We start from the raw sequence: 144,179 nt of genomic DNA, 5'->3' as shown, positions 1-144,179 counted from the left end.
TTCAATGAGAATGACAGAGATAAAACTCACATTTCTACTTGAATTTGGTGGGGTCACCCAAAAAGTTACATATTGCAGCTTTAAGGTATTCTTTCTAGTTTGGAGTTTAGACTTCCTCGCTATTAATATGACTACTTTTGTTTGATTTTTGTATTAATGATTTATATATTTTTTTATAAGGGGTGATTTTGATGAATTCTGACATGTATGTTTCTGGGAGAGACTGGAATTGCCTTTTTGACATTTGAACAAACCGTATTGAATAATCTATGCTGAGATCCTTTTTCACAAGAGCTCGAAATCGCAGTCACCCGCAGTGACATATGATAATGACTTTCCTCTTCACCATGCCCTTAAACTGACTGTATACATCTCTGTCACGACATGATAAAGCCTCAACGGCTTTTTATGGTGATCGATTTTTTTATCCAATGATTTTTTTACTGAAAAATGACTGCGTCCGTCCGCCTCTTCAAGGTAAAGTGGTTCATATTAGGCAAGTCAGTTAAGAACACATTCTTATTTACAATGACGGCCTACACCGGCCAAACCCGGACGACGCTGGGCCAATTGTACGCCGACCTATGGGACTCCCAATCACGTCCGGTTGTGATACAGCCTGGAATACGAACCAGGGGGTCTGTAGTGACACCTCAAGCACTGAGATGTAGTGCCTTAGATCGCTGCGCCACTCAGTGTGACGGCTTCATCCAGTGGCTGTCGGTGACGTTTAAGTTGAAGGAGGACAATTCTTTTTTTAATGAGCATGGCCTTATTTCTACACCAACAAAAATATAAACGCAACATGTAAAGTGTTGGTCCCATGTTTCAAGAGCTGAAATAAAAGATCCCAGAAATGTTCCATATGCACAAAAAGCTTATTTCTCTGTCCTCTGTAGCTCAGCTGGTAGAGCACGGCGCTTGTAACGCCAAGGTAGTGGGTTCGATCCCCGGGACCACCCATACACAAAAAAAAAAAAATGTATGCACGCATGACTGTAAGTCGCTTTGGATAAAAGCGTCTGCTAAATGGCATATTATTATTATTATTATATTATTATTTTACATCCCTGTTAGTGAGCATTTCTTCTTTTCCAAGATAATCCATCCACCTGACAGGTGTGGCATATCAAGAAGCTGATTAAACAGTATGATCATTACACAGGTGCACCTTGTGCTGGGGACAATACAAGGCCACTCTAAAATGTACAGTTTTGTCACACAACACAATGCCACAGATGTCCCATGTTTTGAGGTGGACATTCCTGCTGACTGCAGGAATGTCCACCTCTTGCCAGAGAATTGAATGTTTGTTTCTCTACCATAAGCCGCCTCCAACATTGTTTTAGAGAATTTGGCAGTAGGTTCAACCAGACTCGCAACCGCAGACCACGTGTATGGTGTTGTGTGGGCGAGCGGTTTGCTGATGTCAACGTTGTGAACAGAGTGCCCTATGGTGGTGGTGGGGTTATGGTACGGGCAGGCATAAGTTACGGACTACGAACACAATTGCATTTTATCGATGTCAATTTGAATGCACAGAGATACCGTGATGAGATCCTGAGGTCATTCATCCGCCACCATCACCTCATGTTTTAGCATGATAATGCACGGCCCCATGTCGCAAGGATCTGTACACAATTCCTGGAAGTTGAAAATCTCCCAGTTCTTCCTTGACCTGCATACTCACCAGACATGTCACCCATTGAGCATGTTTGGGATGCTCTGGATCAACGTGTACGACAGCGTGTTCCAGTTCCCGCCAATATCCAGCTACTTCGCACAGCCATTGAAGAGGAGTGGGACAACATTCCACAGGCCATAATCAACAGCCTGATCAACTCTATGTGAAGGAGATGTGTTGCGCTGCATGAAGCAAATGGTGGTCACACCAGATACTGACTGGTTTTCTGATCCATGCCCTTACCTTTTTTTAAAGTTATCTGTGACCAACAGATGCATATCTGTATTCCCAGTCATGTGAAATCCATAGATTAGGGCCTAATTAATTTATGACTGATTTCCTTATATGAACTGTAACTCAGTAAACTGAGACTGCTCTTCTCTGTGTCACGGAGGCTCTCCGCACTGCTAAAGCTAACGCTCTCTCCTCTGCTCTTGTCCTTCTAGACCTGTCTGCTGCCTTTGATACTGTGAACCATCAGATCCTCCTCTACACCCTCTCCGAGCTGGGCATCTCCGGCGCGGCTCACTCTTGGATTGCGTCCTACCTGACCAGTCGCTCCTACGAAGTGGCGTGGAATCTGTCTCCGCACCACGTGCTCTCACCACTGGTGTCCCCCAGGGCTCAGTTCTAGGCCCTCTACTATTCTCGCTATACACCAAGTCACTTGGCACTGTCATATCCTCACATGGCCTCTCCTATCATTGCTACGCAGACGACACACAACTAATCTTCTCCTTTCCCCCTTCTGATAACCAGGTGGCGAATCGCATCTCTGCATGTCTGGCAGACATATCAGTGTGGATGACGGATCACCACCTCAAGCTGAACCTCGGTAAGACGGAGCTGCTCTTCCTCCCGGGAAAGGACTGCCCGTTCCATGATCTCACCATCACGGTTGACAACTCCGTTGTGTCCTCCTCCCAGAGTGCGAAGAGCCTTGGCGTGACCCTGGACAACACCCTGTCGTTCTCCGCTAACATCAAGGCGGTGACCCGATCCTGTAGGTTCATGCTCTACAACATTCGGAGAGTACGACCCTGCCTTACACAGGAAGCGGCACAGGTCCTAATCCAGGCACTTGTCATCTCCCGTCTGGATTACTGCAACTCGCTGTTGGCTGCCATTAAACCCCTACAACTCATCCAGAATGCCGCAGCCCGTCTGGTGTTCAACCTTCCCAAGTTCTCTCACGTCACCCCGCTCCTCCGCACACTCCACTGGCTTCCAGTTGAAGCTCGCATCTGCTACAAGACCATGGTGCATGTCTACGGAGCTGTGAGGGGAACGGCACCTCCGTACCTTCAGGCTCTGATCAGTCCCTACACCCAAACGAGGGCATTACGTTCATCCACCTTTGGCCTGCTGGCCCCCCTACCTCTGCGGAAGCACAGTTCCCGCTCAGCCCAGTCAAAACTGTTCGCTGCTCTGGCACCCCAATGGTGGAACAAGCTCCCTCACGACGCCAGGACAGCGGAGTCACTCACCACCTTCCGGAGACACTTGAAACACCACCTCTTTAAGGAATACCTGGGATAGGATAAAGTAATCCTTCTACCCCCCCTTACCCCACCCCCAAAAAAACAACATATTGTAAAGTGGTTATCCCACTGGCTATAAGGTGAATGCACCAATTTGTAAGTCGCTCTGGATAAGAGCGTCTGCTAAATGACGTAAATGTAAATGTAAATGTAAACTCTTTGAAATTGTTGCATGTTATTCAGTATATTGCAGTATATTGGATGACTGTCATTCATATTCCATTCACACAGCTCAATCGATAGGTTTAGGCTACTACATGATACTAACATTTTCCCTATACTCATCATGAGGTTGCTACAACCTAGCCTATGAATGAACGTTTACAAGTTACAGTGCATTCGGAAAGTATTCAGACCCCTTGTCTTTTTCCACATTTTGTTACGTTACAGCCTTATTCTAAAATGTATTTTAAACAATTATCCTCATCAATCTACACACAATATCCCATAATGACAAATAAAAAACAGGTTTTGAGATATTTGATAAATGTCATTTAAAAATAATAATAAACTGAAATATTACATTTACATAAGTATTCAGACCCTTTACTCAGTACGTGGTTGAAGCACCTTTGGCAGCGATTACAGCTTTGAGTCTTCTTGGGTATGACGCTACAAGCTTGGCACACCTGTATTTGGGGAGTTTCTCTGCAGATCCTCTCAAGCTCTGTCAGGTTGGATGGGGAGCGTCGCTGCACAGCTATTTTCAGGTCTCTCCAGAGATGTTAGATCGGGTTCAAGTCCGGGCTCTGGCTGGGCAACTCAAGGACATTCAGAGACTTTTCCCGAAGCCACTCGTGCGTTGTCTTGGCTGTGTGCTTAGGGTCGTTGTCCTGTTGGAAGGTGAACCTTCGCCCCAGTCTAAGGTCATGAGCGCTCTGGAGCAGGTTTTCATCAAGGATCTCTCTGTACTTTGCTCCATTCATCTTTCCCTCGATCCTGACTAGTCTCCCAGTCCCTGCCGCTGAAAAACATCCCCACAGCATGATGCTGTCACCACCATGCTTCACCATAGGGATGATGTCAGGTTTGCTCCAGAAGTGACACTTGGCATTCAGGCCAAAGAGTTCAATCTTGCTTTCATCAGACCAGAGAATCTTGTTTCTCATGGTCTGAGAGTCCTTTAGGCGCCTTTTGGGAAACTCCAAGTGGGCTGTCATGTGCCTTTTACTGAGGAGTGGCTTCCGTCTGGCCACTCTACCATAAAGGCCTGATTGGTGGAGTGCTGCAGAGATGGTTGTCCTTCTGGAAGGTTCTCCCATCTCCACAGAGGAACTCTGGAATTCTGTCAGAGTGACCATCAGGTTCTCGGTCACCTCCCTGACCAAGGCCCTTCTCCCCCGATTGCTCAGTTTGGCCGGGCGGCCAGCTCTAGGAAGAGTCTTGGTCATTCCAAACTTCTTCCATTTAAGAATGATGGAGGCCACTGTGTTCTTGTGGACCTTCAATGTTGCAGACATTTTTTGGTACCCTTCCACAGATCTGTGCCTCGACACAATCCTGTCTCGGAGCTCTACGGACAATTTCTTCAACCTCATGGCTTGGAGTTTGCTCTGACATGCACTGTCAACTGTGGGACCTTATATAGACAGGTGTGTGCCTTTCCAAATCATGTCCAATCAATTGAATTTACCACAGGTGGACTCCAATCCAGTTGTAGCAACATCCCAAGGATGATCAATGGAAACAGGATACACCTGACCTCAATTTCGAGTCTCATAGCAAAGAGTCTGAATACTTTCTGTTTTTTTTATACATTTGTAAACATTTCTGAAAACCTGTTTTCGCTTTGTCATTAAGGGGTATTGTGTGTAGATTGATGATACATTTAAAAAAAAATCAATTTTAGAATAAGGCTGTAACGTAACAAAATGTGGAAAAAGGGACGGGGTCTGAATACTTTCCAAATGCACTGTAGGTGCACAGGTTGAAAGAAAAATGTGTGTAATCATTGTGACAGACAGTGACACATTCAATACCGCCTTGCACACTCTTGCCTGCATCTAGCTGATCTAGGGTGTAATCATTAGTCCAACAGTTGCAAACGAGAGTGTGTTTTTCTCAGTTTCGTTCCATTTGCTTCTGTTTAAGAAAAGTTTTTCAACAGAATCAGTGGAATGAATACACCCCTGATCACACGCAAACACAGTTCACTTAAATAGCAGCCACATACAAATAGCATGGACATTTTTCGTAGTATAATTCCTTCTCGCATCTATGTGCTCTCTTTCCTCTCACCTTTTCACATCACATCAGCTATCTGTGACCAGGCAAAAAAAACTTTCCAAGCCAAACCTTCATATCATAACCGCTAACCGCTACACACAGCCTACATCGTTGTCACCATATTAGCTAACAACATTTGTAACGTCATAGTTAACATAGCTACTAGAACAAACGCACTCGTAAACTCGCCACAATCATGCAGTACAGTCAGCAAGCAGTTAAACCGGCGGGCCCTGATGGCAATAAATTAATAAAACCAAACGCTTTCCTTGACTTGGAAGAGTTCCAGTGCTGGATAGCCATAGTCAGCTAGCTAACATAGCATCTGACTCCTTTTGAGCCGGGTGTTGAGGAGGTTAAACTAACTAGCTGCATTCGCTAGCTAAGTGAAAGTGAAAAAAGTATACAAATAAATATAGCTCTCTCTCACTCTCTTTCTTGCTTCTCCTTCATTTTTAAAGAAAATAATTAGTTAAAAACTGCTCAACTATTGTCTTTCTCTATCTTTGAGTCAACTACTCATCACTATTTTATGCACTGCAGTGGTAGCTAGCTGTAGCTTATGCTTTCAGTACTAGATTCATTCTCTGATCCTTTGATTGGGTGGACAACATGTCAGTTCATGCTGCAAGAGCTCTGATAAGTTGGAGGATGTCCTCCGGAAGTTGTCATAATTACTGTGTAAGCCTATGGAAGGGGGTGAGAACCATGAACCTCCTAGGTTTTGTATTGAAGTCAATGTACTCAGATGAGGACAGAAACTTGCTGTCCTCCAGCCAAACCATGGTGCTAACCTACAGAGTGCTGTTGAGGCTATTGTAGACTGTCATTGCAAAACTGTGTTTTAATCAATTATTTGGTGACGTGAATATATTTAGTATAGTTTTATCTAAAAAGGATAACTTTTTTAATGTTTCACTATTTTAATTTTTATGAAATTCACTGAGGAGGATGGTCCTCCCCTTCCTCCTCTGAGGAGCCTCCACTGGCTTCATCTACTGTGGATGGACGAGCTACACTATCCCAGAGAACGAGCTACACTATCCCACCAAACTATTTCCATCCATGACAATTTTGTCTATAGAAGGTGTATCAGTATTTTTGAATCCACAATTGCCTAATAATAGATAATGGCTGACAGTGGAGGCTGCTGAGGGGAGGACAGCTCATAATAATGGCTGGAACGGAGCGAATGGAATGGCATCAAACACATGGTTTGATGTATTTGATAACATTCCACTCATTCTGCTATAGTCATTACCACGAGCCCGTCCTCCCCAATTAAGGTGCCACCAACCTCCTGTGATGGCTGTGTAGAAAATGGCACCATATTCCATATATATTGCATTATACAGGGCCCATACTCTGGTAAAAAGTAGTGCACTATGGGGATAATACCTTTCAGACGCAGCCAATATCATGTCACATGGCCCTTCAAAACAATCAATTTATTGATCTTAAAGACCATGTCTACTACATGTCCGGGACCATTTAGAAATTGGATCATGTGCTGTATTATGTATGCTATATGTAACATCATTTCCTATAGCATGTTTGCACTATAATGGACATGAAAAGGTACCTCAGCAGATAGGTTGTAACAATCTGAGTTAGTGCATTATATATCCATCATTGTCTGTGGGGTCAAACCTAGCCTGCTATCGACTGATCTCCTAACAGGGAAACGTGAGTTAGAGCCATTCTTGGCGATAAGCTGAAGTAGCTTTCTATTTAAAAGCAAGCTGATATAGTCATGTGTAAACCTTCCTTTCAACCCTACAAGATAACCACTTGAATATAGTAAGAAGTATCTTCCTGTGTTATGCAGTTAGCTATATGTAAACCTTCCTTGCAACCCTACAAGATAACCACTTGAATATAGTAAAGAAGTATCTTCCTGCGTTATGCAGGTAGCTATATTCAGCTGACACTCATGTAGCTTCCTACAGGAAGGAGCTTTTGTCTATGACGTTTGCTACTGTGTTTTCTGTGTTCTTTCATAGCTTTTCACCTCGGCTATCCCCACTCACTAGCCTGAGTCGGGCTTTCAATGATGAACTGTACCGCTCTGCACATTTGTGACGTCCATAAACGTCCAGTTTATGTACTGTATAGGCCCCTACTCTGATGGACTGGGCTGCTCTGCTCAAACATGACGTGCATGAAAGAGCGCTGCACCATGAGACCTTGGGCTACTGCACCAACGCCTACACGGTGTGTGTGTGTGTGATGGGGAACGTCTACACGGTGGGTGTGTGTGTGTGTGATGGGTGCGTCTATAGTGTGACATTCAGCTGCTTTTGCCTGGCGTATGTCTGATGTGTGTGTGTTCTGGCGATGTGGCCGTTGGAACATGAAGAGACAGTCAAATTGATTAATGAATCCATTTCAACAGCTATGGAGAAAGGGGAGAAAAGAGTATCAGATCTTATTTAAATCCCTTTGTTTTGCATGTTGCACGGATACAAGAATCGCTAGTGTCATCATGTGACAACGGGGACATGAATGTAATATGTTTTGCAAGTAATGTTTGCGGAGAATATGTATGAATGCTGTGAGAGTGTATGAGAATGTGCACACGTATGTACAGGCATGCATGTACACAAACACACACACTCACAGTCACACACAACCAATACATGATTCCCCCACCAGAAATATGTATTTCTTAGTTTTCTTTCCTCCACAGGTAGAGGGATAACACAGCCTGATAATAAAAATGATTCTGAGAATCTAACAGCATTGAGTGTCTGTAGTAAATATCACCATTAGAGTTGTCTCAGGGACTGAGCCAAACGCTCAGTCGTATTGATGCCTCCACACACACGGGCACGCACACAATCACACACAGTATTGTCTGTATTGCGCAGAATAACTGTTTCTCCATTGATTTCTACTTTTCATTAGGTGGTGTACCAGACATGGACTATTTGACAATACTCTTTATGGCATTGGGTTCCTTTATCAAGTGGGAATGGCAACAGGAGGAATAAAAACACACAGCCATCCACAAGTACGGCGATACGATCACAACAAGAGCCTGTCTGGCTTCGAGGGGCATCAAGACACTTTTCTGTCTCTTCTATTGATTTCAGTTGATTCACCTGTTCGAAGTTTACTTTGCTTATTTGGTTTAGATAAATGTCCAACAATTCAGATATTTCTGTTAAGAAATAATAGTTTGTAATAGAGAACTAATCTATACATGATCTGCTTGGTCAGACCATGGGAATGCATGGATGCCCTTAATGACCTTTCTTCTAGCCCTTCGCTTTCAAAATATATTCCCACCTGGATCGGATGGGAGCATTATTAAAAATGAATTCATAGGAATTGAGTAGTGGTATGAAGGGAATGTGTGATACTTTTCACTCAGTGTGAGTGTAGGTGTGCCACTGACATGTGGCTCTTTCTCTTTCTTGATCTTTCTCCCCCCCCCCCCCTCTCTCTTTCTTTCCTGATCTTTCTCTCCCTCCCTCCCTCCCTCCTCTCTCTTTCTTTCCTGATCTTTCCCTCAACTGCCTCTTCATTTTTTATTTCCAGGCCCATCTCCTTTTCACCCTTCTCTCTCTCTCTCTCTCTCTCTCTCTCTCTCTCTCTCTCTCTCTCTCTCTCTCTCTCTCTCTCTCTCTTTCTCTCTCTGCTCTCTCTCTCTCTCTCTCTCTCTCTCTCTCTCTCTCTCTCTCTCTCTCTCTCTCTATCTCTCAGTGTATCTCTCTCTCTCTCTCTTCCTGTATCTCTCTCTCTCTATCTCTCTGTGTATCTCTCTCTCTCTTTCTCTCTTCCTGTATCTTTCTCTCTCTCTCTCTCTCTCTCTCCCCTCTCTCTCTCTCTCTCTCTCTCTCTCTCTCTCTCTCTCTCTCTCTTTCTCTCTCTCTCTCTCTCTCTCTCTCTCTCTCTCTCTCTCTCTCTCTCTCTCTCTCTCTCTCTCTCTCTCTATCTCTCTCTCTCTCTATCTATCAATCTATCTCTTCGTGTATCTCTCTCTCTCTCTCTCTCTCTCTCTCTCTCTCTCTCTGTGTATCTCTCTCTCTCTCGCTCTCTCTCTCTCTCTTCCTGTATCTCTCTCTTCCTCTGTCTGTCTGTCTGTCTGTCTGTCTGTCTGTCTGTCTGTCTGTCTGTCTGTCTGTCTGTCTGTCTGTCTGTCTGTCTGTCTGTGTTTAGTCTTCCAGCAGCAGGCTCTCACACACATGATGTACATGGGCCATTATTCCATGTAATGGTCTTTACCACATACTCACGCATCAAGAGACCCCTACCGGACACTGCACTGACAGCATGTTTGTTTATCTGAATGTGTGTGTGTGTGTGTATGTGAGCGTAGTTATGCATATGTGAATTACAGTGGGGGAAAAAAGTATTTAGTCAGCCACCAATTGTGCAAGTTCTCCCACTTAAAAAGATGAGAGAGGCCTGTAATTTTCATCATAGGTACACGTCAACTATGACAAAAAAATATCCAGAAAATCACATTGTAGGATATTTAATTAATTAATTTGCAAATTATGGTGGAAAATAAGTATTTGGTCACCTACAAACAAGCAAGATTTCTGGCTCTCACAGACCTGTAACTTCTTCTTTAAGAGGCTCCTCTGTCCTCCACTCGTTACCTGTATTAATGGCACCTGTTTGAAATTGTTATCAGTATAAAAGACACCTGTCCACAACCTCAAACAGTCACACTCCAAACTCCACTATGGCCAAGACCAAAGAGCTGTCAAAGGACACCAGAAACAAAATTGTAGACCTGCACCAGGCTGGGAAGACTGAATCTGCAATAGGTAAGCAGCTTGGTTTGAAGAAATCAACTGTGGGAGCAATTATTAGGAAATGGAAGACATACAAGACCACTGATAATCTCCCTAGATCTGGGGCTCCACGCAAGATCTCACCCCGGGGGGTCAAAATGATCACAAGAACGGTGAGCAAAAATCCCAGAACCACACGGGGGGACCTAGTGAATGACCTGCAGAGAGCTGGGACCAAAGTAACAAAGCCTACCATCAGTAACACACTACGCCGCCAGGGACTCAAATCCTGCAGTGCCAGATGTGTCCCCCTGCTTAATCAAGTACATGTCCAGGCCCGTCTGAAGTTTGCTAGAGTGCATTTGGATGATCCAGAAGAGGATTGGGAGAATGTCATATGGTCAGATGAAACCAAAATAGAACTTTTTGGTAAAAACTCAACTCGTCGTGTTTGGAGGACAAATTATGCTGAGTTGCATCCAAAGAACACCATACCTACTGTGAAGCATGGGGGTGGAAACATCATGCTTTGGGGCTGTTTTTCTGCAAAGGGACCAGGACGACTGATCCGTGTAAAGGAAAGAATGAATGGGGCCATGTATCGTGAGATTTTGAGTGAAAACCTCCTTCCATCAGTAAGGGCATTGAAGATGAAATGTGGCTGGGTCTTTCAGCATGACAATGATCCCAAACACACCGCCCGGGCAACGAAGGAGTGGCTTCGTAAGAAGCATTTCAAGGTCCTGGAGTGGCCTAGCCAGTCTCCAGATCTCAACCCCATAGAAAATCTTTGGAGGGAGTTAAAAGTCTGTGTTGCCCAGCGACAGCCCCAAAACATCACTGCTCTAGAGGAGATCTGCATGGAGGAATGGGCCAAAATACCAGCAACAGTGTGTGAAAACCTTGTGAAGACTTACAGAAAACGTTTGACCTGTGTCATTGCCAACAAAGGGTATATAACAAGGTATTGAGAAACTTTTGTTATTGACCAAATACTTATTTTCCACCATAATTTGCAAATAAATTCATTAAAAATCCTACAATGTGATTTTCTGGATTTCTTTTTCTCATTTTGTCTGTCATAGTTGACGTGTACCTATGATGAAAATTACAGGCCTCTCTCATCTTTTTAAGTGGGAGAACTTGCACAATTGGTGGCTGACTAAATACTTTTTTCCCCGATGTATATGCATTCTCTATGTAGGTGTAGATTAGTATAATGTATGTGAATTTGTGTGTGTATGTGAGTGTGGTAACGCTTATGGTGTGCGTGTGTGTATTAAAGTGTAAATATGAGTGTGTGAATATATATATATATACATACAGTGGGGAGAACAAGTATTTTATACACTGCCGATTTTGCAGGTTTTCCTACTTACAAAGCATGTAGAGGTCTGTCATTTTTATCTTAGGTACACTTCAAATGTGAGAGACGGAATCTAAAACAAAAATCCAGAAAATCACATTTTATGATTTTTAAGTAATTAATTTGCATTTTATTGCATGACATAAGTATTTGATCACCTACCAACCAGTAAGAATTCCGGCTCTCACAGACCTGTTAGTTTTTCTTTAAGAAGCTCTCCTGTTCTCCACTCATTACCTGTATTAACTGCACCTGTTTGAACTCGTTACCTGTATAAAAGACACCTGTCCACACACTCAATCAAACAGACTCCAACCTCTCCACAATGGCCAAGACCAGAGAGCTGTGTAAGGACATCAGGGATAACATTGTAGACCTGCACAAGGCTGGGATGGGCTACAGGACAATAGGCAAGCAGCTTGGTGAGAAGGCAACAACTGTTGGCGCAATTATTAGAAAATTGAAGAAGTTCAAGATGACGGTCAATCACTCTTGGTCTGGGGCTCCATGCAAGATCTCACCTCGTGGGGCATCAATGATCATGAGGAAGGTGAGGGATCAGCCCAGAACTACACGGCAGGACCTGGTCAATGACCTGAAGAGAGCTGGGACTACAGTAAAAAAAATAAAAATAATTAGTAACACACTACACCGTCATGGATTAAAATCCTGCAGCGCACGCAAGGTCCCCCTGCTCAAGCCAGCACATGTCCCGGCCCGTGTGAAGTTTGCCAATGACCATCTGGATGATCCAGAGGAGGAATGGGAGAATGTCATGTGGTCTGATGAGACAAAAATAGAGCTTTTTGGTCTAAACTACACTCGCCGTGTTTGGAGGAAGAAGAAGGATGAGTACAACCCCAAGAACACCATCCCAACCGTGAAGCATGGAGGTGGAAACATCATTCTTTGGGGATGCTTTTCTGCAAAGGGGACAGGACGACTGCACCGTATTGAGGGGAAGATGGATGGGGCCATGTATTGCGAGATCTTGGCCAACAACCTCCTTCCCTCAGTAAGAGCATTGAAGATGGGTCGTGGCTGGGTCTTCCAGCATGACAACGACCCGAAACACCCAGCCAGAGCAACTAAGGAGTGTTGCTCTGGCCGTATTGAGGGGAGGTTTATGTACCAAATATTAAGTTCTGCTTTTCTGATGTATCAAATACTTATGTCATGCAATAAAATGCAAATTAATTACTTAAAAATCATACAATGTGATTTTCTGGATTTTTGTTTTAGATTCCGTCTCTCACAGTTGAAGTGTACCTATGATAAAAATTACAGACCTCTACATGCTTTGTAAGTAGGAAAACCTGCAAAATCGGCAGTGTATCAAATACTTGTTCTCCCCACTGTATATATGTATGTTCCTTTCCTTCTCTCCTCTCCTATCCGCTCTGTCCGTCTTCCTCTCCATCATCCCTCTCTCCCTCTCTCTGTCTAAAACGAAATGGCCACCTCCTAAATGGGCCACTTAACGCATCTAGATGACTCGCTTATTATCAAGGTCTACTCCTCGGCGTATACATCACCACACTGCCTCTCCTCCTCCAGCCTCATCGCCCTATCCTCCACTCTCTTCCCAAGGTGTGTCATCCATCACTACTCCCTCTCTCTTGTTTTGTTTCTTCCCTCCTCGTCCCTTTTCTCCCTGCATGATTTGCCCCACAGGGACGATTCCGTGGCGTGTGAAATACAGAAGTGGGCAACATATATCTCCCGCAATCAATTCTCGCCACAGGGTTATCTTTCCAGCCCGACCATTCTCTCTCCCACTTTATCTTCTGTCTGAGTGCGTTAAGAATTGATGAGGAATGGGTGAGTTCTGACCTCTGAATGGGACAGTATTGGTGAACACGAATGCCTCCCGAGTCCCTAGTTAATCAACCATCAGATTGCATTTGATGTTAAGATTTCAGGTTTATTCCTTTATGAATAACTGGATTAGTAAATTGGTAGGAATGTCGTGATGACTATCATATGTGTCTTTGTAGTGGAAAGTATGTCATCCATTCTCCTCTAGTGGTGTGTTAATTTCAGAATTTCAGCACCAGTGGAGTGGACAGCTCCCTCTCTCTCGCTCTCCCTCTCAATCCCTCTCTCTCTCTCTCGCTCTCTTTCTCCCTCGCTCTTCCTGGTCTGATAAAGACTTGGCTTCTCCTGCCAAAAGGAAACAAATGGTCACTGAGAGAGAGGCACAGAAACACATTAAGAAAGCAGGAGAGGGTGAGAGGGAGGTAGAGTGGAGAGATAGAGCGAGACAGGAGAGATGCTATGGTCTGACACAGGTTGCTGTTGTTTTTTTCATCTGACAACATTTCTTTGGCCCTTATCTGTGTGCTGATGTGAGGTCGTTAATTTTCCAGCTCCCCCTCCACTCTCCCCCTGCTGAAACCTGCCGTTTCAGTCGATTGCGTGTGGCCATGAGGAAAGGCAGGGGAAGGCAGGAGGGTGGGAAGAAAAGGTAGGGAGGCAGAGAGAGAGATAGAGAGAGACATGAACACACATACACACACACACACACACACGTATACACTCCACACACACATACAGTACATTCTCGTAAAATATCCTCACTCTCTCTCTTACCTCTCTCTCGCTCTCTCAATATCTCTCTCTCTCTCTCTCTCTCTCTCTCTCGTTCTCTCTCTCACGCACACTCATGCACCCTACCCCCCACACATACACACAAAGAAATCAAAGTATTTTTCTCACAAACACACTATCTACCTCCTATCTAGTGGAGGAGTGTGTAAAATGGAGAGCTTAAATAAAGAGCAGAATGGAGTGTCTTCATTATGTTCCAGTCCGACTGTGAAAACCGGAGGGAGGAGAGGAGGAGAGGAGGAGAGGAGGAGAGAAAGGGAATCGGAAGGATCTTAAATCACCATAATCCTCTCCAAATGCATTTTAGCTACTCCTTTTAAAGCCTGGCCTCCTCCATTTGTCGCACTATGTGGGGAAGAAAGGTGCCCTTCAGTGTGAAATACATCCACGGCTTCTCCTAGACAGGCATTCTTACTGAACACCTAAAAGGTATTTGATTAGGAATAGGACACCAGATTAGGCCACATTGGGAGTATCACGCCTGGATCAGAGATTACATCATTTTCTATGATCTCTCTACTGTACCATGCTACATTTATGAGTGGCGCCGTACCTCTCCAGCTCGTCCCTTCCTATAGATATGACATTATTCCTGCCTTTAAATGTTCCATTCAATTAGCGGTGGCCAGAGTACTGCTTAGAGCAGCAGATATGCTGCCTCGTAATTCAGCTGTCATCTGTTATATATGTCGGCAATTCCCAGCCCCCAAGGACCAACGTGGACGTGGTCAGGCATTGAATTAGCTTTCGACGGCCGACGGTGTAGTCACACATTAAAACGTGGTGGCGGTCACGGGCAGCAGACAACACACTCTGGCTGTCAGAGTGTCAGCGTTGCCCCTGTGTTAGGAGGTCAGCACTAACTCACTACTACTACAAACCCCCGAGCCAACAAACTCCCAGCTGCAGCAGCGACATCAGAAGAGCTTTAGCAGCATTCGCACAATGGTGGCCATTTTGTTTTTTTCCCTCCCTTTTTTTCAGATTTCACAACATGGATTTAGAAGCTATATCTGGAAATGGACAGGCTTTGTCCAGTGCTGTCAGGATGTATATTGTCAGTGGAGTCATTGTGCTGCAGTGAAGGTCATCTCACACAAAGGCACTGAAAGGGTCTCATAAAACCCCCATTCTCTCTCTGAGCGCCGGTGAACAGGTGGCTGTATAATACACCCAGAGGTTGACTCGGCCCTATTCAGACTCTACTTCCATGTATAAAATAACTCTGCCTTCGATTCACCCCACACAGCTTCCAGCATTCACAGTCATCTTACATAAGTAAGGGTGTAACGTAACTCTAAGGGGTTGCTATTGTCACAATGCCATCCTATATCTGGGAGATTGACTAGGGCTAGGAGCTTTTCATTACAACATAACACAATAGGAAAAACGTGGAGTTTTTCCTGCTTTCCTATATATGACTAGGACATTAAAGAGGAACTGACAGTGTTTTAGCACCATTAAATCTCATTAAAATACAGTATGTTCATATAAACCCTTTGGGAAGAATATGGCAAAGAAAACGAACATTTTGTGACAAACGATCACATAGATATGGTAGTTTCACGTTTTCCTCCATTCACAGAATACTTGGGAATGACGTCGAGTCGGGTATTTGTGAAAATTCTATAGTAATATGAATGGGAAAACAGCGGTGCATTTGGACATCGAAGTAAATAAAAAATAAAAATTCAGTCTTGTCCAGGCCCAGACCGTACTAAAGCATCTTTGCCCAGACTCTACACAGACCGGTGCACCATAACCAATCAGAGCTACAGTTGGCCTATATGCAAATATGCCATTGCAATACGGGGATATGCCATTTACTATGAGCTGTGTGTTTACAGGCAGCTGCAAAAGGGCCATTTTAGGCAGAGGCAGATGTGCTAAAATCTAGTGAGGGATAAACCACAGACAAAAGGGGAAACCAGTATCTTTGGATAAACTCTGTTGAACTTTTTCAGCGAGTAGTTGCACTGATACGATGGGGAATAGTAGCCTGCTCGCTCACCTTGCTGCAGCCTGCCTTCCAATAGGTTACCTGCTTATTTCCCATAACCCACGTTTTTGACAACTGAATGGGATTTACCAGCTTTCTTGCCTTCCTGCCTGCCTGCCAATTTGATCAATGCCAAATACATTTGACTGACTACAAAGAGATATGCTAACAGTGGATAACAGCCATTCAAGTTTAGAAGTGAGTCACATTTCTTGTTAGCTAGCTGACCAAATGACACATGCAACTAACAGTAGCTGTAGCAACCAAAGCTGCTAAAAACTTTTTGGGGAAGAAGTCTGCCACTTATCCAGTCCAAGTGATGACATTACATCCTCCCAGCAGCTAGCTAGCTACAACAAGGTTCTGTGTTTTTAGCTTGCTAAATAAATACATAAATAGATAAGATAGCCTATTAGCCACATTATGACTTATGGTCATTGGCCATGCTAGTTTGATTCTGATGCCCGCCTGTATTTGTCAAAAATATTGAGTTAGTGAAACTAAAACAGTGCATCACCCGAATGGCTTCAGGCAACAAACAATGTACGAGCTGTGATTTACAACACATTTTTATTAGACTACCAAGCATTGTATTGGTGAATTATATTAATCATGCATTGACTGCATCCCTCTATTCTGCCAACAACACTGACTATACATAATGGAATTTTGAGTAAAATAGAACCTTTGTTTTAAACCTCTTGAATTTGATATTTTGGACTAATATTATATGATTGTCTGTATGTTTCATATCTACAAAGTAGTTAAAACGGTCTCAGTTCCACTTAAAGTACTGGTATTGAATGTATATAGCCACTAAAGGTTCTATCCATACTATACAGGCAGACGACACATTGTAGCTACTGTCGATACATCGTCTAGACAATTATCAGTAATTAACAGCATCAGTCACAGCCCAGCTAGCGGGGCATCTGGGATCAGTTAATAGAGATGTGGTCCTTTTAACTTCTCACTTTGAAGTTTGAAGAGAGAGGAAGGATAAGTTTGGTGTTAATCAAAGTGCCGGTTGTCATATCACGCAGTTGTAGACGGCATCAGGAACTACCTTTTAGCTCATCATACCATGAGGTGTGTTTATAAGGCGGGACATACAGTAATGTGTTGACATTTGAGCCAAGCAGGGGAATGTGTGGATCACTTTTAATTAAATTGAACCCCATCACATTGGCTAACACATTATCACTCACACCATACTGTATATTTCTCATCTTGCAGTGTACCAGACCTGGGTCAAATACATTAATAATGTCAAAAACGTTCAAATACCTGTGATGCCTGATTTGCTTTGCCTGCTACAATGGTACCAATGGAATAGTCCCAGAAGTGCAAGCCCCAAGGTAAGTATTCAACCCAGGTCTGTACTGAACTTATTCTCCTACTCTCTCTAACATAGTGGATGTTGCGAATACACTCCTCTCCTCAGCACATATTGGGGTGTCAGTCAGCATTTGTGCGTCTAGGTAAGGAGGAATCACTCCGCGGAGGAGGAGTAGCGCCGGCTGAACCGCTGGCTCCCTGACAAGTTTAACTCTACCCAGAATTAAATTAGAAAGTCCAGCTTTAGTTGCTGGTCTCCCTGTCAGGGTCCACATAATTATAACAGATGACTTTGTATTAGCTACCATACATTTTCATCTCCCATGGCCTAGATATGTTAAGTATCAGAAACACTCATAACAATGGAGCAGTAGATCATGTGGGTTTAGAGACTTGTCCCCGTCATATCAGAGTTTAGTGAGAACCCTACCGGTGTTGAATTATTATTATTTGTTGACTCTGATATGGGGGATTTTGATGGTTTGAGTTTGATGTGGATGGGAGGTGGTGTGCACTTGGAATGAACCTTTGGTAACCTACTGTTGGTTTGGATGAGATGTTGATATGCTGTTTAAATGTGCACAGGCTTCTGGCTTTCTGGGGTTGCAATGTTATTGTCTTTAAAAGAACTGAAACCTACAGCCTTTGACCAAATAGCAACCAATGCTAAGTACATCCTTTGCTCTCTGTTCACGTATGAGGCTTTACAACATTGATCTTTGTATGTCCACAACAAAGTTAAGTATTCAAAGAAAATGTTTCTACAACTTAAGGTACAGCCGTAAGTCCTTCATCCTTCACTTGTTTTGGGTTGCCTGAAGAAAATGTAAATAATATATCCCCAAACTAAAAGTATTCAAATGGAACAATGGATTTTTCAAATGTTGTGTCTGCACCTGTAGGCTGTAATTAAAGTGTTAACTCCACCTCCACACTGCTGTGCAAGTGTGTGTCTCAAATAGCACCCTATCCAGAGCACTATCAACCCTGATCAAAAGTAGTGCATTATATAGGGAAAAGGGTGACATTTTGAACTCGACCCAAATCAACTCTAATTGTTATGTAAAATCCCACTACAGAAAACTCCAATCCTCAGTAGATTGAATTACAGCCTTTAGTGGTGGACTGAGGAGACCTGGGTTGACTGTGATCAAAGTATGTGTGCTCCAGTAGAGAGCTGATCCAGTCCTAACCAGATAGAGCTTCTTAGTCCTCCTGTCCCTGAGTCCCCTCTCCTCCCCTCTCCTCTCTGCCTTTGAATCCTGTCACAGATAATACAGCGGATTAAGGCTCTACAAGTCACTTTCATAACCGCTGTACTGTGTCGAGAACCTCCCACTCTCACTCCCATTTACATACTGTAGCCACCTACCAGCAAGAAGTGAGGAATACTGTATGTATGCTATGGTGGGGTGTCTATAATGAAACTGTTTGTGTGTAGGGGGCAAGGGTCTTAGTGTGTGTGTGTCAATGCACGTATGAGTCCATGCAGGTGTGAATGTGTGCACATGCAAACAGATTTGTGTGTGTGTGATTGTGTGTATACACATTTGAATGTGTGTGTGAACCGCCGACTCCTCCTCAAACAGGCGTTATCACAAGCCTCTAAAGATTGTACTACCTGGCCTGGCTGCATGTTATGAAGAGTGATAAGCACATTAAACAAATCATCATGGGCCTGCATTAGTGCCCTAGACGACTGCCAAGACGTTTATCTTCCCCCGTTAAGACGCACACAACACGCCTCTCTTTGCGGTTAGGTGGCATGGAGAAAGGAGAGAGACATAAATCGCACGCCCTGGAGGCAGGGAGGGAAAGAGAAGGAAGGGGAGAGGGGGGAAAGAGAGAGGCAGGCGGTGGAGTATTTCTTCCATGTAATTGGTTTAATAAATTGGAGTAATTTGTCTGTGAGTTGACCAGATGTAATGGAGTGGAGCTGGGGTTTAATGTGTGCCGCGCTGCCTGCTGGCACTGAGGAGAAGTAGGGGGGTGAGGGGGGCCAGTCTGGGGGAGGGGGGGAGGGGGAGGGGAATGGGTGATTGGAAAAGGTGAGATGGAGAGCAAGCCAGCTAAACACTCTCTTCCATTCTCCTCTGACTGCTGATGCAGTGCTAAGGGGTGGGAAGAAAGAGGGGCAGTGCTATCCTAGTGAGGGGGTTAGGGGTGAGGTGTGGGAGGAAAGAGGAGAGTGGAAGAGAAGAGGTGAGGAGGTTGCAAAGTCCAGGCATTTGATTTTCGATTTTAATAGGATCCCCATTAGCCGACGCCAATGGCGACAGCTAGTCTTACTGGGGTCCAACACATAATGAACAAGACATTACAGACAAAATATAGACAACATACATTTAAAAACATTAACATGTAGTGTGTGTGTGCGTTTGCATCTGTCAGTTACACATACATGTCAGTACATACACACAACAAGTAGGTCACATGGGGGAGAGGCGTTGTGCTGTTGAGATGTTGCTTTAATAGTTTTTTGAAACCAGGTTTGCTGTTGACTTGCACTATATGAGATGGAAAGGAGTTCCATGCAATCGTTGCTCTGTATAATACTGTACGTTTCCATGAATTTGTTCTGGATCTGAGGACTGTGAAAAAACCCTGGTGGCATGTCTGACGGGGTAAGTGTGTGTCAGTGCTGTATGTAAGTTGACTATGCAAACTATTTGGAATTTCCCACACATGAATGTTTCTTATAAAAACAAGAAGAGATGCAATCAGTCTTTCCTCAACTCTTAGCAAAGAGAGATTGGCATGCATAGTATTAATATTAGCCAGCACAGCTGCTCTCTTGACTCTTCAAGCGTTTGCAGTGACAATGTTGTCTCTAGTGCATCAGGTATCTGACCCCTCCCAACTCATGGTTCTTTTTCCTAGGTTGCCTTGCTTGCCTTCTGGTGGGAAGATGTATGATCCAATCCCCTCTGTCCTCCATCACTTCAACACCCCATACTATCATACTGGGTACTAGACACAAACATTGGAGCAAATGACCTTGTAATATGTAATATGGTCGTAGTATAGTATCCATATTAAAACTCCCCCGCATCATCACACACTAGTACAGGACATTATCTATTAGATACCACCTCCCCGGTGTGTCGTCCCCCCCCCCCCAACTAATTATAAAACTAAGTAGCGGTACCAGCCAGTGTCTCTGTATGCTAATAGCCACTGCTTCCTGGCCTGGAGTGAACAAGCCTGAACTCCGTCAAAATTAATATTTTAATAAGGTTTACTATGGAAGAAAACCTTCCAGCAGCCAGCAAGCTACAACTATAATTCCCCAGTGCAGTGCAGGAAGGCACTTTGTTATAACTGGGATGGGATGTCTCAACTTTACTAGTGTCAGCTCCCCTGTTTTTGTATTATTTTGTTTTGTATTTTTTTAGGGGGTAGATCAGCTTTAATATTGCAGATAGATTGTAACTTCCATCAATGTAATTGTCTGCATCATTTCCAATCCCCCATATATATTTTTGTAAATGTACATATTTATATCAGCTCCCCTGGTTGGTTAGAGGGAGGAGGAAGTACACAACGTCTTGTCAATGGGAACACAATGTGCTGGGAGACCAGAAGCGCCATTACAACCCAGTAAACAGACAGTAAACAGTGGATGTCATCGGAGAGGGAGGAGAAGTTATGGTCATTATCTTCGTGGACTGTGTTTATCAGCGATCAGTCTGACTGAGAGGGAGATAAAAGTACACAAGCACAAATGATCTCATGCACGCACGCACTGGCACGCAGTGTACACCACGGTTAAATGAATATCCTAAATCCTGAGTCAGTATTCAATTCATTAGGGAGCGCTAAGCATCTGTTCTTATCCAACTAGATCAAGGCATGGATTTAACACATACAGTTAACACCACGGATATTTAGGGAATGGGAGTCCTTTTAATAGGCTTCTTAGTATCTAGGGAACAATTGCTCGTCTTCTACTGTGAGTGTGATAGGAATATCCCATTAGCCAATTATATATTTTCCCACATTCATTTTTCAAGAATTCACACTTGTATGAGTCCAATTCAAAATGGCAGCAGCTTCTTCAGAGCAGTCAAAAGCCCAGCAGAACATCATCTGATGTCAATTACAGAACCTCCTAAAAAAGTCTTGCCGACAGAAAGGTGAGTTTCCCCAGATAAAAATTTAGGCCAAAAAATAATGAAAGAATACCGACACCTAAGAAAAGTGGGGAGGCTCCAATAAGCTGCCGCAGAGAGAGAGAGAAAGAGAGAGAGGGGAGAGAGATTCTTTCATCCAGGTTTCAGGCAGGCCTGTTAAGATTCAGCAGTGCTGTTTAAGATAAAAGTACCATCTCAAGGGCCATCTGGAACACACTCTGATTGCAGCGCCACGCGGCTAAGATTAGCCAAAGTAAAGGCCCTCTGTTTTCATTCAATTGTCAAAAACAATCGACTCACAAGCACTATGGTGGACGTGGGTAGTAGGGGGAGGAGAGGGGAGAAGTTATGGTGCAAATAGAAATAGAAAAACAGAGAAGAAGGAGATAATGATTATTTTACCCTTATTTTACCAGGTAAGTTGACTGAGAACACATTCTCATTTACACAACGACCTGGGGAATAGCTATAGGGGTTGAGGAGGGGGGATAAATGAGCCAGTTGGAAGCTGGGGATGATTAGGTGGAATGAGGGCCAGATTGGGAAGAGAAATAGAGATGCAGAGCGATAGGGACAAAGAGCGGTGTGAGAGTGTGTTCGTGTGAGAGAGAGAGTATGCGTGATATTGAGAGAGTGTGTGTGTATCTATCGTTCGGTGTGTGTGAGACAGACACACAGACACACACATTAGGACAGAGACATGTTTTTTTCAGTGCTGAGAGCAGCAGGATTTTGGCAGAAGCAGCAGTTTAGAGGGGTGGAGGCAGTGGAGGCTGCTGAGGGGAGGACAGCTCATAGTAATGGCTGGAATGGGGTCAATGGAACGGTATCAACCACATGGAAACCATATGTTTGATACCATTCCATTGACTCCATTCCAGCCATTATTATGAGCCATCCTCCCCTCAGCAGCCTCCACTGGTGTGTGTGTGTGTGTGGAAGCTGTGGCACACAACTGACTGTGCCCAGCCATGCAGCCTTGGCAGGGTCACGTCAGGCCCAGTTGGCTTCTATCTGTGATGGAGTCTGACCTTGAAAGGTGGCTTCTTTTAAGTGACAGCCCAATCATGATCACCAGCCAAGCTGTCCACACGCCATGGCCGGCCTTAGCCTACAAACACACACACACACACACACACACACACAAACACACACACACACACACACACACACACACACACACACACACACACACACACACACACACACACACACACACACACACACGTAGTGAGAAAAACACATGCTGTCCCACTTTTCACATTCAGGGTTAATTAAGTATTTTGGTGTGTCCAGCAACTGAGGAAGGGACTCTTGATATGTGCCTGTATGTAAGATAAACGTATGTGTGAGAAAGGGTGTGAGAGTTAATCAATGTGTCATGTACAGTATATGTAATGTATGTAAACATGGTATTATGCACTGTCTGTGTGGGTGTGAGGTAGACAACTTGGATATGTCTGTGCAAGCTGATGTTTGTGTGTGTATTTCATTGTGTGTGTGTGTGTGTGTGTGTGTGTGTGTGTGTGTGTGTGTGTGTGTGTGTGTGTGGACATATGGGAGGCTGGTGCTGGTGGAGACCTCTGGTCCCTGAAATGTTGCATTTCACCAGTCTGAGTGGTTCCACAGAAAAGCGATCCTGCCTTTGAAACCCACTGAAACACATTAGCCAGGTGCCCTGTGAGCGGCAGCCATGACGGCTCAAAGACAATGTCACAGGACACGTCTGGGGGATCCAGTTTCACCATTATTCATGTGGGAATTGACTTTTGGGGTGTGGGTTGTTTTGTGGCTTATAGGAGTAAGGGGTCACTTACCCAATAGATAGTATGGCAATATCGAAATAAGTTCAAATAATACATGTTCTAGTACCTTTTCTGGATTTCACAGTAACTTTTAAAATGTGAGACACTCTAGATTAGTTAATTGTGTAGTAGAATATGATATTGTAGTCTGTACTGAGTTCTAACAATTTGGTCCTTTTTTTCTCCAAGGTGTCCAGTTATTAATGTTCTCAGTGAAAACATAAATGTTCACAGATCGATTATAAAGTCTGTTGTTCAAAGACGTTTGGTACTTTTGAGGTAAGTGGAGGATCCAAGGCAATCTCTTCTTCAACGTCTTAAAAGGCATCCAGTGAGGACTGCTTTTGTGGTTAAACAAAAAACGGCCACTTTTCTTTCAAATTGCTTGGCTTGTTGAGATAAGTGGACGACCGATTTTGTCAGCATGCTGGTCTTCATTCAGACATGACAAAAACACCTGTGAATACCCAGACATCTCTTTCACTGCAGGCAGATTACCAAGGAGTGTAGTCCCCTGTAGCTCAGTTGGTAGAGCATGGTGCTTGCAACGCCAGGGTTGTGGGGTCGTTTCCCACGGGGGGCCAGTATGAAAATGTATGCACTCACTAACTGTAAGTCGCTCTGGATAAGAGCGTCTGCTAAATGACAAAAAAATTAAATAATGGAGTAAGGTCTTTGTAAGGACATGTTACATCCATAGCCTGGTGATTGTTACTCTCCAAACCTCCTAAAATACACCACCACCTATACCATTCAGACTGGAGTCCAGTATAGCTGCAGTGCAGCCAGGAAGTTATTCTATATTTCCCTCCAAGCACTTCCTGTGTATCTGGATTCTGTAGAGGAGCCACCATAGAAATGTAATTTCCCTTCAAGAGAAAGAATGAGTAAGAGGTTTCCTGTTGTGACATAATGGGAGAAATGGTGGGGGTCCTCATGATGCAAAGTTGTACCCACATCTACTGTTGCAATTTCACTCATAATAACACACTCCATAATCTACAGATGGCACCACACTCCGTAATTAAAAGGGCAACACTCCATAATCTCTGTTGCCGGCAGCGATGGCAAATGTCTCCATTTGCCTTGGAGGTTGTTGTGACATCAATGAGAGTCTCTTCACCTGTGAGGTCATGTTTTCTGCCATCCCTGACTGACCACCAAAACCCTGCCCCAAACCCCCGCTGTGACACCAGAGAGAGAGAGAAAGAGATAACGTACACATCCCAGGCACCTCTCTGAGGCATCTCTTACCTCATCATGTCTCTCCGCTCCCTGAGCTTGTATTTTTGGAGGGAGTTGGTAAGTAAACCGCAGTGACGTTGAAGAATTGTGACAATGCTCTCTGCTTGCTGGCTGTCCCCAAATGGCTTGGTAAATGACATCCATCCAGCCGATTCTCCTAAGTGCTGTACATGTGAGTTTGTAGATCCACGGTCTTGTCCCAACAGACAGTAAATACAGGTGTAATTTGATCACTATTTTGTTGCTGAGAATTTCCCTGCAAAGCAGGAAATTCAAACTTGCAGTGTATTTGAGTTTTAAAAAAGCTTCTAAAGTTTGTAATTTCCACTTTGAAATCTCAGACTTGATTTGCCATAACAAAAAATGTATCCACACCCTCAAAATTGTCCATTAATTATAATCCACATAATAATTCACCTTTCCTGTTGCTGCAGGATTATTTTCCTGCTGTATCAAACTGGCTCAAATTAAGATCCTACATCTGTACTACTAGTACTAACCCAAAGCAGCGTGGGTATGAGGGGTATGTACTGTACACAAATGCATTCGATGGGGATGCCTCATGCAGGCTTCCACACTCTACAATGAATGCATTAATGACAAATACACTCCTCTCAATGAATCTACTCCAGTACTACCAACCCAGCCTTAGCGACTCCATTTCCAGGACGAAAATAGAAATGGAGAGAGAGATAAGAGGAATATAGAAAGGGAGGGAGGGGGCGAGAGAGGAGAGAAACATTTCATGTTAGTCAGGTCATTTTGTGCTGATTTCTCCAATTATGATGAGTGATGCGCAACACAGAGATGTGTGTGTATGTGAGAGACTGTGTGTCGTGAGGATGGCAGAGCTCATTTTGCCAGTTGACGAGAGTTAATGAGTTCTTTTCGATTTCGGTTATCTCTGCCAAGAGTCAAGATGAAGAGCAAGATATCTACTTGACAACCTCAGTATTGAGATGCCTCTAATTGTGAAATGAAACAAATAAACGGAATATTATCAGCCAAAGATGTCATAGAGCTCAAGTCTGAAAGCCTCACTAGAACTACAATTCCTAGCCCACAACACCTATTTTCTTTAAAACTGAAAAAGGTTGTGTTTCCTATTGTGGGTCTTTATCAATCAACACATTGACCGACAACTCAGAGACACACATTAATCATTTTTAAAAGGGACAGTCCTGGATGTCCTCTACAGCCCCCCTCTTTCTTACCCTCACTCATGCGTAAGGGGGGGTGACCATGAGTGTCAGCTTCCCCCCTTTCCTTTCCTTCCCGTCCTCCACCCCTCCAACCCTTCATCCAGGCCCAGGCAGTGCGACGGCCTCCCCTACCCCACGGTGAGCAGCGTTACTGGGGTGAGGCGCTGCCCGTCATCCGCCTCTGATGGATGGAGGACATTAAAGCTGCTGGGGACAGGTGCCGCTGACGATTAAAGGGCCGAGCCACTCACTCGGAATGAATGGAAGTGGAAAAAGGAGAAGAAGAGGGAGAGAAAAGAGGGGGAAAGGGAAACTGTTGCTGGAGAACGAGTAAACATGATGTCATGGGGAGCGGCACAACTGAACGAGTGGAGAGGATGATGATAGGGGAAAGGGAGGGAGGGAGAGAAGGAGGGAGGGAGGGAGAGAAGGAGGGATGGATGGCTGTACAAGACAGACGGCGAGGAAACTGTTTGGATGTTGTAATCCTGTTGATAATACTGTCAGTGTTTACCTTTGTGTTTGAATGCTGCAGGACTAACTTCTCCTGAGATTGTTAAGCTGAAGCACTCAGACACATTCTCTCTATCCCCACATTCTCTCTGTCCCCACATACTCTCTGTCCCCACATTCTCTCTGTCCCCACATACTCTCTGTCCCCACATTCTCTCTCTCCCCACATTCTCTCTGTCCCCACATTATCTCTGTCCCCACATTCTCTCTGTCCCCACATTCTCTCTTTCCCCACATTCTCTCTGTCCCCACATTCTCTGTCCCCACATTCTCTCTGTCCCCACATTCTCTCTGTCCCCACATTCTCTATGTCCCCACATTCTCTCTGTCCCCACATTCTCTCTGTCCCCACATTATCTCTGTCCCCACATTCTCTCTGTCCCCACATTCTCTCTGTCCCCACATTATCTCTGTCCCCACATTCTCTCTGTCCCTCGCCCTTTTCCTTTTCCATCCATCTCTCCTTGTCACACTGACACTCTTACTGTCACTGTCCTTGTCTTTCTCTGCTCCATCTTTCTCTACCCCTCTCTTTTCCACCCCCTCCCTCTTTCTCTTTTACAAACTGACACACGCTCTCCATGTATCTCCCTCTCGCCCCCTCTCTTTTCCTTCTATCTGTCTCTTTCTCACATTGACACTCCCTCTCCCTCTCCCTGTCTTCCTCTTTCTCCTCTCCCGCTTTCTAACTGCTGCCACTTGCCAGCCGGAGACATGTAGCTATCACCAGCCCGTGGTGCTGTGCCGTACTGATGACATTTGTTTCCTAACCCTGTCAACTGGCTAGGGGCACGTCTCCCTAGGGGCATGTCCCCCCCTTTCTGTCACACGGACCTGTCACCCTGTCACCATCACTTCACCTTTATAATTCTCCATTCCTCGTTCCTCGCTGCTCTCGAGACTCTGTCACTTAAAGTGCCGATGGGCCTCCTAGAAGGCTAGCAGGGCTTTGCAGTCCTGTCATTACACATACACTACATCACTCCATACCTTTAATTTACACTGAGTGTACAAAACATTAGGAACACCTTCCTAATATTGAATTGCACTTTGCTTTTGTCCTCAGAACAGCCTCAATTCGTCGGAGCATGGACGCTACAAGATGTCAAAAGCGGCACTAGAGGTATTCCTCTAGGGAATGACCCACTCTTTAACTTCCTTGTTCGACAGACTGATTGTGCTAAATTAAATCTCTATAGGACCATGGCTGGGAATAATAGGGAAGCAGACGAGGGAGCTGAGGTATCCCATCACGACTGTGTGAAATGCACTGCCATCAGCAGAAAGACATGCCCTGTGTCTGTCTGTATTACACATATTGCACATATTGATCTGGAAATTGCTTTGTAATGATGAAAAGAGCTGAGGAACAGCGTGACAGACAGCAAGGCTATTAAATATCACATTAATAAAACATTAGCGTAGCCACATTTGTAAACTGGTACTAGACACATTAGCCAGTTCACCGCTAGCTACACTCTCACTGATTTCAATTGCTGTTTATTTTTTTTGCACAACCCAATCTCATAGTGTTTACTGTTAGAGTGTTTCATGTTTGCACATTTCCTTACCCATAATCCTTCAGTACACTTCCCATCCTCCCCTGGCCTCTATATTCAGGCTCATGGTGTCACTCAGGGATTAGCTTTAGTGAACTTAGTGAAATGATACAGCGCTAAAAATATGACTGAACTATTAGTCTACCAGACTGTCACACCAGCCACAATGTCTCCTGGGAGTGTGTGTGCGTGTGTGGGTTGTCTCTAAGGGATGCTACTTTAAACTACTGTAGAATATAAACTAAAGAGACACTCTAGACTTTGAGAGGAACTTTAAAGGAGACTACAATCCAATATAATTAGCTAACAACATCTATTACTGTAGGCTCATATATTCCTGATGACCTTTTGACTTTATCCAATGAGGAAGTGATGCATTAGATTATGTATTATCACTGTAATATTACTGTATCTGCCTCAAGCAAGACTGGACAAGTAAACAGGCATTTTTACAGTGGTTTAGTATAGATTTAGTAGAGCAATGTTACTGTACCTATGAGAGCGAATACAGTTATGTCTGCCTAAAGCAAGACTTGACTAGTAACCAGCCATTTATCACAGTGAATTTCGTGTGGGGACTGCTATTGTTCCAGTGGAAGACAGCTACCTTCCTTTGAAATAAAGTACCTGTCCAGCCGTACAAACATTAGCACTTGTTCTCTCCCTCCTAATTACAGTATATCTGGAATGTTCCCTTCTTTTTCCCCCTGGTTTCTCTTCCTTTCTTTCTGAGTGGAGCTGCCATGTGGCCGAGGCTGGTTCTCATCTTAAAAGTGTCCTTTTATCTGGCAATCCACACAGATAGCGCACAGAACCTCTCTCTCGCTTATCTCAGACATACCGTTCATTAACGACGGGCAGCAGCAATTACCCATGAATATCCCCGGCAACAAAGCCACAAAGGCTAACCCTCCAACTCCCTCCTCCCTTGCCCCGGCCTTTAAAGTTAAACAGGCTCTCACGAATGATGGGAAGGGGGGGAGAGGAAGGAAGGGAGGAAGGGGTTTGAGGAGGCAAACACAAAGACAAAACTCTGGATAAGACTGGTGTTGTTCTGTTTAATTGGTTTGTCTCTCCTGAGAGGAGCCCCAGATCTGGCAGGTTTTAGACGGTTAGCTTCACTGTTAACAGCTTGTCAGGGTGTGTGGATGACGGCAGCGCTAACGTTAGCTAGCTATAGAGCTACACAGCTAACGTGACATTGTCCTCCGTAGGAGGAAGTTGGCCATGGGAGGAAGTTGGCCACACTGTGTCTGCAATTCTCCACCCTACTTGTTCTCTCTACCTCTATGTCCTCTCTGTCTTCTTTCAAACTCTTCAGACTAGAATTTACTTCCGTCTCTGAATCATAGTGGTGGCCATTTTCTGGTCGTAGCAATGGTGTAGAGCGAGACCATCAAGTCTAAACAATCATTTAAAATGGCCGTGTCTGGGAGAAGGCTGAAGTGCTAGCTCTGTGGTTCGTCTGACATTTCCAATTCTGATGACATTTTGAACGGAGAGGGGTTTACAGGTGGAGGAAGCAGACTGGGGATGGTGTGGTGAAATGTTGAATCTGCTTGTTTGTGTGGATAACATCAAAATGAGAGAGGAACAGAGGGAGAGAGAGAAAGAGAGAGAGAGAGAGAGAGAGAGAGAGAGAGAGAGAGAGAGAGAGAGAGAGAGAGAGAGAGAGAGAGAGCTGTCAGGAAAAGCTTTTAGCGACAGAGAGGCTGGGAGTGTCCTCTGAGGTTGTTTATGTCTGTCTTTGTGTGTGTGTCAATGTGCCTGTTTGGTTGGTGTTGCTTGGCAATTTGTATGTTATGACTTTATTATGTGTCTGTGTTTTCAGACTGTATTTATTACTTTGTGTGTGTGTTGATAATGACAGTGTGGGGCCACAACAACATCAGTGGCAGTAGCAGCAGTAGCAGCAGTAGAAACAGTAGCAGCAGTAGAAGCAGTAGAAACAGTAGAAACAGTAGCAGCAGTAGAAGCAGTAGAAGCAGTAGAAACAGTAGCAGCAGTAGAAGCAGTAGAAGCAGTAGAAACAGTAGCAGCAGTAGCAGCAGTAGAAACAATAGCAGCAGTAGCAGCAGCAGTAGCAGCATCAGCAGAAGCAGCAGCAGAAGCAGCAGTAGCAGCAGTAGCAGCAGTAGAAGCAGTAGCAGCAGTAGCAGCAGTAGAAGCAGTAGAAGAAGTAGCAGCAGTAGCAGCAGTAGCAGCAGTAGCAGAAGTAGCAGAAGTAGCAGCAGTAGCAGCAGTAGCAGAAGTAGCAGCAGTAGCAGAAGTAGCAGCAGTAGCAGCAGTAGCAGCAGTAGCAGCAGTAGCAGCAGTAGAAGAAGTAGTAGAAGTAGTAACAGAAGTAGCAGAAGCAGAAGCAGTAGCAGCAGCAGAAGCAGTAGCAGCAGTAGCAGCAGCAGTAGAAGCAGTAGAAGCAGCAGAAGCAGCAGTAGCAGAAGTAGAAGTAGCAGCAGCAGAAGTAGCAGTAGCAGTAGCAGTAGTAGCAGTAGAAGAAGCAGCAGTAGCAGAAGTAGCAGCAGTAGCAACAGCAGCAGTAGCAGGAGTAGCAGCAGTAGAAGCAGTAGCAGTAGAATAAGCAGTAGCAGCAACAGCAGCAGCAGTAGAAGCAGCACCAGCAGAAGCAGCAGCAGCAGCAGCAGCAGTAGCAGTAGAAGCAGCAGCAGTAGCAGCAGCCATAGCAGAAGTAGCAGTATCAGTAGAAGAAGTAGCAGCAGCAGCAGTAGCAGCAGTAGCAGCAGTAGCAGTAGCAGTAGAAGTAGCAGTAGCAGTAGCAGCAGTAGCATCAGCAGTAGCAGAAGTAACAGCAGCAGCAGCAGCAGCAGTAGCAGAAGTAGCAGCAGTAGCAGCAGTAGCAGCAGTAGGAGTAGAAGTAGCAGCAGTAGCAGCAGTAGCAGCAGTAGGAGTAGAAGTAGCAGCAGTAGCAGACGTAGCAGTAGCAGTAGCAGTAGAAGCAGTAGCAGAAGTAGCAGTAGCAGAAGTGGCAGTAGCAGATCAGTGAAGCAGACGTTGTGTCTGTATGGCAGAGCCTCCCTCCATGACTCCAGTCTGTGGGCGAGTTGTTTTCTGCCTGGGAGGCTAATGCTAGCTGACAGCCAGTCCTAGAGCTCTTTCAATCTCTCTCTTCACCGCTCAGAGCAAAAAGCAAAAAAAAGCACATCCACCACCACTGTATGAGGAACTTTCTAGAACACCCCTCAACCCTCCATCACTTGCGAGCAGAGGTGTAAAAACACACATCTACACAGTGGGGAGAGAGGGAGACACGCAGCACTGTTTGATCTGACACATATGTAGCAGACACTCACTGGAGCCTGCATGGTGACCCTGGGGTCATGGTGGTATGGTGTTTGTGTGTGTCACAGGAGGTGCTGAGGGCAGAACGGCTCATAATAATGGCTGGAATGGAGTCAATGGAATGGTATCAAACACATGGAAACCATGTGTTTAATGTGTTCGATAGCGTTCCATTTATTTCATTCCAGTCATTACTATGAGCCCGTCCTCCCCAATTAAGGTGCCACCAGCCGCCTGTGGTGTGTGTGTGTGTTTGTGTTCGCGTGTGTGTCTATGTTTATGTCAGTGTGTGCCTGCGTGCATGTGTGTATGCAGGGAGTGTGCACCACTGCCCCCTGTCAGTGTATGAGGCAGGCAGCCCAGGCCTATGGTGTTGGGTTATCCCCCAAAATGCTTTTATGGACACTCTTCGAATGGCTGAGCAGTCAGAAACCAGGAAACCAGCCTGCCATCTGGAGCCTTTCGGGGATTCATTTTCCCCCTTAGCATTTGCACTGGGCTTCAGTGTGGGGAAACTGCTACTGTAGTGGTGGGGAAACATTAGCATGTAGGCTATCCCGTAATGTAACATCTTGCTGTGTGTGGCTAGCATGTCATTTTAACCTTGAGGCGGGTGTTAATCCACACTGGTACTCTAAACACCAGCTGAATAGGTAATGGTGCTTCAGAACACATAAGCAAGTCTTCAAGATCTTTAACCTTGTCTAAAAGCAGACAGACTGGGAGCATCTGGCTTCTCAATAACCATAAAGATGAGAGCTGAATTAAAATACGTGTTGTTCAAATGGCTAGAGCATGGTGCTTGCAACACCCGAGCTACGGGTGAGGAATAAATTCCTACACATGCCACACTGTATATAACATGCATCTACTAAACGACCATGCTAAACATTTTATGATCAGAATGTCGCAACCATATTTCGTCCTCTATTCTAAACTCCCACAGCCGTTTTAGTGCTTCACTGTCTCTTCACTGTGGTCTGCTCTCCTAGCATTCCAATTGGGTTGCCACAGCATGGGCTGACCCCTACCAAGTAAAAAGAGGCAGGGCCATGGAGGATGGTGTGATCTGGAGCCAGATGAGGCTGGAGGATCAGAGAGGAGGCCTGGTGAAAACAGGGTAAAGCAAGGTCATTCTACTGCTGCAGGCACAATGGGATTTGGGCTTTATGAATGATGCTGGCCTGTAATGTTGTTGATAGTGGGCAATATGGTATCTGTTACTGGATATGAGTGGGTGTTCTGATCAGTCGCTTTGTACGGGGTTGTAGTTTTTGTCACTGTTCGCTATCACTATATTATAATCACTGCCATCATCATCATCATATAATATAATAATATGCCATTTAGCAGACACTTTTATCCAAAGCGACTTACAGTCATCTTCATCATCATCATCATCATCATCATCATCATCATCATCACCATCATCAGTATATTGAAAAAAGGTTTTCTTCAAAATAAGAGGGGACAAAACAATTGTCACTTTATTGTAGAGAGAATATTAACATTTCAATATTTGAATAAGAACCTCTCAAAATGCTCCCACATCTAACAGTTTCTATTATCTGATTATTCAATTATTACATCTCCTGCTACCTTATCCTGGTATAGCTGCTTAATTACTTTAATGATGACCTTCTCTAGCTCTAAGAGGTCACCCTACTCACATAGTCTCGGCAGCAAATTAATTCTCCCTCAAGAAGATCATAAAAGCTTATAAAAGCTGAATGTCAAACTATTATCTCTTCTGGACAAAAATACACAGCTCACCCTCTGTACACAGTTCAACCATTTAACAGAGAGAGAACTCAAAGGTTTCAACTTGTGATGATACCATGAACAATCTTTAATAGCCAAAAGAGATGGTCAAAGGTCTGAAATAAAACAGCCGAGTAAGAGATGGAAGCTCATTCTCTTACAGTTTTTTCCAACTGCTTACACACGTTTTCAAAACTATGTAGCCTTTTTTCAAAACTCTACACACAATTCCCAAAACTGCACACATGGATGCCTCACATCTCCTTCAATTTGTAACACTTCATTCAAAATGCCATAAACACAGAATGAAGCATTTGCATCAAATGGCAAACACTACTTTCATAATAGTAAATCTTTGGATATACCATGTAAACACTGTTGTTCTAAATCTAAAGCTCTTTGGTCTTTCATAGGCTTCTATATACATTTCAATACAATGTTCTACAGTGAAAGTAATCTGCTGAGAGGGGTAACAAGTACACTGTAAACACCAATGCAATGTAGAAACAGAAAATATTTATTAGGCCAAACATTACTGTTGTATACAGTAGCATACAACAAAACCATAAACATATGTAAACCAAAAGTATATTCTTTAGAATACAGTAAAGAACACAATTGTGTGTGGGGGGTCCCGGGGGTGCAGTCCAGGAAATGGTAGGGGGGGGGGGGGGGGGGGGGCAGTCACCAGTGCTAAGCTACGCTTCATCTCTTCTCTGGCCTGGGTCTGGCCACAATACTTCGTCCACATCACAAGATACGTTTTCTCTTGCCAAACATCGAGGGAAGTATCTCCTAGCATGGCGTATCCAACCTTGGACAGAGGCAACCTCTATGTCCCCACATGCGTCCTCCATTGCCTGGAGAAGCGGGCATAGGGTTGGCAATCATACACTTTCCAGCGCCAGGCTGAGAAGAATTCCTCTATGGGATTTAGAAAAGGTGAATATGGGGGTAGGTACAAAACTACAAATTGTGGATGGGTGGCAAACCAGTTTTGGACCAGAACAGCCCGGTGAAAATGAACATTGTCCCATATAACCACAAATCTAGCAGGCTCCTGATCTGGATCAGGGACAAGCATTGTGTAAATTGCATCCAGAAAAGTGAGCATATGGCCGGTGTTGTACGGACCCAGTGTGGCATTGTGATGGAGGACCCTGTTTTGAGTGATGGCAGCACACATAGTTATATTACCCCCACGCTGTCCAGGGACATTGGTAATTGCCCTCTGTCCTATTACATTTATTCCGCGGCACCTGGTTTTGGTGAGGTTGAAGCCAACCTCATCCACATAAATAAATGTACATGGGCATCCATCTCCAATACTCTCTGTAACAGACAAAAGGATATACAGATGAGTAAATATGGTATGTCTGAAGTATTGGAAGTAGTGTTGCATACATACCTCTACAAAGTCATGTCGCAGATTCTTGACTCTGTCAGAGTTTCTCTCAAATGGCACCTTGTAAAGTTGTTTCATCGTCACTTGGTGCCGTTGGAGGATGCGTTGTATGGTCGACAGGCTTACAGCATTGATGTTGTTAAATATGGTGTCATTATTCAAGATATGCTCTCTTATCTCTCAAATCCTAATTGCATTGTTGGCCAAAACCATATTTATAATTGCAGTCTCTTGTACATCTGTAAACAAGCGTCCTCGTCCTCCATGATGTCTTTGCCTTTCCACTCTGTACAGAATTCAAACACAGTATGTGTTCTGTAAACAATGTACACAAAAATGTAGTACAGCATGATAACCAACCTCATTCATTCAATACAGTGCAGTAAATGGATGGCTTAGAGTTACAAATGTTCATGCAATACTATGCAGTCATACGTATTTTACAGTACATTACTGTAATGCTAAAATAGTAATTAGATAGTTGCATACCTGTTCTCATTTCTGAAGGTTCGAATTATGGACGCCACTGTAAATCGACTCAAGTTGGGCTGGACTCTCAGTCCAGCCTCTCTCATGGTCAAACCGTGGTTGATCACATGATCAACAAGTGTTGCCCTAATCTCATCAGAGATGGCTCTCCTTCCTTCTCTTCTTTGCCCTCGTCCTCTTCTTCCTCTTCCTCTTCCTCTTCCTCTTCCTCTTCCTCTTCCTCTACCTCCTACTCCTCCTCTTCCAACTATTCGTCTTTGAATTTGTCCTCGTTGTTGTCCCCTGCCTCTCCCTCCTACAACTCTTGCTCTCTGTCCATTGTTGGCATCCATTGTTCAAAACAGTCCTATACTACAGTAAAGCAGTGATTGGTTAGTGATCAGTTAAGCAATTAGTGTTTGAACATGTGAGGAGAGTGTGTTTGACCTGGTGAATAAGTGTAGCATTTTGATTGGTTGTGTTTGGAAAAGGAAAGCAAGTCACTTCCTGTTAGATTTTTGTGTTTTAGGTAGAGAATTGTGTGTAGTGTTTTGAAAAAAGTGTTTTATGCAATTGACAACTGAGTCAAAGGCTGAGAAATAGCTTATGGTTTTGGAGATTTTGTGTGTAGTTTTGCACTTTGAGTGAGAGGTTTCAAAACTCGTGTGACATGAAAAGATTTTGTGTGTAAGCAGTTGGAAAAAATTGTAAGTATTTTGGGAGAATCACAGTTTTTGTTGGAGAACTCGGAGTCAGAGAGAGGGGATGCGAGGGTGCTAGAGTCGATCACATCCATTTGTAACTACTGCAGAGTTGTGGGATGTGGCCTTGGCTTGCCGACCGAGCCCACCGACATTGATGGATGCAGGTGAGCATCGCTGACTCTGACCTTAAATACTAATCTGTGTTGAAGATGTATCTGTTGCCTGCCCATCTATGGGAACCCATAACCAGTCCTGCAGATTGAGAGGCAGCGGCCTCATTTATCGAAGGTGTGTATGCACTAAAAAGACTCTAAACCTTGAATGCGCCACTTTTCCGCAAAGGTTGGTATTGATCAAATTTGAACTTGACAGGAAAGTATGCACATCTCCATGCAAATCTCAGACCATGTTTACGTACAACTTCTAGTGGTTGAAGAATTGTATTACAAGCAAATATCGTTCTTTTGGAGGAAATAGAGGTGTTTGACACACAGGAATTATAATAATGGTAGGCTAATAAAAACATTAAAACGTACGCTAATGATAAAACATATGCATTTGCATTTGGTAAGAATCGCATAGCAGCATGTAGTCTAATATGTTTCTTTGAGTTGTATTACATGGGCCTAAATCATAATAATATTTTCTGACATGACAAATATTAGGTTACCATTTATCCATCGCTCATTCAATAGCCAAGCATGCTAGGAAGTAATAAACAGGTTGGCTAAACAGTATCGGTAGGCCGCAGTATTGCTGTGAGATAACACAGCTTCCTTCACAGCTTCTACCCCCAAGCCATGAGACTGCTGAACAATTAATCAAATGGCCACCCAGACTATTTACATTGACATCCCCTTCCTTTGTTTTTACACTGGTGCTACACTCTGTTTATTATCTATGCATAGTCACTTTACTCCTACATGTACAAATGACCTCGACTAACCTGTACCCCCGCACATTGACTCGGTACCGGTACCCCCTGTATATAGCCTCGTTATTGTTATTTTATTGTGTTACTTTTATTTTATTTTTTACTTTTGTTTATTTAGTAAATATTTTCTTAACTCTATTTCTTGAACTGCATTGTTGGTTAAGGGCTTGTAAGTAAGCATTTCACGGTAAGGTCTACACCTGTTGTATTCAGCGCATGTGACAAATACAATTTGATTTGATTTGATTTGATAGGAGCATGACATCATAGCCTCTGAGCCCATACCAAGACAAGAGATAGAAACACAATCATCTATTGACCAAAAATATTGAACAACAATTAGTATTTTGCATAGTGTGGGCTGTAGCATTTACTTTTAAATTGTTTGAATAGACAATCAATCATGCAGAATGTGCGGCCAGTGTTTGGCAATCGCTAAAGGTGGCATTCATTTTTTTTGGAAAAAGTAACTGCAAAAGATTTAAACATTCTGCCCACATTTCTACAGAAATGTGATCAAATTTGCTATTCCGCTTTCTTTTAGAAACGGACATGGCCCAGTTCCAACATTTCCAAATCATGCAGCAAATTAGGGGTTTTATGTTGCCATAAAATGTGAATGGAGGGCGTTTTCCAGGCAGGGTTGTAGCGCTCATTCACGAGCGCTCAAATATAAATGGCTCTGATTGAATCAATGAAAACGTGTATATTTTGTGTACAACAGCATGATAAATCCCAATAATTTGTAGCGCACACAAACCACAGAATCTTCACGTATGCCAGAATGTATTAAGAAATGTACGCACTGTTGATAAATGAGGCCCCAGGAGAGGAAGATAAGTGAGCGAGAGGCTAGGAACAGAGTGAGGGAATGTGAAGATGAGTATAACAAGGAGATGGAGACAGGGAGGGTCAAAGGGAAGAAGGAAAGAAGGGATGGAGCTGGCCTGCTTTAAACGAGTGCATTCAAAGTGCATTCATTTATTTCTCCTACACCGGATGAACTTTTCCCCTCGAACCTGTTTAAATATTAAGGTAGTATAATTAACAGGTGATATAGTGAAGCACAACAGTGGGGGCTCAAGCCTTATTGACTGCAAGGTGACAAAGTAGCAATGCTGCAGCTAGCTGGCAAGGAGGAGGGACTGTGTGTGTGTGTGTGTGTGTCTGCGTGGTGTGTATGTGTGTACGTGCGTGTGCGTGCATGAATGCATGTGTGTGCATGCTCGTTTATTTGCCTGAATGAGTGTGTGTGTGTGTGGGAGGGAGGGATGAGGCCCATGGGGGCTAGAGTTTCTGGATATTGAGTTCCATTCATCTGTTTGTGTGAGGCTCACAGCTCCCCAGCCTCCCAGGCCTCAGTGAAGGATAAGAGGCAGAGACACATCTTGGTGGGTATGTATCCTTGAGTGTTTATGTATTGCCTAATTAGTTTTTGTGCCGGACAGGATTGATTCCTTGCTGTGCGATGATGACTGGTGTGCGACTGTTTTGAGCACTGTGATGTGTGTGTGTGTGTGTGTGAGATGTGTGTGTGTATGTGTATGTGATGACCTAGATATGCCGTTTAATCACCAGGGTTTAACACTGTAGTCATGACGAAAGGAGATTATCAAATGAGTTACAGTATAGGCTTCTCTGTTTATCAATATTTGATTGGCAAACATATTTGCTCTGTTATTGTATCTTTTCATTCGTAACAGGTTTGTTATTACAGAAAAAGGCACTCAGAACGTACAGTATGAGACCACTTTACCATGTCAACTAACGTCTTGTGGTGACAGTCTTCTCCTCAACAGAATCCACACATCCATATGTACGGTGTCCATATTAGGACAGCCTCAAAGTCACTGAAACCAACTCCTTATGAAGTCCTCTGAGGAAGTCCTAATATGGACACTGTGCATGGTGTAATGACAGGGGTCGGGCAAATCAGCTCCTTGAAACAAGGAATCTCATTATCCCAACATTATGCCTAGACTGAAAGATTCACGAAACACCACTTCATACTAGAACACATTTGAAGACTGCATTGAGTTGAAACCCACTTGATAAGCTTTCGAGGGAGATGACTTGCTCTTTCTGTTGCTCAAATTCGGCCTTGATTTTCTTCAGCTCATCTACCTACCGCTTCAGGTTGTGATGTTGTGTTACCACGCTGGTACAGGGTAGGATATTGTATTGGAGTTTAAGTTTCATTAATCATGTGGAGCTTTGAGTAAATTCACAGCTCAATAGATGTAATATGGGATAACCTGTTTGCCTGGGAGTCTTCTTGGATGTTCCGTGTGAGTGTAGTAAGCTAAGGGAAAATCATTATGGAAATATTTTCCAGGGAAGGCTGGGGTTTAATAACACCTGAAAATAAATGATGGGCTGAAATCAGAATTGACTGATGTTTTTTCTCTCTTTCCCCAAGACACCAGGTAGAGTGTAGGTTTTAACCACTGTTATGCCTTCAGTACATCCGAGGTGATATTACTACTGGAGGCTCATTGTGATTATGTTGTATTGGAATATATTAACGATCGTCTTCCTCCGCTTCTCTTTGAATAAATCACAGCTTATGAGTTTGATACTGGGTGAATTGACGTGCATGTATCTACATTACTCTGTGACATTCATGCATATTCAGACTAAAGCGGTGAGATTAAACACACATGCCACTCTTATCATAGACCTTCATGATGACAAAGGTGATAAGAACAAGGCCATTACAAGATGCAAAAGACAGAGTGATGATGAAACAATGACAAAATACTGATGACCTTTCGGGACAAATATACAGTTGAAGTCGGAAGTTTACCTACACTTAGGTTGGAGTCATTAAAACTTGTTTTTCAACCACTCCACTTTAGTTCTGGCAAGTTGGTTAGGACATCTACTTTGTGCATGACACAAGTAATTTTTCCAACAATTGTTTACAGACAGACTATTTCACTTATAATTCACTGTATCACAATTCCAGTGGGTCAGAAGTTTACATACGCTAAGTTGACTGTGCCTTTAAACAGCTTGGAAATAAAAAAATAATTTGAGTCAATTGGAGGTGTACCTGTGTATGTACAGTGGGGGAAAAAAGTATTTAGTCAGCCACCAATTGTGCAAGTTCTCCCACTTAAAAAGATGAGAGAGGCCTGTAATTTTCATTATAGGTACACATCAACTATGACAGACAAAACAATAATTTTTTTCCAGAAAATCACATTGTAGGATTTTTAATGAATTTATTTGCAAATTATGGTGGAAAATAAGTATTTGGTCAATAACAAAAGTTTCTCAATACTTTGTTATATACCCATTGTTGGCAATGACACAGGTCAAACGTTTTCTGTAAGTCTTCACAAGGTTTTCACACACTGTTGCTGGTATTTTGGCCCATTCCTCCATGCAGATCTCCTCTAGAGCAGTGATGTTTTGGGGCTGTCGCTGGGCAACACGGACTTTCAACTCCCTCCAAAGATTTTCTATGGGGTTGAGATCTGGAGACTGGCTAGGCCACCCCAGGACCTTGAAATGCTTCTTACGAAGCCACTCCTTTGTTGCCCGGGCGGTGTGTTTGGGATCATTGTCATGCTGAAAGACCCAGCCATGTTTCATCTTCAATGCCCTTGCTGATGGAAGGAGGTTTTCACTCAAAATCTCACGATACATGGCCCCATTCATTCTTTCCTTTACACGGATCAGTCGTCCTGGTCCCTTTGCAGAAAAACAGCCCCAAAGCATGATGTTTCCACCCCCATGCTTCACAGTAGGTATGGTGTTCTTTGGATGCAACTCAGCATTCTTTGTCCTCCAAACACGACGAGTTGAGTTTTTACCAAAAAGTTCTATTTTGGTTTCATCTGACCATATGACATTCTCCCAATCCTCTTCTGGATCATCCAAATGCACTCTAGCAAACTTCAGACGGGCCTGGACATGTACTGGCTTAAGCAGGGGGACACGTCTGGCACTGCAGGATTTGAGTCCCTGGCGGCGTAGTGTGTTACTGATGGTAGGCTTTGTTACTTTGGTCCCAGCTCTCTGCAGGTCATTCACTAGGTCCCCCCGTGTGGTTCTGGGATTTTTGCTCACCGTTCTTGTGATCATTTTGACCCCACGGGGTGAGATCTTGCGTGGAGCCCCAGATCGAGGGAGATTATCAGTGGTCTTGTATGTCTTCCATTTCCTAATAATTGCTCCCACAGTTGATTTCTTCAAACCAAGCTGCTTACCTATTGCAGATTCAGTCTTCCCAGCCTGGTGCGGGTCTACAATTTTGTTTCTGGTGTCCTTTGACAGCTCTTTGGTCTTGGCCATAGTGGAGTTTGGAGTGTGACTGTTTGAGGTTGTGGACAGGTGTCTTTTATACTGATAACAAGTTCAAACAGGTGCCATTAATACAGGTAACGAGTGGAGGACAGAGGAGCCTTTTAAAGAAGAAGTTACAGGTCTGTGAGAGCCAGAAATCTTGCTTGTTTGTAGGTGACCAAATACTTATTTTCCACCATAATTTGCAAATAAATTCATAAAAAATCCTACAATGTGATTTTCTGGAATTTTTTTCCTCAATTTGTCTGTCATAGTTGACGTGTACCTATGATGAAAATTACAGGCCTCTCTCATCTTTTTAAGTGGGAGAACTTGCACAATTGGTGGCTGACTAAATACTTTTTTCCCCCACTGTATTTCAAGGCCTACCTTCAAACTCAGTGCCTCTTTGCTTGACATCATGGGAAAATCAAAATAAATCAGCCAAGACCTCAGAAAAGAAATTGTTGACCTCCACAAGTCTGGTTCATCCGTGGGAGCAATTTCCAAACGCCTGAAGGTACCAAGTTCATCTGTACAAACAATAGTACGCAACTATAAACACCATGGGACCACTCAGCCGTCATACCGCTCAGGAAGGAGACGCGTTCTGTCTCCTAGAGAAGAACGTACTAAGTGCAAATCAATCCCAGAACAACAGCAAAGGACCTTGTGAAGATGCTGGAGGAAACAGGTACAAATGTATCTATATCCACAGTAAAACGAGTCCTATATCGACATAACCTGAAAGGCCGCTCAGCAAGGAAGAAGCCACTGCTCCAAAACCGCCATAAAAAAGGCAGACTACGGTTTGCAACTGCACATGGGGACAAAGATCGTACTTTTTGGAGAAATGTCCTCTGGTCTGATGAAACAAAAATATAACTGTTTGGCCATAATGATCATTGTTATGTTTGGAGGAAAAAGAGGGTACATGCAGGCCGAAGAACACCATCCCAACCGTGAAGCACGGGGGTGGCAGCATCATGCTGTGGGGGTGCTTTGCTGCAGGAGGGACTGGTGCACTTCACAAAATAGATGGCATTATGAGGAAGGACATTTATGTGGATATATTGAAGCAACATCTCAATACATCAGTCAGAAAGTTAAAGCTTGGTCGCAAATGGGTCTTCCAAATGGACAATGACCCCAAGCATACTTCCAAAGTTGTGGCAAAATGGCTTTAAAGACAACAAAGTCAAGGTATTGGAGTGGCCATCACAAAGCCTCTGTAGCCTCTGTCCTCTGTAGCTCAGCTGGTAGAGCACGGCGCTTGTAACGCCAAGGTAGTGGGTTCGATCCCCGGGACCACCCATACACAAAGAAAAATGTATGCACGCATGACTGTAAGTCGCTTTGGATAAAAGCGTCTGCTAAATGGCATATTATATTATTATTATTAAAGCCCTGACCTCAATCCTATAGAACATTTGTGGGCAGAACTGAACAAGCGTGTGCGAGCAAGGAGGCCTACAAACCTGACTCAGTTACACCAGCTCTGTCAGGAGGAATGGGCTACAATTCACCCAACTTATTGTGGGAAGCTTGTGGAAGGCTACCCGAAATGTTTGACCCAAGTTAAACAATTTAAAGGCAATGCTACCAAATACTAATTGAGTGTATGTAAACTTCTGACCCACTGAGAATGTGATTAAATAAATAAAAGCTGAAATAAATCATTTTTCTACTATTATTCTGACATTTCACATTCTTAAAATAAAGTGGTGTTCCTAACTGACCTAAGACAGGGAGAATTTACTAGGATTAAATGTCAGGAATTGTGAAAAACTGAGTTTAAATGTATTTAGCTTATGTGTATGTAAACTTCCGACTTCAACTGTAGATACCGTTTTGGTGCTCAACAGAGTAGACAAACATGGCCCACGCACGTTTCAGGAGGAAAGGGTGAGTTAAAAATGGCGGGATGGGAAAAAGATGGCAACATCAATAAGAACTATGAAAATCCAAGGCACTCGGCATGCAGGCAACACATAAACTAACCACTCGTCTGAAGGACAACCTTTTTTGTGTGCGGCCATGGATGAAATGCAAAAACAGATGATAAGGCCGGCGTGTGCAGCAGTGTGGCTGTGTGCCTCCATTCTTTATTCTGCTCATCGTAAAACTTTGTTCTGCTCATCGTAAACCTACCAAAGGGACAGCCCAGAGGAGCTATATAGCTGTATAGCACACTCATAGAAGTAAAGGGGCCTCGAAAAGCCACTGTAGGGGAACCTTTTCAGGTATAAAAAGTAAACCCTGTGTAAAGGTTCAAACAGGAACATTTTTGTGATGGGAGGGGTTAAATCTTGAACCTTTTTAAAATAATATATTGTCGCAGCCTATCAGAAGATTGGAGGGGCATGGTTTATTGGAGGCGTGGCTTTCAAATAGTTATTTTTGGCCACCCATTCCTGTTCATCAAGTTAACCTTTTCACACATTAGTTTCAAATATATCTAACCTTCGCCCCTGTGTGAGTTATTTCATGCGTGTGACGTCAGAACGCTCTCGCTGTTCCAAAATGTGATTGATACTTAACAAGACAGTTAACCAGCGCTACCCTCAAACCAAGGCACGCTGCCTGCTAATTATCTATAGGCTATGTTTCAACTTGTCAATTTCAAATTATTTTCTAACAAGTTTTATTTTCAAACAACAGTTTAAATTGAGGTGTCCATTTCACTGTTGTGGACAATTTATGTTTGAGGCTTTACTCAACAAGGGCCCAAGCACTTCCTAGTGTTTTGACAGATCAAGTATGAAGACATTGCACATAATAATATAATATGCCATTTAGCAGATGCTTTTATCCAAAGCGACTTACAGTCATGCGTGCATACATTTTTTTGTGTATGGGTGGTCCCGGGGATCAAACCCACTACCTTGGCGTTACAAGCGCCGTGCTCTACCAGCTGAGCTACAGAGGACCACATCTGTAGTCAGAACAGGCCTTGCACAAACGTTTCCCCCCAGTACATTTTCTGGCTGGTGCCCGCATTGCCTTCATGGTTGTTTTCCTTACAAATTGGACTTTGGACATGTGTGCGTTCCTATCAAAGTAAGTGGCTTATTTTCTGTATATCGTGTTGTCGTTTCTGCTGTAACACACCATATGTACGTATGGATCATAATGTATTTACTGTTTTATTCACATGTTTTCAAGTACTGGTGACAAATCACGCATTCCAATTCTTGCATGGATTGTAATGGACACATATGATGTGTGTAAAATACTTTTTTGAATGTTGTACTGATTATGATGAGCTAATGCTAAACTATTTGCTGGCTATGGGTGGTGCCATGTTTGTTGATATCATTCAATGCATTCTGGTTGTCACGTAAGCATCTGTCAGATCAAAGATGTTATAACAAGGGATAGTTCACTCGACTGACTTATGGTGCTTTCAAGACAACTGTGAACTTGGAAAAATACTAGGTTAAATCATGACGTCAATGATCTTCAGGTTGGAAAGTCGGAGCTCTAGAAAGAGGCCTGAGTTTCCGAGTTGGAATTCCGAGTTGGATGACCGTTCAAAACGATTTTTACCAGTGGAGCTAGTTTTTCCCGAGTTCTCAGTTGTCTTGAACGCATTGAAGTCGGAATTCTGAGATTTCCAAGTTCCCAGTTGTTTTGAACGCGGCGTCAGACCCCCCTTTACGGTTGTTTTATTTTTATTTAGCGTATAAACTTCTCTTGTGTTTTACCCCCATTTATTGATAAATCCCCCATCATAGTACTAAACTCAGCAAAAAAAGAAACGTCCTCTCACTGTCAACTGCGTTTATTTTCAGCAAACGTAACATGTTTAAATACTTGTATGAACATAACAAGATTCAACAACTGAGACATAAGCTGAACAAGTCCCACAGACATGTGACTAACAGAAATGGAGTAATGTGTCCCTGAACAAAGGGGGTTCAAAATCAAAAGTAACAGTCAGTATCTGGTGTGGCCACCAGCTGCATTAAGTACTGCAGTGCATCTCCTCCTCATGGACTGCACCAGATTTGCCAGTTCTTGCTGTGAGATGTTACCCCACTCTTCCACCAAGGCACCTGCAAGTTCCCGGACATTTATGGGGGGAATGGCCCTAGCCCTCACCCTCCGATCCAACAGGTCCCAGACGTGCTCAATGGGATTGAGATCCGGGCTCTTTGCTGGCCATGGCAGAACACTGACATTACTGTCTTGCAGGAAATCACGCACAGAACGAGCAGTATGGCTGGTGGCATTGTCATGCTGGAGGGTCATTTCAGGATGAGCCTGCAGGAAGGGTACCACATGAGGGAGGAGGATGTCTTCCCTGTAATGCACAGCGTTGAGATTGCCTGCAATGACAACAAGCTCAGTCTGATGATGCTGTGACACACCGCCCCAGACCATGACGGACCCTCCACCTCCAAATCAATCCCGCTCCAGAGTACAGGCCTCGGTGTAACGCTCATTCCTTCGATGATAAACGCAAATCCGACCATCACCCCTGGTGAGACAAAACTGCGACTCGTCAGCAAAGAACACTTTTTGCCAGTCCTGTCTGGTCCAGCGACGGTGGGTTTGTGCCCATAGGCGACGTTGTTGCCGGGTGTGTCTGTTGAGGACCTGCTTACAACAGGCCTACAAGCCCTCAGTCCTCTCTCAGCCTATTGCGGACAGTCTGAGCACTGAAGGAGGGATTGTGTGTTTCTGGTGTAACTCGGGCAGTTGTTGTTGCCATCCTGTACCTGTCCCGCAGGTGTGATGTTCAGATGTACCGATCCTGTGCAGGTGTTGTTACACGTGGTCTGCCACTGCGAGGACCATCAGCTGTCCGTCCTGTCTCCCTGTAGCGCTGTCTTAGGCATCTCACAGTACGGACATTGCAATTTATTGCCCTGGCCACATCTGCAGTCCTCATGCCTCCTTGCAGCATGCCTAAGGCACGTTCACGCAGATGAGCAGGGACCCTGGGCATCTTTCTTTTGGTGTTTTTCAGAGTCAGTAGAAAGGCCTCTTTGGTGTCCTTAGTTTTCATAACTGTGACCTTAATTGCCTACCGTCTGTAAGCTGTTAGTGTCTTAACGACCGTTCCACAGGTACATGTTCATTAATTGTTTATGGTTCATTGAAAAAGCATGGGAAACAGTGTTTAAACCCTTTACAATGAAGATCTGTGAAGTTATTTGGATTTTTACGAATTATCTTTGAAAAAGGGACGTTTCTTTTTTTGAGTTTATTTCCTGCATCATATCCCCCCACAATACCTTCCCCCATTTCTACCCCCCATGGACGTGAAAACCCCCCACAAATGAAATGAACCCCCCCACAAACCCCCCTAAAATGGTTTCTTCCCTGTTTAGCTTTCGCGCTACGGTTAGGCTAGGCAGTAAGCTTTTATTTGGTGTGATGATCTGTGGGGTGAAAACATGTTATTTGCTTTGTGATTTGTCAAAAACTGTAAACGACTTGTCAAGTGATGTGCTCCGGTTCTTGTATATACTGTAACAAGTACATCAATGATTTGTAATATGCTGAAAAGTGGATAAACTAAGTTAATATTTTTCAGGCAAATAGCCTTTGACGTTGTTTATTTGCGTCTTATAGTGAATGGCATTCTGGGATTAGGGAGTTTTCACCAAGCCAAACATATACAAACATGGCTACCATTAGAAAGAATTTAGCTGTTGTTAGCTTAGCTGAAAACATTTATTTTCTAAACAACATTACATTAGTCTCTTGTGCTCACCAGAGATGTGGTGAGCCCTCCTGTACTCCCTGTTCACTCATGACTGCATGGCCAGGCACGACTCCAACACCATCATTAAGTTTGCCTATGACACAACAGTGGTAGGCCTGATCACCGACAACAACGAGACAGCCTATAGGGAGGAGATCAGAGACCTGGCCATGTGGTGCCAGGATAACAACCTCTCCCTCAACGTGATCAAGACAAAGGAGATGATTATGGACTACAGGAAAAACAAGAGGACCGAGCACGCCCCCATTCTCATCGACAGGGCTGTAGTGGAGCAGGTTGAGAGCTTCAAGTTCCTTGGTGTCCACATCACCAACAAACTAACATGGTCCAAGCACACCAAGACAGTCGTGAAGAGGGCACGACAAAACCTATTCCCCCCTAAGGAGACTGAAAAGATTTGGCATGGGTCCTCAGATCCTCAAAAGGTTCTACAGCTGCACCATCGAGAGCATCCTGACTGCTTGCATCACTGCCTGGTATGGCAACTGCTCGGCCTCTGACCGCAAGGCACTACAGAGGGTAGTGCGTACGGCCCATTACATCACTGCGGACAAGCTTCCTGCCATCCAGGACCTCTATACCTGGCGGTGTCAGAGGAAGGCCCTAGAAATTGTCAAAGACTCCAGCCACCCTAGTCATAGACTGTTCTCTCTGCTACCGCACGGCAAGCGGTACCGGAGCGCCAAGTCTAGGTCCAAGAGGCTTATAAACAGCTTCTACCCCCAAGCCATAAGACTCCTGATCTAATCAAATGGCTACCCAGACTATTTGCATTGCCCCTCTTTTACGCTGCTGCTACTCTCTGTTTATTATCTATGCATAGTCACTTGAATAACTCTACCTACATGTACATACTACCCCAATTACCTCGACTAACCTGTGCCCCCGCACATTGACTCGGTACCGGTACCCCCTGTATATAGCCTCGCTATTGGTATTTTTACTGCTGCTCTTTAATTATTTGTTACTTTTATTTCGTATTATTTTATATTGTATTTTTTTGTGATTTTTAATTAGTATTCTTTCTTAAAACTACGTTGTTGGCTCATGTGACAAATACAATTTTATTTTATTTTATTTGGTACATTGTAAACTAGTCCAGCTGTTAGGTCGCTAACTTTTTTTTTTTTTTTTTGTCAGCACAACCTGTTATTTAAACTGATTTATGGAATGAGTTTGGCTGTGGATGTGTTCTGTGTGATGCTTGGATGATGAAGTTTAAGAACTTTATTTTCCATCAGTTCAAAAAAACATTTAGATGCTGTTTAGACAACAATGCTGTTTAGACGTGTTTGTTGCATCATACTTTCTGTTGCTACTGTTCCAACCACATATTTGAGATCGTACGCTGCAGGGACCACTCAACATTGATCATAAATACGTGATCATACGCGTCAAAGGGTTAAAGGTCCAATGCAGCTGTTTTTAAGCCAATATCAAATCATTTCTGGGTAACAATTAAGTACCTTACCGTGATTGTTTAAAAAAAAGAAACAAAAATAGCTTCTTAGCAATTTCTCAAGCAAGAATTTTGCTAGGACTATCTGGGAGTGGTCTGAGTGGGGAGGGGAAAACAGAAAATGTGTGGTTATTGGCAGAGAGACTTGGAACTATTAACTAATTTACCACCTGGTGATGTCACCAGGCAGGCCAAAACTCCCTCCCATCAAAACAGGCTGAAATGTTTCAAACCAAAACAGGCTGAAACTTTTCAAACAGCTCTTACACTAACAGGGCATTATCATAATTTTCACAATTTCACAATATTATTCCAACCTCATAGTTTGGAAATATATATAAAATACAGGAAAATCACGTTTCTGACTGCACTGGGCCTTTAAGTTTGTACACTGCAAATGTCAATGTTCTTTGAATATGTATGCATATTACATATTCTAATATAATAATAACATTGCTGATTACACATAGTAATGAAGTGGTAACTATTCCAACATTAGAATTTGAATAGGCTCTTGAGGAACTCATAGACTTCTGTAAGCCTCATTGAAGCTACAAAACTGTCAGTATTGAACAATAACATGTGAAGACAATACAACAGAACAGATGAAAAGGAATGACATTTACTCTCACGGGTGGCCAAAAAGTACTATCTGTAAGCCATGCCCCTACTAAGCCATGCCTCCAGTCTTCTGATCTGACCCGCTGGGTTATAGCTTAATAACCCAGCATCAATAACCCAACATCAACAACCCAACCTGGCTCTTTATAAAAATTAAAAATAAACCAAGTGACCCATTGCCTGCAACCCAGCTGTTGGGTCACCCAAACAACCCAACATTTTTAAGAGTGTAGGCTAGGTTGAAGATACTGTAGCTAGCGACACGTAATCATCATAAACAAACGTCATTACCAGCACACACAAAAAAATCTGAATTAAAACAGGAGGCTACAGTCATATAATATACTGTAACTGGCTTGACAGCAAATGTTGTATTATTCAACATTACTGTTAAAATAATAGTCATATAGGAATGGGTAATTGTTTACAAGTTGATAACTATCCCATAAAGCATCGCCGAAAACCACAATCTTCTTCAGAGTCTGGCAGTGCAACAAATACAACCGCAAAATAAATTCAGTGGTCCGCATGCGCCAGAAAAAGGTTCCTCCAGGATCCCTTTGCTACATTAAACAGTGAGCATTGACTGCAATGGTTCCTCTCTCAAGTGCTCTGCTCCTTGGTTCAAACCTAAATATTTCCCGTTCTTCTAACCCAAGGGTTTGTGGATAAGTGTTCAAGACTATTGATCACAAGAACTCCTTGCTCTTCAGTTCAGTGCCATAGTTTTGTGTAAGAGAGAATAGTGCATTATCCTTCTATTTTAATGTATATTTGTCCATCATACCCTAGCCCTAGTTATACTGTGTAGGCCTATTTGAGACACAAGGATACCGTGCTGTGTTTAGCTCTGTGATTGCCCCGCAGGCGTATACAGTCGTGCTCATAGCCGTGGGAAGATGTTTGGGGGTGGGGGTGCTGCAAATTAGTAGTAAAGGCCCAGTGCACTACTTTAGTGAAAAAAATTAAATACATTTGGATGAATATATATTTTTTAAAGGGGTGATGCAGCACCCTCAGATCCCCTATTTCCCGCAGCTATGGTTGTGCTGTGTGCCGCCAACAAATGTGTACCCATGTACCATTAGCTTCTCCCTTCCCAGAGGCCCCTGCAGATGTCCTAATGCATAGCAGTTTGTAGAGACTTTCAAATTTCCAGAGCTATTTTCATGCCCCAGACAATTCACGACACAACAATGGTGCAGTAATCTCTGATTAAACATTATAAATGTTTCATAGACTTAGTGAGATTACATTACACATACAGCATTTTTTAGAATATAGTTACTTTGTCATAAATGAAAACGGAGGGATAATGACCTGTCATGTATTCAGTCTCCCCCTTAAACAAAATGCCACCAAACTAAAAGAGCAAGGAGTTCTTGTTATCGTTTGTCTTGGACTCATATCTGGTGACCCAACGCACTTCCGCGTTGTCTCCGCACTGCTGTACTGTTTGTTGCTACTTGGCTACCTGCCGATTTTTTCTCGCTTTTTACTCTTAATAACTATTTAATCAAACTCTGTATTTAACAAGTTTACCAAGGTTTTAGTTTAGTCCTCACACAACGTTTTTAATTAAACTTTTTCACCCCGGACGCTTTATCTGGACATACACTACATGCTAAAAAGTATGTGGACACCTGCTCGTCGAACATCTCATTCCAAAATGGGCATTAATGGGCATTAATATGGAGTTGGTCCCCCCTTTGCTGCTATAACAGCCTCCACTCATCTGTTAAGGCTTTCCACTAGATATTGGAAGATTGCAGTGGGGACTTGCTTCCATTCAGCCAAGAGCATTAGTGAGGTCGGGCACTGATGTTGGGGCGATTAGGCCTGGATCTCAGTCGGCGTTCCAAATCATCCCAAAGGTGTTCGATTGGGTTGAAGTCAGGGCTCTGTGCAAGCCAGTCCCATCCCGGAGGACCTGAGCCCTAGGACCATGCCTCAGGACTACCTGGCCTGATGACTCCTTGCTGTCCCCAGTCCACCTGGTCGTGCTACTGCTCCAGTTTCCACTCTTCTGCCTGCGGCTATGGAACGCTGACCTGTTCACCAGACGTGCTACCTTGTCCCAGACCTGCTGTTTTCAACTCTCTCTCTCTACCGCACCTGCTATTTCAACCTCTAAATGCCTGGCTATGAAAATCCAAGTGACATTTACTCCTGATGTACTGACCTGTTGCAACCTCTACAACCACTGTGATTATTATTTGACCCTGCTGGTCGTCTATGAACGTTTGAACATCTTGGAGAAAAATCTGGCCTTAATGGCCATGTACTGTTATAATCTCCACCCGGCACAGCCAGGCCACCCCTCAGAGCCTGGTTCCTCTCTAGGTTTCTTCCTAGGTTTCTGCCTTTATAGGGAGTTTTTCCTAGCCACCGTGCTTCTACATCTGCATTGCTTGCTGTTTGGGGTTTTAGGCTGGGTTTCTGTATAGCACTTTGTGACATCTGCTGATGAAAAAGGGCTTTATAAATACAATTTGATTGATTGATTGATTGATTGATTCCACACAGATATCGACAAACCATTTCTGTATGGACCTTGCTTTGTGCATGGGGGCATTGTCATGCTGAAACACGAAAGGGCCTTTCCCAAACTGTTACCACAAAGTTGGAACCACAGAATCATCTAGAATGTCATTGTATGCTGTAGAGTTAAGATTTCCCTTCACTGGAACTAAGGGGCCTAGCCCGAACCATGAAAAACAGCCCCAGACCATTATTTATCCTCCGCCAAACTTTACAGGTGGCACTATGCATTGGGGCAGGTAGCGTTCTCCTGGCATCTGCCAAAGGCAGTTTGGAAATCGGTAGTGAGTGTTGCAACCGAGGACAGGCTATTTTTACGGGCTACGTGCTTCAGCACTCGGCGGTCCCGTTCTGTGAGCTTGTGTGACCTACCACTCGCGGCTGAGCCGTTGTTGCTCCTAGACGTTTCCACGTCACAATAACAGCACTTACAGTTGACCGGGGCAGCTCTAACAGGGCAGACATTTGACGAACTGACTTGTTGGAAAGGTGGCATCCTATGACGGTGCCACCTTGAAAGTCACTGAGCTCTTCAGTAAGGGCCATTCTACTGCCAATGTTTGTCTATGGAGTTTGCATGGCTGTGTGCTCGATTTTATACACCTGTCAGCAACTGGTGTAGCTGAAACAGCAAGAGCTCCTCCGGCCGAAAAAATAAGTTAAATAACATTATGCTTCTCATTGCAGTCGCTGTACTCTTAATATACAGTATAGGAGAACTATCACATTATGGTGAGGATATACAAGTTGCAAGCTTGGCTTCAGACGCAATCGTTAGGCAAGGGCAATTTAAGTGTAGGAAAGGATGATACAGCGTCTGTGCCACCAGTAAATACAGATAGTAGTGTTAATCCCCCTGCATAGTCCCCGCAGCCGGACAATTTTCTCATAGCTTCTGGAAATAAATACTTTCGGCATGCTCAACCGGTGTCACTCATTCAGCCGATAGAAACTTTCAAACGGTTTTTCCCGCTAAGCAACGAGTCGGAGTCAGAGCTTGAGCCTTCTCAGGTCTTCCTTCTCCCGTTATGGGGTCTGAGCCGCTGAAGCCACCCACCATTAGCTCTGAGAAATTGAAAACACTAGTCATTGGTGACTCCATTACCCGCAATATTAGACTTAAAAAGAATCATCCAGCGATCATACATTGTTTACCGACGTAAAGGCTAATCTGAAGATGGTGCTGGCTGAGGCTAAAACAGTCAGAGGTCACCAAGCGCAACATAACTTCATTGTGTAACTTAGCTAGAAAGATGTGTTGGCATCGAGTAATTGTCTCTGCCTCCCTCACAGTTAGGGGGAGTGATGAGCTCTACAGCAGACTCGCACAACTCAATCGCTGGTTGAAAACTGTTCTCTGCCCCTCCCAAAAGATAGCATTTGTAGATAACTGGACCTCTTTCTGGGACTCCCCCACAAACAGGACCAAGCCTGGCCTGCTGAGGAGTGACGGACTCTATCCTAAATGGAGGGGTGCTCTCATCTTATCTATAAATATAGACAGGGCTCTATTTCCTCTAGCACCGCAATGAGATAGGGTGGAGGCCAGGCAGCAGGCTGTTAGCCAGCCTGCCAGCTTAGTGGTCTGCCACTAGCACAGTCAGTGTAGTCAGCTCAAATCAAATCAAATCAAATTGTATTTGTCACATGCGCTGAATACAACAGGTGTAGACCTTACAGTGAAATGCTAACTCACAAGCCCTTAACCAACAATACAGTTTTAAGAAAAATAAGTGTTAAGAAAGTATTTTACTAAAATAAACTGAAGTAAAAAATAGATAAGTAAAAAATTAAAGAGCAGCAGTAAAATAACAGTAGCGAGGCTATATACAGGGGCTACCGATACAAAGTCAATGTGTGGGGGCACAGGTTAGTTAGTTAATTAGTTAATTGAGGTAATATGTACGTGTAGGTAGAGGTAAAGTGACTATGCACAGATAATAAACAGAGAGTAGCAGCAGCGTAAAAGAGACAACGACGACAACAATGCAAATAGTCAGTGTAGCCATTTGATTAGCTGTTTAGGAGTCTTATGGCTTGGGGGTAGAAGCCTTTTGGACCTAGACTTGGCGCTCCGGTACCTCTTGCCATAAGGTAGCAGAGAGAACAGTCTATGACTAGGGTGGCTGGAGTCTTTGGCAATTTTTAGGGCCTTCCTCTGACACCGCCTGGTATAGAGGTCCTGGATGGCAGGAAGCTTGGCCCCAGTGATGTACTGGGCCGTACGCACTACCCTCTGTAGTGCCTTGCGGTCAGAGGCCGAGCAGTTGCCATACCAGGAGGTGATGCAACAAGTCAGGATGCTCTCGATGGTGCAGCTGTAGAACCTTTTGAGGATCTGAGGACCCATGCCAAATGTTTTCAGTCTCCTGAGGGGGAATAGGCTTTGTCGTGCCCTCTTCACGACTGTCTTGGTGTGTTTGGACCATGATAGTTTGTTGGTGATATGGACACCAGGGAACTTGAAGCTCTCAACCTGCTCCACTACAACCCTGTCGATAAGAATGGGGGCGTGCACGGTCCTCCTTTTCCTGTAGTCCACAATCATCTCCTTTGTCTTGATCACGTTGAGGGAGAGGTTGTGATCCTGGCACCACATGGCAAGGTCTCTGACCTCCTCCCTATAGGCTGTCTCATCGTTGTCAGTGATCAGGCCTACCACTGTTGTGTCGTCGGCAAACTTAATGATGGTGTTGGAGTCGTGCTTGGCCATGCAGTCATTGATAAACAGGGAGTACAGGAGGGGACTGAGCACACACCCCTGAGGGCCCCCCGTGTTGAGGATCACCGTGGCAGATGTGTTGTTACCTACCCTTACCACCTCGGGGCGGCCCGTCAGGAAGTCCAGGATCCAGTTGCAGAGGGAGGTGTTTGGTCCTTAGCTTAGTGATGAGCTTTGAGGGCACTATGGTGTTGAACGCTGAGCTGAAGTCAATGAATAGCATTCTCACATAGGTGTTCCTTTTGTCCAGGTGGGAAAGGGCAGTGTGGAGTGCAATAGAGATTGCATAATCTGTGGATCTGTTGGGGCGGTATGCAAATTGGAGTTGGTCTAGGGTTTCTGGGATAATGGTGTTGATGTGAGCCATGACCAGCCTTTCAAAGCACTTCATGGCTACAGACGTGAGAGCTATGGGTCGGTAGTCATTTAGGCAGGTTACCTTAGTGTTCTTGGGCACAGGGACTATGCTGGTCTGCTTGAAATATGTTGGTATTACAGACTCAGTCAGGGACAGGTTGAAAATGTCAGTGAAGATACTTGCCAATTGGTCAGGGCATGCTTGGAGTACACGTCCTGGTAATCCGTCTGGCCCTGCGGCCTTGTGAATGTTGACCTGTTTAATGGTCTTACTCATATCGGCTATGGAGAGTGTGATCCTACAGTCGTCCGGAACAGCTGATGCTCTCATGCATGCTTCAGTGTTGCTTGCTTCAAAGCGAATATATAAGTAATTTAGCTCATCTGGTAGGCTTGTGTCACTGGGCAGCTCGCGGCTGTGCTTCCCTTTGTAGTCCGTAATAGTTTGCAAGCCCTGCCACATCCGTTCTTTGGAGGGCATAGCGGGATTTCTTATAAGCGTCCGGGTTGGGATTTCTTATAAGCGTCCGGGTTAGAGTCCCGCTCCTTGAAAGCGGCAACTCTACCCTTTAGCTCAGTGCGGATGTTGCCTGTAATCCATGGTTTTCGATGCACTTATTGATGAAGCCAGTGACTGATGTGGTGTATTCCGCAATGCCATCGGAAGAATCCCGGAACATATTCCTGTCTGTGCTAGCAAAACAGTCCTTTAGCTTAGCATCTGCGTCATCTGACCACTTCTGTATTGAGCGAGTCACTGGTACTTCCTGTTTTAGTTTTTGCTTGTAAGCAGGAATCAGGAGGATATAATTATGGTCAGATTTGCCAAATGGAGGGCGAGGGAGAGTTTTGTACGCGTCTCTGTGTGTAGTGTAAAGGTGGTTCTAGAGTTGTTTTTCCCTCTGGTTGCACATTTAACATGCTGGTGGAAATTAGGTAAAACAGATTTAAGTTTCCCTGCCTTAAAGTCCCCGGCCACTAGGAGTGCCGCCTCTGGATGAGCATTTTCTTGTTTGCTTATGGCCTTATACAGCTCGTTGAGTGCAGTCTTAGTGCCAGCATCGGTTTGTGGTGGTAAATAGACAGCTACGAAAAATATAGATGAAAACTTGGTAAATAGGGTGGTCTACAGCTTATCATGAGATCCTCTACCTCAGGCGAGCAAAACCTTGAGACTTCCTTAATATTAGATTTCGTGCACCATTGAGACCGTGTCTGTGCCTCAATCTAGGTCGGGTAAAACTAAACATGGCGGTGTTCGCTTTAGCAATCTTACTGGATTAAAGACCTCCGTATTTTTCTGTCATTATTGCAAGAGATTGTGATAATATCTCACATCTCAAAATAGGACTACTTAATGTTAGATCCCTCACTTCCAAGGCAGTCATAGTCAATTAACTAATCACTGATCATAACCTTGATGTGATTGGCCTGACTGAAACATGGCTCAAGCCTGATGAATTTACTGTGTTAAATGAGGCCACTCCTCCTGGTTACACTTGTGACCATATCCCCCGCACATCCCGCAAAGGCGGAGGTGTTGCTAACATTTACGACAGCAAACTTCAATTTACCTACAAAAAAAAGACTGCGTTTTTGTCTTTTGAGCTTTTAGTCATAAAATCTATGCAGCCTACTCAAACTCTTTTTATAGCTACTGTTTACAGGCCTCCTGGTCCGTATATAGCGTTCCTTACTGAGTTCCCTGAATTCCCATTGGACCTTGTAGTCATGGCAGATAATATTCACATGGAAAAGTCCACAGACCCATTCCAAAATGCTTTCGGAGCCATAATCGACTCAGTGGGTTTTGTCCAACATGTCTCTTGTCCTACGCATTGCCACAGTCATACCCTGGATCTAGTTTCATCCTGTGGAATAAATATTGTGGATCTAAATATTGTGGATCTAAATGTTTCCTAATAATCCTGGACTATCGGACCACCATTTTATTATGTTTGCAATCACAACAAATAATCTGCTCAGACCCCAACGAAGGATTATCAAAAGCTGAGCTATAAATTCTCGGACAACCCAAAGATTCCTAGATGCCCTTCCAGACTCCCTCCACCTACCCAATGACGTCGGAGTACAAAAATCTGTTAACCACCTAACCGAGGATCTAAATTTAACCTTGCGTAATACTCTAGATGCAGTCGCACCTCTAAAAACAAAAAACATTTGTCACAAGAAATTAGCTCCCTGGTATACAGAAAATACCAGTGCCCTGAAGCAAGCTTCCAGAAAATTGGAACAGAATTGGTGCTCCACCAAACTGGAAGTTTTCCGACTGGCTTAGAAAGACATTACCGTGCAAAATTGAAGAGCCCCCACTGCTGCTCGATCAGTATACTTTTCCAACCTAATTGAGGAGAATAAAAACGATCCCAAATTTATTTTCTATACATGTCGCAAAGCTAACTAAAAAGCAACATTCCCCAAGAGAGGGTGGCCTTCACTTAAGTAGTGATGAATTCATGAACTTCTTCTACGAAAAGATCATAATCATTAGAAAGCAAATTACAGACTCCTCTTTGAATCTGCATATTTCTCCAAAACTCAGTTGTCCTGAGTCTGCATAGAACTGCCAGGACCTAAGATCAACGGAGACACACATTCACGAAAATAGCTAAACTAAAGCTTCCAGCTGCCTACTGGACCCTATTCCAACTAAACTACTGAAAGAGCTACTTCCTGTGCTAGGCCCTCCTATGTTGAACATAATAAATGTCTCCCTATCCTCCGGATCTGTACCAAGCTCACTAAAAGTGGCAGTAATAAAGCCACTCCTGAAAAAGCCAAACCTTGACCCTGCAAAATACAAATAAATATTGGCCTCTATCGAATCTCCCATTCATCTAAATTTTTTTTGAAAAGGTTGTTGTGAAGCAACTCACTGCCTTCCTGAAGAAAGATTATGTATACGAAACTCTCCAGTCTGGTTTTAGACCCCATCATAGTACTGAGACTGCACTCGTGAAGGTGGTAAATGACCTTTTAATGGCGTCAGACCAAGGCGCTGCATCGGTCCTCGTGCTCCTAGACCTTAGTGCTGCCTTTGACACCATCGATCACCACATTCTTTTAGAGAGATTGGAAACCCACATTTGTCTTGCCTGATTTAGATCTTATCTGTCGGAAAGATATCAGTTCGTCTCTGTGGATGGTTTGTCCTCTGACAAATCAATTGTACGTTTCGGTGTTCCTCAAGGTTCCGTTTTAGGACCGCTATTGTTTTCATTATGTATTCTATCTCTTGGTGAGGTCATTCGGAAACACAATGTCAACTTACACTGCTATGCGGACGACACACAGCTGTACATTTCGATAAAACATGGTGAAGCCCCAAAATTGCCTTCCCTGGAAGCTTGTGTTTCAGACATAAGGAAGTGGAAGGCGGCAAATGTTTTACTTTTAAAATCGGACAAAACAGAGATGCTAGTTCTAGGTCCCAAGAACCAAGAGATCTGCTGTTTGATCTGACAATTAATCTTGATGGTTGTACAGTCGTCTCAAATAAAACTGTGAAGAACCTTGGTGTTACTCTGGACCCTGATCTTTCTTTTGAAAAACATATCAAGAATATGTAAAGGGCAGGTTTTTCCCATCTTCGTAACATTGCAAAAATCTGAAACATGATAAACTTCAGTTAGTGCTAAATACGGCTGCTAGAATCTTGACTAGAACCAAACAATTACATCATATTACTCCAGTGCTAGCCCCTCTACATTGGCTTCCTGTTAAGGAATAATTCAAGGTTTTACTGCTAACCTACAAAGCATTACATGGATTTGCTCCTACCTATCTCTCCAATTTGGTCCTGCCATACATACCTACACGTACGCTACGGTCACAAGACGCAGGCCTCCTTATTGTCCAGCTGGAGGCAGGACTTTGTCCTATAGAGCTCAATTTTTATGGGATGGTCTGCCTATCCATGTGAGGGACGCAGACTTGGTCTCGACCTTTAAGTCTTTACTGAAGACTCATCTCTTCAGTAGGTCCTATGACTGAATGTAGTCTCGCCCAGGGGTGCGAAGGTGAATGGCAAGGCACTGGAATGACGAACCGCCCTTGCTGTCTCTGCCTGGCCGGCTCCCCTTTCTCCACTACGATTCTCTGCCTCTGACCCTATTACGGGGGTTGAGTCACTGGTTTACTAGTGTTCTTCAATGCCGTCCCTAGGAGGGGTGCGTCACGTCGTGCCAGGCTTTTTTCGCTATACTCAACTTGAGTGGGTTGAGTCACTGACGTGATCTTCCTATCCGGTTTTGTGCCCTTTCAGGCTTGTGTGGTGGAGGAGATCTTTGTGGGCTATACTCAGCCTTGTCTCAGGGTAGTAAGTTGGTGGTCTGTTGATATCCCTCTAGTGGTGTGGGGGCTGTGCTTTGGCAAATGGGTGGGGTTATATCCTGCCTGGTTGGCCCAGGGGTTATATCCTGCCTGGTTGCAGCAGTATCTATGCTGCAATAGTCTGTGTGCCGGGGGGCTAGGGTCAGTCTGTCCTATTTGGTTAAATTCTCCTTATCTGGTGTCCTATGTGAACTTAAGTATGCTCCCTCTAATTATCCCATCTCTCTCTCTCTCTCTCTCTCTCTCTCTCTCTCTCTCTCTCTCTCTCTCTCTCGCTCTCTCTCTCTCTCTATCTCGGGGGCCCTGAGCCTTAGGACCATGCCTCAGGACTACCTGGCCTGATGACTCCTGGCTGTCCCAAGTCCACCTGATCGTGCTGCTGATCGAGTTTCTGCTGTTTTGCCTGTGGCTATGGAACCCTGACCTGTTCACCAGACGTGCTACCTTGTCGTGCTGCTGCTCCAGTTTCAACTGTTCTGCCTGCTGCTATGTAACCCTGACCTGTTCTCCGGACGTGCTACCTGCTGTTTTCGACCCTCTCTCTCTCCCTCCCTCTCCCTCTCTCTCTCTCTCTCTCTCTCTCTCTCTCTCTCTCTCTACCGCACCTGCTCTCTTGACCTCTGAATGCACAGCTATGAAAAGCCAACTGACATTTACTCCTGAGGTGGTGACTTATTGCACCCTCTACAACCACTGTGATTATTATTTGACCCTGCTGCTCATCTATAAATGTTTGTACATCTTGAAGAACGATCTGGCCTTAATGGCCATGTACACCCCTCAGAGCCTGGTTCCTCTCTAGGTTTCTTCCTAGGTTCCTGCCTTTCTATGAAGTCTTTCCTAGCCTCTGTGCTTCTACACTGTGCTTCTACATCTGCATCGCTTGCTGTTTGAGGTTTTAGGCTGTGTTTCTGTATAAGCACTTTGCGACATCTGCTGATGTAAAAAGGGCTTTATAAATACATTTTATTTTATTTTGATTTATCCACAAACTCTTAGGTAACAGAAATTGGAACCATCATTTTAGGTTTGAACAAAAGAGCACTCTGGGGATTTGATTGAAGAGTCGTCTACGACCCAGAAAACTTCATCCAATGGGCCCTGGAGGCAAGGGATGGGTGCTGAGCAGAGAGGCAGAGAGAGGAACCCTTTAAGTACTTTTTTAGTCTTTAGACGATGATAAGACTGGGATTCTGATTCAGGCATTTAAGATTACTAAAAGGCAGGGTCACTCTCTGACAAGCTATTATCTACTGCAGAGAGAGAGAGAGAGCGCGAGAGAGAATGAGAGAGACAGAGTGGCAGACTTATAAAAGAAAGAGAAAAGTAAACGCTTGTCATTGTCTCAAGGGTTTTCATTTTCAAGGACTTATGATATTTAAGAAACTTCCCATTGCCAACTAAACAAAGTGCTTTCTCAAATTATTCGTCAAATTATCAGTAATACAGAGGTCTGAACACAACACTGTAGAAATAAACAATCCAAGAATTACCAGATGAGGTCAAGGAAGGGGCAGATTTCCTTAAAGTGGCATTCCAGTCTCATTTTCACCTCATTTACATTCACCCATGTTAAATGTTATATCTTATTTGTGCATCTCTGAGCAATGTTCTATCGATTCCCGGAGTCATTTCAGGTTTTCATGTGTTCCTGAGCTTTTGCCGTTCACGCAGGCAGAAATACAGCCGGCATGACTTAGCATTGTGTTAAAGCCACTCTCACTACTCTGGAAGTTAATAGGAAGATTAATTTTAGATCGCGAAATCGTCAATACCTTCCGATGTCATAATTGGGGAGATTGTCTTCTCTTGATTAAGCCATTTATCATATTTTTGCGATATTCCTACCTCGAGAAATTTGTAATTTAACAGAGGGTCCACGACATTCTCCTATTGTTCTCCCTCTTCAGTCCAGGGTGCATTGCATAGTGTCGTTGCATGGCCGTTGCAAACGTCAGACTCCATTCTGCAAGGCATATGATCTGCAGGTTGAACATGGTGAGATTGTGGACTCCTAAATTGATAGTGCAGTTTGTTTAGGCAATTTTACAGCTAACTTTACATGCTGATAATTACTTTGCTATTATTGTGCATAGCTACGTTTGCTAGCTAGCTACTTAGACAGCCAGCTCATAGAGAGATTTTCACATGTTGCTACCAACCTTATCATAATGACAAAATTAAACATTTGTTCACAACAAATATTTTTCTCACATATTAGTGTTATTTAACACTGTAAATGTATAGGAATTTGTGGTTTTGGGTGGATTATTCCTTTAACAAAAGGCACATCTCAATAGGTGGTCCAGCACTGGGCGAAAAGGATCAATATCATGGGATATCTTTAGCTACATATTTCCGGATATCCGACATTTAATTAGATATAAGGAGTAGACATGCTCCAGATATGCATCTTAATTTCATATATGGAGCAAGGATATTCTCCAGAATGGGACAGTTTCTACATGCATCCAGTCCAAACCTCCGAAATCTCCCTGCTACCATATGAGTTCAGGGAGATATCTGCGGTGAGATTCATTCAAGACATGCACCTGATGCGCGTGCACCCACTTACATATTTGTAGAATATTCTAACTCCGGAAAGGGTATGTGTCAACATGCTGACATATCTAAACCTTTATACTTAGGCATGAACGAATCCACATATTTTCAGAAATATATCATATCTGTAGTCATTACCTGATCATTTATGTATCCATATTAAAAAATATATATCATAATTTGAATACATATCCTTACATGATATGTTATTCATGGATATTTTAATGTTTTAACCCTGTATGTCTGGTCGAAAATGGGCTAAATCTGACTCATGAAATGTCCAGTGCCCAAATTATTCTACCTGTTCAGGTGCCAAAAATCATTGTGCTTCTTCACATGAAGGTGACATATCTGGGCATACATTTGCACCATATTCAGTAGTAGTAGGCTATACAAGGCACAGAAAGGCAAACATCATCATATTTAATCCAAGTTTGTCACGGTTTCGGCCGAGGCTGCCTCTCTTCCTTGCTCGGGCAGGCTTCGGCGTTCGTCGTCTCCGGAATACTAGCTGCCACCGTTGCATGTTTCTATGTTCGTTTGCTTTTGTCTGATTGTTGTATCACCTGTTATCGTTTTGTGTAATTAGTGTCCTATAAGTTCTCGTTGTGTTTGTCTAGTGTTGTGTGTTATTGTTTTACTGTCGTGCCGGTAGGCTGTCATTCTACTGTTTGCTCGGTTGAGCTATTTCTCCATATTGTTTGGAGTGTTTTGTCGCACCTGTTAGTGCGCCCGTTATTTTCGCCTACGTGCGGAGTTTTCCCCTCAGGGCATTTATTCGTGATTGTTTTTGTGTGCATCTACTAAAGTCTGTTGGACTAACGTTCTGCGTCCTGCGCCTGATTCCACCACCACACCCACCTACATCTACCTTGACAGAATAACACACCTCAAGAATGGAATCAGCAGGAGCCGCAGCAGCACAGGCGACGCTGGAGGACCGGGTCCGCGAGCAGAATGACCAGATCCTGCGGATGGGGTCCGCACTGCAGGAGGTGATCACCACCATCCGAGGCTGGGAGACCCGAGGGACACCTCCACCACCATCCGCCCTGCCCGCACCATCGGCAAGTCAGCCCATTCCCGCTCCGGAACCCAGAGGAGTTCGACTCTCGCTCCCGAGGGCCTACGATGGGACCGCTGCCGGGTGTCAGGGATTCCTTCTCCAGGTGGAGCTTTACCTGGCCACCGTGCACCCGGCGCCCTCGGGACACGAGAGCGTGTCCGCCCTGATCTCCTGCCTTTCCGGTAAGGCGTTGGAATGGGCCAACGCAGAGTGGAGGAGAATCGACGCTACCACCATCACCTACGACGAGTTCTCCCGCCGCTTCAGGGCGGTGTTTGACCATCCCCCGGAGGGGAAAGCGGCGGGGGAGCGTCTGTTCTGCCTCCGGCAGGGGAAGAGGAGTGCCCAGGAGTTCGCCTTAGAATTCCGTACTCTAGCGGCGGATGCAGGGTGGAATGAGCGGGCCCTCATCGATCACTACCGATGTAGTCTACGTGAGGACGTCCGTAGGGAGCTGGCCTGTAGGGACACCAGCCTCTCGTTCGACCAGTTGGTCGACATGTCCATCAGGCTGGATACCCTGCTAGCTACCCGCGGACGTCCCGAGGGGGGTCCGTCCATTTCACCCTCCAGCGCCTCCGAGCCGTGCCCCATGGAGCTCGGGGGCGCTGGCGCTAGAGAGAGGAGGGGTCGGATGACGAGGGGGTCCATCTCCTGCACCAACTGTGGTCGGGGAGGACACACCGCGGCTAGGTGCTGGGGATGGCCTCCTAGGGGAGAAGACGACAGGTCCCGCACTGGGGAGTCCTTCCAGGTGAGTAGGCGCCCCACTCACCCAGAGCTCTCTGTTGCACACTTCTGTATGCCTGTGCGTTTTCCACAGGTAGCACCTCATTCCCAGCATAAGGCGCTGGTAGATTCAGGCGCGGCTGGGAATTTTGTTGATAAGAAATTTTGTTTAGCCTTAGGGATTCCCCTTCTCCCTGTTGACGTTCCCTTCCCCGTTCATGCCCTAGATAGCCGTCCGTTGGGTGCGGGCTTGATCAGGGAGGTCACGGCGCCACTTAGGATGTGTGCGCAGGGGGGTCATCAGGAGATGATCCAGCTATTTCTGATCGACTCGCCTGCGTATCCGGTGGTGCTGGGCATGCCCTGGTTGAGTACCCATAACCCATCTATTTCGTGGCAGGAGAGGGCTCTGATGGAGTGGTCTGCCCAGTGTGTGGGTCGATGTTTAGGCGTTTCCGTAGGGGCTACCTCGGTGGAGAGTCCAAACCAGGTGCCCGCATTGCACGTTCCCCCTGAGTATGGGGATTTGGCTATTGTGTTCAGTAAGTCGAGGGCGACGCAGTTGCCTCCCCATAGGCAGGGAGATTGTGCGATAGACCTCCAGGCAGGAGTTGCGCTCCCACGGAGCCATGTGTATCCTCTGTCTCAGGAGGAGAAGAGAGCTATGGAGACTTACATAGACGAATCTCTGAGACAAGGATACATACGGCCCTCCACTTCCCCTGCGTCCTCGAGTTTCTTTTTTGTGAAGAAAAAGGATGGGGGGTTACGCCCGTGCATTGACTACCGTGGTCTCAATCAGATCACGGTGAAGTACAGTTATCCACTCCCGCTGATTGCGACCATGACGGAGTCATTGCACGGGGCGCGTTTCTTCACTAAATTAGATCTCAGGAGCGCGTACAACTTGGTGCGCATTAGGGGGGGCGATGAATGGAAGACAGCCTTTAGTACCACCTCGGGCCATTACGAGTATCTTGTCATGCCATACGGGTTGATGAACGCTCCTTCAGTTTTCCAATCATTCGTGGATGAGATCTTCAGGGACATGCAGGGGCAGGGGGTGGTCGTGTACATAGATGACATTCTCGTGTACTCGCCTACCCGAGTCGAGCATGTGGCCCTGGTGCGCCGAGTGTTGCGGAGGCTGTTGGAGCACGACCTGTATGTCAAGGCAGAGAAGTGTCTGTTCTTCCAGGAGTCGGTCTCCTTTTTGGGTTATCAGTTGTCTGCGTCAGGGGTGAAGATGGAGGTAGACCGGGTGTCAGCCATGCGTAATTGGCAAACACCAACCACTGTGAAGGAGGTGCAGCAGTTTTTGGGGTTTGCGAATTACTACCGGAGGTTTATTCGGGGTTTTGGACAGGTGGCAGCTCCCATAACGTCTCTTTTGAAGGGGGGTCCGGTGCGTCTGCAGTGGTCAGCCGAGGCGGACAGGGCGTTTGGGAGGCTGAAGGACCTGTTTACCTCGGCCCCGGTGCTGGCGCATCCGGATCCCTCTTTGCCATTTCAGGTAGAGGTGGACGCGTCAGAGGCCGGTGTAGGAGCCGTGCTTTCGCAACGGTCCGGCGCGCCACCTAAACTCCGCCCCTGTGCTTTTTATTCCAAGAAGCTCAGTCCGGCGGAGCGAAACTATGACGTAGGGGACAGGGAGCTGTTAGCCGTGGTACAGGCCCTAAAGGTGTGGAGGCACTGGCTTGAGGGGGCTCAACACCCTTTCCTCATTTTGACGGACCACCGTAACCTGGAGTACATCCGGGCAGCGAGGAGGCTGAACCCTCGCCAGGCGAGGTGGAATATGTTTTTGACCCGGTTCACATTTAAGATCACGTACATCCCTGGGTCACAGAACGGTAAGGCAGACGCACTGTCTCGGCGGTATGACACGGAGGAGAGGTCCGTGGAGCCCACTCCCATACTGCCGGAGTCTTGTCTGGTGGCACCGGTAGTGTGGGAGGTCGATGCTGAACTCGAGCGGGCGTTACGCACCGACCCTAGTCCACCTCAATGCCCGGAGGGTCGGAAGTACGTTCCGCTCGAGGTTCGGGATCGATTGATCTATTGGGCTCACACGTCACCCTCCTCTGGACACCCTGGTATCGGCCGGACAGTGCACTGTCTTAGTGCCAAGTACTGGTGGCCCACGTTGGCGAGGGATGTGAGGGTTTATGTTTCCTCCTGCTCGGTGTGCGCCCAGTGTAAGGCGCCTAGACATCTGCCTAGGGGTAAGTTACTACCCCTGCCCGTTCCACAACGACCATGGTCTCACCTCTCGGTGGATTTCCTCACTGACCTTCCTCCTTCACAGGGGAATACCACTATACTGGTCGTTGTGGACCGGTTTTCTAAGGCCTGTCGTTTGCTCCCTATGCCGGGCCTTCCTACTGCCCTGCAAACCGCCGAAGCACTATTCACCCATGTGTTCCGGCACTACGGGGTACCCGAGGATATTGTGTCTGATCGAGGTCCCCAATTTACCTCCAGAGTCTGGAGAGCTTTTATGGAGCGGTTGGGGGTCTCGGTGAGCCTCACCTCGGGTTACCACCCGGAGAGTAATGGGCAGGTGGAACGTGTGAACCAGGATGTGGGTAGGTTTCTTAGAACATACTGCCAGGACCGGCCGGAGGAGTGGGCCAGGTACGTTCCCTGGGCCGAAATGGCCCAGAATTCCCTACGCCATTCCTCCACTAACCTAACCCCTTTCCAATGTGTGTTGGGTTACCAGCCGGTTCTGGCACCTTGGCAGCAGAGCCAGATCGAGGCTCCTGCGGTGGATGAGTGGGTGCGGCGCTCGGAGGAGACATGGAACGCTGCACACGTCCACCTGCAGCGGGCCCTCCGTCGTCATAAGGCGAGCGCCGATCTCCACCGCAGTGAGGGACCGGTGTACGCACCTGGTGATCGAGTCTGGCTCTCTACCAGAAACCTGCCCCTCCGCCTGCCCTGTCGGAAACTGGGTCGGCGGTTTGTAGGGCCATTTAAAGTCCTGAGAAGGTTGAACGAGGTGTGTTACAAATTACAACTACCTGTTGAGTATAAAAGTATTAACCCCTCGTTCCATGTGTCTCTTCTCAGGCCGGTGGTAGCTGGCCCACTCCAAGAAAGTGAGATCAGGGAGACTCCTCCGCCCCCATTGGACATCGAGGGGGCACCGGCGTACTCCGTGCGGTCCATCTTGGATTCGAGACGTCGGATGGGGGGTCTCCAATATCTAGTGGAGTGGGAGGAGTACGGCCCGGAGGAACGGTGCTGGGTGCCGAGGAGAGACATTTTGGACCCGTCTCTCCTGACGGAATTCCATCGTGGGCACCCGACGCACCCTGCTCCGCGTCCTCCTGGTCGTCCCCGAGGCCGGAGTCGGCGCACGTCTGGAGCCGCGCGTCAAGGGGGGGGTACTGTCACGGTTTCGGCCGAGGCTGCCTCTCTTCCTTGCTCGGGCAGGCTTCGGCGTTCGTCGTCTCCGGAATACTAGCTGCCACCGTTGCATGTTTCTATGTTCGTTTGCTTTTGTCTGATTGTTGTATCACCTGTTATCGTTTAGTGTAATTAATGTCCTATAAGTTCTCGTTGTGTTTGTCTAGTGTTGTGTGTTATTGTTTTACTGTCGTGCCGGTAGGCTGTCATTCTACTGTTTGCTCGGTTGAGCTATTTCTCCATATTGTTTGGAGTGTTTTGTCGCACCTGTTAGTGCGCCCGTTATTTTCGCCTACGTGCGGAGTTTTCGCCTCAGGGCATTTATTCGTGATTGTTTTTGTGTGCATCTACTAAAGTCTGTTGGACTAACGTTCTGCGTCCTGCGCCTGATTCCACCACCACACCCACCTACATCTACCTTGACAAAGTTGCTATCTACTAAGCACATCTCTGCTATTTATGTTTAAAAAAAATGCAGCATAGCAAATCCAGAGCTCCAATCACAACACATATTTTCTAGAAAGATGCAAACGTAGGTCAATCATTGCGGAAAATGCCTCAATACCCCTGCCTGCCCTGTTTGTTATGGACGATGCGATGGGTGCAGATTGAGTCGTCAGCGGCAGTCCCTCACAGTCCAGACCCAACGTGATGGTACTGTCGGTCTGTGATTCACTCCAAACTGTCAATGCATGAATAAAAATTGTGTCATTTCACATAAGGATTTAATATTATTATTTTTTTTAGCATGTGTTGAAAATTAAGAAATGCATCAGAAATTGTCCTTAGCAAGGTAGCTAGCTACTTTACCTGCTTCGTTCATGACGAGAAAACTAACTGGAACTAGCTAGCTAGCCAAGTTGCCAGTTGGCTAGCTAGTTTATATTAACCAGTAATCCAAAATATGCCAAAACGTTTTAAAATGTTAGCTCTAACCTTGAGGCTTGATAGGGGGTAAAAATGTTATTCCCTGAAGGGAAGGAAATCTCATTATTTGTTAGCTAGCTAGGCTTGATAGGGTGGAAAAAGCTAACTGGTAGCCTAGCTAGCTAACAAATAATGAGATTTCCTAGGATAGCTAGCTAGCCCTACACTCTTATAAAAAAAGGTGCTACCTAGAACCTAAAAGGGTTCTTCGGCTGTCCCCATAGGAAAACCCTTTGAATAATCATTTTTGGTTCCAGGTAGAACCCTTTTTGCATTCCATGTAGAACCCTTTCTATAAAGGGTTCTAGATGGAACCCAAAAGTGTTCGACCTATAACCAAAAAGGTTTCTACTTGGAACCAAAAAGGGTGCTTCAATGGGGACAACTGAAGAACCCTTTTGGAAACCTTTTTTATGAGAGTGTGCTGGCCAAATTAGCTAACTTTCTTGATTCTAGTTACTAAGATAAATAAAACATCTAAAATTAGCTACTCATTTTAGCGTTAACTAACTCTGAACAGCTTTTCACTTCTTTGTTTCTCCAGTTGTCATTTCGACCGTTTCACACTCATTTGTGGCGCCCAAATAAAAAAAATGACAGTTGGAGATATCTCAGGATATCTAATGAGTCAATATCCAGCCATACCGTGTATGATATCTGGAGGAAATCCAAAAATGATTTGTGCATGAAAGAAAAATATGGATTTTTTTTAATTATTTTTTTTAGCATGTGTTGAAAATTAAGAAATGCATCAGAAATCGTCCTTATTTTCAGGATATCAAAAATAACATCAAGATCCAGATATGGACCTCAGCCAAGACATGCATTTCTGGAATCAATATAGCTTCATATCATGAATGTGCTGAGAAAACACAGATATGGAAACACAGATATGCTATGTATACAGTCAGTGTTTGTCAGCATCAAGAGAGAAAATAGGATTTCACATATCTCAGGATATCAAATGAGTCCATATCCGGCCATAGGAAATGTCCACGTGTGATATTTCGGAGTAATCCCAATATCATACACTACCAGTCAAAGGTTTGGACCCACCTACTCATTCAAGGGCTTTTCTTTATTTTCACTATTTTTTACATTGCAGAATTATAGTGAAGACATCAAAACTATGAAATAACACATATGGAATCATGTAGTAACCAAAAAAGCGTTAAACAAATCAAAATATATATTTTATATTTGAGATTCTTCAAATTGCCACCCTTTGCCTTGATGACAGCTTTGCACACTCTTCGCATTCTCTCAACCAGAATGCATTTCAATTAACATGTGTGCTTTCTTAAAAGTTAATTGGTGGAATTTCTTTCCTTCTAAATGCGTTTGAGCCAATCAGTTGTGTTGTGACATGGTAGGCGGGGGTATACAGAAGATAGCCCTATTTGGTAAAATACCATATTATGGCAAGAACAGCTCAAATACACAAAGAGAAACAACAGTCCATCATTTCTTTAAGACATGAAGGTCAGTCAATACGGAACATTTCAAGAACTTTGAAAGTTTCTTCAAGTGCAGTCGCAAAACCATCAAGCGCTATGATGAAACTGGCTCTCATGAGGACCGCCACAGGAATGGAAGACCCAGAGTTACCTCTGCTACAGGGGATAAGTTCATTCGAGTTAACAGCCTCAGAAATTGCAGCCCAAATAAATGCTTCACAGAGTTCAAGTATCAGACACATCTCAACATCAACTGTTCAGAGGAGACCGCGTGAATCAGGCCTTCATGGTCGAATTGCTGCAAAGAAACCACTACTAAAGGATACCAATAATAAGAAGAGACTTGCTTGGGCCAAGAAACACGAGCAATGGACATTAGACCGGTGGAAATGTGTCCTTTGGTCTGGACTCCAAATTTGAGATGTTTAGTTCCAACCGCCGTATCTTTGTGAGACGCGGTGTGGGTGAACGGATGATCTCCGCATGTGTATTTCCCACCGTAAAGCATGGAGGAGGAGGTGTTATGGTGTGGGGGTGCTTTGCTGGGGACACTGTCTGTGATTTATTTACAATTCAAGGCACACTTAACCAGCATGGCTACCACAGCATTCTACAGCAATATGCCATCCCATCTGGTTTGGGCTTAGTGGGACTATCATTTGTTTTTCAACAGGACAATGACTCAACACACCTCCAGGCTGTGTAAGGGCTATTTTACCAAGAAGGAGAGTGATGGAATGCTGCATCAGATGACCTGGCCTCCACAATCCCCCGACCTCAACCCAATTGAGATGGTTTGGGATGAGTTGGACCGTAGAGTGAAGGAAAAGCAGCCAACAAGTGCTCAGAATATGTGGGAACTACTTCAAGACTGTTGGAAAAGCATTCCAGGTGAAGCTGGTTGAGAGAATGCCAAGAGTGTGCAAAGCTGTCATCAAGGCAAAGGGTGGCTAAAATATATTTTGATTTGTTTAACACTTTTTTGCTTACTACATGATTCCATATGTGTTATTTCATAGTTTTGATGTCTTCACTATTATTCTACAATGTAGAAAATAGTACAAATAAAGATAAACCCTTGAATGAGTAGGTGTGTCCAAACTTTTAATTGGTACTGTATATGTCTAAAAGACACATCTGGATTCAGAATTCATCAGGATATGGTGCATATCCACAAAACTCAAAATATGCATTGGAAATGGTCTGTATTCTCTAGAATATCAAAAATGTGTAATGTAAAGATATCCCCTGATATGGACCTTTTCTCTTTTGTTCTCTATTGCTCCTGTTTTGTTCCTCAAGCAAAGGGGAGGCCGATGACATCACACATTCCCATCAGACAAACTCCTTGAATGCCCTACTCCTTGAAGTATGCAGTTGTGTCTTAAAAACACTACTTTGCTAAAATGTTTGTGTGTGTACTTTACTGTATTTATACTTGGATATCGCTTTTCAACAGTAAAAGTTCAGAAATTGCTGAAGGAAGTCTTTAACCCCTAGTTGTATAGTGTGTCTCTACTCTGCGAAAATACTGAATCTTTAAACCAAGTGAATGTAGCGAAGGTACTGCACCTTTAAAACAAGTGAAAATATTGGAAATACTCCAACTTAAAAAAAAGCGAATGCAGTGGAAGTACTGCACCTTTAAACTAAGCAAATGCAGAAAAAGTACTGCAACTTTAAAACAAGCGAATGCAGCGGAAGTACTGCACCTTAAAAACAAGCGAATGCAGCGGAAATACTGCAACTTAAAAACAAGTTAATGCTTTCTATACAGTAGTGTCCCTAGGGGGTTCCTTCCATTAGCGTAATTTGTAAGAGATCACTCAAAACAGGCACACAAACAGAGCCTGGTCTTACCAACACTGAGGCTGAATGCAAGGAGAGTTTCTGAGACTGGTCAACGTATTGGTTTTTCTTAGGGCCTTTAGAATGATCAATACTAATTAATGTACGCATTACTGCAAATTGCATACCGTTGCACTGCATGCCGTCAACCTTCTACGCATTTCAGAGACAAGCATTGGTGGTCTAGGTGTGACCTGGAGGGACCGAGTGGTAATGCTTTGAGGGAAATGTTTCAGTGTAACTCTATTTGGTGTAACACCATTTTCTATAGGGAGACCTGGTAAGGTCCACATAGACACTCCTTCTTTTTTCACCAAGTTCTTTCTATTTCTGTTTCAATCTCAGGCACCACCCAACCTTTACTCCTTCGAGTAATTCAGTGCTGGAGACCCAAGGAAACATTGAGATTGTGTCAGACAGAACTGCAAGAATGGGCCTGCCGACTCCGAGTCTAGCTGTTATTTTTACTGATATTTATTCTATTGATTTAACCTTACTCAGGGCAGCTTACGATCATTTTTTACTGAGTACTGTATATTTAGGACTACAAAGTTCTAGGAATGAACTAAGCTTGTGTCCCCACATCAAAGAGTAAAATATGTTCCTTTGACCCCATATAGTATGGTTCCCATAAGGTTTGTTATATTGGTTCTGGCTAATGAACACAGGATGCTACATGTCATTTTCTTTAACTTTATTGTCTTATATATACTGAATATGTGCACATTTACATGTTTGACGTGGGTTGGTGATAGCACATTATAGGTGCGCCCTGTTCAACTGTCCCTCTGGAATTAAAAGTAGGTTTGGGTTCCACCCTGTAAAAAGAGAACACTTGAGCTTTCTTCTCTCCCCTCTCTTTAGTTTCAGGGAGCCAGATCCAGACCACTGACCTTGTATCAAAATGTTTCTTTCAACATCAGAAATCAATGCGGGCGACGACACACAACCTGAAAAACTCCTTCTCGCAATCTTAAATCAAATAGGTGTGTTTTGTCAACCTCAGTATAGCTAGCACCACATAAACACATTAGATGCAGCCAAGGTCATCCAACGGATCGTATCACCCTCACCTGAAGAATAAATCCCCCTTCTTTGACAATAACACAGTGGCTGTTCGGGGCCACATCAACCACATTGTGTTTGTGTGTGTGTGTCTGTTTGTGTATCTGTCTGTCTGTGTGTGTGTGTGTTTGTGTGTGTGTGTGTGTTTGTGTGTGTGTGTGTGTGTGTGTGTGTGTGTGTGTGTGTGTGTGTGTGTGTGAGAGAGAGAGAGAGAGAGAGAGAGAGAGAGAGAGAGAGAGAGAGAGAGAGAGAGAGAGAGAGAGAGAGAGAGAGAGAGAGAGAGAGAGAGAGAGAGAGAGAGAGAGAGAGAGAGAGAGAGAGAGAGAGAGTCAGAGATAGAGCACCATGGGGAACATTCCACACTCCAACTGCCTGTGATTGATTTTCGACACAGATCTCCAAAAGGGTGTTACTCCCTATCTGTAGTAGTAATGAATTTCATTATTAGGATCTCTAACTCACACAGAGACAGTGACACACAGAGCAAGGGCGAGAGAGATATAGAAAAAGATAGCGAGAGTGAGTGAGTGAGAGAAAGAAAGAGTTATGCCAGTCAAGCGGATGTCAGTCAAATGCTGACACCAATGTGTGCAATGATTCGCTACTAAAATAAGAGCCAACCAAGGGACTACAGAGTCCTACATGAGCAACACTGCTACTATTAAATAACCTAACCTACATAATGTTTACATTATGAAATCTATGATCCCTTGATGTAACCTGTTAAATCTACTTCAATCAGTGTAGATGAAGGGGAGGAGACAGGTTAAAGAAGGATTTTTAAGCCTTGAGACAGTTGAGACATGGATTGGAATGGGCAAAACAAAAGATTGAAGTGCCTTTGAACGGGGTATGGTAGTAGATGCCAGGCGCACCAGTTTGAGTGTGTCAAGAACTGTAACGCTGCTGGTTTTTACATTTACATTTACGTCATTTAGCAGACGCTCTTATCCAGAGCGACTTACAGTTAGTGAGTGCATATATTTTTTATACTCACACTCAACAGTTTCCTGTGTGTATCAAGAATGGTCCATCACCCAAAGGACATCCAGCCAACTTGACATAACTGTGGGAAGCATTGGAGTCAACATGGGCCAGCATCCCTGTGGAATGCTTTCGAGATCTTGTAGAGTCCATGCCCCGACGAATTGAGGCTGTTCTGAGGGCAATAAGGGGTGCAACTCAATATTAGGAAGGTGTTCCTAATGTTTTGTACACTCAGTGTATAGCCATATAGCTACATATACATTTCCACCTGACTTACTTGACAGCCCGTACATATAATACAGTACAATAACATGAGTCCTCCGTTGCGGATGGATCGCAAGGACACCCAGGGGCTGTGGTCTCTGTGGGTCGTGGTCGGTCGGTGAGTCAGGAGCCACATCGTCATGAGTCACACAACTCCCTGGCTGGTGTTCAACGCCGTCTCGAGGCTAAAACTGTCACATTTTGCTCTTATACGTTCTTTTCTCCTTGGTGTGCACTAATACACACCTTTCATTTCTCAGCTAAACAAGCAACGAATGAGAGAGTCGACAAGGTTGCTTCGGAGAGTAAGTGCTGCCGTTTGGCACCGTCGGGTGTGTTGAGGTGTTCTGTTGACTTAAGTAAATGTTCTACCCTAGTCGTTAACCTATGTTTACTTGTGTGGTTGCTAAGGAAGTGATTGCATACCAACCCTATCATTTCATACTCATCAATATTCATAAGGGTCAGGGGTTAGACACCTTTGGAGTTATTGGCTCTCATAAATAACCCAAATACTGCATCAGCCAATAGAATACAGGTCAATGATTATTATGCTAGATATGCTGCCAGAGGTTCAAATCTCGGATGGGCAACTGCTATTATAGATGATTTGTAAGACTCTGGACACCTTACCTGCTTATTTGAATATATATTGTTGTATCAGCCAGTGAATCTGGTTGGGCTGTGGGCATGTCTTTAGCCTGCATGTCTGAAGGATAGATATCTTTGTCAAAGAGCAGAGGAAAATAAAAGTCTAAGGTCTAACAGAACTCAGTTTATCCTTCACCAAATTCTCTCCGTCCTTCTCTTTTAATTCCTATACACTTTGCTTTCATTTCTATCTCCCATAATCCTCCTCTCTCTGTTCTCTCTTTAACTTTTTCAATAATGACCTTTCTGTCTTAAAAAAAAAATAATAATTCGTTCCATTGATTTGTCCTATGTTATTTTAGTCTATCTGCCGTTCAGTTCTCTCCCACTCTTCCCTTCTCAATCGCGGTCTCTCTCTCTCTCTCTCTCTCTCTCTCTCTCTCTCTCTCTCTCTCTCTCTCTCTCTCTCTCTCTTTTTCGTGTGTCTGTCCTTGCTTCTGCTCCCAGACACTACTGTCTCTCTTTTTTCCCCCACTTTTCCTCGTTTAATCATCTCTCCTCAGCTGCCTGTTCTGTTTCCTGTGGCCACCACTGTCTCCTCTCCTCCTTTTATGTACCGCCTCACTCTGTCCATTCCTCTCTTGACCTTTCCTACCCTCGCCCCAGGCCTTTCCTCTCAGCCCTCTCGCCCGTCTCCCTGACGCACACACATGCAGGACACACACGCAGCACACACATGCAGCACACACACACACACACACACACACAGTGACGGCTTGTCGCTTCAGCAATGTGATGGCACAGGGGTGACACCACGCCTGTCAACCTGACATCTGGCATTTCACGGCGATCCATTAACCACTGACAACCACTGGAGAGACAGGAGAAAGGGGAAATGAGTGAAAACGGTGTAAAAAGAGATATTGGTTGGGCAGTGTAAATAAAGATGGGACAAAATCGCAGTACAGGCAATAACAATGAAGTTGAACTCAGAGAAAATAACAGTTACGATAAAGGTAATTTGTGGTATAGTGTGTGCTTTACAGTTGTGTTGGTTGATATACTTACAAAATAGTGAATGCAATCTGAAAGGCACTTGCTATAGTACTTGCCAGGTCGCAGTTGTAAATGAGAACTTGTTCTCAACTGGCTTACCTGGTTAAATAAAGGTGAAATAAAATAAAATAAAATAAAAACTTGTACAAGGACACCTGCATGTTCAGGAGTGTATTTATACAAATGTGACTACATTTGAGTCCTATGTACCATTTCCAAGGTTGGCGTGTTGTGCATGTTATTAAAGTACAGACTAAGAGCTTCAGAATGATATATCATACACTGCAGTTGGGGGAAACATGGCAAAGTTATGCTTATTTTAATTGTGATTAACTTGTTTTCCACCTTGTAGTACCAGAAAATCCCATTGAAAGTTTTTCACACTTGCTCGAGAGCTCTTTAAGTATTCACATGAGGCCATGTGCTAAACTGAGTGATTAAAGTAGTGTAGTAAACGTGGTGAAATTAGTAGGTTACAATAAGGAAAATCTCCAGGTAAAAATACACTTTAGGCCTCCCAAGTGGCGCAGCGGTCTAAGGTACTGCTTCACAATGCTAGACGCGTCACTACAGATCCGGGTTCGATCAGGAGACCAATGAGGCGGCGCACAATTGGCCCAGCGTCGTCCGGGTTAGGGGAGGGTTTGGCCGGAAGGGATTGGTGCGGCTGGCTTCCGGGTTAAGAGAGCAGTGTGTCAAGAAGCAGTGCGGCTTGGCAGGGTCGTGTTTCGAAGGATGCATGGCTCTCGACCTTCGCCTCTCCCGAGTCAGTACGGAACTTGCAGCGATGGGACAAGACTGTAACTACCAATTGGATATCATGAAATTGGGGAGAAAAAGGGGTAAAAAAATAAAATAAAATAAAAGGTTTATCTAGACCTTGGCCTATATCCTAACATGTTGTTCTTCACATTGTCTCTGGTAAACACACTATATATCAAATCAAACCAAACCGAATCAAAGTTGATATGTCACGTGCACAGGATATAAAAGGTGTAAACAGTACAGTGAAATGCTTCCTTGAAAGCTCTTCCCCAACTGTGCAGTATTAATATACAAATATAAAAAGTGTCAATAAAAAAGTACCAATATATAAAAATTGAAGATAAAAAGTGTCAATGCCAGTAGAGAAAGAACAAAATGTACAAGAACAATAATGATATCAGTGATACTGGTGATAGATGATGTAGTTATATGCATTCAATCAGGGGTAAAGTGGCTGAGCAGCAGGATAAATATAGACAGTAGCAGCAACATATGGTGGTTGTGTGCATATGTGTGTGTGTGATAGAGAGTGTGTGTGTGTGAGTGTGTATGTTTCTGAGTGGGTGTTGTGTGTGTGTGTGTGTATGAGTGTTAGGAGAGAGTGATGTGAATGTGGATATAGTTCCAAGATGGCGTAGCAGTGTGTCGTGTTCTTTGTTGTGTGTCCGTGTAAATAGCCAGTTTTTTGTATTTTTTTTGTATTTTTCGTACATATTTCCCTATCACACTTTTCATGCTTCTACTAAATATACTTTCTGCAACCCGCCTCACTCAATGTGGAACAGATTCTATTATTTACTCACATATATCTAGAATCTCCAGTTGAAACTAGCTAGCCAGCTAACTAGCTACTTGCTATTAGCCACCGTTAGAGGTATTCACCCAGAACATCGGATTTTCTGCCGGAATAACTGAATCACTGGACCCTAACACCGGATCGCAACTAGCTAGCCGCAACCGAATGGATGTTGCTGTAGGTTAATCATCACTGCCCCCGAAGCAAGCACCAGTTAGCCTTGAGCCAGGCCCATATCCTGGCTATCTACCTCGTTGTCTACCGGATGGGAGTAGCCAGCTAACTAGCTACTTGCTATTAGCCACCGTTAGCGGTTTTTCACTATTGTCTGTGGCCTGCACTACCTACCAACCAGCTCTAGCCTGGACTATTATCGGCCAGTCTGCACAGCGCAATCGACCCAGAACATATCGGATTTTCTGCCGGAATCACTAAATCACTGGACCTTTAACACCTGATCATTGCAACTTGCTAGCTGCAACCAAATGAATGTTGTTGATGGCTAATCAGCCTGGAGCTAGCCTCGAGTCAGGCACATCTCCCGGTTATCTACCTCTCTGTCAACCGGACGGGACCTCCTAGAGTCGACATGGAGCCCCGCCGATCCATCACGACTGGTCTGCCGACGTAATCGTCTGTGGTTTCAACAGGATTCCCGTTGCGACAACCACGAAGATCCATCTGCTAGCCCCGGCCCGCTAGCACATGCAAACAACAGCCGTGCTTCCTGCTCGCTGTGCTTTATCGCCAATTTGAACTGCTCTCGGACTCACATATTGCTGTTCACTGGACCTTATGATCACTCAGCTGATGCCTGCTGGACTGTTCCTTTACACAGTACCCTGTCCTGTTTATCTGTTTAGCCTCAGCCCAAACTTTCATCGCCATTACATTTTAATATTTTTTTACATTTTAGTCATTTTAGCAGACGCTCTTATCCAGAGGACTTACAGTTAGTGAATACATATATTTTTTTTTATACTGGCCCCCCGTGGGAAACGAACCCACAACACTGGCATTGCAAACGCCATGCTCTATCAACTGAGCTACATCCCTGCCGGCCATTCCCTCCCCTACCCTGGACGACGCTGGGCCAATTGTGCGCCGCCCATGAGTCTCCCGGTCGCGGCCGGCTGCGACAGAGCCTGGATTCGAACCAGGATCTCTAGTGGCACAGTTAGCACTGCGATGCAGTGCCTTAGACCACTGCGCCACTCAGGAGTTGTCCACTGCGCCATTACCAGTTGTTGTCTTAGCTCTCTCTAATAACACCTGTGATTGCTTTATGCCTCTCTCCCATGTCAATATGCCTTGCCTATTGCTGTTCCAGTTAGTTCTTATTATACAATTTCAATATAGATCCCCAAGTCATTCTCAAACTGCCTCAAATAGCTCCTTTGTTCCACCCCCCATACACGCCGAGACCGGCTCAATCGGTGCCTCCAGTGATGCTATCTCTTTCATTGTTACCCAACGCTTAGGTTTACCTCCACTGTACTCATATCCTTCCATATCCTTGTTTGTACATAATGCCCTGAATCTTTTCTACAACGCCCGGAAATCTGCCCCCTTTATTCTCTGTACCCAATGCACTAGAAGACCAGTTCTTAAAGCCTTTAGCCGTATCCTTATTCTAGTCCTCCTCTGTTCCTCTGGTGATGTAGAGGCTAACCCAGGCCCTGCAGCCCCCAGTATCACTCCTACTCCCCAGGAATTATCATTTGTTGACTTCTGTAACCGTAAAAGCCTTTGTTTTCTGCATGTTAACATCAGAAGCCTCCTTCCTAAGTTTGAGTTATTCACTGCGTTAGCACACTCCGCCAACCCTGATGTTCTAGCAGTGTCTGAATCCTGGCTTAGGAAGGCCACCAAAAATTCAGAAATGTCCATCCCCAACTACAACATTTTCCGTCTAGATAGAACTGCCAAAGGGGGTGGAGTTGCAATCTACTGTAGAGATAGCCTGCAGAGCTCTATCATACTATCCAGGTCTGTGCCCAAACAGTTTGAGCTCCTACTTCTAAAAATCCACCTTTCCAGAAATAGGTCTCTCACTGTTGCCGCTTGCTACAGACCTCCCTCAGCCCCCAGCTGTGCCCTGGACACCATATGTGAATTGATTGCCCCCCATCTATCCTCAGAGTTCGTACTGCTTGGTGACCTAAATTGGGATATGCTTAACACCCCGGCCATCCTACAATCCAAACTAGATGCCCACAATCTCACACAAATTATCAAGGAACCTACCAGGTACAACCCTAAATCCGTAAACATGGGCACCCTCATAGATATCATCCTGACTAACTTACCCTCTAAATACACCTACGCTGTCTTCAACCAGGATCTCAGCAATCACTGCCTTATTGCCTATGTCCGTAACGGGTCCGCGGTCAAACGACCACCCCTCATCACTGTCAAACACTCCCTAAAACACTTTAGCGAGCAGGCCTTCCTAATTGACCTGGCCCAGGTATCCTGGATGGATATCGATCTCATTCCGTCAGTAGAGGATGCCTGGTTGTTCTTTAAAAGTGCTTTCCTCTCAATATTAAATAAGCATGCCCCATTCAAAAAATTCAGAACTAAGAACAGATATAGCCCCTGGTTCTCCTCAGACTTGACTGCCCTTGACCAGCACAAAAACATCCTGTGGCGTACTGCATTAGCATCGAATAGCCCCCGCGATATGCAACTTTTCAGTGAAGTTAGGAACCAATATACACAAGCAGTTAGGAAAGCAAAGGCTAGCTTTTTCAAACAGAAATTTGCATCCTGTAGCACTAACTCCAAACGTTTTGGGACACTGTAAAGTCCATGGAGAATAAGAGCACCTCCTCCCAGCTGCCCACTGCACTGAGGCTAGGAAACACTATCACCACCAATAAATCTACAATAATCGAGAATTTCAATAAGCATTTTGCTACGGCTGGCCATGCTTTCCACCTGGCTACCACTACCCCCCCCCCGCTTCTCCTTCACACAAATTCAGACAGCTGATGTTCTGAAAGAGCTGCAAAATCTGGACCCCTACAAATCATCTGGGCTAGACAATCTGGACCCTTTCTTTCTAAAAATAGCCGCCAAAATTGTCGCAACCCCTATTACTAGCCTGTTCAACCTCTCATTCGTAACGTCTGAGATCCCCAGAGATTGGAAAGCTGCCGCGGTCATCCCCCTCTTCAAAGGGGGTGACACTATAGATCCAAACTGTTACAGACCTATATCCATCCTGCCCTGCCTTTCGAAAGTTTTTGAAAGCCAAGTTAACAAACAGATCCCCAACCATTTCGAATCCCACCATACCTTCTCCGCTATGCAATCCGGTTTGTGAGCTGGTCATGGGTGCACCTCAGCCACGCTCAAGGTCCTAAATTATATTATAACCGCGATCGATAATAGACAGTACTGTGCAGCCATCTTCATCGACCTGGCCAAGGCTTTCGACTCTGTCAACCACCGCATTCTTATTGGCAGACTAAATAGCCTTTGTTTCTCAAACCAACTACTTCTCAGATAGAGTTCAATGTGTCAAATCGGAGGGCCTGTTGTCTGGACCTATGGCAGTCTCTATGGGGGTGCCACAGGGTTCAATTCTTGGGCCAACTCTTTTCTCCGTGTATATCAATGATGTCGCTCTTGCTGCTGGTGAATCTCAGATCCACCTCTACGCAGACGACACCATTTTGTATACATCTGGCCCTAACAAACCTCCAAACGAGCTTCAATGCCATACAACACTCCTTCCGTAGCCTCCAACTGCTCTTAAACACAAGTAAAACTAAATGAATGCTCTTCAATCGAACGCTGCTGGCACCCGCCCACCCGACTAGAATCACTACTCTCGATGGGTCTGACCTAGAGTATGTGGACAACTACAAATACCTAGGTGTCTGGTTAGACTGTAAACTATCCTTCCAGACTCGCATTAAGCATCTCCAATCCAAAGTTAAATCTAGAATCGGCTTCCTATTTCGCAACAAAGCCTCCTTCACTCATGCTGCCAAACATGCCCTCGTAAAACTGACTATTCTACCGATCCAAGACTTCAGCGATGTCATTTACAAAATAGCCTCCAACACTCTACTCAGCAAATTGGATGTAGTCTATCACAGTGCCATCCGTTTTGTCACCAAAGCCCCATATACTACCCACCACTGTGACCTGTACACTCTTGTTGGCTGGTCCTCACTACATATTCGTCGCCAAACCCACTGGCTCCAGGCCATCTATAAATCACTGCTAGGCAAATCTCCGCCTTATCTTAGCTCATTGGTCACCATGGCAACCTTACCGATCACTGCACCTGTACACAGCCCTTCTGAAATTAGCCCACTCAACTACCTCCTCCCCATATTGTTATTTATTTTGCTCACTTGCACCCCAGTATTCTATTTGCACATCATCTCTTGCACATCTATCATTCCAGTGTTAATACTAATTGTAATTATTTTGCACTATGGCCTATTTATTGCCTTACCTCCATAACTTGCTACGTTTGCACACACTGTATATTTATTTTCTGTGGTATTTTTGACTTTATGTGTTGTTGTTTTTATCGCACTGCTTTGCTTTATCTTGGCCAGGTCGCAGTTGTAAATGAGAACTTGTTCTCAACTGGCTTACCTGGTTAAATAAAGGTTAAATAAAAATAGAGGCAGTGCAGATAATCCAAGGGTGCAGGTGAACAGCCATTGACAGACAGCCAAAGCTGTCTGGGAGCCTGTTGGTCCAAGACCTGATGCTTCGGTACTGTCTGCATGATGGTAGCAAGAAGAACAGTTTATGGCCAGGGTGGTTGGAGTCTTTGGTGATGTTGAGGGACTTCCTCCTGGTGTAAATGTGACCGACCACCTGGATTCGGTCCTATGTAGCAAAATTTGAAATATAGTTTTTTACATTGGATAAAAGTAGAGACTCAGAGCTAGAACATTGTATATCATACACTACAGTTGAGGAACAATGGGAAAGGAATTCTGCTTTAATAAACTTGTAACCCCACTTTTTTGAAAATGGCATTTGAATGTTTTGGTACACCTACCATAGAGCTCTTCTTTGTCTACACCTATTCAGCATCGTTCACACCCTCTTAAACCTTAGCCCCACCCATCTCTTTAATGATTCACGTGAGGCCATGTGCTAAACAACCAAAGATTTCAAGACTAAAGGCTGGTTTATACTACGTCTATCGACGTCTGTAGACAGTCTATCGACGTCATGAACATTCTATTGTCGTCCGACATAAAACTTGTCGCTGTCATTATGAAAAAGTTTAAACACAAAAATGACAGGCTGCATGAAATCAGCAGCCTGGTGGTCCAAAATAGCATAACAGGTGTATTTTAACACCAACAAACCCATCTGTTTAAAAATGAATTTAGGATATATCAATCTAGCAAACCAGGCAACTAAAAGCAACTTTCTAAACAATGTTTTGGTTCATTTCTAGCTTGTTAGCTAGCTAACGTTAAGTTAGCTGGCTAGCCAGTTCAAATTATGACCAAATCATAGCTGACAACGTCTTAACTTAACTTAGCTAATTTATATTAATTATTAAAGGAAAATAAACTCACAACAAGATAATTATATACAAGTTAATGGCGAGCTAATTACAGAAAATAGCTTACGGTTGTGAGTGAGACTAAATAAAAGCAGGGCATTCTATCTGAGATTTCTAGAACTTGGTCTTATTGGCCTAACGTTATATCCTAATTTGACTTTGGTGCAGGTCATGTTGTTCTTCGCATTACCGTTTCTGGTAAACACACATTATATCAAATGAAATCTAAGTTTATTTGTCACATGCACAGGATACAGAAGGTGTAAACTGTACAGTGAAATGGTTACTTACATAGTGGAATATTTTGTTTAGACACGTAGCTAGCTAGCTAAACAATGAACCATAATCCCAACTCACAATGTTACTACAACGCATGAATATGCAGGTAACTAAATTTAACCAACTAGGTTCAATGTTAGCTAGCTAGCTAACATTAGGCTATAACTAGCAATGCAAATCGCTTTCTGAGAAACAAATATTATTACTACACAGATCATACACGTAACGTTAGCTAGCGAGCTGGCCAGCTAACGTTAGCTAGCTAGCTAACAGTACGCTTTAACTTGCAATGAAAATGACTTTCTGACAAAATTCAAAACATATAATATCTGCAAATGTAGCTAGCTAGACTCTCTTAGCCGTATACATGGATGAACGCTACTCCCTCTCTGTCACGGATGCCATGGTTGCCCTTAGTTTGAAGATGTAATCCGGAGACATGTGTTCTCTTTTCGAATCCCTCCGCATATTTGCAATCAAACGCCAACATTTTCTCCATCTCCTTAGCTATCATACTCTGCTTCCACCATGCATTCCACTGATTTCAAAACTTGGTCAACTTCTTTGTGTCAGTTCTTCGTGATATCTTTTTAAAAAAAGCAGCATTAGAAAGGATTACCTACACATACTGAGCAGCTCATGTTATAGGCAGAAGCATGCTACATGGCAGACCAATCCGAACTCATCTCTCGGCATGTCCAGCCCATCCATTATCTCAGCCAATCATGGCTAGCGGGAAGGTTCCTGTCTTTTTCAGTGGCTAAACCAACTAGGCTCTTAATTTAACCATTTTTATTCGTATTTATAGATTGCATACAAGTTTGTTATTAAGACTGGAGACTGAATCAAGCTAGTCGTCTTGACTTCTTTCTTATCTCATTCTCGTTGGCACCAAAAGTAAAAAAAGTGTTGATAGGGGACAGAATGCGGTCGGACCATCATATAATAGGCATATACATTACTCTGACTGAATTTCCACGTGGGCGAGGATATTGGAAATTTAATCAAAGCCTATTAGATGATAATTTATTTATAATTAGAACAAAGGAATTTATAACTGACTTTTTCCAACATAACATAGGTACAGCGAATCCCCTTATTGTATGGGACACCTTTAAATGTGCCTTTAGAGGCCATGCAATTCAGTACTCATCTCGAAAACAAAAGCAATTTAGGTCAAAAGAGTTTATACTAAGAAAGGAAATAGAAAGTCTAACAGAACAGATAGATGGCAATAAAAACTGTAACATAGAGGCTCAGAATAAATTAGAGGAAAAACAAAAAGAAATGGAAAAACTTATTCAAGAAAGATCAAGTGTAATATATTATAAAAATAAAGCAAACTGGATGGAATATGGGGAAAAATGCACAAAATTCTTTTTTAATCTTCAACATAGGAATGCTACCAAAAAGAACTTAATGAAACTGGTTACAATTGACGGAGTCACCCATAATTCACCTAATGATATTTTGAAGGAAGAAACAAAGTATTTTAAGCATATGTTTTCTTTTCAGTCGCCTCCATCTCCTCTAACTGAAGCTAATTGTAGAGATTTTTTTTCTATTGATAATGTCAAATTAACAGCCACACAGAAAGACTCATGTGAAGGTGAAATTACAGAGGAGGAACTTCTGGATGCAATTAAAGACTTTAAGTCCGGGAAAACTCCAGGGTTGGATGGCATACCAATCGAGGTATACCAAACCTTTTTTGATATACTAAGAGGACCGTTATTAGCATGTTTTAACCACTCCTATGTAAATGGTAGATTATCTGACACTCAAGAAGAAGGTCTGATCTCATTATTACTGAAACAGGATACAAGTGGAAAATATAAAGATCCAGTCCATTTACAAAATTGGAGGCCACTTACACTTCAGTGTTGTGATGCAAAAATCCTAGCAAAATGTATAGCGCATAGAATTAAAAAGGTATTGTCGGATATTATTCATTCTAATCAGACAGGTTTTTTACATGGAAGATACATTGGAGATAATATAAGGCAAGTATTGGAAACAATAGAACACTATGGAAAATATGGGAAACCAGGCCTGCTATTCATAGCAGACTTCGAAAAGGCATTTGATAAAGTTCGACTGGAATTTATATATAAATGCCTGGAGCATTTCAATTTTGGAGAATCTCTTATAAAATGGGTCAAAATCATGTATAGTAACCCTAGGTGTAAAATAGTAAATAATGGCTATTTCTCAGAAAGTTTTAAACTGTCAAGAGGAGTGAAACAAGGTTGTCCACTATCGGCATATCTATTTATTGTGGCCATTGAGATGTTAGCTATTAAAATCAGATCCAATAATAATATCAGAGGATTAGAAATACAGGGCTTAAAAACAAAGGTGTCATTGTACGCAGATGATTCATGTTTTCTTTTAGATCCACAACTAGAATCCCTCCACAGCCTCATAGAGGATCTAGATACATTTTCTAACCTCTCTGGATTAAAACCAAATTATGACAAATGTACTATATTACGTATTGGATCACTAAAAAATAAAAATTTTACATTACCATGTAGTTTACCAATAAAATGGTCTGATGGTGATGTAGATATACTCGGAATACATATCCCAAAGGAAATAAATGATCTCACTTCAATAAATTTTAATAGAAAGTTAGCAAAAATAGATAAGATCTTACTACCATGGAAAGGAAAATACCTGTCAATTTGTGGAAAAATCACCCTGATTAACTCTTTAGTATTATCCCAGTTTACCTATTTGCTTATGGTCTTGCCTACGCCTAGCAAACAGTTTTTTAAATTATATGAGAAAAAAATATTCAATTTTATTTGGAACGGCAAGCCAGACAAAATTAAAAGAGCATATTTATATAATGAATATGAATTCGGAGGACAGAAATTATTAAATATTAAAGCATTAGACCTATCACTAAAATCTTCAGTCATCCAAAAGTTATACTTAAATCCGAACTGGTTCTCAAGCAAATTAGTAAGATTGTCTCACCCACTGTTCATGAAAGGCCTTTTTCCCTTTATTCAGATTACAACCTCTCACTTTCAGTTATTTGAAAAGGAAATAATCTCCCAAATGTCACTATTTCTAAAACAAGCCATAGAAAGTTGGTTGCAATTTCAATTTAATCCTCCAGAAACGACAGAACAAATAATGCAACAAATATTGTGGTTAAATTCAAATATACTAATTGACAAAAAACCTTTATTTTTTGACAGAATGTTTAAAAAAGGTATAATCTTCGTAAATGATATCATCGGTAGGACTGGTGGAGTTATGTCGCACATGCAGCTAACAAAAACATATGGAAATGTCTGCTCTACCCAAAATTACAACCAAATAATTGCAGCCTTACCGCAAAAGTGGAAGAGGAAAGTTGAAGGGGGAGAAAGTAAGGAACTTGTCTGTCGGCCTTGCATTAAAGAACATAATTGGTTAAGGAAAACTGTGATAAATAAAAAAGTATATCAGTTTCACTTAAGGACCAAAGGATTGACAGCCGTCCCATATAGATTGCAAAATAGTTGGGAAGAGATCTTTGACGTACCGATCCCATGGCATAGTGTTTATGAACTGACACGCAAAACGACACCGGATTCAAAAATTAGAATCTTTCAATTTAAATTATTATATAAAATTCTTGCTACCAATAGAATGTTTTTTATATGGGGGATACAATCTTCCCAGCTCTGCAGATTTTGCTGTGAAGAGATAGAATCATTAGATCATTTGTTTTGGTTCTGTCCATTTGTAGCTTGTTTTTGGACACAGGTCCAGGAATGGCTAAAGGATTGCAATATTTACCTGGAACTAACCTTGCAGATAGCATTACTGGGTGATCTGAAAAGTCATAGTCAATCAATCAATAATATAATAATACTTTTAGCAAAAATGTTTATTTTTAATTCACAATCTGTAGAAGCAATGAGAATAGAAAGGTTCAGAACTTTTGTAAAACATCACAGTACGGTTGAAATATATATGGCAAATAGAAATCCTATATGGATGGTGTTAAGAGATAGATGGGAGGTATTGAATAGAGTTGAAGGATGGGACTAATAACAAATAACAACAAATAATAACAAAGATAGCTAATAATGTAAGCATACTGTGTCCATAATAAGTATATAGGTTGTATGTTGGGAGCTTTTGGGAAAGAGCACAGTTAGAAAGATATGGCATTTAGAAGCAAACCGGATGGACATCATGAAAATGATCGGAGAGGTTGAGAGTAGAAGAAGTTCAGGAAAATAGCAAAAAAATAAATAAATATATATATATATACATATATATATATAGATATAGAATTATTGTAAAATTAACTCTGTCCATAAGGTGTAGATAGTAAGTATAGACCGGAAGTAGAGGCCTGGGCGTTGTTGTTCACTAATTTACTCCAAGTAGGGAAAGGATGGTGGGGTTGAAAAGTAATAAAGGGGAATATATATATAAAAAATAAAAATAAACATGGGGGATTGGAAGTGATGCAGACAATTACATTGATAGAAGATGCAATCTATCTGCAATATTAAGCTGATCCATAAAAAAAAATAATAATAATAATAAAATAAAATAAAATAAAAATTTTAAAAAAAGTTTGTTATTAATGCACATGAAAGTTCACATGTTCCAGAAGGCATTTCTCAAAAAAAAGCATTTTGATAAAAAATGCATCTTTACGTTCAAATGCCTCTCCTGTGAAATAGTGACGTGCGACATACGTCTAGTTTGCTGAAACGAGTCACAAATGTCCTGGATGACTGGGAACTAGCCCCCAGTGATGAACTGGGCTGTCCACACCACGCATGAACAAGGGAGTCTAAATTTGGAGAGCCTGTTTCTGTCCTGCCCTCAACTTTGGTACAGGGCATGTGATGTCCATGGCCTCTTTGTCGCAAAACTCCCTGATCTTCTCAAAAATATACGTTTGTCGAGTTGTGGCCAGTCCAGGTGGTGCTTGTACAGGCATACCATCTCTGGGAGGAAGGACATCAGCATTGCGAAGCAGCTGAAACCTGGTCCCAACTGAGTCTGAACGCTCCTTAGTGACAACAACACCAGGCTCCAGAGTGTGTTAAACAGGAAAATAGACAAAAAATAGACAAGACATTAAAACCTTGCATACCAGCTAAAATGTCAATTCACCTCCAAGTTTATATAATAGAAATAAGCTCATTCAATGCAATGACAATGATAAATACCTGAAGTGCTGGTACTGCTTGATTTGTGCCAGTGGCCTGAAGTACAGAGTAAGGTGTTCTTGCCAGCCATAGCTTTCCACCAGCTGTGTACCGTCCTCCAGACCAACCAGCTGTTGACCCCTATCACAGTGCTGCCCTTCACCACACCAGCATTCTCTGGCAAGGTGTTCACTCTGGTCTTTCTGAAGCGCTGTTTGATGAGTGCAAAGCACCAGTCAGGGGCAAACTTGGTATGGCCTGCGATCAGGAAGTGAAAGTCCAAACTGTGGTGGAGGTTGTGAATGGTCCACCAGGCACAATACCAGAGCACAAACTTGTTCTTGTTTTGGCCACTGCAGTTTTCACAATTCAGGTCCACACGTGTTTCCCCAACTCCATAGTTTGCAAATAAATGGTACACATAGTTGATGACTGTGCTGCTGCATTTGGTGGATGACATGCCTTCATCAATGAAGTAGTTGACTTGTTGTGGTATTCTGTAATGATGTCATTGCATAGTGTTGTGTGACCCAGGGGAGAGTTGGTAGATACGTGGCTTGGTGCCACAGAGTCTGCATTCCTTATGTCAAAGGAGATTACTGAGGTTGATCTTAGAATAATTGATGGACAGGATATAGTGACAGGGGTAAAGGGTAATAACATCAAAGAAAGGGAGTGCCCATGGAGGTTTATCAGATGTTAGTGAAGAGACTTGTAACAGAGTGTATATATAGAGAGAGTGGATCTTTGTTTTGGAGTTGAAGATGGCAGAGGCAGGGCTATGTCCTTATTCTGTTATAACTAACCATGGTACATATTAAATATCTTATATGAACTCCCCATCAAAAGTGTCTAAGTACATCCTTACATTCGTAATCACTTGATACCCTAGAAACTCATCATAACATATTCCTTCGAAGCAGACACCAAACAAGCCACACCTGTAGGAGTTTAAAAGTATATGGGACCTGGCTGCATAGGGTCAGAAGGATAGTGCACCAGCAAAAATATAAAAACAAAAAGAAAGATACATTTTAATTGATTGTCACATCTCTGTCAGTCTGTCTACAAAGGTCAGTACAAGACGTATGCCTGCTTCTCATGTATAAAGGAGGAAATGTTGCTTACCTGTTGAGCAAAATCAAAGCTGTAATGCATCCTGATGTCTTTGCTTGCTGGATCAGTAGGGCCCCCCAGAGATAACTGCAGGTCTTGACAGGTGGTCTTGCAGTCAGCAACTATCTTCTGGTAGACCACCAGTGGTGTAAAGTGCTTCTTAAGTAGTTTTTTGGGGTATCTGTACTTGAATGTACTATTTATATTTTTTGACAAATTTTACTTTTACTCATTTACATTTACATCATTTAGCAGACGCTCTTATCCAGAGCGACTTACAAATTGGTGCATTCAACTTATGATAGGGGTGGGGGAAGAAGGATTACTCTATACTATTCCAGGTATTCCTTAAAGAGGTAGGGTTTCAAGTGTCTCCGGAAGGTGGTCAGTGACTCCGCTGTCCTGGCGTTGTGGGGGAGCTTGTTCCACCATTGGGGTGCCAGAGCAGCGAATAGCTTTGACACTACATTCCTAAAGAAAATAATGTACTTTTTACTCCATACGTTACATTTCGAATGCTTAGCAGGACAGGAAAATTGTCAAATTCACGCACTTATCAAGAGAACATCCCTGGTCATCCCTACTTGGTATTTGGTATTTATTAGGATCCCCATTAGCCACTTCAAAAGCATCAGCTACTCTTCCTGGGGTCCATATGAAACATGACATAATACATAGTATTGAACATTATTAGTCAAGGACTGAAATACATACATTTAAAGCATCACACATAGCCTACATATCAGTACATACACACAATATCTAGGTCTAATACATAGTACAGCGCATAGTACAATACAATAAATATAAAATGGCTGTGTCTCTTCACGGTCCCCTTTGTGCAGTAAGGTGTTCTGTTATCTGTTTTTATTGCTAGCTTGAGTTACCTGGGGTGGCAGAGAGTTCCTTGTAGTCATGGGTCTATTTAATACTGTGCCTTGCCCAGCCTCTGTGAAGAGACCTGTGGTTGCATGTCTTATGTTGTACCGATGAGTGTCCGAACTGCTTGAACAGACAGTTCGGTACATTTTTGTAATTTAGCAGATGCTTTTATCTAGAGCGACTTACAGTAGCAAGTGCACACGTTTTAATATTGGTGACCCAAGGGAATCGAACCCACAACCCTGGCATTGCAAGCGCCATGCTCTACCAACTGAGCTACGGAAGGTACCTTCAACACATCAATACCTCACACAAAGACCAATAGTGATGCAGTCAATCCTCTCCTCAACTTTGAGCCAGGAGAGACTGACATGCATGTTACTGACACTTTCCCTCCGTGTGTATCTAAGTGCAATATGTGCTTCTTTGTTCTGGACCAACTGCAATGTACCTATGTCCTTCTCTGCCGCACATGACCACACAGCTGGGCAGTAGTCCAGGTGCGACAAAACTAGGGTCTGTGGGAGCTGTCTGGTCGACTGAGATGTCAAGAAGGCAGAGCAACGCCCTATTATAGACAGACCTCTTCTCATTTTAGCAACCATTGAGTCTATATGTTTTGACCATGAAAGCTTGCTATCTAGGGTTACATCCAGCAGTTTAATCTCCTTAACTTGCTCAATAGCCACATTATTCAATAATAGATCTAAACGAGGTTTAGCGTTGAGCGAGTGATTTGTCCCAAAAAGTATGCTTTTTGTTTTGAAGATATTTAGCACCAGCCTATTGCTAGTTACCCATTCTAAAACTGACTGGAGCTCTATGTTAAGTGTCTCAGTTATTTATTTTACTGTTGCAGCCGACGTTTATACTGTTGAGTCGTCAGCGTACATAGACACACAGGCTTTATTCAAGGTCAGTGGAAGGTCATTTGTAAAAACAGAAAACAATAATGGCCCTAGCTGGCTGCCCACACTCAACTGAATTTGCATGAGGGAGGCTTCCATTAACAAAAACCCTCTGTGAGATAGGTAACTCTCAATCCATAATAAGGCAGAGGATGCAAATCCATAACACCTACGTTTTTTTCAGCAGTAGGTTATGATCAACGACATTAAAAGCTGCACTGAAGTCTAACAAAATAGCTCCCACAATCTTCTTACTATCAATTTCTTTCAGCCAATCATCAGTCATTTGAGTCAGTGCCGAGCATGTTGAGTGCCCTTCCCTATAAGCATGCTGAAAGTCTGTTGTTAATTTGTTTTCTGTAAAATAACTTTTGTATTTGATCAAACCATTTTTTTCCCAAACTACCTCTGATCTTGTGGACTCACTAAACACAAATGCTTTGTTTGTAAATGATGTCCTAGTGTTGGAGTGTAGCTATCCGTAAATTAAAAAAATAAGAATATCGTGCTGTCTGGTTTGCTTAATATAAGGAATGTGAAATGATTTATACTTTTACTTTGATACTTCAGTATGTTTTAGCAATTACATTGACTTTTGACACTTAAGTATTTAAAAATTATACTGGGTGACTTTCACTTTTACTGGAGTCATTTTCTATTAAGGTATTTTTATGTTTACTCAAGTATGACAATTGGGTACTTTTTCCACCACTCTGAACCACCTGGAGATGCTGCCCTTGCTTCTTCAGCTTGGCTGATTTAACAGCTTCTGGCAGATTAGCAGACCTGATAGTTGTTCTTCTAGCAATGCCAGCACAGGTCTGACCTGGGCTTAGTACTTGAGATGTGGGGCATCTGAAGGAATTCAGCTGGACTACACATTGCTCTGGAAAATACACATGAAGAATGTTAGATCAATATAGTAGTGGCAATCATATTTTGGTGGTTAATGAAATAATCCAAATATGTGTTGTTTATGGTTTACACATCAAGTGCTGTCATTGATTCTTTGTAGAGACGCCACACTGATGCCTTTGTCACATGAGATGGCAGCAGCTTTCCACCAAAGTGTTTCTGTCCTGTGTGGCGTCCAGGTAAGACTATTGCATTATCCTCTGCGTAGTTGTTGATGAAGTTAACAACTTGCTGGAAGTCCTCATGCTTCAGCTGTAACCTGTGCTTGCTTGGGCTGTCTCTCTTTTTGATGGGAGGCAAATTACTATTTTCCTTGTAGGACTGGTGGAGGAGAGTCAGGTGTCTTCTGCTGATGCTGAAAGACAAATTTCAGGCAAAAATATGTTTTTATTATTAGATGAGGCTTACAGACACACCTGGCTAAATTGATGGGTCTTGTAAAAGAGAGGCTATAACCACCCCACAGACACATCTAGCTTAGTGGATGGGTATCTTTTGTCTTGACCTGTTTACATGTTCATGAAATACAATAGATGGCCATATCACCTCCAGAAACACATGGCTAAATGTATGGGCCATGTAATCATCTGGCTATGTGGATTCTTTGTTTAGACATGTAGCAAGCTAGCTAGCTAGCTAAATAAGTTATTGAACCATAATCCCAACCCATACAGTTTAGCAATACAAACGGTTTGTCATAGACTTAGCTAGCCAGACACCATGCATGAAATGATGCAGTATTAATCTGTAGGTAATGCTAACCAACCAGCTAGCTAACAGTAGGCTATAACTAGCAATGGAAACAGATTTCTGACAAAATTCTAAATGATTTATAACGTTAGCTGGTGTTAGCTACCAAGCAACTAGCTAGCTAGGTTTAATGTTGGCTAGCTAGCTAGCCATCCAGCTCAAATTAGCTGGCTAGCTAACAGCAGGCTTTAACTAGCAATACAAACAGATTTCTGACAAAATGAGATACGATTTATAACATTAGCTGGCGTTGGAACCAAGCAACATTAGTTAGCTAGCTAGGTTTAATGTTGGCTAGCTAACATTAGCTCAGACCTCGCACTCCAGTACCGCTTGCCGTGCTGTAGCTGAGAGAACAGTCTATGACTTGAGTGGCTGGAGTCTTTGACAATTTTGAGGGCCTTCCTCTGACACCGCCTACTATAGAGGTCCTGGATGGCAGGGAGCTCGGCCCCAGTGATGTATTGGGCCGTATGCACTACCCACTGTCATCAGAAAACCCTGCAATGTCTGGTTCAACGATATTCATAAAAAAAAATGGTATTCATATTTACAGATCACCTACGAGTTTGTTATTACAGTTTTTCTCAATTGCTAAAACACTAAAACCCATTGGCTGAACAAAGTTGTCAGTTGCCTGGACTCATTTAGCAATTATGCAGTCTGTTGTCAATACCTTAAACCATTTCACATGGTAAAACATAATTTGCAGATCTCACTTAGACTTTTCAGCAAAACTCTAAACACATTCTCATTCTCAAAACACATTCTGCACTCTAATGCACATGTTATCCATACTGGTAAACACAAGTGGCAACAATCAAATACAAATAGAGAACAAATGTCATTGATTGAACACAACCACTGAAAATTGATTTACAGTTTTTCTCGATTGTTTACACACATTTTCTGAAAGCATGCCTCATATTCTCAGAACTCTACACACAAATCAAAAAACACACACACAATGGGCAAAACCCCTCAATTCTCCAGTAAAATGAAACTTTACATTCAAAACAATGTTATTTCTTATCAAAATGGTATTTTGTTTTCAAATGACACACACAAACTATCATATGAATAGACATTTATAAGAACCAGTTGAACACTGATGTGCTCAATGTAAAACACTATGATGAATGGAAAACACTTCTTCTCCATTCATCATAATGACTTAGGCCTTTTTTTGGTTCAGTGTTGCCATTACTACAGACAGTACATACATAAGTGTGTTGTAAAATATTTGAGAATATTGTTTTTATACTCAGAACACACAAATACACGGTAACAAATATATTTCATTTTTCCCACAAAAACAATGTACACAGTGTACATCCCATTCCCAACCAACACAAAGTTGCACATACAGTGGTCTACATACAAAACAGAATAATTTAATGTATACAGTTACAGTAAAAAAAATAAAAATATGCTGCATCCTCTCTTCTGTTGCGGCCTGGCCACAGCACCTCATCCACATCACAAGCAATGTTTTCCCTGGCCAAGCAGCGGGGGAAATATTGCCTAGCATGGCGATTCCAGCCATGAAAAGCATCAGCTGCTATATCTCCACATGCGTCTTCCATAGCTTGGAGAAGAGGTATACGCGTTTGTGGATTTCGGTCATACACTTTCCATCTCCAGGCAGAAAAAAATTCCTCAATAGGATTGAGGAATGGAGAATATGGAGGGAGATAAACAACTAAAAAGCGTGGGTGGGCAGTGAACCAGTTACGAACCAGAGCAGCCCTGTGGAAACTTACGTTGTCCCAAATGACAACGTACCTGAGCTGCTCTGGGCCATCTACCTGATCTGGTGGAATGAGTGTGTTGTGTAGGGTGTCCAGGAATGTGATCAGATGGGCGGTGTTGTAGGGGCCAAGGGTAGCATGGTGATGGATGACGCCGTGGTGGGTAATCGCTGCACACATTGTGATGTTCCCTCCGCGCTGGCCAGGGACTTGAACAATGGCACGCTGGCCGATGATATTCCTTCCCCTCTTTCGTCTTTTTGTGAGGTTGAATCCAACCTCATCAATGAAGATGAACTGGTGCTCCACTGCAGCCACCTCTAGCTCAAGGACTCTCTGAAACACACATGACAATATCAGAAATAGACATGGAGTGGTCACTATTGTGAAGCACAATCATTATGATTACAATACTGAAATATGTATAATTTATACAGTGTTGAGAGTATGCATCAATTGTGGGATTGTATAGGACTCACTTGCACATAGTTATATCGCAATTCTTTGACTCTTTCTGAATTGAGTTCAAATGGCACCCTGTAGACCTGCTTCATCCTGAGATTATAGCTTACCCTATCAATATTTCGAAATATCTAATTGTTTGTATTTGCCGTAATGTTATGGCGTTATTTTCTAGGACCATGTTCATGATTTCAGTTTCCTGTTCAGGAGACAGAACACGTTCCCGACCACCTTGTGTTGGTAATCTTTCAGTTCTGCCAAACAAATAGTAAAATGCTGTAAATACAAAGTAGAAATACATTTCCCAAATACTTGAAACATACTTTATTTTTACAGTCCTACAGAACAATCCACAGGCAATACTGTACTACTGTACTCATTGAGTACTGTATTGATATGCAGTACTGCAATTTTCCAGTGAGAGTAGATTTCTTACCTATTCTCATTTCGGAATGTCCGGATGATGGATGCTACAGTGTACCTGCTCAAATTTGGCTGTACTCTTTGCCCAGCCTCCCTCATTGTTAGACCATGGTTGACCACATGATCAACCAAAGTGGCTTGGATCTCATCAGAGATTACGGTCCTTGGCCTTCCTCGTCCTCGTCCTCGTCCTTGTCCTCCCCGTCCTCCTCCGCTTACTCTCACTCCTCTGGCTCTGCCTCTGTTTCCAATGTTGGCATCCATTGCTCCAAAACAGAAGAGCTCCCCTGTTGCCCTTTTATGCTAAAGCTCTGATTGCTAATTGTAAAACTGTGTGACAGGTGTTTGCCCATGTGATGAGTCAGTGTGCATATTTGAATGGCAGTGTGTTCATTGTGAAAACAATAGATTTTCTGCATGAAAATTGTGCCAAATGCAAAGATTTGTGTGTAGTGTTTTGAAAAAAGTGTGTTGTAGAACTGCAATTTGAGTGTAAAGCAGGAATTGTGCTTGTAGTTTAGCAGAATTGGTTCAGGGGGTTGGTGCATGAGTTACATGTTGTGGTCATTGTGTCTCAAGTACCAGTATTTGTGTGTAAACAATTGAGAAAAACTGTGACCTGTTTCAAATGATGCGACACAACCAATATAAGCCAGTTCAGAGAGCAAACAGGTTGTTGAAGGTGGGAAGGAGAAAGTCTGAGAATGGATAGAAGAAACAATGTGAGAGGACGAGGACGAGTGTGTATGCGAGGTGGGCGATGAGGAGGAAGAGGAGGAGGAGGGCAAGAAAGAGGAAGAGGAGGACGAAGAGGAAGAGGAAGACAAAGAGTGGAAATATCTGATGAAATTTGAGCAACAGTCATAGACCATGTTTTTGTCCATGGACTGACAATGAGGGAAGCAGGACTTAGAGTGCAACCCAATTTGAGCCAATTCTCTGTGTCCACCATAGTAAGGACATTCAGAGAAGAGAACAGATACAGTATACTACTGTATTTTTGTAATTGCAAATTTACTGTACTACACTATATGCAGCTGTTTCAATAGACATTTGTAAAGTTAATCACTGTATGTATTGTACTGCATGAATATGTTTTGTAACTGCACAACTACTTTTTGTAGAATTGCAAGGCTGCCACATGCAGGTGGAAGGACAGCTATATTCACTCGGGAGCAAGAGGCCGTTATAGTTGGCATGGTCCTTCAAGATAATGCAATACGACTCAGAGAAATCCAGGAACGAGTGATAGACAACACACACTTCCAGGGAATCGACAGTGTGAGCATTTCCACAATTGACCGTGTCCTCCATCGTAACAGGATGCGAATGAAACAAGTATACAGAGTACCTTTTGAGCGCAACTCACCAAGGGTGAAAGAACTGCGAGCTCAGTATGTGTACATTCAGAAACATTTACTGTAATCCAGATTGTCTACAGTACTAAGACATACTATGTGAATGACATTACTCTTCAGTATATACAATGTATGTGAATCAGAAGTGCATACAGAAGTGCATACAATTGTACTCTACAGTATAGCACTGTCTCTGTACGACTTACAAAATCCTACATACAGTATATTGTATTTCTACACAGACAATATTTGACTTGGAATCCTTGGACAAACCCCATGAGTTCATCTTTGTCGATGAAGCAGGCTTCAATCTAACAAAGAGGAGAAGGAGAGGCCGAAACATGATTGGACAGCGGGCCATTGTTGAAGTCCCTGGTCAACGAGGTGGCAATGTCACAATCTGTGCTGCTATCAGCAACCATGGTGTTCTACATCACCATGTTACACTCGGGCCATATAACACCCAACACCTTCTAAGATTTATTGCCAATCTAAGAGATATTTTATTTGAGCAGCAGGTTCAAGAGCAGCAGGGTCAAGAGCTAAATGAGAATCCCATTCCCACCTATGTGATAGTGTGGGACAATGTCAGTTTCCACCGAGCTGCTCAGGTAAGGGAATGGTTTAACATCAATGGGCAGTTTATGAACTTGTACCTCCCTCCATACTTGCCTTTCCTGAATCCGATTGAGGAGTTTATCTCCTCTTGGAGATAAACTACTCTGGTGTAGGGATAGACAACCCTACACCAGAGTACATCTGCTACAAGCCATGGATTTACCCTGTGGTGATATAGGTGAGGAATCATGTCAGGGCTAGATACGGCACACAAGAGGCTTCTTCCCCCGTTGCCTCAGGAGGGATAATATTGCTTGTGATGTCGACGGAGTGCTCTGGCCTGACCCAGAAGACAAGAAGAAGCACATTGATGATTTTTGTCCCTTTCAGTATTGTATACTGTAGTACAGTGCATTGTAGGCTGAATTACAGTATCACAGAGACAAAGGACAAGTTTGTGACATGCAGGGTACAGTACTGTAAAAATAGGGGTACAAGGAGGAAGAAGAACAAAAAACAAAATTGCAAAGAGCAAAGCAGAGTAGTAATTTCTGATCAATTTTGAGCTACTATGATAGAACATGTTTTCGTTCATCAAAAGACAATGACGGAAAAATATGAAATTTGTTTTGAGATTAGAAATGTACTTCTCCCTGAGAACTGTATGTTTTGAACAATGTGTTTTCTATTTTTCGGTGTATTGTTTACTGACTGCTTGAGAGTGTTTATCATTTTGATCACTTTGTTTATGATTTGAGAGCAGTGTTTGATTTTGAACACAGGTAAAACTGTTTTGAGGCGAATGTTTCATTTTGCGAGAGGAGTCAAGAGGTTTTGTAAATAGTGCTTGAAGATTAGGTTTTGTGTTTAATGTTTTCAGGAAATGGAGCAATGTTTCAGAAATTGTGTTTTAGCATTTGAGAAAAACTGTAAGCCACATGAAAGTTCACATGTTCAAGAATTCATTTCTGGAAAAAATAAGCATTTAGATGTTTTTTGGGGTGGGATAGTCTGTCTTACGCCTCACATCTACACAATACATCTCCTGTTTACATGTCTTATATAAGACATGATATCGTCAAGGGATGGAAAACTCACTGAATGCTCAACTGATGAAAACAAACTAAACGTTCAATTACTAATGTATAAAGAAGCAAGTTATGGCTAGAGGCTACATTTAAAAAAATGGAAATACGTTTAGTTTTTCGATGCAGGATTTACGTACTGTATCTGTTCTAGTGAATTCACATAGAGTTGCAAAATTCCGGTAACTTTCCCCAAATTCCCAATTTTTTTCAGAAATGCTGGATGGAATATTCCCGAAACCAGGAGGGAATAAGTAGAAAAATCCAGGAAACCTCCAACCAGGATTTCTGGAAAACCTGGGAATTTGGGGGAAATTACTGCCATTTTGCAACCCCAACATCACATTATCTAAATAGGATTTCAGGCAAATGGCAGCACACCCTATCATGACTGTGCATTTGTATTGTTATTCTGAATTTCAGGGGTGTCTGCGCTTAGGGTCCTCTTTTTAATCATGCACATCACATCGGGCGGCTTGTCGTGCTGCATGCCCATAATTGCTTTGGCATGGCTTGAATTACATTCCTTCTTTTATTGTCATATAAGAACAGAAACACATAAGAACAACACCAAAAAGAAAGAGAGAGAGCTAAAATAATGGAAATAACCCCACCTGAGCCGTGTGTGTCTGTGTGTGAGAACATGAAGAGGTTTTTATCTGTGCTGATCTGTCTGTGACTGGGAAACGCCGACAGGCAACAGGTTGCCCGTAGAGGAAGGGAGATGTCCTTATCAGAACCCGTGCATAGGAGATGTTTTTCTTCATTTATTTCCACCAGATAGGGAGATCAGGAGTGGCATTTCCATCAGGTGTTATAGGCGTGATAGTGTGTGCTAGTTTGTGTGTGCATACTGTGTGTGTGTGTGTGTGTGTGAAAGTGCATGCCTGTGTGTTTGCGTGTGTGTGTGCATTTGTGTGTGTAACCCTCTCACCACAAGGCTCGGATGAATCAGCATGGGAATAATGGTGAAAAGGACATCTCAGTAGGGCTGGCACAATTACCGTATAACTGTGTAACCGGCGGATATGGATGAAGACCGTCATGAAGATAAAATAACCTGCATAACCGTCGTTTTGCTATTCGAACGGTTATTACGGTGGCGCAGTCATTTGGCAGGCCAATTACCATCATCCAAAATGTCATGACCATCACAGCCCTACATCTCAATAAATTAACTTGTATGATATTGACTCACTCTGGGAAAAATGAGAGGCTAGGGATACTACTAATAGATGTATAAAGGCTTAGGTTACTGTTTTCAGAATTTTGTCCCATCCCATGCAATAATAATGACTTCAGGAAAATACAACAACACACGGAATGCAATTTGACTAGAATGTATTAATAGTATAGTGATCTCTAACACAACACAATAATAATTACTAGTAATAAAACTATAAGACAGTGTAAAGAGTGCACTCTTAAAACTCAGTCTTGCAAACTAACGTTGGCGCGCGTTGGAGCGCAATGAAGACGAATGACTCAGCAATGAATGGGAACCCAATTTTACTCAAGCAGCAAACCCCTGAAACAATAATTCCAAGGTCGAATGCCTAGCTATAATCTATGGCGGAAAATGTCCTGCATGCAACAGAAGAGATGTTCAGCGTCAATCCGTCCCAATCCGATAAAGCAGGCTAGCTCCCCTTGAAGCAACGATGGCTGCCTACTCCACAGCAGAAGACGAATTCAGATACATTTGATAAATAGATATATAACTAGACTTCTCTAGACTTATAACAGGTAAGTAAGATTAAGCAACAGTCTTTTTGCTAAACGGAACTTGTATCTTCACAGATGTCAAAGTTTAAGCTCAACAACAGTGTTGTCTCTCTTTTCCTCCCGTCTCGAGCGAGCAGCCTCAAAAGTCCAGTGCAAAGTAAACCCAGAGTTCACACAATTTCCCCAAAATTTAACAAGGCTTCTCATTGGCTAAACCAAACCAGGTTACTCCAGTTCACATGAACTCAAAGGTCAAACAAATTAACTGGACACTACATTATAGAATTCCACCAAACAGTGATTCCCAAATGATTGACATATGTTGTCTTTGAAGTTTGCACATGAAAGAAACACATTTGTTTGATGCAATGTAATTACAAAATATGCTCAGCAGCAAAGGCTGTAGTAAAATGTAGTGTTTCTAATACATGATTTTAACAGGATATTACGTGTGTGTGTATACTTGTGTGTGTGTGTGATCCCCTCCGAAGCAGGTGAATGTAAAGGAGCGGGCTGACTGTGTTTCTTTAATGTGCTAACAACTCTATTTGATTTCTCATTAATAACTTTACAGCGCATGCTGACATTTACTCTGCCTCCAAAACATTGGTCAGTGAATCACTCGGAGAGAGATTATATTGTTCTATATGAGGTGTGTAGGTGCAATCTCTCTCTCTCGCTCTCTCTCTCTCTCTCTCTCTCTCTCTCTCTCTCTCTCTCTCTCTCTCTCTCTCTCTCTCTCGCTCTCTCTCTCTCTCTCTCTCTCTCTCTCTCTCTCTCTCTCTCTCTCTCTCTCTCTCTCTCTCTCTCTCTCTCTCTCTCTCTTTTCACTCTTTATGTATACCTCCATCTCTCAAATTTGTATTCCCTCACTTCTCCACTGTTTTCTCCTTCCTCTTATTTCTGATTTCTCCTCCTCCCTCTCTCTGTTTAGCATATGAATAGGCTCTATCCCATTCCTCATAATTAACTTACTATGCATATCTATGACTAGTTAGCTACACTGAAATGAAATGCAATGGTACATACTGTATATGAGATTCAATGACTTCCAGCATGGCTGTGGGTTCAGGGTTATTATATTGTAGTACATTTGACCCCCTGTTTGTAGGCTACTGATGGATACAGTTAATTAGAAAAACACATACTGTATCTATGAATATAGCTTTTCTCTAATTTCTGAGCTGATGTTTACTGTTTATTGTGACAATCATTGTCCTTCTCTCTCTTGGGTAGCCACAACCCCTCCTTCCTGTCTCTCATATAGACACTATCCACACACAATCATTATCTGATATATATATATATATATATATATATATATATATATATATATATATTATGTGATTGTCTCCAATATAATTGATGTTACAATAAAGAGTATAATTTTTTCCAAGTTTATTTTTCCCAAATATCTATAAAATGTGTATTGGTACGAGAGAGACAAAGAGAGAGAGATGGAAAGGTGAGATAGACACACAAACAGACAGAGACACATAGATAGACAGATAAAGCAACTGACACACGGAGAGAGAGAGAGAGAGAGAGAGAGAGAGAGAGAGAGAGAGAGAGAGAGAGAGAGAGAGAGAGAGAGAGAGAGAGAGAGAGAGAGAGAGAGAGAGAGAGAGAGAGAGAGAAAGAGAGAGAGAGACAGAGAGAGAGAGAGAGAGAGAGAGAGGGAGAGAGAGAGAGAGAGAGAGAGAGAGAGAGAGAGAGAGAGAGAGAGAGAGAGAGAAGAGAGAGAGAGAGAGAGAGAGAGAGAGAGCGAGAGAGAGAGAGAGAGAGAGAGAGAGAGAGAGACAGAGAGAGAGAGAGAGAGAGAGAGAGAGAGAGAGAGAGAGAGAGAGAGAGAGACCAACGCACAATAAGAGCGGTGGTGGTTTAATAGTAATCACAGCTCTCTGTCGTTCTCTCGCCTATTACTAATTCCTTCCTTCCATCCATCCTCACTCATTCCCTAATTAGCCTAATAGAGTGAGAGGAGATGAGATGCTCACCTCTCCAGACCTGATGAGGAGAAGGAGGGGTAGAAGAGGAGGAGAGGAGGGAAGAAACAGATCTGCCTTAAGTACTTCTACTTCTCTCCACACAGCAGCGATGATAAGGAATCTATGAGTCTGTCCCAAAAGGCACCCTATACCCTATTCAGTGCACTTTTTTTGACCAGGGCCCATAGGGCTCTCAGCAAAAGTAGTGCACTACATAGGGAATGGGGTGTCATTTGGGACGCAGAGAAGAAGTCTATGTGAGATCGGGTGAGGCGATTTGCGATGTTGAGATGCAATTATCACACTTACCGGATTCAATAATAATAATAATATGCCATTTAGCAGACACTTTTATCCAAAGCGACTTACAGTCATGTGTGCATACATTTTTATGTATGGGTGGTCCCGGGGATCGAACCCACTACCCTGGCGTTACAAGCGCCATGCTATACCAATTGAGCTACAGAGGACCACAATTATCACTTTTATCACTTTGGTGTTTATGCCGTGTTTTTGTACACAAACTACTTCCTGCTAAAACACACACACCTTGTTCTGAAAAGGTGAACGGAGTCCACAGTACTTGGTGTTCAACTATCCTGTAACTGTATCTGACCATGGGAAAAGGTATATTTTCGATGATACTGTGTAAATACAACATTTTGAGTTTGACCAGCCTAAGACCATGTTTTAGGGATATAAATAGAGATGTGTTGCCATTGGATGACAGACAGAGCCACTCCAACAGATACCATACACACACAGAGAAAATCGCTGTGATCTACAGGCATAGAAGGGGTGCTGTAAGATCACAGCTCTACCCTGGGCCTGTGAGGGTCAGACCCTGAGGGGTCGTCCTTAGATCACAAACCTGGGTTTGATCACCCTTCCTGCTCACCACCTTCTCACCCTACAGGAGCCTAGCAGGTTAATGTTCCTATCACTCATCTGGTGAGGCTATGGAATAATGAGAGGGAGAGAGAGAGAGAGAGAGAGAGAGAGAGAGAGAGAGAGAGAGAGAGAGAGAGAGAGAGAGAGAGAGAGAGAGAGAGAGAGAGAGAGAGAGAGAGAGAGAGAGAGAGAGAGAGAAAGTCCCCTGTACATATCAAAGAAAGAGCAGTAGCCAATTTGAGCTTGTGACTGCACTGAGTGTTCACTAGCACCCCCACAGGCCAACCTCTGTAGGGGGAGTAGACACAGGTTGCATCCCAATTGGCACCCTATTCCCTATATAGTGCACTACTTTTGACCAGGGCATATAGGGCTCTAGTTAAAAGTAGTGCACTATGTAGGTAATAGGGTGTCATTTGGGATGCAACCACAGAAATATGGGTGAGCTCATACTATCTACAGTTCAGAAAGATAGAGTACTGTTGCACTGGCTGTTCTGCTGACTACAGACCTCAGCCTGAAGGGTCAGCAAAGAAGAAGGACAAAACAGATGTCAAGGAACATAATGATGCCTATGGCATGTTGGAAAACATATCCAGAGATGGAGGGATGAGATTCAAGGTAGCTTCTGACAGCACTCACGTTGACAGTCCCTAAAACAACTGGACAAACTGGACACACACAGCTTCAAGGGTAGTTAGAGGAAAGGATGTGCCTCAGCTTAAATATTACATGTCAATCACTGCAGTGGAGGGTGGTGATTGGGCAGAGACCCCCAATCCCACGCCCCCTCGTCGGAGTCTGACACCTCTTAGCCTGTCAGTCAAGGGTACATTCTGTAGACAGTCTGGACAACGTGTCACCTTCCCCCTCTCTAAATGACAGCCATTTTTTAAACAACCTTACGGTACAGCTCAGAAAACCACAGCCAAAGCTTTGAGTTGAGTTAAACAGTAAACAAGCGGTTTGGTTTGTTACTTGACTTGTTCAAGCTTTCCAACTTCTCTTGTTCAGGGTTTTACCCATGCATCCATAACATTCACAATCACCTTGATTAAAGTGCAACAGCAAGCTAGACGAGACGAAGGTACAATCCATCGGGGTGTAAGAAGAGCTATCAAAAACAAAGCGAGAAATTCGAATGCTCTGTCTTCCAACAAGAAGCGAGGAAAACACTTCAAACGACTGACAAAACTTTGTCATAAAGGAATATTATATTCATGCCATCAGTAAGAGAAGCCAAATAGAGCTGCACTTTTGATCCCGAACCTTGAACTTCCTGCTTCTGCAGGATTAGCCAGAGTCTTTGATGAGCTGGGTAACATGTTTGTTGACATCACTCCTGACATGGCAGATAGTGGGATGGGAGACAAGATGACATTCATCACCACTTTGAGTGACACAACATGCTCCTTAAATTAGCACCTCCCACTTTTGACACAGTGCATTGTCGAAGCTTATTAAGTCTGTGTGATTGTCCTGGAAGGGGGAAAATTTCCAATGTTATATTTTGGTTTTATTTTGGTTTGTTTTAGGTATTTGAGCCTTCGCTTTCCCTCCAGAGCTTGATCCCCAATGTTGTATTTAGGCTTTATTTAGGTTTGTTTTAGGTTTTTTCATCCTTTTTCCTGTCCTTCTGTCTCATTGCTGTTCCAACAGTTTAAAAAGACAGATCTCCAATATTGTATTTGGGTTTTATTTAGGTTTACTTTTTCTCCTTTTCTCATAGTACTACTCTGTTGTTGAAACAGAAACGATCTGAGCTACAGGCTGAGCTGCAGGGAGATGAATTATACTTTTATGGGCCATTAGGAGGTCAACAGAAAACACTTCAATTATGCACCACTCACAATTGAGCCATACATCACGATGGAGAAAAACACATTGGCTACAGATGTGACCAGAAGACAGCTCCTGTCATGAATTGACATTTGTGTATGTGTGCATGTGTGGTGAGAAGGGTGTGTGTGTATCTGTGTGTGTGTGTGCGCGAGGTGGGGAGAGTGTGCACTCGCGGGTGTGTGTGTGTGTCTCTGACTGCATGCACGAATATGTGTGTGATGTGTGTGAGAGTGTGCATGTGTTACTAATTACAATGTCTGTGTGATGTCTGTGCGTGTGTGTGGGGTGTGTCTGGGTCTCGGCTGCACGTCGTGTTCTCTTTGATATCCTGGGGTGTTGCTAGTTTTGTCCCTCTACGTTTTTTGATTTTTTGAGGACCGTGAGTGACAGGCAGGAGGTGAGGAGACAGGAGGGAAGGTGGTATGAGTCAGGAACAAACGCTCAGCGCTCACCGTCTGACAAACTCCATCACTGTGGCCTGATAGGAAGAGACAGGCCGTGTCAGAACACAGGAGATACAGTTTCATCATGGTCAGAATCAGAATTAGAGTGAAAGTCGCCACCAAGCACAAGAAGACGTGTTATGCACATACATTTGACTTCATATTGTGGGCCAGAACTACACAGAACTGATCAGAGTTCGGAGACATGTCGGTCCCCGTTCAATCGTGACTACAATCCAGATTAACTACTAAATGGTTTAGGTGCATTTTTCTGTCACACAATTCAAATTGTTGTATATGTATCAAATATGTATCAAATGGGAATTATTGCAGTGTAAGAGGAATATTGATCTACACTACCGGTCAAAAGTTTTAGAACACCTACTCATATATTTTATATTTTATATTCTTCAAATAGCCACCCTTTGCCTTGATGACAGCTTTGCACACTCTTGGCATTCTCTCAACCAGCTTCATGAGGTAGTCACCTGGAATGCATTTCAATTAACAGGTGTGCCTTGTTAAAAGTTAATTTGTGGAATTTCTTTCCTTCTTAATGCGTTTGAGCCAATCAGTTGTGTTGTGACAAGGTAGGGGGGGTATACAGAAGATATCCCTATTTGGTAAAAGACCAAGTCCATATTATGGCAAGAACAGCTCAAATAAGCAAAGAGAAATGACAGTCCATCATTACTTTAAGACATGAAGGTCAGTCAATACAGAACATTTCAAGAACTTTTAAAGTTTCTGCAAGTGCAGTCGCAAAAAACATCAAGTGCTATGATGAAACTGGCTGTCATGAGGACCGCCACAGGAATGGAAGACCCAGAGTTACCTCTGCTGCAGAGGATACGTTCATTAGAGTTACCAGCCTCAGAAATTGCAGCCCAAATAAGTCATTCACAGAGTTCAAATAGCAGACACATCTCAACATCAACTGTTCAGAAGAGACAGGCCTTCAGTAAATCAGGCCTTCATGGTCGAATTGCTGCAAAGAAACCACTACTAAAGGACACCAATAATAAGAAGAGACTTGCTTGGGCCAAGAAACACGAGCAATGGACATTAGACCGGTGGAAATGTGTCCTTTGGTCTGGGATCCAAATTGAAGATTTTTGGTTCCAACCACCGTGTCTTTGTGAGACGCGGTGTGGGTGAACGGATGATCTCCGCATGTCTATTTCCCACCGTAAAGCATGGAGGAGGAGGTGTTATGGTGTGGGGGTGCTTTGCTGGTGAAACTGTCTGTGATTTATTTAGAATTCAAGGCACACTTAACCAGCATGGCTACCACAGCATTCTGCAGTGATACGCCATCCCATCTGGTTTGGGCTTAGTGTGACTATCATTTGTTTTTCAACAGGACAATGACCCAACACACCTCCAGGCTGTGTAAGGGCTATTTTACCAAGAAGGAGAGTGATGGAGTGCTGCATGACCTGGCCTCCACAATCTCCCGACCTCAAACAAATTAAGATGGTTTGGGATGAGTCAGACCGCAGAGTGAAGGAAAAGCAGCCAACAAGTGCTCAGCATATGTGGGAACTCCTTCAAGAATGCAAAAGCATTCCAGGTGAAGCTGGTTGAGAGAATGCCAAGAGTGTGCAAAGCTGTCATCAAGGCAAAGGGTGGCTATTTGAAGAATCTCAAATATAAATTATATTTAGATTTGTTTAACACCTTTTGGGTTATTACATGATTCCATATGGTTTTGATGTCTTCGCTATTATTCTACAATGTAGAAAATAGTCAAAATTAAGAAAAACTCTTGAATGAGTAGGTGTTCTAAAACTTTTGACCGGTAGTGTATATTCTCCCTAAACAGTAAACATTTTGGAGTATTGGAAGCACAACTATTGACTGTAGACTGGCATTATTGAGAGGTGAATGTGTCATATGCCATGAAGTCTGTCTCCTTCCATGATTAAGAGATGTCGGTGTATAAAGCTATGGTTAGTTGGTCCAGTCTGGCCCAGTGTGCCTGTAGTTCCTGACTGGGCAGAAGGTGGGGTTGCCATGTAGTCCCAGATGGCAGCCCAATGGGAGTGGGAGCTGATTCAGTGAGTGGGCCGTCTAGAGGAAGTGTTGTAAGGGCTTTATAGTACAGTACAGTATAGAACAGACCTGGGTTCAAATAGTATTTGAGGTTTTTCAGTCATGTTAGCTGCAATTGACTGAGCTTGCCTAGCTCAATGGAACCAATGGATTAGTCCCAAAAATACAAAACCCTATCCATCTGGCACTCCAGTCAGGCTCAATCAAAATGATCCAAAGTATTTGAAAGATAATAAATACTAATTGAACCCGGTCTGGTACAGTGTGTGTGTGTGTGTGTGTGTGTGTTTAATTTAACTCTATCAGCTTAAAACCTGGGTGTTTACAGAATGGTAAGCTGAACGCTTTGACGTCTCAGCAAAAAGTTAGATACATAAAACACGGTGTTTGGTATTTGTTCTAACTTTGAATTAAAAACATTTTAAAAATTGTCTCATTTGTAGTTCCGGTGCCTCAAAGGTTTATAAGGCAATACTCAGAAGATAAAGCAGAGATCATTAATGTATTCATTTTTTCGTTTGTTTGTTTTTCCAAGCTTCTCGTTAGCACTGCCAGCTTGATATTTTTGGATTATTAATCACGGAGCCGACGGCACGCATGAAGAATGAGCTTGTTTGATTTATAATATCCATTTTGGAAAAATATTGCTTTCTTTTGCTTTGCTTTTATACTTGTTTGTAAAGAGGCCTTCCGACACAGATATGTAACAGAATTAGCCAAGTAGTGCATCCCATGTTTTATGAAGAGATGATGCAATGACAATGGAGGAAGATGGCTGTATGTGTTGTTGTTGTATGACTCATGATGAGTAGCAGTGATGTCATGATCTTGAACCTCTCAATAAATGATTTTACTGCTTACAGATTTAGATAACAGGAACATTTGAAGAGAGGAACAGTAAACCAAAATCAGGTGAGTGAAATCAACAAAACAACGATGACAATAACAACATAAGCAGCTCAAATCCCAACCTTAATGCATCACAAGGGAAGTTGTTTTCTCTAATGAGGAGCACAGATGCCCCAGAAACCTGTCTACTCTCTCTCGCCCACTCTATATCTATCTATCACCCCCTCTCTCTGTCTGTCCCCTTCTCTCCCCCCCTCCCCCCCCCCCTCTCTCTCTCTCTCTCTCTCTCTCTCTCTCTCTCTCTCTCTCTCTCTCTCTCTCTCTCTCTCTCTCTATCCCTCTCTCTCTCTCTCACTCTCTCTCTCTCTTTCCCCCTCTTTCTTTCTCACTCTCACCCCCTCTCTCCGTCTCTCTATTGCTCTCTCTCTCCCCTCCCTTTCTCCCTCCCTCCCCTCCCTCGATCTCCCACAGGAGCTGTCTCCAGGATATCCCGGCATAGAGTGAAAGACATTTGAACACATTCAGAACACGTTCTCCCTCACCTCTCTGGTGTTCCCTCACTCTGGTACAATTAGCACATTAAAGGTATATCCGACAGCCACGGTACAGACACTACGTGGCCATGGTGTGTGTCGCTGACAGACAGGGATGTAAAAGTACAAGCCCCTGGTTTAGAGTGGGGGCACTCTAGCAGCTGGTTCATTGGGGAGTGTGTGAGTGTGAGAGTGTGTGAGTGTGTGAGTGTGTGAGTGTGTGCGTGTGTGCATGCGTGTGAGTATGCGTGTGTGTATACACTGAATGTACAAAACATTAACACCTTCCTAATATTGAGTTATACCCCCCCTCCCCCCTTTGCCCTCAGAAAATCATCAATCCGTCGGGGCATGGACTCTACAAGGTGTCGAAAGCGTTCCACAGGGAGGCTTGCGAATGTACTCCAATGCTTCCCAAAGTTGTGTCAAGTTGGCTGCATGTCCTTTGGGTGGTGGACCGTTCTTGGTACACACGGGAAACTGTTGAGCGTGAAACACCCAGCAGCGTTGCAGTTCTTGACACAAACCGGTGCGCCTGGCACCTACTACCGTACCCCGTTCAAAGGCACTTAAATCTTTTGTCTTGCCCATTCACCCTCTGAATGGCAAACATTCACTATCGATGTCTCAATTGTCCTAAGGCTTAAAAATCGTTATTTAACCTGTCTCCTCCCCTTCATCTAAACTGATTGACGTGGATTTAACGAGTGACATCAATAAGGAATCATTGCTTTCACCTGGATTCACCTAGTCAGTCTATGTCATGGAAAGAGCAGGTGTTTATAATGTTTTGAACACTCAGTGTATATGTCCCTTGATTTGCATATATTCAAGAGAGTGTACAGTATATGATCTGTCACAACTAACTGATGTGTCCCTACTCCACTCAGCTGCGTGGTGGTTTATGGCTGACTAGCTACAGTCTCCAAGGGTGACCGGGCCAGAAAGTAGACCCAAGCCATTTGTATTCAGGGATACCATTCTATAGGGAGATACTTAGGTCAGTTAGAGTTCTTGGCTGGTGCAATGATACATGTTATTTGAGTTGCATCTTGGGAAAAAGAGTCTGTATTGTATATTCATTGTCTCTTAGGTTTCTGACACACTGTAATGTACATAAAGAGGTAGACAGATTGATGCGAGTGATTTTACATGGGACTAGCTATTAATTATTGATCCCATACAAAAGGTACATTGCAGAGCAAACTAAACTATCAATATAAATGGAGATCACGTCTCCCCTTGTGTACAGAGATATTATATGATCACACACTCTATGATGTCTCTTCTGACCTGATATTTTTAGTATCATCACATCCTCAGGAGTAAAAATCTAGTTCTAGGGGATGTACTGTATTTGTCTTCTCTATGGATGTACTGCGCCCTCTTCTATTTCATACACTACAGTACATATCAAACTAATACACAAGGGATCAAATGGAACTATTAATGTGAATGTATTCACTTCGTATTGCATGATTGAACCCATTCATTTATATTTTTACATTTTAGTCATTTACCAGAGCGACTTACGGTAGTGAGTGCATACATTTTCATACGCCATGCTCTACCAACTGAGCCACACGGGACCATTTAATAGTATTGGAGTATTTCTATGGTTTTTCCAACTCTGATTCTTGATTATTTATAACTATATTTAGTAGAGTGCATTACCTGGGTCTTCATTTCACTACGAAATTATACCCTCTCTCGTGGCCAGGTAAGGGGCCAAGAGTAGCAGACAGGGTCAATTGGTGTGTGTGTGGAGGGGGGGAGGTCTGTGTGTGTGTGTCTGCCTGCGTAAATGTGTGTCACAGCTAAAATAATACCACATCGACATCTCCTCTCCAGTTCCTGCATGCCTCAACTAAGAACGCCAATTTTCTCCTTCTCTGTCTTCCTCTGCTATATTTCCTGTTCTCAGCCTATTTTCTTTAATAGCTACAGTCAGACACGGGCCATTCTACAAGGCTAGAGGAAGTTCAGTTCTCTTCTTAACCCTTTACTACCTCGGTCCCTAAAGAACATTGATTCCTCTGACCTATGTGTGACTGTTGTGTAACTGTTCTTCCTCTTCTGCCTGGGGTTCACCAGGGTGTCCATGCTCTAGCACAGCAGCAGGGCCTATTAGCTTTAATGCTAAACACTAGCTGCCACCGTGACCGTGCAGCAGAATGACCAGACTGGAGGGAAAAGGTTTTACTACTTCACTAAGGTTCCACGGGCTGGTGTTTGGTCAGTGTGCTGTAGAAACAAAATTTGAGGCAAGGCTGTGTCCTCAAACTAAATCTAAGTTTTTATCATTTGAAACTAAATCTTATGTTGATGTATTAATGTGCTAAATATTGTGTTATGACCTTATTTACTTTTTTTTACCATCTTAAAATGTTTTTCTTGTTTTCACGGATCACTGTAATAACTCTAAAGGAAATGTCAAAATATTGGTTCCCACTACATAAATACTTCCTAAGATAAGACAGCTAAGACCAAGTCAAATGTCAGGTATAAGGTTTATGACTATAAAATCACAAAAGCCACTAGAATATAGATAACCCAATCCTCCATGTTAGTGATCAGGCCATTGAGTTCAAGGTCTGTCCCCCTGAGCCGCAGTGCCTCTCTTTACTCCAATTCACACACACACACACACACACACACACACACACACACACACACACACACACACACACACACACACACACACACACACACACACACACACACACACACACACACACACACACACACACACACACACACACACACACACAAACCAACATCCAATCACCACGGCAACACTACCCTGGAGCACTGCAACACTCTGTGGGTTAGACACACACAAAACAACTGCACTGTAAGCAGCTTCTGCCTGCTACAGCATATCTGAGCTATCTGGCCCTTATATCTATGCTGTATCTCTCCAGTTATGAAGCTGAGTGCTGGGGGCATGTGGATCACATATAGAGCAGTCCATAGGGGTCTGATGATAATCAGGCAGCAAGCGATAATGCAGACACAGATCTCATTCCCTTGCCCTATACAACATGGGTAGGGCAAAATAATCTTCTCGCCAATAGCGCTCAATACTAGCTCTTCACCATGGCTTCTCTGGCTTCTTCCAAGGCAGCTCAAAAGAGAACATTAATTTTCTTCTCTCTCCGTGCCGTGTGGAAAGAGGTTCTCGAGGCAATTTGGGCACAGCGTGTGTGGATGGCGGAGTTGTTTGGACACAAATATTTCTTGTTTTCAATAATGTTCTTGTTTGTAGTGAGAAGGAGTGAAGGGAGAGGATGGAGAAGCAGTTGCCAATATGGAGGTGGCCTAAATTCACTACGGACGCTTCGTTCTGATCCAGAAGGGGGGTATTAGCAAGAACACGTGTGTGTGTGTGTGTTAGAGTGTGTATGTGTGTTAGAGTGTGTGTGTGTGTGTGTGTGTTAGAGTGTTTTTGTGTGTTAGAGTATGTGTGTGTGTGTGTTAGCGTGTGTGTGTGTTAGAGTGTGTGTGTGTGTGTGTTAGACTGTGTGTGTGTGTGTGTGTTAGAGTGTGTGTGTGTGTTAGTGTGTGTGTGTGTTAGAGTGTGTGTGTGTGTGCCTTTAAATATGTGTATGCACGTACTGTAGCTACGTACAGTATGTGTCCGCCAGCATGTGTTCCAAGACATACCATCCTCTGTGCCATTCCAAGGGTACCAGAGAGGTAGGCAGACACACAACAGCCATGTCCTACTTAAGAAAGCAAATCCCTTGCAATACAATCACTCACACAGGCCCACAACGGGTAAAACCCTCCTCTTAGTTTGACAGGCTAAATCGGCAGTATTAATCCCTGGAGAGAGGCCCAGTGTTGGGGGACCGGGGCCCAGAGTTAAGTCCCTGCCTCTGGGGCTCTCGTAAGAGAGGGTGCCCTTAGGGTCTGGTACTGAGATCCCCCAATCACCCACACCCACCCACCCACCCACCCACCCACACACACACACACACACATAACCACACACATGCACACACGCACGCACACACACACACACACACATACACAGACACACAGACACGCATCTCCCCCCATACTATTGCAGAGCAGCTCTGCTATTTGTGGCATTACTCGTTGGGGAGAGTGCAGTGAGTACATTCCTTTCATCTTGCATTCACATCCACTCCCCAATCACGGCGCTCCCTCCTAAATTGCTCACTCTGAGAGCCAGCCCCATCACTCTTCTGCAGACTGTTCTTTCTAATGCAACAGGAGAGCGGCTGCATCGCCACACTTCTATCTTCATCTTTCTCAAGGACAAGTCTCTTATGTTTCCTTATGAAAACAACCATCAGTGAGTGATGGGAGAGGGAGAGAGAGAGAGGGTAGTTGGAGAGATAGAGGTAGAAGAGCTTGGGAGAGGGAGAGGGTGGATGGAGAAAGAGTGGGGATAGGGGGAAGGGAGAGAGAGGGGGTAGAGGGAGAAGGAGGGATGAAAAGAGAGAGGGAAAGATGGGAAGAGAAAGGAAGAGAGAGGGGTGTAGTGTAGAGGCACAGATTGTAATAGGATATGGGAAAGCGGAGGCCGTTTGTGAACAGCGCAGGACACTGTTAAAACTCACTGACAGGTTGAATGCTCCTGTTGTTTTGAAGAGCGACTTCCCCTAAAAAGGTACTCTATACAGTCATTCTAAATGTAAAAGTTTGGAGTGGGTGCGTGATGCTTGTTGTTTCTTACCCAAGCCCGTCCAAGAAAATATATTTAAAAAGGCTTACCTTAAAAACACATTTGCTGCTGTGTCGGCTTATATATTTATTCACTCTACATATATCAACAGTAGGCGAAAGGAAACAGATGAAACAGAATTAAGCATAAGTTGGGGGAGAGAATAACCGTGAGTTTGTTTGTATAGTCTGTGTGTGTGTACACAAGTTGTGTGTGTGTGTGTGTGTTTGTGAGTACACACTTCTCTGTGTGAGCGTGTGTGTGTGTTTGTGTGTGTATGTGGTTACTCGCAGCATTATAAGCAGCCAACAGAGGTAAAAGCTTAGTGTTTTTAACCAGCCGGTAGTATACTGTAACATTTTACATCCTTCTCATATGACGGCACAATGGAGGATGAAACATAGTACAGAGACACCTGTATTGACACAGCTATGTCTGCTCCATCTCCAGCTGTGTCAACCTACACCAAGGAAATTAAAAATGGCACTCGGCTAAACCAATTGGGTTGAGGTCGGGTGATTGTGGAGGCTGTAACGCTGCAAAATGCTGTGGTAGCCATGCTGGTTAAGTGTGCCTTGAATTCTAAATAAATCACTGACAGTGTCACCAGAAAAGCACCCACACACCATCACACCTCCTCCTCCATGCTTCACGGTGGGAACCACACATGCGGAGATCACCTACTCTGTGTCTCACAAAGACATGGTGGTTGGAGCCAAAAATCTCATATTTTGACTCATCAAACCAAAGGACAGGTTTCCACCGGTCTAATGTCCATTGCTCGTGTTTCTTGGCCCAAGCAAGTCTCTTCTTATTATTGGTGTCCTTTAGTAGTGGTTTCTTTGCAGCAATTCGACCATGAAGGCCTGATTCACACAGTCTCCTCTGAACAGTTGATGTTGACATGTGTCTGTTACATGAACTCTGTGAAGCATTTATTTGGGCTGCAATTTCTGAGGCTGGTAACTCTAATGAACTTATCCTCTGCAGCAGAGGTAACTCTGGGTCTACCTTTCCTGTGGCGGATCTGTGGTGGGTCTACCTTTCATAGCCCTAGATGGTTTTTGCGACAGTCAATGTTCCATACTGACTGACCTTCATGTCTTAAAGTAATGATGGACTGTTGTTTCTCTTTGCTTATTTGAGCTGTTCTTGCCATAATATGGACTTGGTCTTTTACCAAATAGGGCTATTTGACCAAGGAGAGTGATGGAGTGCTGCATCAGATGACCTGGCCTCCACAATCACCCGACCTCAACCCAATTGAGTTGGAGTGAAGGAAAAGCAGCCAACAAGTGCTCAGCATATGTGGGAACTCCTTCAAGATTGTTGGAAAAGCATTCCTCATGAAGATCGTTGAGAGAATGCCAAGAGTGTGCAAAGCTGTCATCAAGGCAAAGGGTGGCTGCTTTGATTTGTTTAACACTTTTTTGGTTACTACATGATTCCATATGTGTTATTTCATAGTTTTGATGTCTTCACAATTATTCTACAATGTAGAAAATAGTAAAAAATAAAGAAAAACACATGAATGAGTAGGTGTGTTCAAACTTTTGACTGGTACTGTATGTAAATGTATTATTTCTGTTTTTTATTTTAAATAAATGTGCAAAAATGTATAGAAACCTGTTTTTGCGTTGTCATTATGGGGTATTGTGTGTAGATTGATGAGGGAAAAAAACTATTTGATCAATTTTAGAATAAGGCTGTAACGTAACAATGTGGAATAATTTCTGAATGCACTGTATACTGTATTTGCATGCACATATACAATTCCTCTGCCTGCATGGGTACGAATCCCGGCACCTACCCCGGCACCTACCGGCCCCACTCTGTCTCCCTTCTTTCTTTCTCTCCGTCTCTTTATTTCATACCTGTCTCTGTCATTTAAAAGTACAAAAAGAGAGTGCATGTCCACTCTCCTTTAAAAAAAGAGAGAGAGATTGGACATGGCCTCCTAGTGAATGGGTTGCAGAGACCTTGAGTGGCCTACCCATCCTGTGAGCAACCGATTTTATCCCTCTTCACTAGACACATGGAACATTCCAGCCTTATTTAATGTTTCAATAACAATGCTTATATCGTCCAGTTAGAGAATATTCTTTCCTATCCTTTATTGGTCCATCTGTTAGCACTGCAGATGCTTTGCTGACATAAGTGCATACTTCCCATGCCAGCAAAGCAAATAAAATTGAATGGAGGGGGAGAAAGAGAGATTAAACGAGGGATGGTGGAGAATAGGAGAGAGACAATGAGCAAAGAGATTGAGTAAGACTTGCAATGGAGAGTAAATAAAAGAGAAGCGAGTTTCCCCATCCCCTTTCCACCCACTCTTTAATGTTATATGGCGACTGTTGAAGGCTTCGGCACTTATTTGCTTTGGCTTGATAGAGCTGCACAGGAGCCCCATTGTTCTCCATTGCAGGACTCTCTCTCACGATCTCAGAGGGATAAAAAACTGGAGTAATAATTGCTTACGTTCGCACCCTGCATTGCTGTCTGCTGTCAGCGCAAGGCACCGATCGAGGCGATAGCAGATAGTGGGTCGTTCGGACCGGGGCTCGGAGACCCCAATGCCCCAATGCCCCAACGCAAACACCCCGACGACAACAATGTGTATCACTATGTTCTCCCTGGTCTAGATCTTGCTGGCCTGATTCTGACGAGACAAAGACAATGAAACACTGACTGATTTTACGACAGGGGTTCTCTTACCTTGCATCGTGTCAGTGTTATGGTCCATTTTATGTGTCCACTGTGATGTCGATGTGGCTATCTGGAAGCACGCTGATGTTCTTTGTGCTGTTGTTTCTTATCTGTTGGTTGAAGATTTGGGAGAAATCAAGATCATCTCACTATGACGAAGAAGAAAAAAAAGAAGAAGAAGATTCCACTGTAAATACAAGGTTATTTAAATGTATAGTGTGATCACTGACCAATACACTGACTGACTCAAGAGATACCAGTGTAGTAAACATATAAGAGCTGAAATTTGATTGCCAGACAAGCTCACTAAGGTATTCTGGGGTCTTACCTCCAACTATAAATAGTATTACTTACTTAAGCCCATTGCCCAATAAGGAGTAGGCCATCAACGTCGCCTCCGCAGCGAACTCGACTTTGGGCAGTCCTCTCCATCTCATTACATAGCCGATCTTTCTGTAGGATGAATGTGTATTAATAAGTAGGATTCATCCGATTTTAATTAATATTATTAATCAGGATTCATAATAAAAACATCCTCAGTGCAAATAAGCTAATGAAGGCATTGTCTTTGTGAAGAACAAGTGTCAAATCCAAGGCAAGCCAATCAGCCAGCACACAGAGCCCACAGAGCTCCTAATATGTCAAGCTAATCATATGAAAATATGGATGGGAGATGATATTATAATTACAATAATAACAAATATGAAGGATGGCTTAGCAATGCCTTGCTTTTTTTGTTTGATTACACTGCACAGTTTATTTGTTCCATTTTAAGGATGAGCAAGACTGGATAGGCCCACTGCAGGGAAGGCTCGGTATGAAACATTTAAATTTAATTAATGCAACTGGCAGAAAAAATGGGGCCCCCAACAATGAAATGAATTACTCATGAGTGAAAGCTTATCAAATCAACAAAATCTTTTGATGTTGAGAATATTAAATCACAATGCCGGAAAATGTGCATTTTGTATCGGTTACACTGGTCGTTTAAAGGGGAAAGTGTATCTGAATGCCCAAATGGATTCCAAAGGGATTAGCTTTTGGAGTTTACCTTGCTCTATTGTAATTTAATATCTGATCTGAGATATTTCTCCACATAAGGTTTGGGCAAAATACAACCACCATGAGAGTTCTGCATATCCTTTATGAATATCCTTCAATAGCCTGCTTCCTTTTATGCATTTGCAAGAATTTCTTTTATTTTATTTATGTATTCTCAAATGTCCTACAGCATATGGATGCAGAATAAACTGTAAAGGAATGTATAATACATACAAGATTACGTTGAATATAGAAGTAGTCCTTACACCAAAATCTTTACCCATACTGAGCTTTGCAGTTTCTTTCAAGCAATGATCCTTCTTATGCCTGGCAGTCTTTCCTTAGTGACCTTGAGATCTGTGGCAGACCTCATCTTACTTCCCCTCTTATAGAGCATGATCAGCCCTGGATGATATTTTGATGTACCTTTCTATGTCTGTGCCTGCCAATAAGACTAAATAAGAGTGATTGATGCTCTCCCTCTAGCTTTATTGACTGAGGGTCGGTATTCTCTATCAAAGACACAGGCCTCTGATTTAGACTTCTTTGACTTGCAAAAGCTATTTATTTATCCGTTCATGTTATTAGACAGGGGAACATTAAAAATAGATAACTTCAGTTCATATTTCTCTCTGGTCTGAGTCCATTGCTCTTTCAGTTCCAAGCAAAAGTTCATAATCCACCATTATTGCTGTATAGCTTTATATAGACATATACTCTTACGGCTATCACAGGAACAAGTTAATGGGGAGATACGAACGCGTGCTGAGATAAAGTCATCAGCTGTAACAATTTGCTGACGTGATTTGGGATACGAGTGAATCACAGTAACAATCACATGGAGATGAGACCAGAGCAGACCAGACCAGATCAGACCAGACCAGACCAGACCAGACCGGAGCAGACCAGAGCAGACCAGAACAGACCAGATCAGACCAGACCAGACCGGAGCAGACCAGAGCAGACCAGAACAGACCAGAACAGACCCGAACAGACCGGAGCAGACCAGAGCAGACCAGAACAGACCAGATCAGACCAGAACAGACCGGAGCAGACCAGAGCAGACCAGAACAGACCAGATCAGACCAGACCAGACCGGAGCAGACCAGAGCAGACCAGAACAGACCAGATCAGACCAGACCAGAGCAGACCAGAGCAGACCAGAACAGACCAGAACAGACCAGAACAGACCCGAACAGACCGGAGCAGACCAGAGCAGACCAGAACAGACCAGATCAGACCAGAACAGACCGGAGCAGACCAGAGCAGACCAGAACAGACCAGAACAGACCAGACTGGAGCAGAACAGGCTGGGTGGCTGTTAGAGTTCTAGCCTTCTAATAAGCTGCAGCCCCAGCCCATGTCTGTCAGTGGCAGGGAGAGTGCGTACGTGTGTGTGTGTATGTATGTATGTGTGTGTTTGTGTGTGTGTGTGTGTGCATGTGTATGCGTGTGTGTGTTTGTGTGCGTGCGTGTGTGTGTGTATGAGGGAGAGCAAAACAGACAGACAGACAGACAGAGAGAGAGGGAGACAGAGAGAGAGAGAGAGAGAGAGAGAGAGAGAGAGAGAGAGAGAGAGAGAGAGAGAGAGAGAGAGAGAGAGAGAGAGAGAGAGAGAGAGAGAGAGAGAGAGAGCGAGAGAGAGAGCTAGCTCTTGAGAGAGAGTTTTTTGTCAATTTCTTTATTTAACTTTACATTTTTTATATGTCTGAGTTTTGACCACATACAACCTGCAATCTTGACTCATTAAGTTGCAGGACTCTGACGGCAGGTCTGCTTGTTGGGCTGATTAGCTAACTAGCTGGCTAATGAGTTTAGATTCATATTTCACCTCGACAAAGCATTTGCTTTTTTGTTTCACCTGCCAGTTCCTGAAGGATAAGGACTGTGTGCAGAGATGTGATGGGTTAATGAGGCTCCTGGGGACTTTTCTGGTGTGCTTTGGCGCTTCAGCTGCCGAGGCATTACCCAGGTGAGTGCTACGCTTCGGCCAAGGACGACTAGACAGCAAGCTCCGAAACAGCAAGGTTTCCCTGATGAAGAGCTCATGAGCACCTGTCTGTCAGGCCGACTGTTTCTCCCATGGCCATAACATCTATGACCCCTCCGCTCAAGCCGACTGCCCAACAGCTCTGCTCAAGCCAGTTGATGAACATTAGCTACTTTCATCTATTTTCATGAATTGGTTATGACCTGCCATTTGTTTGTTGTGTTTTAGTGTATTATTTTCACAATGTCCAGTGTAATTCAGCCTGTTGCTGTCAGTTGTACAATGAAAAAAAAGCATTCTCTCTCTCTCTCTCTCTCTCTCTCTCTCTCTCTCTCTCTCTCTCTCTCTCTCTCTCTCTCTCTCTCTCTCTCTCTCTCTCTCTCTCTCTCTCTCTCTCTCTCTAAGACCGCAATACATGTTTATCCTTTCACATAAAGTGCCTAGACATTGAATATATCGTTTTTTGTCTGCTACATTTCTTCTCCAGCTCAATGTATTATACAAATACTATTTAATGGATTTGAGTACCCTCATATTCATAAAACAATCAACTAAATAGCTTACCATTTATGGGAATTTAACAAGCCCATTGCTGTTGAGTTTTTCAATTTTAATTGAGTGATTAGGTCACCTGCCGTTTTAAATAGGCTAGGTGTGCCAGTAGGCCTTGTGTGTCAGTTGAATGTCTTTCATAGGGGAGTCACTGTTTTTAGCTGACAATATATGAAGTTTTAACATTTTGGAACCTTATTCTCAGTCATTGTTTTAAGACTTGAAGTAGGGTATATAGGCTAGCTCTTTCACAAACATCAATGTTCAGAGTTAGTAGAATCTTATCCGCATCACCAGGGCTGCGTTTACACAGGCAGCCCAATTCTGATCTTTTGACCAATCACATCAGATCTTTACACATCAGATATTTTTCAGAGCTGATCTGATTGTTCAAATGACCAATTAGGGGAAAAAAGATCCGAATTGGGCTACCTGTGTAAACGCAGTCATAGAAAACTGAAGGGGCTATTTCACCAACTCCTCCCTTGCCTTGGTTGGAAGTAGCCTAGCCGGAGCGAGGCGTGTCACGGTGGGCGGGCTCCAGTGCGGTGCTGATGCTGTCTCTTCTATTCCACGGTTGCAGGTGGAACGGCTGGGCTGGCTCATTTCGCATCTGCTAGCTGGAGAAGAAAAACAGCATTCTGACCTGCTTCACGCACTGGATAACAAAATAAGCGGCACATCCAGGAATATTACACCTTTGAAGTCTGGAGAGTTATCGGGAGGGATTGCAGAAAGACACAAGTAAGGACTTTTTTTTTTTTTTTTTTTACAATACATTTAGCTGTGGTCACAATTCCTATGCGTCTGCGTTTTCTGATAGTGATGCTGTGCTGGAAGCAGGATTTGGATGTTCAGACAGCGTGACAAACATCAGAGCATGGTTATGTCAGACTATGGACCTTTTTGCTGTCGACTGGCGTTCTGAAATAATGTTTGTATTGAAAGAGATAGGCTAGTAAGTTGTCATCATAATAAGGCACCGTTTCCTTTTAATAGAATGTATACGTGACTGTAGGTGGAATAATGCGTAATGGGTCAATATTTTGGAGGGGATTAGACGAGCCTGGCAGCGGTGTCCTTCTTTGGGATAAGACATATCCTAAACGGGTAGACTGCTGTTATTTTTTCTGGGTCCAGAGATTGTCACGCTGTATCTTCAGAGATTGTCCACATTACTAATAGCTTTTTAAACATGCATGTTGCTGGTATGGCCGAAGCCAATTGGGCGGGGGGAACATATCTCGCACTTGCATTTTTTACCATTGCTGCGGGGTCTTGAGTTTGGAATAGGCTACATTTCCGAAGATGAAAAAATGAACACAGGAGAGTGAGTTTAAATGTTCACATGGTCAAAAAAACGTGATTAATGTGATTACTGTGAAAATGTATACAACTTATGGTTGAAATATGACATGAGATGATCGGAGAATCCAATGTGAGACGCGTGCGTCTTTTTATTGCCCAGTCTGTATTTAGCCTACATTCACAGAAGGCTGCTGTTTCGGACCAAGTTCAGAAACATGGTCATATGCTTCTTGCTGCAGAGAATGAGACAATAATGATACTTCATCCATATTTTCCTCAGTCTATTCACTTTATAATTGTTTAGCTCTTAAGTGACACCATTTCCAAATCGTTGAAAGGAAGCATTTATTGGTTTCATTTACTGGAGGGTCGACTTGGGTGCTTAGGACAGAAAGATTTAAGTTCAAAACATGGGCTTCATTAAATTCGTTTTCATTGCCTCTTTACAATTATCTTTTAAGTCGTGATGAGGTTCATAACACATTCAATCAGGCCACCCGAGGCCACGCATTCTCTGGTCTCTGAACCATTGCTTTACAATTCTGGTAGCAAAAGATAAAGATCCAACACTATTGTATTATAGTTGAATTTACTTACAAACAGATATATAAGATCACATAATTTTAGCATGGTTTACATTTTTCAATAACAAATGCGCATATTTGAGAGAGTGGCATTGTATGAGCAAATGCGACTGAAATGTTTTCCACTGTGTCGCTATACCTTAGCCCACTGGGGTGCGTAACCGTCTAGGGCAGGGATGGTCATCTTTGATCAGGGTGGGGGCCACCGGAGAGAATAAAATGAAGTTTTACAGCTAACATCCTGCAATTCTACACTGTAAAATTGTTAGCTGAACTTAACATGTTTAGTTGGACAAAACTTAGCTCCAACTTGAAAACACTTAGGAAAGAAGAAGGTTAGGGACATTTCCAACTTACATATTTGACGACATTGTATAAATGAACAGGCACAATGTAATCAATGTGTGTCAAATATGTAAGTTGAAAACATTGTATGTTAAAATCACTGTGGATATCCCTAACCTTATTTTAAGTTTGGGCCAACTGAACATTTTAAGTTCAGGTAACACTTTGACAGTGTACACAATTTGACATAGGGTGGACAGAAATGTTTGCAGTTTTTAATATGATATCTGAGTGAGAGTGGCTAACAAAATCAATGGGGACCCCTGGTCAGTAATTCGACCATGATTACTACAAGTTTAGATAGCTGGCTGATAGACTAACTTACTGACATGAGCTAATTGTGTGACAGTCAGTGACGGACATAACAAGAGAAACCGCTGATGCACAAACAAATGCACCTTGTGTATTCTACTATTCAAACTTCAACAGTAAGTTGAGACCCCGACTGAGTTCCTAAAAAAAAAAAAGTTGCCCATCCCTGCCAATATCAGAGAGGGGAAAAGACTGTGTTCAATGACAGTTAATGGTTACCTTTACATGAACAATAGTGCTACATTGGGGATAGCCAGGGGTATGCTGGAGGCCTGGAGTTGATTGACGCACACATAAAAGCCAGGTAGTGTATATCGCTTATCACCAGGTAGTGTATATCGCTTATCGAACAGGCTCCTAATTCAAAAACGGACCCCTGGGACAAATCATTGGGGATGATGGCCGTTCTGTAGTGAGAGCATCAATTGCATTTTATAGCCAGTTGCATGGCCTGTGTACCACTCCTCATATCTATTACTTTCTATTCTATTCTATTCTATTATTTTATTTTCTATTCTACTATTCTTCTATTCTTCTTACAGTCTATTTCTGCTTGGGATGTTATTCAGGGAGGTTGGTTTTAGCTAGGGCCCTGAACAAGTTTATACAATCACAAATGACTGGTTAAATATTCTATTAGTCACTTGCATGACCAGCTCATCTCACAATTGTGTTAAAGGAAATGTAACAAATAACCATTTGAAATGTGATCATCTTGTCACAAGCTATTGATTGAAGTACTCTTTTAGGGCATTCATACCATGTTATTGACTTATGTGTCCTCTAAAGCTGTTTTGACTGACAGTGAGTGAATAATCAATTAACAGTGCCTAATTAGCATCTCTTCTAATAAGCCTACATATTTAACACTGTGGTGCTACCAACAGAAGATGAACTGTAGGGCCTATGTGCACACCTCCTCCCTGTTGTTTTACTCACTGTGCTTTCTGGAGGGTGCTTAACATTGCTATTGTGGGTTGAGATGACTTATAATAATTGCAAATTCCCCACGATTTGAATAATTGTTCCAGACCTTTTCACCATTTGTTATTCTGTGAGTGCAAAAGTGGATTTTAAGGTATTCTGCCTAGCTTTGGTTGCTCTTATCCACTCTTATTCCTGAGTACAAAAGGCCATGAAAATCTGCCAGTGTTTGAACTCAAATAATTAGCCTCATTTAAAGGCCTCTGCAATCAGCATGCATTGGTACATCGGATAGCCTCTAAATTAGGCCTTTTGAAACTCTGACTTATTAATGTACCTCGAGGAAGTAGGCCCACAACCTAAATGTTATATTGTATTGTATTGTAACCTATTCTACTCTATTCTACTATACTCTATTCTGTTCTACTCTATTCTATTCTGTTTTGATCATGTGCAAGAGAGGAGCATCATCTCTAAAATATGAACCACGTGATAATTTCAGTATACTTTGTTGGTATTGTGCTGTAGTGGAGAGGTTCATAAAGCAAAATGTCAGACACGAGGCCTCAGAAATCCTATCCACTCAGAGGACCGTCTGTGTTTTGAATAGCTGCCATTTTCCCTGACACAGACATCAGGGTGTCCTCTCACTCACCTCTTTTGAGACATGCCCCGTCGCTAGGCCATCACTAGGCTGACACGGGCATGACCTCCTGTTCTGGTTCATCGCTGTCAGGGAGGGAGGGAGGGAGAGAGGGGGAGAGAAAGGAAGAGAGAGAGAGAAAGAGAGAGAGAGAGAGGAGGAATGAGGGGAACGAGAGAGAGAATCAGGCACGGTAATCTCCCTGTAATCCCTCACACCGCAGCGACGAGCGCAATCTGCCTCATTAACTCTCTGCTCCTACTCTTTCATCCCTCCATCAATCCCTCCATCCAACGAAGGAATGAGCAGACGAGCTGAGGGGGAGGTACGAGGCAGACAAGCAGACACTTTCAGTTGCAAAGATAAGGGCATGGTACGGAATACAATGACCCTCTTTCCACCCACCTCCACACTCCAGTCCCTCATTTATGTCTAAATGTCTGTGATGAGGGGAGAAGTGCCCTGCCTGCTCTGTCTGCTCCAGCCTCAGTCTCAGTCAATGCCTTGATTTAAGCCGAGCTGAGGGAGTTATGGGAGACCTCTGATGGAGAAGGCCCTGTGATGTAGCAACGTACTTAAAGACCTCTCACTGTCTTCCACACTGATTGGCTGGATCCTTGAAAGAGAATATAGCGTGGAGCTTTGATTGATCTGATTGGGTTACCTTCCCTCTGGATGTGCTGGCTGAGATTGAATGGTAGTCTTGGAAGGATTTATGCCACAAGGAGTAATGGTAGGCAGTTGGTTTGAGAGCTTTTTGGAGATGTTACATTTTGGGTTTTGGTGGATGAATGACAACGTTGTTGAGCGATATTCTCAGAATTTGCCTTTGGTCTTCTAATTGATACACCAAAGGGACCGCAGTTGAAAAATCCCTGAACTGTAAAAACAGAAAGAAAATAAATATCTATAATTCCACCAAGATTCGGTCATAATTCATTTAGTGGATTTCACAAGTATGGTTTAATCATGCATGACAGGTTTTTCTGAATAGTTGAAAGAAGTAAAACCTTTTCATTTCGGAGTTATCCCCAAAACAGCAACGCATAGCCAATTCATTAATAAGAGGCGTTGTTTTGTAGCATTTACCTCTAGTGAAAGCCACATTTGATATAAAGTATTTGCATAAAGGACATTAATATATATATATATATATATATATATATATTATATATATATATATGTAAATAATAAAGATGGAGGCTACATGCTTTCATCCTCCTTTCCCTCCTCCTTCTCCTCCACTTTCTGCTGTCATAAAACCACAGATCTTTAGAACTCACCAGACCTGGTTGTTTGGGGTTCGCATTTCAGGTGTGACACATCGCGTTAGCACCCTCCAGCGAGCTATTTAACCTAAATTCCTCCAGTACAAAAGACAGCTGCTTTCTCTGGTATAAAAATACTCCACCTCGCCTGCCTTCGGAAGGGCATCTGATGGGCAAACAGAGTGACGTAAGCGCTCCGTTGATGATTTATTAGGTTCGCCAGCATCCTGGGGACATTACCTTTTTGAGTCACAGTGGTAAGATGTCTTAACACACTGTGTTTGAAGTGTTTAGAGCCGGCTGGTAATAGATCCCATTTGGCCCATAATGATGAGGCGCAAATAGAACTTGTTACATAATGAGGATTTAGAGGTCAGAATATAATAAACCACTTATCAACTGTTAGCGCTGTTAGCTATAGAGGGGGTCAGTAATCAAATACCAATGCTAACACACTACACCTTACAGGAGATCACTAGCTAATCTGCTCCATGGTTGGAAAGGGCAACCGATTGTCTTCAGTACTCATTTCCAACGCATCACCTCAACAGGAGGAGCCAATGGAATATGTTAATTGCTGCTGAATGGAAATGGTTATGGTCATAAGGAAGCATTGTGTACTGTATGCTGTTTACTGTGTACATTGTGTACTGGGGGCAGTGTGTATTGGAGGAGAGGCACTCAAGTAGTAGCCATCCTCTAAGATTTGTGTCAATTCCAGTCGATGACGTTCAATATCAGTAGAGTTGTACTCCACTAAATTTATCTGATATTGATAGCTGCCTACTTATGAGTGACAAAGCATTGGACACAGCCTTGAATCCATGCCAATGTCGTCTGAGCTAAAATAAGCCATCAATCCTTCAATGTAAAATGGATTCTCTTAAAAGTTGGAAGATGGACCGGGAAGTTCGGAGAGAATAGGGAAAAGTTCCCAATAGTCAGTCTAAATCACGGTGATCTTGTATTTCCTAGCAGTTGCTTGTACATGACTCATCTCAGAGATGGAGAGTTTCAGCCAAGGACACAATACAATACGTTCTCCTTGTTCCCTCAGCAAGTCCCTTCTCTCTGTCTCATCAGTCGTCTGCTCCTGTGTACACCTTCACAAAACCATTCTGATGGAAGAAAAGAAGGAACACATAGGTTGTTCATTTCACCCAGAAAATGCCCTTGTGAGACTGCGAGAGAGATCGAGTCACAGTGTAGTTCAATTCCAGAATTCACCCTTACCTTTCCCTGCTATTCATTGGGACGAAATGAGGTCTAGATTGTTCCCACACTGGTGAAGAAAGAGAAAGTTGGTCTGGGGTTGAGGAGGGCGATACGGGTTGAGATACGAACTGGTTGTGTGGCACAATATCAGAGAGAGCGACACTTGCACATTTTTCCCTTCAGGCGGCTGCAAGGGAATCTTATTTGAGAAGCACAAAGGGTCCTCTTGAGGAGAGGGTGAGGCGTTCACCAGCCACAATGGGGCCTCTTAGAATGGGCCAGTGGGGCGATGATGGCCTCTATTGGGTTTGTGCAAAGAGCGTGCCTTGATCAGCGTCAGACCATCATACATACTGCTGGTTCTCTGATTGGAGATGACCAGGGAGCACAGTATAGCACAGGCAGGTATGACAGCCATTCATAGACTACACACAACCATTGGACATTGGATGAATGAGTGAGGTCATGCAATTATCTGCATCCCCTCGCCTTTGTGATGAGTCGTGTGAGATTAGGTGTATAAATTGATAAGTGGTTACTTCCTGTCTTGGCAACGAAAGATTTCAGAAAATCAAAAAAGAAAATAAATTGAATGTCCTCGAATTGCTGTATATATGTATATGTTTTATTTCTGAAAGTAAAACTCTTCTGACAGGGGGCATGATGACCCGTCTTACTGTCACTTTCTGTTGTTCTGAGTTTCTCTAATGGCCCAGTGTTGTTTTTCCTTTGGTCGTCGGGGGCGACTGAGGCTGTGTCATAGTAGTCCATGTTCTGCCCGCCCGGGCGCTCTGTGCTCTGTGGTTTTGAAGGGAAAAAGCAGAGACGTGATCGGTCCGGATGTGTCAGAGGCTTCTACCAGAGAGCGTGATAACTCAAAAGACGAGTCACAGCTCTCCCTCCCTCCTCTCCTCCTCTCCTCCTCTCCTCCTCTCCTCATCTCCCCCTCCACGCCATTTCAATAACAATCCAGTCTGATCGGTTTAGAACGTTGCTGACTTACTCCAATCTGTTGAAGTACATGGGGGTTTATTCATTATTTGGGATCCAATCCAACTCAATAGTCCAGCATATATACTTTTCAATGCATTGCAGTAATGAAATAAGCTCTGAATTTTAGCATTTACTCCCGAGTGGCGCAGTGGTCTAAGGCACTGCATAGCAGTGCTAGCTGTGCCACTAGAGATCCTGGTCCTGTCGCAGCTGGCCGTGACCGGGAGACCCATGGGCGGCGCACAATTGGTCCAGCGTCGTCCAAGGTAGGGGAGGGTTTGGCCGGCAGGGATGTGGGTTTGTTTCCCACGGGGGGCCAGTATGAATTAAAAAAAAAAAATTATAAAAAAAAAACAAAACATGTATGCATTCAATAACTGTAAGTCGCTCTGGATAAGAGCGTCTGCTAAATGACTAAAATGTCAATGTAAATGAATATACATAAGGGATCACAGAAGTGCATCCAAAACATGTACTGTACCTACCACTGTATCTTATCAGCCCACACATGATCTCATCATAATAACTGTTGATGGTGTTTCTCATCAACAGAACGTCCCCCAAACATTCCCACAACCCTCTCCCAGCCTCTAAACTCCATCCAGAGATTGATTATCAGGGATCACATTATTTTGGGACCCGTGTCTCTTTCTTATCAGCAGTTGGTAATAGGGTTTTAGCACATATTGTGATCCAAGTCCATATTCCCTTCATTTCCCAATGGGTCCATATTTATCAGCAGTTTTCTCCCTTTTCAATCTGCTGTGATTCAACATTTGGCCGGTGTGTGAACCGGCTCTTGTGCTTCTGCTTCCTGGTGAGGACTCAGAATAACATTTCAGTTATGTGTGTGTGTGCACGTGTGTGTACAATTTGTGTTGCAAATGTGTGTCTAAATGTTTGTGGTGCAAATGTGTTTTCGGTGTGTGTTTGTGTGCACGCACCACAGATGGTTCCTTTGCCCAGGCTCCAGATCAGTGCCCGTTCTGACAGCTCTCCTCTCTGGGACTCTATAAATACTAGTGCTTCCCCTGTTGCTTTCTGTCTCCCCCCTCTCCCTCTGCCTCTTCCCCTGTTGCATTCTGTCTCCCCACTCTACCTCTGCCTCTTCCCCTGTTGCATTATGTCTCCCCTCTCTACCTCTGCCTCTTCCCCTGTTGCATTCTGTCTCCCCCCTCTCCCTCTGCCTCTTCCCCTGTTGCATTCTGTCTCCCCTCTCTACCTCTGCCTCTTCCCCTGTTGCATTTTGTCTCCCCCCTCTCCCTCTGCCTCTACGGGCCAGTCTCATCAAGATCTCTGTCCACTCTACTTCTCACGTTATTTCACACGTGTGTATTTGGAAACACACGCACACGCACACACACAGACACACAATGAGTAAATGCAGATGTTGTGGAGAGAAAGGTCAGCTCCTCCCAAGCCTATCAAACTTATTCGGAAGGCTTATCGATTCAAGGCTCTTGCCAAGCAATTTTCTCCAAGGCTCCAAGGATCTGCAAGACCGGCAGATTGTTCTATTTACTCACTGCTCAGTGTGTAACCCTGTGGTTCTGTTGCCAACCATGCATCTTCAAGTCTTGGTTAGCTCCCTCATGACAACAGAAAACAGTAAAAGTTAATGGAGGGAGAAACAGTATTGTTCCAACCTTTTCATCTTGCTCTTTGTTGATTCTACTGTATCTCTGTTTCTCGCTGGTTAGTTTTTGTTCTGAGCGAACCTCCCTGGAATGGTTTAGGTTGATTTTGTGTAAGCTGCCTGCAGTCTTCTGGCTTAACTTTAGTAGTCCCTGGTGGTTTGCTTCAGCACTTTTGAGTGTAAGTCATAAATTATTAATAGTTATCATCTTGTTGGACTGCTGTTGACGTCTTGCTTCATTAATCATGGCTCTAATGATATTGAGTTTTCCATAGGGCACATAGGACTGCATGTTTTCTATAATAGTGACCTTTTTCAACAGCCTGACTGTGAACATTTGTACGAAATTAAGGGAGACATACAGTTGAAGTCGGAAGTTTACATACACCTTAGCCAAATACATTTAAACTCAGTTTTTCACAAATCTTTAAGTACGTTGCTACATCATAGGGCCTTCTCCATCAGAGGTCTCCCACAATTTAATCCTAGTAAAACGTCCCTGTTTTAGGTCAGTTAGGATCACCACTTTATTTTAAGAATGTGAAATGTCAGAATAATAGTAGAGAGAATGATTTATTTCAGCTTTTATTTCTTTCATCACATTCCCACTGGGTCAGAAGTTTACATACACTCAATTAGTATTTGGTAGCATTGCCTTTAAATAGTTTAACTTGGGTCAAACGTTTTGGGTAACCTTCCACAAGCTTCCCACAATAAGTTTGGTGAATTTTGGCCCATTCCTCCTGACAGAGCTAGTGTAACCGAGTCAGGTTTGTAGGCCTCTTTGCTCGCACATGCTTTTTCAGTTCTTCCCACAAATTGTCTATATGATTGAGGTCAGGGCTTTGTGATGGCCACTCCAATACCTTGACTTTGTTGTCCTTAAGCCATTTTGCCACAACTTTGGAAGTATGCTTGGGGTCATTGTCCATTTGGAATACCCATTTGCGACCAAGCTTTAACTTCCTGACTGATGTCTTGAGATGTTGCTTCAATATATCCACATAATTTTCCTTCCTCATGATGCCATCTATTTTGTGAAGTGCACCAGCCCCTCCTGCAGCAAAGTACCCCCACAGCATGATGTTGACACCCTCTTGCTTCACAGTTGGGATGGTGTTCTTCGGCTTGCAAGCAACCCCCTTTTTCCTCCAAACATAACGATGTTCATTATGGCCAAACAGTTCTATTTTTGTTTCATCAGACCAGAGGACATTTCTCCAAAAAGTACGATCTTTGTCCCCATGTGCAGTTGCAAACCGTAGTCTGGCTTTTTTATGGCGGTTTTGGAGCAGTGGCTTCTTCCTTGCTTAGCGACCTTTCAGGTGATGTCGATATAGGACTCGTTTTACTTTGGATATAGATACTTTTGTACCTGTTTCCTCCAGCATCTTCACAAGGTCCTTTGCTGTTGTTCTGGGATTGATTTGCACTTTTCGCACCAAAGTACGTTCATCTCTAGGAGACAGAACGCGTCTCCTTCTTGAGCGGTATGACGGCTGCGTTGTCCCATGGTGTTTATACTTGGGTACTATTGTTTGTACAGATGAACATGGTACCTTCAGGTGTTTGGAAATTGCTCCCAAGGATGAACCAGACTTGTGGAGGTGTACAATTTCTTTCTGAGGTCTTGGCTGATTTCTTTTGATTTTCCCATGATGTCAAGCAAAGAAGCACTGAGTTTGAAGGTAGGCCTTGAAATACATCCACAGGTACACCTCCAATTGACTCAAATGATGTCAATTAGCCTATGAGAAGCTTCTAAAGCCATTTTCTGGAATTTTCCAAACTGTTTAAAGGCACAGTCAACTTAGTGCATGTAAACTTCTGACCCACTGGAATTGTGATGCAGTGAATTATAAGTGAAATAATCTGTCTATAAACAATTGTTGGAAAAATTACTTGTGTCATGCACAAAGTAGATGTCCTAACCGACTTGCCAAAACTATAGTTCGTTAACAAGAAATTTGTGTAGTGTTTTAAAAACAAGTTTTAATGACTCCAACCTAAGTGTATGTAAACTTCCGACTTCAACTGTAGATATGATTAAAATACAACTGTTGATGCAAAAAAAATGGGTGGAAGAGATTAATCATAAACTTAAATTGAGAACCTTTTGTTTGATTATGGGTGAATTTGTGTGTGAGAGATACATTATGTATAACTTACCTAAAAGCAAGAGATCGCTATGTGCACAGGTAAGATCAGGGATATTGCCTCTGCGTATTGAAACATGTCGGTATTGTGGTGAAATGGAAGAAGAAAGACTATGTAACTATTGTGACCTCGTAGAAATAGAGAATGAAACTCATTTTATCCTGTATTGCCCTTTCTACCACGATATACGCTTGCTCTTATTCCAGAAAGCGCACCAGATATACCCTGGCATTATGTGGCTGAGCGATGAGGAGAAACTAAAATGTTTTTTTGTCCATTGTGTATTTCCGTTTGCGGAATATTTAGATAAAGCCTGGAATAAAATTAAAAGGGCTACCAATAATTCAATTGTACAAATATTTCGCTTCTATGTGGTAAATGGCACGTGTGTATATAGATTGTGTATAGGCTTGTCTCACACCTACTCATTCAAGGGTTTTTCTTTATTTTTACTATTTTGTACACTGTAGAATAATAGTGAAGACATCAAAAGTATGAAATAACACATATTGAATCATGTAGTAATAAAAAAAGGGTTAAATAAATCAAAATATATTTTATATTTGAGATTCTTCAAATAGCCACCCTTTGCAATCTTTCAACCAGCTTCATGAGGTAGTCACCTGGAATGCATTTCAATTAACAGGTGTGCCTTGTTAAAAGTTAATTTGTGTCATTTCTTTCCTTCTTAATACGTTTGAGCCAATCAGTTGTGTTGTGACAAGGTGGTGGGGGGGTGGGGGGGGGTAAGTCAATACGGAACATTTCAAGAACTTTGAAAGTTTCTTCAAGTGCAGTCGCAAAAACCATCAGGCGCTAAGATGAAACTGGTTCTCATGAGGACCGTCACAGGAATGGAAGACCCAGAGTTACCTCTGCTGCAGAGAACAAGTTCATTAGAGTTACCAGCCTCAGAAATTGCAGCCCAAATAAATGCTTCAGAGTTCAAGTAACAGACACATCTCAACATCAACTTACATGTGTATTTCCCACTGTAAATCATTGAGGAGGAGGTGTTACGGTGTGGGTTTGCTTTGCTGGTGAGACTGTCTGTGATTTATTTAGAATTCAAGGCACACTTAACCAGCATGTCTACCACAGCATTTTGCAGAGATATGCCATCCCATCTGGTTTTTCAACAGGACAATGACCCAACACATTTCCAGGCTGTGTAAGGACTATTTTACAAAGAAGGAAAGTGATGGAGTGCTGCATCAGATGACCTGGCCTCCACAATCCACCGACCTCAACCCAATTGAGATGGTTTGGGATGAGTCGGACCACAGAGTGAAGGAAAAGCAGCCAACAAGTGCTCAGCATATGTGGGAACTCCTTCAAGACTGTTGGAAAGCATTCCAGGTGAAGCTGGTTGAGAGAATGCCAAGAGTGTGCAAAACTGTCATTAAGGCAAAGGGGGGCTATTTGAAGAATCTCAAATATAAAATATATTTTGATTTGTTTAACACTTTTTGGGTTACTACATGATTCCATATGTGTGATTTCATCGTTTTGATGTCTTCACTATTATTCTACAATGTAGAAAATAGTAAAAATAAAGAAAAAACCTTGAATGAGTAGGTGTGTCCAAACTTTTGACTGGTACTGTATGTTTATATGTACAGTGTGTATGTGTGTATGTATGTATATTAATTTACTGCTCTAGGGATATAATTATTGTTTGGATAACCTTATTTACTATTATGTATTGATATTTACCTTTAATTCTTTCACTCTTTATGCGATGCGCACTGCATAGAACACTGGAAGAAGAATTGTCACTGAATTACCACAGTGAATTATTGTAATGTTTGTTTATGTGTCAATTAATCCCATAAGGTATGGGTTGCCAATTGGCGATTTGACACGGAAATAACATTTCATTCATTCATTCATTCAGTAGGTAATGCACAGCTTGCTCGGCCTGTCTTTGGTTTTAGATTACCACGCCATCATTTATCACAATACCGACTAACTGTATGGTCCAGTGGAAACAGTGTGTGTGTGTGTGTGTGTGTGTGTGTGTGGGTGTGTTGTAGTAGTTTTCTACTTCCTCTCACCCATGCACCGCTCTTCTCCACAAATACCCATTCAGAATTATACTGCAAAAGACTCACGTAGCGAAAAACAAAGGGACGAAGGAGAACAATAATGATGAACAGATGGAGGGGAAAGATAGTGCTGTGTCATGCGTGGCTCTGCTTGTGTGTGCAAGCATATCTTTATGTACATATATATTTAGCCAGCAGCATACCACCCTGCATCCCACTGCTGGCTTACCTCTGGAGCTAAGCCGGGTTGCTCCTTAGTTCGTCCCAGGTTGGGAGACCAGATGCAGCTGGAAGTGGTGTTGGAGGGCCAGCAGGAGGCACTATTTTCTTCTGGTCTAAAAAAAATACCCCAATGCCCCATGGCAGTGATTGGGGACATTGCCCTGTGTAAGGTGCCATCTTTCGGCTGGGACATTAAACGGGTGTCTTGACTCTCTGTTGTCACTAAAGATCCCATGGTACTTATCGTAAAAGAGTAGGGGTGTTAACCCCAGTGGCCTGGCTAAATTCCCAATCTGTCCCTCCACTTAATCATCCCCAGCTTCCAATTGGCTCATTCCTCTCCGCTGTAACTATTCCCCAGGTCTTTGCTGTAAATGAGAATGTGTTCTCAGTCAACATACCTGGTAAAATAAGGGATAAATAAATATTTCAGCATCATATGTATGCAGGCAGCTCCTGCAGTGCTATGGCTTTAGTTTACTGGGACTCTAATTTCTAAGTTCAGCACCATGGACACATCCTCATCACAAACGCTTCCTTTCTGGGACAATGGTACTATTTCAGCACCAAACATATATGGACAGCTCCTACTGTGCTGTGGCTTCAGTTTACTGCCCCCAGTGATTTCAGCACCATGGACAGCTTCCCTTCCCAAACACACTCTCCTTCTAGTCCAGGAAGGACAATATTACAAATTCAGCACCACATATATATGGACAGCTCTTGCTGTGCTGTGGCTTTAGTTTACTGGCCCCTCCAATTTCAGCACCTTGGACAGCTCCCTACTCCAACTCTCCTCTCCTAAGACAGATCAGTGCAGGGAGTTTGTGCTTTCAGCACTTCAGCTTCACCGAAACAGCTCCCTGACGGGAGTGTATGATGGATTGGAGCTGCGGTGCAGCTGCTGTGTGTGTATGTGTGTGTGTGTGCAGAACTTCCTATTGTTCTGTAGGTGAGCTGATGCAGTGCCCCCCCCCCTCTCTGCCTTATCTTCTGGTCTTATTTGAGCTCTCACCATTGTTTACCTCTCCTTCTCCCTCTCTATCCCTCACTCCGAGTTTTACTCTCTGTGTTACGGAGGGAGAAACAGGTCTTTGAAGGTAAACATCCATTAAGTGCGGGTGGACGGGTTGGTCCCAGGGCAGACACGGAGGAGGCAGCATGAGGCAGTATTAATGATTGACCTGTGTATAGCCGGTGGCGGGGTTTACGGCCTGGGGAGAGGACGTGCTGCTGTGATAATGAGTGATTTAGAGACATCAGCAGACACGCAAACACACACACACACAAGCAAGCAGGAATGCACACACACATAGCCTGGAACCCCATATTATTGGCATATTCAACAGCGTTTAAGAAATATATTACCTTCAACAGTGTTATCTTGTGATCAAGCCATCAATGTTATGTGATTATTGGTGTCGTAAAAATTTTAGCTAACAGGTTAGCAATTAGCATGTTGGACATTTCAGTGGAAATACTACTATTATCAGCTTTTTGATAAGCGGTTTAGCAAATAAATACGTCCCGTATTATCGGCATACGGTCCCCAGTTATTGGCCACCTTACTATTGCGTTCAATTACAAGATATATCTGTTTAATTTTGTTCAAAAAAGAGACACCAACCACGTACCCGAAGTGTTTACTAGATAGTTGACTAGTTTGCTAGCCTTCCGGTAAAAAATAATTACTTGCCTGTCAACTTTTCATTGCGAAGCCCGGTGCGCCCTCCTGTGGACTCTTAAAAAATGGTTATTCACCAACATATTCAGTGTTGTAACCAAACAATGTCTCATAATTTGTTTTACAGATTAATCTTATGTTTTGAGAAAGTAGATAACAGTTGAATACTAAAATATGAATATTAATAATTTACATCAAATAAAACTTTAATTTCATTGACATAACCAATGAAAACACTGTTGGAGTTTGTGTTGCAGAGGTCCACTTGGAAAGTAAAGGAATAAATACACAAGATGGGTTGAATAAATATATATATTATATTTTAGACATTTTTTTTTTGTACAAATAAATAATTTAATATGAACACAAACAAAACAAACAATTACATCTCGACCTCCATCCCTATATTGTCACAAAAATCACAATAAATATTAATCTCCACCGCTACCTCTGGATCCCACTGCACACACCTGCAGTGGAACCAGTGCTGGCAGAAGTCACAGCACACCCATGTCACCTCGGATCTACACTCCTGAAGGGAGCTTGCAGGCGGATCATGCTCCCCGCAGCGAGCACAGCAGGTGGTGTCTTCTTTTATAAAAAATTAATACTAATACAAATTGATTCATATGGTTTTGCAAAATGTAGAATTTCTTCAACAACAATAGTAATTGATACAACTGAGAGAGAGAGAAAAACAGATTATGAAGTACCTGAGAGTGGTGACATGGATGGCGTGACAGACGTGACCGGTGGAGCTTTTCTCTTCCTTTTCTGTGCTGCAGTTTGAGAAAAAGTAGTGTTAGACTGCATGTTGCATGAAAACCCTTTTCAACTTTTTTACATCAATACCTCTGGAGGAAGCTGTGGAGGTGGCGGTATTCAAATTGCAGTGGGCAAGGACACCAGACGAGGCTGCTATGGTGGTGTGACCAGGGGAGACGGAGAAGGCAGTTGGCCGTGTTGGTGGTGACAGACAGGGGGGGTGGTGTGCATCGTGGTGGTGGTGGACAAAACCGCCGACGATGGCTTGGAGGAGCTGGTGTTTGTAATGGTGGGGTTGAGGGGCCGACAATGGTGTGGCCGGGAGAGTAGGCACGTGGCCTTCTTCTGCAGCTGGGGACTCCGGCGGCTCCTACAGGTGTTGCACACTGGGAGGCACTGGCAGTGGTGATGCAGCTGTCAGGAGTGGTTCCAGCGGGGGGTCCAGCAGAGGCGATGGCGTCAATGGTCTCATCCATGGCAGCCCTCTCCTGTGCCCTCTGTGTTCTGAGGGCTGCCCAATGCTCTTTCTCCTCTGCCTCGGCCCTCTCCTTCTCACCACTCTCCTGCCACTGGCGCGTGTATTCCTCCCCGGTGAGGCATGTGGTGACCACAGGGAGTCTTCTGTATCAGTCTAGCCGATACTTCAGGACAGTAAGGATGTGCCCCAGGTCCTTTGCTATCAGCCCCCCCTCTATTAGGGGGTGCTCTTCTAGAGATAGGGCTGGGACTGGAGCAGGGGCTGGGACTAGAGCAGGGGCTGAGGGTCCTCCTGTGGTCACTGGGGAGGAGGTGCTGATGGACGGCACGGTGCTGCTGGTTCCAGGAGAGGCGGTAGTGGGACCCGGTAGGGACCGAGACGGCATTAAACGGGACCCTTCAATGGCTGAAGGGTCAAAAGGGAAGAGGCCACACTTCTTAAACCCTTCCACCACATAGCGCATGTCCTTGCATCGCTGGTACGGGTAGCGGAATACTCTGGCAAATTCTGATTTGTTTACCATGTAGGAGTGGTCAAAATGGCTAAGGTCTCCAGCTACCTTGGAGAACTCAGCCTTTAAAGGGCCAAAGTATGCAGTATGGGTGCAGTGTGGTGGAAGACAAAGAAGTATAACCCCTTCCCTTAGTGCCGCCGCGAGGATTGTTTCCCCTGGGTGTCGAAACCTACAATAGAATAGAATATATAATTGTCCATCCAAGATGAAAATGTTTGTTTTGGCATCACCATACACATCCACATTTACATCACACACGTTGAGAACAGTCAGTCCACCAATCTACATACATAAACACATAGAACACCAAATACCTACGTATTTTGTCGACGTATTTCATCAGCCTCTGTCTGGTGAAGGGGACCCATGGCTGGCGCAGTAGATACAGTACTGCACCAGATAATTTTCATCCTCTGGTGCAAGTAATGTGGGTGGTCCACTGCGACAACCATGGGTCACCCGGTCGCTCAGCCTGTCCGCCAGGGTCTGCCGAGGTACACCATGCACCTTGGTAGATAAGAAAATAAAACTGTTACTAGCAGATAAAATTCACATACACATCTCCTAAAAACAAAAGATGCCTAACCTTGGCAGCCTGGCGGATAGCCATCCCTGTACCGCAGTCCTCCATGGCTTGGAACATGTCCACCTCACTCCACTGCTTCCTCTTGACTCCATGCTGTGGTGGTAAATACATGTAGCTAAATAACTTGGCATACTATACACATTTTAGAAAGATAACTCAATCTGAATATGTATAAACATTTACATTTCAAAGCTAAGGCATTGAAAGGTGATGAAAGTTTTCACAATAACTGAAAGTGTACCCACGTTTTTTGTTTGATGTTATCTGTAATGAAAATTAGTGTCCCAATTAGTTTAATATTGATGCATACATTGTAACATTTGACTAAATACTGCCTCTATTTAGCTGTTGTAAGATGAAACATAGCCAACAGTGATAGGTGTCAAAAAGTTCATGGTTCAAAGTTCCAAATACATTTTTGCAGATTGTGCAAAACGCCTCCGTCAGAGGATTCCAATTTTGATACGGTAAAGCTTGACAACATTCAGCTGTTTTTGTGATATGTATTATCTAACGCTTACAATTTCTTTACTTTTTGCTGTCTTAGCAGTTCTATCAACATTTAGCAACTAAGCTAGCAACATTAGAAAATCCGTTAGCTATATTTCAGAGGTAAAAAGTTGGATATTAAATTATGTGTGGTCTGTCGCGTAGTCAGATTTTACGATATGCAGCGTGTCCCACAAAATGTGTACATATATAGCTTTTTTGAAAACTCTCAAAACCTAACTTAACTTACATAAATTGCACTGAAAATCGGTGGCAGCTAGCTGGAAGGGTGTCTTTAGTCGCAAAACGTGCCGTTATTTTCCAGTCCGTTTAAATGTTGAACTCGAGGTGATTTAGTCCTCCAACCGCTAGAGAGTGTCCGAAGTTATGAGTAGCATTTTCTTCGGCACACTGCTTTTTAATCAACTCAGACTTGCGATCAGCCACAATCAGGGATTAGGGTGAGACATGCTAATTCTGTGATCAGATCAGAAGTGGTGGAGGTGTAAGGTAGTGTTTTGGTGTTCCGATAAAGATAATCAAAATCTTTTGTTTTTTTGTGTAATTCTCCTGAGTGTATGTACATACTTTTTCCACATTTTGTTACGTTACAGCCTTATTCTAAAATGTATTAAATGTTTTCCCCCTCACCAATACCCCATAATGACAAAGCAAAAATAGGTTTTTAGAAATTTTTGAAAAATTGAAATATCACATTTACATAAGTATTCAGACCCTTTACTCAGCACTTTGTTGAAGCACCTTTGGCAGCGATTACAGCCTTGAGTCTTCTTGGGTATGACACTACAAGCTTGGCACACCTGTATTTGAAGAGTTTCTCCCATCCTTCTCTGCAGATCCTCTCAAGCTCTGTCAGGTTTGGTGGGGAGCTTCGCTGCACAGCTATTTTCAGGTCTCTCCAGCGATGTTAGATCGGTTCTTGTCCGGGCTGGGTAACTGAAGGACATTTCAAGGCTTGTCCCGAAGCCATTCCTGTGTTTTCTTGGCTGTGTGCCTAGGGTTGTTGTCTTGTTGGAAGGTGAACCGTCGCCCCAGTCTGAGGTCCTGAGCGCCTTGGAGCTGTTTTTCATCAAGGACCTCTTTGTACTTCATCTTTCCCTCGATCCTGACTAGTCTCACAGGCCCTGCCACTGAAAACCATCCCCACAGCATGATGCTGCCACCACCATGCCTCACCGTAGGGATGATGGCAGGTTTCCTCCAGACGTGACGCTTGGCATTCAGGCCAAAGAGTTCAATCTTGGTTTCATCAGACCAGAGAATCTTGTTCCTCATGGCCTGAGAGTCCTTTAGGTGCCTTTTGGCAATCTTCAAGCGGGCTGTCATGTACCTTTTACTGAGGAGTGGCTTCCGTCTGGCCACTCTACCATAAAGGCCTGATTGGTGGAGTGCTGCAGAGATGGTTGTCCTTCTGGAAGGTTCTCCCATCTCCACAGAGGAATTCTGGAGCTCTGTCAGAGTGACCATAGGGTTTTTGGTCACCTCCCTGACCAAGGCCCTTCTCCCCAGATTGCTCAGTTGGGCCGGGCGGCCAGCTCTAGGAAGAGTCTTTGTGGTTCTAAACTTTTTCAATTTAAGAATGATGGAGGCCATTGTGTTCTTGGGGACCTTCAATGCTGCAGACATTTTTTGGTACCCTTCCCCACATCTGTGCCTTGACACAATCCTGTCTCAGAGCTCTATGGACAATTGCTTAGACCTCATGGCTTGGATTTTGCTCTGACATGCACTGTCAACTGTGGGACCTCATATAGACAGGTGTGTGCCTTTCCAAATCATGTCCAATCAATTGAATTTACCACAGGTGGACTCCAATCAAGTTGTAGAAACATCTCAAGGATGATCAATGGAAACAGGATGCACCTGAGCTCAATTTCGAGTCACATAGCAAAGGGTCTGAATACTTATGTAAATAAGATATTTCTGTTTTTTATTTTTTATAATTTTGCAAAAAAATCTAAAAACCTGTTTTAGTTTTGTCATTATGGGGTATTGTGTGTAGTTTGAGGATTTTTTTGTTGATCCGTTTTTGAATAAGTCTGTAACATAACATAATGTGGAAAAAGTCAAGTGGTCTGAAGACTTTCCGAATGCCATTGAGTTTCACATCAGGTAAACTGCTTAGAGAGTATCCCTGGGGTGTAAACTGAATGTTTTATGCGAATTACACAGCCTATATGATGTTGTTAAGAATAACCTTCCTTTGGTAAATCTGACATCATTGCCAATACCTTTTTGTTGACTGCTTGACCTGACCTGGACAAACTGGGCCCTATAATGTTTAATTTTACTGTAATTTCGAATTGCCATTGAAAGGGAAGATGCACACCCCTAAATTATAGTAATTCACTGTAGATTAGACTTCATAGCCAGGATCCTGACTTTTTCTTGACCACATGCCCTTACCAAGAACATTTGGTACAATTGTTTTTCTGATTATAGTTATTCAAAGTATTCCAAACCAGGCTGTTATTAGGTTGTAGCAGGGTGAGCTAGATGATGCCCTGCATGGCATGGTGGCTTGGGGTGGCATGGTGGTGAAATCCCTGGGCAGCACCTGTGATCTGGCGAAGGGTAATCACAGTCTGCTGAAGTGGCAGTAGACGCCTTTCACACTCCTACAGATGGCCCAGATGGGGGCACACTGCAAGGAGAGCGGCGTTTGTGTGTATTTGTGTGTGTGAGTACAATTGTGTGTGTGTGTGTTGTCCCCGCCAAGGTCGTGAGCTCACTGGGGTAGAGTTGCTCCTGACCTGCCGATTTGTGGCGGTGGCGGGCGGAAGGTGTGTGGCGTGGGGGGAAAGGCGGTCAGGGGCGAGGAAGGCTTTTAATCAAGGTTGACATGTGACTCAGCAGGGAGGGAGGGAGGGAGGGAGGGAGGGGGGGAGGGAAGGAAGGAGGGAGGGAGCAGGTCCAGGAGAGGAAGAGGTGGAGGAGGAGGAGGAAAGGAGGGGGAATAGAGGAGGAGCTGGAAGAAGAGGATAACATTTTATTTCCCTCACACCCCCACTGACCACAATGATGTCATGTCTGTCATGACAGGCAGGGGAGAGGGTAATTCGAGGAGGGGGAGGAGGTGGAGGAGGTGGAGGAGGAGAGCGTTCACCCTCTTCCCCATTAAACAAAGTTATGATGAAAAGAGGAGAAGGTATTTCAGAGGGAGGGGGGTGAGGGGCGCCCTGAGGTTTGACGTTAGGTGACCTTAGTGTCAATCTGCAAAGGGGTGAAATAGGGGGTCTGTCCCTCACCAACCGCCCACCTCCCCCCACCACCAATCCTCCCTCCCTTCCTTCACCCCCCCTCTCCCCCTGTGGTTCCCCTGGCTGGCTCTGCCTTTACAAGCCATCCCTCATTCATATGCTGCAGCGCTGCGTCAGAGAGCAGCAAGCCCAGAGGGGAGCATCCCCCACACAGAGAGAGGGAGGGAGGGGCAGAGAGAGAGAGCAAGAGAGAGAGGAGAGAGAGTGGGTAGGAAAGGGGCTATCCACAGAGAGAGAAATAGGGGAATATTAGAGAAATAATTATTTTTTAAAAAGAGCGGTGGAGAGGGAGAGGGCATCCACGAATACATCCACCCACAGAAATTGTGTGAGCGATAGAAAGCACCTCTCAGACTGGAGATAAATGCTAAACATATTTCTGTTTACTGCAGAGGCAGCCCTTGGCTCCCCGGGCAGCCCCTGCTCTGCTCTCTGCCTGCTTCCTGTGAGGGGTTTTAGTGTGTCAACCTCAGCCGCTGTAGACTGGCAGGCAGGCAGGCAGGCACAGATTGCAGGGGAGACCTCCTCCCCTCCCCTCCTTCCCTGCCCTCCTCCCCTCCTGCCCTGCTCTCCTCCCCTCCTTCCCTGCCCTCCTTCCCTGCCCTCCTCCCCACCTTCCCTGCCCTCCTCCCCTCCTTCCCTGCCCTCCTCCCCTCCTGCCCTGCTCTCCTCCCCTCCTTCCCTGCCCTCCTCCCCTCCTTCTCTGCCCTCCTCCCCTCCTTCCCTGCCCTCCCTCCCTCCTTCCCTGCCCTCCTCCCCATCCTTCCCTGCCCTCCTCCCCACCTGCCCTGCCCTCCCTTCCCTCGTGCCCTGCTCTCCTCCCCTCCTTCTTACCCAGGTTATCATAGTTCAGTGCGGTGATAACGGTGCTCTCTGCTCCATAAAAAATGGGGCTAGGCTGGGGCATATAACCATTAAATATTTCCTGCAGTATGTAGAGTAGAGATAAAAGATAGAGTCACTGCTACGCTCAAACTGCTGAATACTAGTTATACTGTAGCTTCTAGCAAATAGTAGAGCTGTATTTTTGATTAAGGCGTATGGACAATAGTTTTATGTCCGATAGGATTCCTTTATACCTGTGAGTCTCGTGAACGCATCAGAGTTTAATGACTTCAAATGCATTTGGCCTTTGATCCACTCCACTGCACACTGGATACAGCATTGTCCTAGTGCCCTATAGAATTCAACCTATTTTAACACATTTGCTTTCATAGAGTGAGCCGATGCACTGGATCCTGGTTAAGTCTAGTCCTGGAGTGAAAATCTTGCTCAATAGAGCTTCTCAATAAGAAGCAGTTTTGTCCAGGATTAGGCTTCCTCCGTGTCTGGGCAACTGACCCGTAGTGGCCTATGTTGAATACTATAGAGAATGAAATGAAATGTTAGTGGAAGGATACACTAGTATACGTGTGGCCGCAATGTGTCGACAACCTAAATGTCATCCGTTGCCGCAGCGTGTTTACCTCGGCTGGGAAGTGATGCTCGGAAGGGTACGTCACTGAGAAACTGACAGAGGGGGAGAGGAGCAGTTTCTTGGGCTACGCACACACACATCACTCACAAGAACACACACACACACACACACACACATTGGCCTGGAGTGACTATTAGTGACCAACAGTGTCATGGGGTGAATTGGGCCTCCCAGTCATACTTAGAGGATGAGGGGTGTTTGTCAGGAAAGGGTTAACGCGTAGCCCCCCTCCCTTGGCCCATAGTGTTCCATCAGTGATGTCATCAGTGGACAAACAACATCTTGAGCAGAGTGATGGCCCCGTCGGATGTCAAATTAAAGGTTGCCATCATTTCTACCTTTGCACTTTGTTGGGTTTCTTTTGTGTGAGTGAGTGGTCAGTTTACACTCAGAGGTTGAAGTGTGTGTTTGTGTGTGTGTGTGTGTGTGTGTCTGTGTGTGAGTGCGAGTATATGTGTCTGTGTGTGAGTGCGAGTGTGGGTGACTGAGAAAATTGTAGGATATCTTGTGTGCTCGTGTGTGTTACAGATGTAGGATCTTAATTTGAGCCAGTTTCCTACTACATAAAATAATCCTGCATTAACAGGATATTTGAATTATTATGTGAATTATAATTAATGGAGATTTTTGCAAGAGTTGACACATTTTTCGTAAGGGGAAATCAAGTCTGAAATTTCTAAGTGGAAATTACAAACTTCTAAATCCTTTTTTAAAGGGGAAATCTGCAGCTGCTACATCCATTTTTGGAATTATACATTAATGATATGTACCCATTGATTCTTAAAGAATAAACGTATAAATGCCTGATTAGCTTAGTTCAACTGTTATACTCCATCAGAACCCAAAATAAAAGCTTGTTTATAAACAACGTAACTATAAACAAACACTACATAGCCTCAAAACATGGTTAAAACTATACTTTTGATATCATGGATGGCCAGTCCTTGCATCCATAGCACTGTCTATGATTTTGAGAGTGCTTACATTTCTCCAGCCCAATCCTTAGCTTTTTCCCGAAACAGGGGCAGGGCAAAGACTTTGTTATTGTTTCAACTAAGGATTGGTGCTTTAAACCTCAAATATATTTACATTTTAGTCATTTAGCAGACACTCTTATCCAGAGCAACTTACAGTTAGTGAGTGCATACATTTTCATACCGGTCCCCTGTGGGAATCCAACCCACAACTCTGGCGTTGCAAGTGCCATGCTCTACCAACTGAGCTAAACTGCAAATTTTTACATTTCCTGCATTGCGGGAAAGTTCTCCTGCAATAGGGTGATTTAATTAAGATCCTACATCTGTAGGTGGATTTACAATTGGATAATATACAGGGAATGGAGTCCTGCGGGCATTGAACAATAAGAATGTACTTTCTTTGTTTACTTCAGAGTGGATGATGCTTGTCACAGAGCTGCTGCCCATTGGAATGTGAAGACTCTAATTGAATTAACGGAAGCCTTATGGCATATTGTTTCAGGCATGCTGCATTATGATGGAACACTGCTCATTCTTAGTGGGGAGATGACGGCGGGTGGAGGGTGTGTGTGTGTGTTCCCACAAGCAAAGCATTGTCATCATCGATTTCAATTCACAGCCAACGCAGTGTGTGTTTCTGTGTGCATTTGTTTCTGTGTGCATTTGTTTATGTGTGCATTTGTGTGTGGGGTGTGTTGGTGTATGTACAGTGTGTGTGTGTAGTGTGTGTGTGTAGTATGTGTGTTTCTGTGTTATACATGGCACCCGGTAGTGCTGCAAACCTTGACAACGTATAATGATAAGATGAAGAAATATTTGTTTTATTTCCTTTCTCTGTCCCATTGGCTTCCTGCCCAGCTCTCCCCCCTCTTCTTTTCCTCCACCCATCCTGTGTTTATGTCCCCCCTCTCCTCTCCTCCTCTCCCTGCCAGGCAGGCAAGCTGTCCTACTGTTGTCAGGCTGCTGTGGGGACGGCTGGATTTACGTCAGGCCTGTGGATGGGGAGATGATCGCTTCATCAGTCCAAGTGTAAATCTAGGAAAATTTAACGTCTGTCGGCCTCGTCCATCAATCAAGGACCCCGCCGGCTCCCAGGGAGCCTTTGGAGAGGCGAAATACACTGGCCTTGCTTACACACACATGAAGATACACACACACACATGCAAGCAAGCACTCACGCACATATTGTATGCAAACCACGCTTACGCACGCTTAGCATATGCAGACATTGTTTTGCCATTGCTTACACACACACACACACACACACACACACACACACACACATACTTGGGCAGAGCAGAGGGGAGAAATGTATGCAGATTTCTTGCTATCTACATCAGCTAAATAGCATGTGGCTATTTATTCTATCTTCCAGTGTACATATACTGCATAACATCATTGTAGCATTAGCCTATATAGCGCTACATATAAAATATCCCCTTTCTTATGTTAATCTTTCACACATTCCTATTCCATCTTTGGCTCAAACTGTAGCCTAGTGTCTTCACATGTCTGCCTACTGTTTTTGGCGCCAGTTCTTGGCTTCACTCTTTGGCCAGCTTTCCCAACTCTAGCCCAATGCTGGATCATAGCTTA

This window comes from Coregonus lavaretus (genome assembly GCF_964263955.1).
Source record: "Coregonus lavaretus genome assembly, chromosome: 39".
NCBI lineage: Eukaryota > Metazoa > Chordata > Actinopteri > Salmoniformes > Salmonidae > Coregonus > Coregonus lavaretus.
The sequence above is the reverse complement of the archived record's forward strand: the minus strand, read 5'-3'. Positions refer to the sequence as shown.